This window comes from Cetorhinus maximus, chromosome 17 (assembly GCF_964194155.1).
Source record: "Cetorhinus maximus chromosome 17, sCetMax3.hap1.1, whole genome shotgun sequence".
Lineage (NCBI taxonomy): Eukaryota > Metazoa > Chordata > Chondrichthyes > Lamniformes > Cetorhinidae > Cetorhinus > Cetorhinus maximus.
In genome coordinates, this window is record NC_135895.1 from 55,021,515 (window position 1) to 55,144,424 (window position 122,910).

Here is a 122,910-nt window from a genome sequence, read left to right on the forward strand (position 1 = left end):
GTCTGCGCCGGCCATAAAAAGCGAAAAAAGAAACTAAGCACTCATTTTTAATCCCACTTTCCAGCACCTAGTCCATAGACTTGCAAGTTACTGCATTTCAGATGCAGATCCAGGTATCTTTTAAATGAGTTGAGCGTTTCAGCCACAACCATCAATTTAGGCAGTGAATTCCAGGCGCCCACCACCCTCTGGGTGAAAATGCTTTTCCTCATGTCCCGTCTAATCCTTCTAACAATCATCTTAAATCTACGTCCCCTGGTAATTGACCCTTCAGCTAAGGGAAACAGGTCTTTCCTGTCTACCCTATCTAGGCCCCTCATAATTTTGTACACCTCAATTGGGCCACCCCTCGGCCTCCCCTATTCGAAGGAAAATAACACCAGTCTATCCAATCTTCCCTCATAACTACAATTTTCAAGCCCTGGCAAAATTCTTGTAAATCTCTTCTGTACTTTCTCTAGAGCAATTATGACCTTTCTGTAATGTGGTGACCAGAACTGTACACAAAATTCCAGCTGTGGCCTAACCAGCGTTTTATACAGTTGCAGCATTACATCCTTGTTTTTGTATTCAATACCTCATCCAGTAAAGGAAAGCATTCTATATGATTTCTTTACCGCCTCATCCACCTGCCCTGTCACCTTGAGAGACCTGTGGACATGCATTCTACGGTCTCTCACCTCCTCTACTCCTTGCAATATCCTCCCACCTATTGAGTATTTCCCTGCTTTGTTTGCCCTCCCCAAATGCATTACTTCAAACTTTTCAGGATTGAATTCTATTTGCCACTTTCCCACCCAGTCAACTGAGCCATTTATATCATTCTGCAGACAACAGTTATCCTCTTCACTATCAAGTACATGGCCAATTTTTGCGTTATCTGCAAATTTCCCAATCATACCTCCCACATTTAAGTCCAAATCATTAATATATATGACAAACAGCAAGGTGCCCAATGCTGAGCCCTGTGGAACACCACTGGAAACCACTTTCCACTTGCAAAAACATCCATCGACCATTACCCTTTGTTTCCAGTCACTGATCCAATTTTGGATCAAACTCGCAAAATTGGATTGGATTTTGGCAAAAATGTATCCCATGGGATCCCACTTTACTGACCAGTCTGCCATATGGGACCTTGTCAAATGCCTTACTAAAATCCATGTAGACAACATCCACTATGCTCATCAATCTTCCTTGTTACTTCCTCAAAAAGTTCTATTAAGTTAGTAAGACATGATCTTCCCCTAACAAACCATGCTGACTATCCCTGATCAACCTGTGCCTTTCTAAATGACAGTTGATCCTGTCTCTCAGAATTTATTCCAATAATTTGTCCACCACAGAAGTCAGATGACCAGCCTATAATTTTCTGACCTATCACTCGCACCTTTTTAAAATATTGGTACAACATTCACAGACCGCCAATCCTCTGGTACCTCTCCTGAGTCTAGTGAGGATTGGAAAATGATCCTCAGAGCATCCGCTATTTCCTCCCTAGCTTCCTTTGACAACATGGGATACAATCCATCCGGCCCTAGTGATTTATTCGCCTTCAAGGATGCCAGTCCCTCTAGTATTTCCTCTCTCATTATGCTTATTGTATCTAATATTTCACACCCCTCCCCTTTAACTAGAATGTCTGCACCATCCCTCTCCTGTTTCTATCTTTGTCCTTTTCCATAATGATGTTGAATTTAACTGTCTAGTCTATCATTCCTTCTCACAGTTGTAGTTGTTTCTTTAGCCAATAATGCTACACCGCCACCTTTTTTATCTCCCGCTCCATCCTGCCATCCAAGGATGTTGAACTGCCATTTCTGCTCCTCTTTAAACCAAATTTCCATGATAGCAATGACATCATGCTGCCATGTATCTAACTGTTGACAGCTTCACCTGTTGACAGTGTCCATTATTTCATGTTACAGATTTTCTGCAATAGTTTACAGGGGCATTAATATTTTAGTATCTCTTATCAGTAAAGTACAGGATGGATGCAAGACACCAAACTCCGTCTATCAGCCGATCCCTATGAAAACAATCATCTAGGAATTTGTTGCATGATTAGTGCGGCTTTGCCAGGAGGACATTTTACTCTTTGATAGTTTATGTGTTTTTCTCACCATGCTTGCTAAAGTTGATTTGAAAATGCTGGAAAAATCATAACAAGCATTCATCCTCCTCATTAGATGTATGTTTCATCAGGAAGAAGCTTCTCCATTACCTTATTATGCCTATATTTCCAATTAGTACTTTCTATCAATATAGGTGGCAAGGAGAAAATTGGTTTGCTGGATCCAAGAAAATCTGAAAATTAATGGAGCAATAATCTGGAGAAAAATTTGTTCCAAGCCACTGAACAATTCACAAACTATGGAATAAACGGGCGAAGCTGAAGAGCTGCTCCACCAGTATCAGATGCTACAGAGTACCTCTTGGAAATCCTTGTTTCTGATTCTGCTGAAGTAGCCGGGGTCAGTGAGAGGTTCCTCCATTAAATAACAGACAAGTACCCATGCCACACTGGAAGCAGCACAAGTGTCTGGCAGAAAAAGGAAATTGGCAATTAGCAAGTGAATTGATGTCAAATGCATATGTTTTTTAACCTTCCCCAGATCTTGAAAATTAGATCTTCAACTTCTGGAAATGTCCAAGCAGGGTGAGGGCTTGTCTGCCTAATGTGTACTGATCACTTAGCCAGCTCGGGCTGGGTATAAGGAAATTTCCTGCTGGGCTCTCCCCATCCTCTCTAATGCCAAGAGCCATGTTCTACCCCAAAAATGCCACTGGAAGCTTGGAATAGAGATTGGGAAGCAGCTTACTTGGCTGCCAGCCCAATTTTTGGTAACTCTGTTACAACCCTAACAGATGTATGGCAGTACTGCATTGCTGGGAGCGTAGATTTTCAGCCTCCATATATTTTTTTAAAGTTCTTTTATTGACATCATACAGGTTCATCGTTTGGTCCAGCACCCACTCCCCAACCAGATGGAAGCTTCAAATCATAAAATTAACAGCAGTAAGTAAAAGTTTTGTAATAACAATGTTTTCAACCAAAGTTTGGAAGATATTTTAAGATGTTAAGTTCCTCCTAAAAGTTTTAAGGGAAAATGGGTGGAAGAGAAGAACTTTCAACGTGAAATGCTATATAATTTATCTTAGTCATATTACTTATCAAAGATCTCATAATGTTTAGGTGAAATTATTATTATTACACTTCCTAAAGATGTATGATATTTCAATCTTTAAATAATCCATCACTTATCAGTAGCATTGCCTTGAATTGACAGTATATTCCCAAATAGCAACTTTCCTCTTTAACAGCTAACACTTAAAAAGCTACCAGGTTTGAGGAAAAAGTCATTCCTTTGGTACTTAAAAAATACAGACTGTCATATTCAGTCATTCCAGCTGATGATCTAAATTTTATACTGATGCTGGCATTTTCTGTTATATGGTGGACTGGGAGTAAAGTAGATTGAAAAGTCCAAGGGAAAATTCAGAGGCAAACATAATGAAGCTGGTGAAAGGGTGATATTAGAACCACAGGCATTATTAGAGTCCAGAGAACTGAGAATCTGAGGATACCATACATCCCCCAAATACTTGTTTAGTGTCAAAGAATTAGATGAAACACAATGTCAATTTCTCCCACAATGCAGCAATTTGCTAAGTTTCATTACAGATTGAGCTACATGGGTGAACAAGGCCTTTGGTGGTCTCTATTACCAACAACCACTTTTACTCTGTTCCCATCCTTCCATGATCAATAGATACATCTTTTTGTCCATATTGGAAAAAGTGAACAGTTGCAATAGAAGAAACAATTTGCTCTAATGTTCTTCTCATCCTTTTTCTCTAATACTGGTTGGATTTTGTTGTACCCTTATTGAATTTCTAATGAAATGGCATGATTCAAACAAAATCAATTTCTGTTCAAACTATGTAGCCTGTGGTTCTTGATTAACTCAAGTGATGATTAAGAAGTACTGTTATTTCCCAGTAATCTACAATTATTGCTTGTTCACTTCGAAACAATTAAACCACAATAGTTAATTATAGAGTATAGAAATTATCATGCATCAGTTGTATGAAGTTGTTTGGCTATCAAGTGTCCCATGATATTCATCATCAGCAACAGTAGATGGAAACAAAATAAAGCTATCTATAATGAACACCAGATAATGAATGAGATATATGGCATGCAAGGCAGAAATATAACGACGTGGGAATCAAACATTATGCCCTTGTTCAAAAAAGGTTGTAAAGATCTGTCCTGTAATTACAGACTAGTCAGTTTAACTTCGGTGGTGGGGAAACTTCTAGAAACAATTATTCGGGATAGAATTAATAGTCACATGGAAAAACTTGGATTGATTCGGAAGAGTCAGCATGGATTTGTTAAAGGAAAATCGTGTCAAACTAACTTGATGGAGTTTTTTGAAGAGATATCAGAATGGTTGATGAGGGCAAGGCCGTTGATGTGGTGTATATGGACTCCCAAAAGACATCTGATACAGTACCACACAACAGACTTGTGAGGAAAGTTATAGGTTATGGAATAAAAGGGGCAATAGCAATGTGGATACAAAATTGTCTGAGGGATAAGAAACAGAGTAATGGTTAATGGGTATTTTTCAGGCTGGAAGATGGTTTTTAGTGGAGTTACCCAGGGGTCAGTATTGGGACCCTTGCTCTTCCTGATATATATATAAATGATCTCGATCTTGGTGTGCAGGGGACAATTTCAAAGTTTGCAGATGACAGAAAGCTTGGGAGAATTGTAAAATGTGGGGACAGTGTAGAACTTCAAAAGGACATTGGCATATTGGTGGAGTGGGCAGATAGGTGGCAGATGAAGTTCAATGCGGAGAAGTGTGAGGTGATACACTTTGGTACAAAGAACATGGAGAGACAGTATAAAATAAAGGATACTATTCTAAAGGGTGTGCAGGAACAGAGACCTGGTGTGAGTGCACATAAGTCATTAAAGATGGCAGGACAGGTAGAAAGAGCTGTTTCTAAAGCATACAGTATTCTAGGCTTCATTAACAGGGGCATAGAGTACAAGAGCAGGGAGTTTATGATGAACTTATATAAGACACTGATTGGACCTCAGCTGGAATATTGTGTACAGTTCTGGGCACCACATTATAGGAAGGATGTGAACACATTGCAGAGAGTGCAGAAGAGGTTTATGAGAATGGTTCCAGGGATGAGACACTTCAGCTATGAGGAAAAATTGGAGAAGTTGGGACTGTTTTCCTTGGAGAGAAGGTTGAGAGGAGACTTGATAGAAGTTTTCAGAATAATGCGGGGCCTGGACAGAGAGAAACTGTTCTCGCTCATAAACGGATCGAAAACCAGAGGGCACAGTTTTAAAGTGTTTTGCAAAGGAAGCAAATACAAGGTGAGAAAAAACTTTTTCACACAGCAAGTAGTTCAGGTTTGGAATACACCATCTGGAAGCGTGGTGGAGGCAGGTTCAATTGAGGCATTCAAGAGAGCATTGGATGATTATCTAAATGGAAACAATGTGCAGTGTTACGGGGAAAAGGCAGGAGATTGGCACCAAGTTAAAATGCTCAGGAGAGCCGGTGCCGACATGATGGGCCGAATGGCCTCCTTCTACACCATAACAATTCTGTGCATTTGAACCCATGCTGGGTTCATATTTATGAAAGGATGCTGTTAACAAACACCTTCAATGCAGGTATTCCAGTTTTTTTAATACTCTACCGGCACATTAATTTTGCCACAATTGTCTCGCTTACTGATTGATTTGTCTGATTTTGAAGTTATTACTTTTCTTATGTTTTTCCAAGTATTCTTATTCTTGCAGCTAGTGTTAATCCAGTTTTTTGACCTTCAGGTGTATTCCATTTTTGGATCGAAGGACCAGCTGAGGTACTTTAATTGGTGGTTTTGATTCATCAATTTTCAGTTCAAACCGGTTAAGAATCATTGCGACAGCCACCTTCATTTCATTCATGGCAAACTGCTGACCAATGCAGTTCCTGCAAAAAAAAACAGGTGGCAGGTTTTGAATCCAACTTCATGAGAAATCTTTTGAACCAGAAATGTATTTTATTGGGTCACTACATACTCCTAAATATACATGGGGCAGTACCTACAGATTTAATAGTGCTTCTCAGACTTAACCATTCCGGTGTTTTACACTTAAAAAACGAACAGTCAATTGTGGATTTAGAGAGCACTTGTGTAAATTGATCTCTTCAATTATATGAAGTTCCTCTCAGTGGGTACATAAATATGGGGTGCTGTCAACAATTCAATGTTCTTATTTATAATGCTGTTAGAGAGGAATTTCCTACTAAACTTCAGCTCCCAATTGCCTCTTGCTAGCAGTTTCCAAGCATAAAACACAAAAAAGGGAGGCCTGGAAAAAAGCAGGTATAGAGGATTATAATGTATGTTATTATGAAGCCATTCAGTAAAATACAATTCCCCTTTATTATTTTAATTTCATCCCATGAAACTACAATTGAATCCCCCTAAAATCCCTGCTTCATTTATTATATGTACAATTCCTTAAGCTATTATTGTCTAGTGTGTCAAATGCCTCTTAGGATTTGAGACTGTACTATGATTGTTAGAAAATATAGCACATTAGTAGGAGCTATAGAATGCAATCTGCATCACAAGAAATTTCCAGCAACAACTGTCATGAAGGCATTCAACAGAAGTTAATGTTAGTATCACACAGTTCATGCAGTGTCAGAGGTTTTCATTCCTTTCTCTCCACCATCACCACCCTCCACACCCACATGTTCTGATTATAGTTGGCAGCACCCTGAGGTAAAAAACAAGGATTGGTTTTATAGATACACAACTGGGAGTTATAAGAAAGCTCCCCAAATTCCATTCTGCACAATGGAAAATGTAATTTTGCAACAATTATGGGGGCCTACAATTTTAAACAATGGATCTTACTGTGGGAGGTGTTAGCTCTCAGAACAGACAGGCCATGGTAGTTTGATTTTCCCTTCAAAATTGACCTTTGTGCAGTGACTCCCAATATCAAGTGTTAGTCAAGATTAACAAAGAATTTGGAACAGTACCTGTGAATTGGAATCCACCCATTTGATAAATTATGAGCCAAGCCTTTATAGAAAAGTTAATTTGCTCAAGAATAATACTAAATTGACAATCAGCAGCTTAATTCACTAATATTTGAAATATTTTGGTACCTTGGTCCAGCAGAGAAGGGTATGAAGGCGTGTGTGTGTCTGTTTGCTGAATTTTCAGGTGAAAATCTTGAAGGGTCAAACACCTACAAGAGAACAAGGTATTATCAAACAGTACTTTTCAGAACTACATTCTTTATGAGATTTCAAGCGCATACAGATATTGGCAGTTGCTAGGTAATTGTGAATCAGATCTGTAAAGAGTTCACTTGTCAGTACTGGTTCAAACTAGAATTACACTAGCTACATTACTATCAAAAACAGCTATGATTCAAATAGAAATTAAGAATGTTCAGACAGAAACTGAACTTGGAATTCATCTCAAAAGATGGGGGCTGAGTAACTCAGTATCCTACTCATGAGGTCAATTCTGTATCAATAGCTTCACATTAACAAGTTTGTACTGAGAACATTCTTCATACATATGAGTCAATCTGCCATAGCACTACATATAGGCAGCCCAGGCTAAGTTCAGTCTTCAGGTTGAGCAGTATTAGAAGGCTAGTCAATAGCTGCGACAGGGTCAAGAAAGGACTCACACTGGAGGTCAGATGAGGAGTGAGGTGGTAGGTAGAAGGAATATAGAGTTAAGGGGAAGTGGGGAGAATTGATCTGGAATGTGGAAGAGCATACGAGCCTGGAGAGTGGAAGAGGAAGGTAAAACATAGTAAAAGACCAGAGTTAGAGGTAAAGGGAATTGGTAGTGGTAGAGGTCCAAGGCCTCCAGAGGAAACTGGAGGGAGGAAAAGGTCGCACCTAACATTCTGTAAAGTTGCAAAAGACCCAGAATTTTCTGCTTGACGTGCGGGCCCGCAAGTCAGCATGTAAAATGATGCGCGGTGACGTCGGGCGAGTGTCCCGACCTCACCGTGCGCCATCGCGATATTTCGCTGGGTGGGCATGCGATGAAGTTCAACGCTCGCCTGCCATTAATTAACAGGCTAGTTAAGGCCCCTAAGTCATCAATCGACCACGATTTTCAGGCGCCTGTGCGCTCTTCGGGTCGGCGCACGGGTGCAACAGGCAGGCAGGTAAAAGACTTTTTAATGAAACTCATCGATAGGCGGGATAAGCGGGTTCAGTGGGGTCATCAATCTGGTCTGAGGGTATTTATTGCAGAAAGTTTTTTAAACTTGCCTGTGTGATCTGTAGCAGTTCAGAACAAATTCCAGCAGCTTTCTGTGTACTTTGAACCTTAAGGTCAGCACTCCGCAGCCAGCAATCTTTATCAGCCCTGCAGCTTGCTGGAGGCCTCCCTTTAGCCTGGGTATGGGTACAGACATGTCCATGGGAGGCAGCTCCTCTGAGGCGGAAGGGAGGGCTAGAATGAGGAGGAGGCCAGGAGTACACAATTAGCTTCCAGGAGAGCCACCTTTGGGAGTACAGGTGCATGCACAAGGGGTGCAGGGCCAAGAGGTTGTCCAAGGTAGAAAGGGCCGCAGAAGACGCCACTATCCTGCTGCCAGGATGACAGGCGGCGAAGCAGCTACCTCAGTATGACTGAGGTACAGTGCCGAAGGAGGCTCCGACTGTCAAGGGAGACAGTCAACTACATCTGTCATCATGATTGGCCCTGAGATGTCTCCTAACTGTGTGGGCGGACACCCCATGCCAGTGGCTCTGAAGGTCACAGTTGCCCTCAACTTCTACGCCTCTGGTTCCTTCCAGGGCTCGGTGGGTGATCTTTGTGGTGTCTCCCACTCAGCTGTCCACACTTGTGTCAAGCAGGTCACAGGCGCTTCAGGCAAGCATTGACCTTCATCCACTTCAGTTGGGACCAGGCAAGCCAGGCACAGCGAGCCAGAGGCTTCGCGGCCATTGCTGGCTTCCCCCGCATCCAGGGTGCAATAGACTGTACACATGTGGCCATCAAGGCGCCAGCAGATGAGGCCGGTGCCTTCGTCAACAGGAAGGGCTTCCACTCCCTGAACGTGCAGATAGTGTGTGATCACAGGATGCTGATTCTACAAGTCTGTGCAAGGTACCCAGGCAGCTCCCACGAGGCCTACATCCTCAGACACTCCCAGGTACCAGAGCTCTTCAGTGCTCCAGCGCGGCTTGATGGATGGTTGCTGGGTGACAAGGGCTATCCCCTCAGAAGGTGGCTCATGACACCTCTCCACCATCCAATATCAGAAGCAGAGCAGCGCTACAATAGGAGTCACGCCTCCACAAGGGCTGTGGTGGAGAGAGCCATCGGTCTTCTCAAGATGCGCTTCTGATGCCTGGGCCGCTCAGGGGGCGCACTCCAGTACCCCCTAGATCGTGTCTCAGTGATAGTGAATGCATGCTGTGCTCTCCACAATCTTGCGCTGGAAAGGGGGAACGCAGTGGACGATGAAGACGTTGATGCAGTGGCTGCGGCTGCACACGATGAATCCAGCACTTATTCTGAGGATGAGGAAGCACAGGGGAGTGATGAGGGGCTAAACGCTGACCCAGGAGGCAGGGACACCCGAGAGTCTTTAATCCAACGAACCTTCAGCTAGCTCAACACAAATGGATCAGTAGGAGCAGCCTCGCCTGGTGCTTCCATACTCGGCACTTAAGTGCTAAATCTGCCAGGTTATCAGCTGCAACTAAGGGCTTTGGACATAAACTTCAATGTCCACTCAAACACTCATGACATGTCTGTAAAACATACAAATGCAGAACAAAGGAGCCACCCTCAGCCATGGTAACACATCTAGTTTTAATTTTCACCATCAGAAGTTCTCACAAAGTCAAAACAAAACGTTATTCAAGCAGAAACAAATAATAAGTTCCTAATCTAGGGCCAACACAAAAGCACCAGTGAGAAACCCGTGATGCGTCTAAGGTGCCTTATGCTTACGTTTACAGGTGCTGTGTCTTGGTGCTGCCCCATCGCTCGGAGTGGGATCTGAGACAGCCTGCTGACTCTGCTGTCCTGTTGGCCTTGATGACCTTGGTGGTTGTCCTCTAGCCCGTGGAGCCTGTGCTGGCCCCGCCTGGGAGGGATCTGCCTGTTCCACAGCTGGCATCTCCCCAGTCATCGCAGCCTCACCTGATGAAGCAGTCACTGGGAGGGGGGTGGAGCAGCTGGTGCCCTCTTCCAGAGCGCCGTGAGAGGAGCCCGCAGATATGACAGGCAGCTGCTGCGCCTATGTGAGGTCGCCCCAGACCTCCCTGCTCACCGTCGATGGATGGGCAACGAGCTGGGAAGCTTGAAGTCCACACCATCTCCCACATTGGCAATGACCAGCTGTGGCCACTGGCATTGTGAGGGCTGGCAGGTCCAAGTGTAACCCCAGGAGAACCTGATTGTTCTCTCCATGGTGGAAGCATGAAGCTCTGCCATAAGGCCCATTGCATCAGTGATCCTCCACGTGGACTCCTCCACCGCGGACACCAAGCGAAGCATAGCCTCATGTAACGCTTCCAGATTCTCCCGCACGCCCGGCCGCATTTCCTGCAGCTGCTGTGTTGCGGATGACTCCGGAGGCACATCATCAGGCACCGACTCAGCATGTGCCTGGTTCCCTGCAGTCCTCCGACTGCTGGCGCCATCGACACTCTCTGTCTCCGCCGGCTCCTCTAGCAATTGTGAAGTGCCCTCTCCACTGTGTCCCGGGACACTAGCCCATGTTGCAATGCCCACTGAGGTGTTCGTATCTGTGCTGATGCCTGCCTCGCAGAAATGGTGTGATGCAGGTGACACTTGAGGGCCCTCAGGTGTGAGAGGGGGCATCTGCAATTGCTGCTGGTGGCCGGGCTCTGATGATGCTGAAAATAACAACAAGGACAGTGGATCAGTTAGTGTGCACACAGTGACACACTTCATCACTTTCCCCATGGCTCATTATGTTCTCAACCTTCCAGAACCTTTGGACACGAATATTGGTGGGGTGGCAAATAGTGAGGAGGATACCCTTACATTACAGGCAGATATAGACAGGCTGGTTAGATGGCCTAAGGAATGCCAAATGGAATGTTATGTGGATAAGTGTGAAGTGATGCACTTGGGCAGGACAAACAAGGCAAGGGAATACACGATGAATGGTAGGACCGTGGAAAATAAGGAGGATGAGAGGGACCTTGCTGTGCATGCCTTCAGGCCCCTTAAGTTGGCGGGACAGGTACATAAGGTGTTTAAGAAGATAAATGCCATACTTGCTTTTATTAGCTGAGGAATAGAATATAGGATCAGGGAGGTCATGTTCCAAGTGCAGAAAACGCTGCCTAGGCCACAGCTACAATACTGCATGCAGTTGTGAAATGCGCTTCATGGGAAGGATGTGATTGGAGTGGAGAGAGTGCAGAGGTCATTGACCAGGATGCTGGCTGGGCTGGAGAATTTGAATTATGAGGAGACATAGCATAGACCTTAGGTTATTTCCTCTGGAGCAGAGGAGATTGAGGGGTGACATTATTGAGGTTTATAACATTATGAGGGGCATAGATAGGGTTAACAGAAAGGAACTTTTCCCCTTGGTGGAGGGATGAGTAACCAGGTGGCATAGATTTAAGGTAAGGGGCATGAGGTTGACAGGTGATGTGATGAACAACTTTTGCACACAGAGTGTGTTGGGATTGTGGAACGCACTGCCTGAAAGGGTGGTGGACGCAGAAACCCTCCTAACATGTAATAAGTATTTGGATGAGCAGTTGTGATGCCATGGCATACAAGGCCATGGGGATAGTGCTGGGAAATGGGATAAGGAGACTTTGGAAGGTTTTTGACGTGCGCATCCTCGAAGGGCCAAAGGACCTTTATCTATGATCCACACCTCTGACTCTATCACTCTGTGACCGAGCAATGTTGCAACAATAACACGTCAAACAATCATCAGTGCTATGGATGTTGGGAGGATACAGCGGATCTCACTAATGGCCTTAAATACCTAGCCGTTCCACCCCAGCCTCACCGACACCAGTTGACCTGGGAACATGGCACCTCTCAAGCTTCAGGGCCTCCTGTTCAAAGCAGCTTAGCAGCATCAGGTGGGCCTGGCCACCTCCAATCCTCAAATTCTCAGACGCATTGTGAGCATCCTTCTCCTGAAAAACAGAGAAGACCATTCATTGTGGCAATTTGCACATGTACTCTGCATGTGCACACCGCACCCCAACCACAGTGGCCCATATCAGGCCTCCAGTGCCTCCTCTTCCCGCTACTGCTGATCAGTCACGTAAAGATAGTACATCTGCTCCCAACGTCACCCAATAGCCACCTTGTACACATTCTGCCTCCATCACTTTAGGAAACACACGGTCTTTGCTCCTATAGCAAGGAGGCGCAACTACATGCAGCGTCGAGGGCAGCAGATGGCTCTTGGCCACGACACCTTGAGGCTCCCTTTCCACAATCTCATCACCGTGAACAGGACACGTGTTAGGGTTCTGAGTATGCGCCTAGCTGCATCTCCTGCAGGTTGCCCCCAGACTAGTCATGTGCGACTAAGAGCAACACATGGTGCGGGGGAGAATTCATTTCCTCATGAACCACTCAGGCTGATCTAAGCATGGTCAAGATCTGCTTGCCCACCCAGTGTATGAGAAATACCCAGCATGATTCAATGCAGTCACAACAGCAAGACTTGGGAGGTGGGGAGCCTCAAAGGCTAAGGCTACCTGCTGAGTTAAATGCCCAATGCCAACATGGTACTCACTCTTCCAGAGCGTAACAAATCATTGAAGCGCTTACAGCACTGGATCCAGATGCATCGTGGGAGCTCATCACCTCCGCCACCTCCTCCCAGGCACGTTTGGTCATGTAGGGGGGTCTCCTCCTCCCATCCTGGGGGACCAACACCTCCCGCTGTGCTGCCACCTCCTCGAGGAGAGCAGCAAGGCAGTCATCAGAAAAGCGAGGGGCACATTGGCCCCCCCGCTGGCCTACCCTGCAGGCTGCCCTGCTCCTGGGGCAGACTCTGCAGCCTGCCCTGCTCCTGTGCCCTTCCCTCCAGTGTGTCCTGCTCAGCCAACCCCCTGCAGTGTGACCTGGAAGTGGCCATTGTGAGCAGTCTACAGGAGGCTGCCAGGTCTTCCTTTAGACAGACTGCTGGGTCGCCATTGGACCCGGCGGTCTGTGCACGTCTGCTGCAGCCCACACACTCCCACTATTCACAGGAGTCGGGAAATGCACTGGGTGGGCCTTAATTGGCCCACCCACGCAAAATGGCGGCGCGGACCCAATTACAGGTGCTGATTGGGTCCGTGCCCGCCCACAGCTGCTCCTGCTCCGCCCACCCGACAGGCAGAAAATTCTGCCCATGGAAACACATCTGCTGAATCAAACTATAAGTCTACTTTAATATAACTAAATTTTGTATTTACTTTCTTCCTTGTCCAACTCTTTGCTTTCCAGTATGGTGCTGGATACTAAAATGTTTAAGCAGCACCATCTATTAGCCCAAGGTTTTTTTTAACATCATGCATTGAAGACATATATAATATTATTACATTAATCATAGCATCTTTATGTGTGATATATCCTCTAAATATGTGACACTGGCCGGGAGTTTCCGGCCCTGCAGTGGCAGATGGTGTGCCGAGCCAACCAAAAGTCCATTCACTTTGGCGGCACTGGAAGATCCCGCAAATTATAATAAATGAATCCAATAAAATATAAATATATCTAATAGGTATTTTTAGTAGTACATCTATATTTAGGTTTCAAACTAAAAGTTTAACTTTTAAACTTGCGACGAGTTAGCAATGATATGGTAGGTTAATTCAATGGAAAACTATCCAATGGCGCTAGTTTGGAGGTACTGGCGCAGTATACGAAAGCAAAGAGTGCATCTTGTTAAGGTAATGGTGTGAACACTTCATACTCTAGTAATGGAGAAGGAAGTTACCTCTGGATTATCCCAGATCATAGGATTCCTGTGAATACAGTAGATGCTTACACCTACCAGGCAACCTGTGAAAATACAGATGAACATTAGTTACAGTTTCAAAACCATGCGGAGATATATTGCTTCCTTATGGTTTGTAAGGTCTCCTGTGCTTGGCATCATTTCCCTGCCATTCATGTGTTATGATCAGGAGAGGGACAGTTCAAACTGCCCTGATTTCCTCTTACCAACTGTCCATAAGCAGAGGGTGTTTGACTTAGTTATTTTTCTGAGAATAAGTAGTGGTGTGTATTTCCAATCCCTCATTTTTTGGGGTTCAATTGTACTGATAGTCCACAGCAAATTCAAGTTAGGATTAACTCAGAAGGTTAGTTTATTTTGCACATTCAAAACCCGAAACAAAAGGAGCGTTCACCACTTCCCACTCCTCACATTCACACAGTAAAAGGGGGATAGAGAAAAGGAGTTTTACCGTACAAAGCCACAGAAAAATTAATATTAGATCACATGAGTTTCAGAGTCTAAAGTAAGAGTCCAGAAGGTGTTTCCTTCATGGTGGGGTTCCATTCCAATGTGTTTCTGGTTGGTTAAATGATATGAAAATCTGTGAGACAAATGCTGCTGCTGCACGATGGGCTTTTCTGTGTTTATATCACTTGGCAGGCACTGATCAGACTTAGAATCAAGCAGGCTTTGAGGAGTTGAGACTGCTTACCCAGCCTGGCTGCTGGAATTCTGTCCAGTTGATGTTAAAACAGCAGTCTGGCTGTGAAGGCCAAAGAAGCAATATGAAACTGTCCAAAAAGCTTTGGTCATGTAACTTTCCTTCGCCACAATGACTTCAAAAGGGATACTTATCCAGCACCTGGAACTGGCTTCGGTTTCAGGACTGATAATGTCTCAGTCATTAGTTGTTGAAAGGAGTGCCATCTATGTTGAGTGGCTAGCATTTGGAAAGCCATTGTCTCAGCAGACCCGCTGACTCTGCTAGCAAGGTTGGCTTATCAAATGCAAATGGCATCCCCATAGCTCAGTTTGAAATTGGTCTGAACATTACCAGGTGTGATGTGAGTCTGTTAGTAACTCTCTAGGCGTAACGAGGTGTTACAGAAACTGAGAAAAGAATTCTTTTGTCCCTGAAACTCCTGGGGATAGCTCCCAAACAGAGGGGTCAATGTTGTTATCAGGTGACCTGTAACAGCCATCATAATTTTCTTTGTCCAGCAGAAAAAGACCAGTTTTAAAAATGAACAGCAATATGGATAAAGTTTTTTAAATATATAGTGGTTGGTTTCTCTCTGTGTTGTGGGAACCCAGCACATGTATGCTCAAAATAACTTCCTCTTGTCCACATCTGGTAAGTAGGATCAGCAACAAAGACAGAGAGTCCCAATATGTCATTTAGTCCCAATTTGTGCATGTTCATGACGCTTCAGTCTGTTTCAAGCAAAATTAGTGACGATCTAAATCAAAGTCTGTCCAAAAATCAGAACAGCCAGACAACTAGCAGCAAGGTAGTGCTTTTATCTGGTAAACATGGTCCCACCTGTTTTTTAGTGCAAAAAGGAGTGGTAGGCACACAAAGATAATCCTGATTAAGTCCTCATTTCTATAATATTCTTGCTATTGTTTGAGGTGAGAGTGACTGCACTTGACACCAAGGCCACATTTGACTGAGTATAGCATCAAGGAGCCCTATCAAAACTGGAGTCAATGGGAATCAGGGGGAAAACTCTCCACTGGTTGGAGTCATACCTAGCACAAAAGAAAATGGTTATGGTTGTTGGAGGTCAATCATCTTAGTTCCAGGACATCATTGTAAGAGTTCTTCAGGTTAATGTCCTCAGCCCAACCATCTTCACCTGCTTCATCAATGACCTCCCTTCCATTATAAGGTCAGATAAGGGGATATTTGCTGATGATTGCACAATTCAGCACCATTTGCGACTCCTCAGATACTGAAGCAGTCCATGTTCAAATGCAGCAAGACCTGGACAATATCCAGGCTTGGGTTGACAAGCGGCAAATAACATTCACGCCACACAAGTGCTGGGGAATGACCATCTCCAACTAGAGAAAATCCAACCATTGTCCCTTGACGTTCAATGGCATTACGATCACTGAATCACTGAATACCATCAACATCCTGAGGGTTACCATTGGCCAGAAACTGAACTGGACTGGCCATATAAATACTGTGGCTACAAGAACAGGTCAGAGGCTAGGAACCCTGTGATGATTAACTCACCTCCTGACTCCCCAAAGCCTGTCCACCATCTACAAGTCAGGAGTGTGATGAAATGCTCTCCATTTGCCTGGATAAGTGCAGCTGCAACAACACTCAAGAAGCTTGACACGGTCCAGGACAAAACAGCCCACTTGACTGGCACCACATCCACAAACATTCACTCCCTCCACCACCAATGCACAGTAGCAGGAGTGTGTACTATCTAGAAGATGCACTGCAGGAATTCACCAAGGCTCCTCAGACAGTACCTTCCAAACCCATGACGACTACCATCTAGAAGGACAAGGGCAGCAGATAGGTGGGAACACTACCACCTGGAAGTTCCCCTCCAAGCCGCACACCATCCTGACTTGGAAATATATTGCTGTTCCTTCACTGTTGCTGGGTCAAAATCCTGGAACTGTACTGACACCACATGGACTGCAGCAGTTCAAGAAGGCAGCTCACCACCACCTTCTCATGGGCAACTAGGGATGGGCATTAAATGCTGGCCCAGCCAGCGAAGCCCACATCCCGTGAATGAATAAATAAATATATATATATATGAATCTGCAGAGGTATATAAAGCACGAGCTTTCTTGGAACACATCTTACTGCTCTGGCTACATCTGCCACGAAGCTGCATGAGACACAAAATCATGTGATGCTGCATCACTTACTGTGATGATATACACAGTATCTGATTAGCAGATTGAAAGTTAGAATTGATCCATTATGCTACTAATTCCAAAAGTGGTAAAAAAAAGCATAGGAAAATTTTTGTTCTCATTGAGAGCTGTTTCTGCTGCGCTCTGCATAATTGTAAAATATATAGATTTTAGGGTTGGATAGCAGAGTGGGTTAGAATTTGGTCTTTCACCTCAGTGGCTTGAGCAAAATTCAGTACCAATCTCTCCTCTGGATAGGTCAATTCTGGGATGCGTGGCCTTTGGATCTTGGCTGAGGAGCTCTAATGCCGGGAAGGGAAGCAGATAAGCTTGGTAGACTGGGAGGAAGCACTGCTGCTCCTCCTAGCCCACAACCAATGCTCACTTTCCTTTAGCTGCCAGGGTCCCTAGGGCCCAGTAAATCTAACCGGTCAGGTTAAACCTGGAAGAATGGTAAATATGAATTTGCAGTTTCATTATAATATTTAAATGACTAACCTGTCTCCTGAGAACATATTGATTATCCACCACCCCATCCGATCGACCTTAAAACTGGAAGTGATGGGGTTGGGTGCAGGTTTGAGATTTTTTAAAATTATAACATTCAACTTAACTATTTTTTTGTGGCCAGTCATTCCAGTTACAGTGACAAGAAGGCAAAGCGTAAGATTGTTGATTCAGCACTAAAAGTAGCATTCCCATTCTGACAGGAATTGGAAAAATGTCACAATGGTAGATGAGAACATGCTCCTCTGAAGTTGGGCAAAGGTACAAGCTGGGGGTAGACTAGAGGAAGATTACTCTGGATTTAACGTTGTGACCTGGCAGCGTTTGACACCAGGTTCCAATATTCAGCCGCTCCACTACTGTTCCACCATCAAATTTACTGGTGCTTTCCACCGGGCAGCGTACACACCAGCCTCATTGCTGCATGTAAATCAGGGTCCAATAACGTACATGACATACTGGCCTCAAAATGGCTTGGGCTTCCTGCTAGCAGGGATGTTCCAGGCTTACAATTAAAATCTACTCACAGGTTTCTGAATTGAAACGAACTGCAATCCATTTCCTTGATGAATGGAGAGCAATGATTAATTCTGCAGTTAAGAACTTAAAGCAGGAATGAAATAAGCTGACAACAAACAAAGTATAATTTGCACTATCACGTACTTTGTCCACCTTAGGGGAACAGAGTACAGGATAGTGAAAATGGTTCAATTTCTTCAGGGTGGTGAATAACCACAGGTTAAGCTGCCGGAATCACTAACCCGATGAAATTTCTCCATATACACAAAGGTAGCTGAGGGTATCAAATAAAATTAATGATCTACATTATTCAAAATTGGCCAGTTGCTTTCCCTAGAGGGTCACAGCTGCACTTGATTGACATCCATATCTAACATTATCCTTATACCATGTTTATTTTTAAAAGAATGTATTGACATATCATTAACTGTGTTTGATGGGAGCATAATCTACCCTCTCTGTGTGAAAACAAGCACCCACTTAGCCAGAAAATTCATTGGTTCTTTGTTTGCAAACCAAACAGAGGCATAAGCACAGAAAAAGAACAGTTTGTCAACATTCAGCAATCTGTTCTCCCGTGAAGCTTACTCAACAGGGCAATGAAAATTATTTTATATTTAAGCATATGAAAAGCTCTTGAATCCAACATTGTGGGCAGAATCTGCCCGGCCTCATGGAGGAGAGTTTGGAGGCAGGATCGGGAGCAAAATTTGAAACTTGCACATCTGGTCAGCTCCCCGATACGTTTCCACTTCCAAGCAATTTGGAGGTAGGGTTAACCCTGCAGCGGCTACTCGCCTGGTAGTGGTTGGCAGCCAATCAGGCCAATTAAGGGACCAATTGTGGGAATCGCCAGGATCTCCCCAGTATCAGACTGGCCCCCTACCCAGTTGGAAGCTGGCAATGCCTTCTAGGCGGCCTCCTGGTGGCAGGAGGGAAGGCGAAGGCAGTGCACAGCATCACCGACCTTATTCGGTGAGCCTGTTGTCCAACCAATGCTGAGAACCCTCCTGCTGGACTATCTGCCTCAGGAATCCACCCGCTGTCCTTAATTTGAGGGTGACGGAGGCAGCCTGTTGACCCACTTAATACCTTATAGCATGATGGGTAGCACAAGCTATAAGTGTAGAGGAGCAAAAAGCAAAAAAGCCACAGAGAAGACCTGGCAATGGTAAGATATAGAATCCACTTGTTTGAAGTTAAACTCCGAGTTCCAACCTCCTATTTTAAAAGGGGCTTTCTTAAGCTTAGCTCCTAAAATTATGATTTTGATCAGATAAACAACTATTACTGTGCTGGCATATGACATAATTACCTGTCATGCTCATCATGATGTTGTTAACATTGTACTCTCTGCAGGTGTTTGAAAGTAGATTCAGAGTTTTAAGTACAAACTCAAAACATCACAGTTTAATAAGATTTTTTTAATATCATAAATGTACTAATAAATCAAACCTTCAGGTATCTTCCTCCCATCAAAGAAAGTGAGCGGTTTGGTCAGCCTCCTGGATATTCCTGGGACAGGGGGGCAAAGTCGCAGAGACTCCTTTATGCACATTGTAATGTAAGGCATCTTACTGAGCAATTCCCTGCCAAGGAACAGAAGTATGTGACTTAGTAAGACAAGGGTGAATGTATGAGCAAATACTGAAGAGCACAAGGGCAGAAATTTGTCAGCACCTGATAAGATCGGAACATGCCCACAAACCGGGTGTCCCAATGTTGGCCCAAAATTGCACCTCAGGCCTCATTAATGTTAATTGAGAAAGCTGCTGACCCTTGCTTTTTCATTTAAAGAAACAAATTCACTTGTAGTCAGGGAAGTACTCAAGCTTTTTCCAATCTCACTGCAATGATTCTTGCCCAGTGACTGCTTAAAAATCCAGAGTGGAGCAGGCTCAGCTCCTGTTCCACTTTACTGCTGAAAACTTATGCAATACTTTGGCTGCGCTACTAAATAGTTAGCCTTAAAAGTCCAAATAAAACTGGCAAATTCTACAAGAAGCTACGGCCTAATCAGGAATGGAAGTTAAGCGGGTGGATCATGAGGCTAGTGTCAACTCCCACCCACAGCCCCACTCCAACTGATCTTGATAGCATGGCATGAGGATTTTAACTCCCCTGCCTTGTCTGTATGCCACCAATCAGACAACTGATAAACAGAAACCAGTCAGTAGGAATGGAATTTCAAGCAACAGGGCATTGCTGACCAGCACCATAGGTAGGCTCAGGTCACAGTGAGGCATGTTTGGTAGGACCTCAATGGAGCGAAGTGGGGCATAGTGGAACTCAGAACAGGGAAGTCTAAAGCAATCCTGGTCTCCCACATCTCTCTTCGGTCTCTCTTCACTTGGCAGTAAAGGCGCAATCGCTTCTCTTGATGAAATCATTGGATGTTGATCTGCATATTTAAAGGGGGAAGACCTGGAAAAGCTAAGAGCAGGGAGGACCCCATTACAACTTCTTTGCTCTATTTTCTGCCATACATCTGGCCAGATTGACAGACTGCCAAGTGGGAAAGCTGGCAGTAGAAGGCCGTGGTTGGGGACTATGAGAGATTTTCCCCGGCAACTGGAAATATTGTGAGTTGGTGGTCAGTGGGAGCGATGGAATGATGATCATGGGGTTGGCGGGGTGGGGAGTGGGGGGAGGCGGTTGGTACCAGGAGTGATTGAGAGTTTGTCCAGGGTGGGGCAGCAAATCACTGCAGAAGATTCGTCAAGGGGTCGTGGGGTTGCAGTCCTGCTCATTCTGGATCACAAGCAGTCTTTAAGAAGCACTGATTTGCTTTATCTGGCCAGTGTTAAACTCAAATGGCTGCCAAAATCTGTGGAACAGAACTGCACTAACATATTATAATCATGAGTTACTTGGTTGACCCTAAACACACCGTGGTTAAACCAAAGCAGATGGGTTAGCAGTAAGTTTTACATATTTGTAAATTTAACTCCTTCTACCCACCATACGGTGTCCATAGAGTGGTTTTAAATTGTCCCCAAAATTTTAATCTCATTCCTGTTATGTTAGCTTTTCAACATCAGTGATTTTCTGCAGTTGTTCAGGTGAAGATTGTGAGACACTCTTTTCAATCAAGGCTGGTGAGGTCAGCCCTTGATATGGTTAGTTAAGAATTCTTGTTTGGGTAGAGACAGGTGACACTGAGATTGTAGATGCGATTTTTCAACTGGTTATGCCAGTATACAGTGAAGGTAGTCAATTGGAATATATGGTGGCGCTCTGTAATGCTTTATCTCTGCCTGCTTAATGTATCATGCATATTTCTGGAGGGTGAGATGATGGGCACAGGAAGCTCCCACATGAAACAAGTGGGAGAACCATTTCAACATGCTGCCTCACTGACAGCAGTTAGATAACTACAATTTCCTGATGCTTGTGTACGCGTAATGCAGAGTCATCTTTACACGCACACAAAATAGGCTCATAGGATGCTAGGGATAGCTCAATAAGCAGAAGTTCATTAAAGAACACTTTAAAAAGATTCTTTATGTAACTTCTGGTCCATTGCTCAAACATATTTCTTGTTCATTTTTTCTCTTTTCCTGCCATCCTTTAGGCGTTTGGGAATATGTGCATCAATTGTGGCACAGCCATTTAATCACAGCAGGGACAATAGGGCCACAATGAGTTTCCCCATCAAAATTCTCCTATTTATGCTTTCTGAAGCAAGGAGGCCAAATGGAAGGATGCAAATCAAGTCAGACTGCATGAAATGCGCTCTGCCACTATTCTGTACCCTCAGATGGACTTATACACTGGCAACTGTCAAAGCAGCAATAGCTGCACCACCTGGGGTTCACAAGGAAGGGTCATGCCACATGCTGGAACCTGACCTGGAGCCAAACTCATCCACACACCAGGAGCTGTTTACTGGCCATTTCTTTAAAGGCCACTCCATTAGGACTTGAGTCCTAACCTCAGTAGTAGGGAAAATGCTAGAGTCCATTATAAAAGATGTGATAACAGGGCACATAGAAAATATCAACAGGATTAGACAAAGCCAACATGGATTTATGAAACGGAAATCATGTTTGACATACCTACTGGAGTTTTTTGATGACATAACTAGCAGAATAGATAAGGGAGAACCAGTGGATGTGGTGCATTTGGATTTTCAGAAAGCTTTTGATAAAGTCCCACATAAGAGGTTGGGGCATAAAATTAAAGCACATGGGATTGGGGGTAATATATTGGCATGGATTGAGAATTGGTTAGCAGACAGGAAAAACACAGTAGGAATAAATGGGTCTTTTTCAGAGTGGCATGCGGTGACTAGTGGGGTTACCACAGGGATCAGTGCTTGGGCCCCAGCTATTCACAATATATATCAATGATTTGGATGAGGGACCAAATGTAATATTTCCACGTTTTTTGATGACACGAAACTTGGTGGGAATGTGAGCAATGAGGAGGGCGTTAAGAGGCTGCAAGGCATTTTGGTCAGATTGAGTGAGTGGGCAAATACATGGCAGATGCAGTATAACTTGGATAAGTGTGAAGTTATCCACTTTGGTAGGAAAAACAGAATGGCAGAGTATTATTTAACTGGTGACAGAATGGGGAATGTTGATGTACAAAGTGACTTGTACACCAATCACTGAAAGCGAGCATGCGGATGCAGCAAACAGGAAGGCAAATGGTATGTTGGCCTTCATTGCGAGAGGACTTGAGTACAGGAGCAAGAATGTCTTACCGCAGCTATATAGGGCCTTGGTGAGACTACACCTGGAGTATTGTGTGCAGTTTTGGTCTCCTTACCTAAGAAAGGATATACTTGCCATAGAGAGAGTGCAGTGAAGGTTCACCAGACTGATTTCTGAGATGGCAGGATTGTCGCATGAGGAGAGATTGGGCCGACTAGGCCTGTATTCACTGGAGTTTATAAGAATGAGAGGAGATCTCACTGAAACATAAAATTCTGACAGAGATGGACAGACTGGATGCAGGGATGACGTTCCCTCTGGCTGGGGGTTCTAGAACAAAGGGTCACAGTCTAAGGTACAGGGTAGGCCATATAGGACTGAGATGAGGAGAAACATCTTCACAAAGATGGTGGTTAACCTGTGGAATTCTCTACCATAGAAAGCTGTGGAGGCCAAGTCACTGAATATATTTACAAAGGAAATAGATAGATTTCTGGACTCTAAAGGCATCATGGGGTATGGGGACAGTGGGAGTATGGCATTGAGATAGAGGATCAGCCATGATCATATTGAATGGCGGAGCAGGCTCGAAGAGCCGAATGACTTACTGCTGCTCCTATTTTCTATGTTTCTATGTAAACTGCTCAAGATACAAATTTCAATTTTCAATTAGGATCTTACCATTGGCATTATGATCCCAATTTTCATATGTATGATGTCCAATCACTGTTTCAGGTGGTTACCCTGGACACTTAAGAGTTACCCATTACAAATTTGGAGGCTAACATACTTCTAGGGATGATTGAGTGCAAAAGATTGAGACACAAAATTGGGGTCCTAATGTTCATTTTACACTCATAAAATGGGTGAGGCAATATTTGAATTTCTCCCCACCCCCCACCCATGTTTCTTTCATTATCCTCTTTTCTATTTCATCACCAATTAGAGTATATTACTCTGCATTTTACTTCTCTATGTTCTCTTTGGGTATACCTGTCATCTGTCATTGTTCTGCCCAGATTTTATATATTAAATGCTACATCATCTCAATCTGTGATATATCTGTCCCTTTCTATAAGTAAAAGATTTAAATTTTAGATTGCTCCTTTCATGACCAGAGGATGTCCCAAGCACTTTACAGCCAATTCCGTACTGTTAAAGCGTAGTCTCTGTGGTAATATAGGAAACGTGGCAACTAGTTTGCGCACAACAAACACGCATATACAGTAATGTGATAAATGACCTGATAATCTATTGCTTTTAGTAGCGATGTTTGAGTGACAAGTATTGGCTTGGACACACTGGAGAACTTTCCTGCTCTTCTTCAAAATATTACCACAGAAGCTTTTTCATCCATCTGCTGTTTCATCCGAAAGACAGCGCCAGATGTATTTATCAAGGAAAAATAGTACAAATAAAAGCAAGTTGTAATAGTGAAAATTATTCTGGAATACTTGTGCTACAGTGCAAATTTATCTCCAGCTATCATTAATAATCAGCAAAACAGATAGCATAAAATTGTGCAAGTGTCAGAGCAACAATGGTTGTGCAGTCTGTGGTTCATAAGTGAGGAGTGTTGTATTGAATGCTTGAAACGAATCTGAAGTCAAACCCTCATAGTAGCTGTTTCCTGGCCAAGAGAAATTCTGCAGAATCATTCTGACATAATGGCTTCAAAGCCTGATTATGTGCTGTTGATTCTGTATCATGTAGCAACAAATATAAGCAAGTTTAGATTAAAACTCACCATTCAATTTGTTTATGGCCCTGCAGAAGTTTCTGGATTTCTTCTCTACACTTTTGCTGGTGTTCTGGGTGTTGGGCCAGACAGTACAAGAGCCAGGAGATACCACTTGCAGTAGTGTCATGGCCTTCAAACATAAACGTGTCCACCTCTGCTCGAATTTCTTCATCTGATAATCCTTTTCCCTCTTCATCCTGCAGCACAACATTAGATGACCTTTGAAAGAAACTCATCCTTGACGTGCAATTGGGATTTTTCAACATATCGTACAAAAAAAAACCCGAGATTAATGCCTTTAAGCAACACTATTGCTCCCAACTACACTGCATGTAATTGTTCATTCTGGAATGTACTTAATGGCATGATTTTCTCTGTAGTCTTTTGCAGCCAACTTGTAAACGCATTTAGGAAGATTTCCTTCAGTGAGTATAGAGAAATAGTTTTGACCGTGTTCACAATTTCCCCAGAAATACTGATTCAAGGATGTATAGCCAAATCAGTTTATAGTGGCACTATACAATATGAGGAATTCACCTCCCCTGTTTTTTAACAGTAGTCAACACAGATTTTGAGTGGCAAAGGACCACAAAAAAAATCACACCCAATGGCTTGTTCAAATAGGATCAATTGATGTCACGTTGGGATCATGCTATATTGTAAGCAATGACAAATAAATATTCAACACAATGTTTAAGTCCAGTGTATGGTGATTAAGGGCTAATTTTCTAAACTTATGTCCGTGGCAGAGAGCCTCGATCACCCCACATAGATATTGGAAATTAGGGCAAATTTACATGTGCCTTTTTGAAATGAATGGTAGAAGATTGTGTGCAGCACATGCCTGCATTTCTGATATGTGCTCCCAAAGACAAAGGCTTCTCACCAGGAGTGCAAAGCTGTCAGGTTTCCTCTGGAATTCCTGTGCTGTGCAGTGTATGAATATTGGCAGTTTAAGTTGGATTGCTGCTTGAAATTCAGTCCAGATGTGCAACATCTCACATTTCAATAAAAACAAAAAACTACTGCGGATGCTGGAAATCCAAAACAAAAACAGAATTACCTGGAAAAACTCAGCAGGTTTGGCAGCATCGGTGGAGAAGAAAAGAGTCGACGTTTTGGGTCCACATGACCCTTCAACAGAACTGAAGTATAGTTAGGAGAGGAGTGAAATATAAGCTGGTTTAAGGTGGGGGTGCGGGGGGAGAGAAGTTGAGGGTGGGGTGGTTGTAGGGACAAGCAAGCAGTGATAGGAGCAGATAATCAAAAGATGTCACAGACAAAAGGATCAAAGAGGTGTTGAAGGTGGTGATATTATCTAAGAAAAGTGCTAATTAAGAATGGATGGCAGGACACTCAAGGTACAGCTCTAGTGGGGGTGGGGTGGAAAGACTGACAAGGTATTAGTTGTAGATTTTAAAATAATGGAAATACGTGGGAAAAGAAAAATCTATATAAATTATTGAAAACAAAAAAAAAAGGGAGGGGGAGGAAACGGGGTGGGGATGGGGGGAGGGGGAGTTTAAGATCTAAAGTTGTTGAATTCAATATTCAGCCCCGAAGGCTGTAAAGTGCCTAGTCGGAAGATGAGGTGCTGTTCCTCCAGTTTGCGTTGGGCTTCACTGGAACAATGCAGCAAGCCAAGGACAGACATGTGGGCAAGAGAGCAGGGTGGAGTGTTAAAATGGCAAGCGACAGGGAGGTTTGGGTCTTTCTTGCGGACAGACCGCAGGTGTTCTGCAAAGCGGTCGCCCAGTTTGCGTTTGGTCTCTCCAATGTAGAGGAGACCGCATTGGGAGCAACGAATGCAGTAGACTAAGTTAGGGGAAATGCAAGTGAAATGCTGCTTCACTTGAAAGGAGTGTTTGGGCCCTTGGACGGTGAGGAGAGAGGAAGTGAAGGGGCAGGTGTTGCATCTTCTGCGTGGGCATGGGGAGGTGCCATAGGTGGGGGTTGAGGAGTAGGGGGTGATGGAGGACTGGACCAGGGTGTCCCGGAGGGAACGATCCCTACGGAATGCCGTCAGGGGGGGTGAAGGGAAGATGTGTTTGGTGGTGGCATCATGCTGGAGTTGGCGGAAATGGCGGAGGATGATCCTTTGAATGCGGAGGCTGGTGGGGTGATAAGTGAGGACAAGGGGGACCCTATCATGTTTCTGGGAGGGAGGAGAAGGCGTGAGGGCGGATGCGCGGGAGATGGGCCGGACACGGTTGAGGGCCCTGTCAACGACCGTGGGTGGAAAACCTCGGTTAAGGAAGAAGGAGGACATGTCAGAGGAACTGTTTTTGAAGGTAGCGTCATCAGAACAGATGTGACGGAGGCGAAGGAACTGAGAGAATAGGATGGAGTCCTTACAGGAAGCGGGGTGTGAGGAGCTGTAGTCGAGGTAGCTGTGGGAGTCGGTAGGCTTGTAATGGATATTGGTGGACAGTCTATCATCAGAAATTGAAACAGAGAGGTCAAGGAAGGGAAGGGAAGTGTCAGAGATGGACCATGTGAAAATGATGGAGGGGTGGAGATTGGAAGCAAAATTAATAAATTTTTCCAAGTCCAGACGAGAGCATGAAGCCGCACCGAAGTAATCATCGATGTACTGGAGAAAGAGTTGTGGGAACTGGAGGAACAGCACCTCATCTTCCGACTAGGCACTTTACAGCCTTCCGGACTGAATATTGAATTCAACAACTTTGGATCTTAAACTCCCTCGTCCATTCCCACCCCCTTTCCGTTTCTTCCCCCTCCCTTTTGTTTTTTCCAATAATTTATATAGATTTTTCTTTTCCCACCTATTTCCATTATTTTTAAATCTATACCTGTAATACCTTGTCAGTCTTTCCACCCCACCCCCACTAGAGTGTCCTGCCATCCATTCTTAATTAGCACATTCTCTTAGATAATATCACCACCTTCAACACCTCTTTGTTCCTTTATCTGTGACATCTTTTGATTATCTGCTCCTATCACTGCTTGCTTGTTCCTACAACCACCCCCCCCCCCAACTTCTCTCCCCCAACCCCCCCACCTTAAACCAGCTTATATTTCACCCCTCTCCTAATATTACTCAGTTCTGTTGAAGGGTCGTGAGGACTCGAAATGTCAACTCTTTTCTTCTCCGCCGATGCTGCCATGTCTGATGTCTAATGTCTGAGAGCTGGCAGAACGGCACTGCTGTGGTACATGCTGCATTACATCGTCATTGAAATATATTCATTTGTGGAAGAACAGCAGCTGTGGTCAAGGTCAGTGAATGCATCTTCACAGGCCATATCTTTACAAATGAAGCATTAGCCTGCCTCATCGTTCTATTTGTAAAGTAGCAGGGATGGAGGAGAATAAAAGAGAGAGTGGCGGATAGTGCACGCCTAATTGGGGCCAACAGTAGCAGCGGTGGAGAGAGAGAGAGAGGAGGGAGAAAGCACGGACCTTCCATACTGTATTTCCAAAAAAAAGGAGTAATGTCACAGAAAAGGTGATTGGTAAGTGCTGTAAACTGCAAGGCTATGGGCCGGGTGCAGGAAGGTAGGATTAGAAAGGGCACCTGGGTGTCCTTGGGCTGGCATGGACAAGATGGGCCGAATGGCCTCCTTCTGTGCTGTAACTTTTCTATGGTTCTATGGATGGTAGGTACTAAGGTCTTTTTTCTCTAATTTAGGGCAGTGGCTTATATTAAGACTGAGAAACTAATAAGTAATATATTAAATTTATAGCTTAATTAGTTAAACTAGTTATGTGACCACAAATAATCAGTGAATAATTGGACAAAAAGAAAGGCCTAGTAGAGGAGCACCACTGTGAGTCTGAATCAAACGTGAGGGAAAAAAATTATTGCAAAGTGGTGTCACGGGTCAAGAATTTAGGTGGAATTTAACTGAGCTCGCTGGAGCAGGCATGGTAGCAGGGGGCCAGGAGAATTGGGCGGGAGTACATGCATCTTATTCCCAGTATCAGGAAAACTATCTCCGATTAATTTGGGGGTGGGAAGGGGCACTGAAAGGCTCCTGCCCTTGCATCCAGCCTCACATTTGCCTCCACATTTAAGAAAGGATATACTTGCAATGAAGGTGGTACATCGAAGCTTCACTAAATTGGGCCCTGGGATGAGGGAGTTGTCTTAGAGGCTAAGTAAATTGGGCTTAAATTGAGTTTATAGTCTCTTGGAGTTTAGAAGAATGAGAGGAGATCTCATTGAAACCGACAAAATTCTGAAGGAGCTTGATAGTGTAGGTGCTGAGAGATTGTTTCCATTGGTTGGGAAATCTAAAACACTGAGGCACAGTTTCAGGATAAGGGGCCAATCGTTTAGGACTGAGATGAGGAGAAATTACTTCACTCAAAGGATTGTGAAATCTTTGGAATTCTTGACCCCAGAGAGTTGTCGATGCTCCATTGTTGAATTTACTTAAGGCTGAGATAGTCAGATTTTTGGTCTCTCAGGGAATTAAGGGATAGGGGGAGCAGGCAGGTAAGTAAAGTTGAAACCCAAGATCAGCCATGATCATATTGATTGGCGGAGCAGGCTCAACAGGCCATGTGGTCTATTCCTGCTCCTATTTGTTGTGTTCTTGCGTTCCTTTCATTCCGCGGTCAACACAAGAAAACCGTGGGAATGAATATGGGTTGATTTTTTTGAAGTGGATGGAAAGAGTACTTTGTTTTGGTCAATATCTATAGCAAGTGGATAAATGTTTACACTATGCTCAATACCACAAGTGCCAAAACAATTGAGGTTTTGAGAAGTTGGTCTGCAATTTATGGATTGCCAGAGGTGTTAGTGTCAGAAAACGGTCCACGTTAACATGAGAAGAGTTTGAAATATTTCTGAGCAATACCACCACATCACCCAGCAAGGAAATGAGCTGCAGAAAGAAGTGTACAGATTGTGAACAGATCTTTGTATTTGCTAGGTGACAAACTAGACAGTAATTTCCATGTTTCTCTATGACGCAGGCTTGGCAATTGTCTGTTCTCTTACAGAATAACCCCACAGTCCACAACAGGTTGCCCACTTTACGAGTTAGCATTTAAATATACTCCTAGGAAAAGGTTTAGTTTACTTAAGCCAGTTGTCAATAGCTAAGTAAGAGAAGAGCAAGACGAAGTGAAGATGAATTATAATACACCAGGCATGAAACTTAGAGATCAGAAGGTCATGCTGAAAAACCAACGAGGCGCTAAGGAGAAAAGGTTGAGCAGGTTGGGCCTATACACAATTGAGTTTAGAAGAATGAGAGGTGATCTTTATTGAAACATAAGATTTTGAGGGGGATTGACAGGGTAGATGCTGAGAGGATGTTACCCCTCATGGGAGAATCAAAAGCAAGAGAGCACAGTTTCAAAATAAAGGGTCTCCAATTTAAGATGGAGATGAGGAGGAACTTCTCTCAGAATGTGGTTAGTGTTTGCAATTCTCTTCCCCAGTGAGCAGTGGAGGTTGAGTCGTTGAATATTTTCAAGGCTGAGTTACTCAGATTTTTGATCTACAATAGAGCCAAGGGTTTTGGGTGGCAGTAAGCAAAATGGAGTTAAGGCTGCAGTCAGATTAGCCATGATCTTATTGAATGGTGGAGCAGGCTCAATGAGCCAAATGGCCTATTCCTGCTCCAATTTCTTATTTTCTTATGTAAGTATGTGATTGGAGTTGTTATAAACAGATTAGGTGCAGTTTAGTATACTTAGTGAACATTAGAAAGAAACTCTGCCAGTGTCATGTAAATCATTTGCTTGAAGGGAGAAATCTGACAAGGAGAGAGAATGACCTATCTCCTGTAGTCCACATTCCTCCTACACAGCAAGTTAAAGACATTGTCAAACTTAAAGGAAAAGCATATAATTATGCAAAGACGGGTGGCAGGTGAGAAGATTGGAAACAATATAAAGAACAGCAAAGGATGACAAAAAGATTAATAAGGAGGGAAAAATTAGAGTATGAGAGAAAGCTAGCTAGTAAACTAAAGATGGATAGTAAGAGTTTCTATAGATGTTTGAATAAGAAAAGAGTTAATAAAGTGAGCATTGGTCCTATAGAAAGTGTGTCTGGGGAATTGATAATGGAAAGTAAGGAGATGAATTAAACAGGTATTTTGCTTTGGTCTTCACTATAGAGGACACAAGTACCATCCTGGAAATAGCTGTAAATCAGGAAATGGAAGGGAGGGAGGAACTCGGGAAAATTACAATCACCAGGGAAGTGGTATTGAGCAAATTGTTGGGGCTGCGGGCTGACAAATCTCCAGGTCTAGATGGGCTTCACCCTAAAGTCTTGAAAGAAGTGGCTAGTGAGATAGCTGATGCATTGGTTTTAATTTTACAAAATTCCCTAGATTTGGGGAAGGTTCCATTAGATTGGAAAATAGCAAATATAAGCCCTTTATTCAAAAAGGGAGGGAGACAGAAAGCAGGAAACTATAGGCCAGTTAGCCTAGCATCTTTCATAGGGAAAATGTTAGAAGCTATTATTAAAGATGATATAGCAGGACACTTAGAAAAATTCAAGGCAATCAGGCAGAGACAACAACATAAAAGGGAAATCACGTTTAACCAATTTATTGGGGTTCTTTGAAGGAGTCACACGTGCTGTGGATAAAGGGGAACCGGTGGATGTACCGTACTTAGATTTCCAGAAAGCATTTGATAAAGTGCCACATCAAAGGTTATTGCAGAAAATAAAAGCTCATGGTGTGGGGAGTAACATATTGGCACGGATAGAAGATTGGCTAGCTAACAGGAAGCAGGGAGTTGGCATAAATGGGTCTTTTTCTGGTTGGCAGGATGTGGTGAGTGGTATGCCACAGGGATCAGTGCTGGGACTTCAACTTTTTACCATTTTTATAAATGACTAGGATGAAGGGACTGAAGGAATGGTGGCTAAATTTGCTGACGACACAAAGATAGGTAGGAAAGTAAATTGTGAAGAGAACGTAAGGAGGCTACAAAGTGACATAGATAGGTTAAGTGAGTGGGCAAAGATCTGGCAAATGAAGTATAATGTGGGCAAATGTGAAATCATTCATTTTGGCAGGAAGAATAAAAAAGAAGCAACATTTCTAAATGGTGAGAGATTGCAGAGCTTGAGATTCAGAGGGATCTGTGTGCCCTAGTGCATGAATCACAAAAAGTTAGTTTGCAGGTGCAGCAGATAATTGGGAAAGCTAATAGAATGTTATCATTTATTGTGAGACGAACTGATTACAAAAGTAGGGAGGTTACAGGGCATTGGTGAGACTACATCTGGAGTATTGGGTTATTCTATGAAGCAAAAAAATTTCCAGAGCTAAAAAAGGTGGGGAATGGGACGAGCTGAGTAGCCCTTACAGAGAGCCAGCACAGACACAATGGACTAAATGGCCTCTTTCTCTGCTGTTACTATTCTTTGATGCATTCTAATTATGAATCACTACACCCACCTCACTCATCTAATAACAATCTCTATCAAGCATGACTTATGCATAATATTCAGTCTCACCTTATCCTCACACACTTAGGACAGCTGAAAATTTCACACCCACATCTTATAGCTTGCACACTATGCCAGATATTCGACAGGCACATCATCCAAACAAATTGCACCACGCTCACTGATAACACTTCCCTCTTTCTTGCAGGACCAGATGGCCCATAATCAGGGGCAGCAGGAGCTAACTGGTGGAGTCAAGCATGCTTGCATGTTTTCACCTCCATGGTGGAGACAGTGCTAGCAATCATCGGTGTGGCAATGACTAAGATCATGGCCAGTGGCGTGGCTGAAGCAATAGAGGATCTTCCTATCAAATCCACTTCACACATCCCAGCAGTCCAGTTTTAATATAATGCTACTTGGAAGAGCATACTGTGACTAGTTCTTAATGCCCATTTTATGTGAGCTGGTTAAGCTCAGCATGATTCATTCGTAAAAAAGTGAAATTGCAGCATAGCTCATTATCATTAAGCTGTTCAAAAGCCAGCCGTAAAATAGAATCTGTGGAAATCCAATGGAGAGCTGATGAAGTTAGAGAAATGTCCAACATTCCTGGCTCCTGTACCTAATTGTACCTGCTAGGATGATTCTGTTGGATATAAAATTTATCTGCGCGAGGGTAAAGTTGAAAGTTGATGTGCTGAGCATTATTGAAAATAATAATGAAATATGATGTGTGATTAACATGATATAAATACGGGTTGTAGGACATAAACAAGTGCAACTCCTATGTGATGCATTATTTTAAGGAGTAGGTATTGAGGGTTTCTCCTATGTTTGCTGTAAGCCAAATATGATTTAACCGGTAGATGCTAGGAGTTGACTATCTTGGTCTAGCTATGTGTGAGGGCTTGTTTCCTCCTAACAGCCTCTTTGGTCACCTGCTTAGAGTTGGCTGCAGTTAAGTGACAGGTGATGAGCTGGGAGCCACCAACTTCTGCTTCTAGACCTTGTTGGACACCAAGGTATCACCTCAACCACCACTATGTTCACTGTACCACCATGAGGTCTGTTTCCAAGTAGACTTAAGCTAGTTTTAATCTGATCATGTCTGCTTGACATCATTGGTAGGGGTACTCCTGAGATATGCTTCATCATTTATGTAGTGAATAGTTGAAACTACTGCAGTTTTCATTACAGAAGTTAATTAAACCAATAGGAAATCATCTACCGAATGTTTAATTAGAACAATTAACCATTACTACATATAAACACTTACTCTTGCACAAAGCAGAATATCCAAGAAATCTAGGTATCTCTTGTCCTTGATTTTTTCCAATTCCTTCTCATTTTTCAGTGTCTCCTTCCTCTGGCGTATCACTTCCTCTATTAGACAGAAAGTCTCATTGGGATTAAGTGGTATATACAAACTATTATTATTCTTTGCATGCTTGCTAATTTCACCAGTCCTGGAAAGTAATAACTCTTCACAGAAATGTTGTTAATGTTTTGCTTTGTGTCCTTTATAAATATTTATTTTAATTTGTTTGAATAAATTTGTGTCGTGACAAAGTGAGGGATGTTGATGCCAGGAACAGAACAAGCATAGTTCACACACTAGATGCCGAGAGAAGTCTAGAACCAAGGGATAAGGGATCACCTATTCAGGACTGGGGATATGAGAAAAAATTTCTTCAGTTAGAATGCTGAATCTTTGAAATTCTTTACCCCAGAGAGCTGTGAATGCACAGTGAATGAGTATATTCAAGACTGGGATCGTTAGATTTTTGGGCAACATGGTGATCAAGAGATAAAGGGACAAAAGGGGAAAGTGGAGCTGATGTAGCATATTAGCCAGGATGATTTTTGGCTGATGGACCTGGCTAGAGGGGTCATAAAGCCTTCTGCTTCTATTTTTTTATGTTTTTACTACATTGTCAACACCAAGTGCTCTCAGGTCAACGACTGCAAAGTTAGTAGTAGAGTAAATCACATCACAAAGATTACAAAAGAACTTTGATATAGAAGCCTGGTATTCAACCCAACTAATCAATGTTAACAATTACCCTCCGCATGTGTAGTTATCCTAATCTCATGTGCATGCTCTATTTCCCTAGCCCTTTATCACCATTCCGTTCAACCACTTATCTAACCTATTCTTAAATATTGGCATTATTTCTGCTTCAATCACTAATTCCACAGCCTCACAACATACCATGTAAAAAAGGTTTCACCTACACTCTCTCCTAAATCTATTATATTTAACCTTATATCTACATCGCCTCACTCTGGACTCTTCAGCTAATGGAAACAGTCTGCGTCTTTCTATTTTGTCCCATCATTCATAATTTAAAAAACCTCTATGAAATCACTCATAATCTCCTCTCATAAAAGCAGTCCTAAATTTTCCAGTCTGATACCTGACAGCATTCTAGTGAAACAGCTATACTCTGTTAATTAGCTCAATATTATCCTTCCATTGATGTGGAGCCCAAAACTGTATACAATGGGCTAATTTTTATCGGAGTGGCAGTGGTCCTGGAAAGTCAGGGGCAACCCCGCCTTAGCTGTTTCCAGGAGCCCCAACCTGATTCTATGCCCACAAGCAATTAACTGCCTGGTGTTGGAGATCCTATCCCTTTAAGGGGTTGGGGGGGTGGAGGGAGATCCCACCTTCAAAAACTGCTGGCCAATCAAAAGGCCCCGGGTGGAGGAATGGGGTTTGGGGAGGTGGGGGGGCGGGGGTTGTTGGTGAGGGCGAGGGCTGTTTCAGCAGGGGCATGCCTCACCACCAGTTTGGTGGAGGGGAGGGCGGTTTTCCCTGGGCCACAGGGTGCCCAATCAGGAGGGCACCTATTCAAGTCCACAGGGAAGTTGCCAGCTTTTACTGGGTGGTCTCCTCAAGTGGAAGAGCCCCCCTCCTCCACCCCACCCCGCTTCCCCCCCGGCCATTGGCAGAATGCCAGCGGCAGTGGGATGAGGTCCTTAATTGGTCACTTAGAACCTTAAATGAGCTCTGTCTGGCCAGGCTGTACTTATCTTCCCCAGTGCTAAGTTAATTTCATGGCATTGGGAAGGCAACGGACACTCAACCCCTACCTTCCTTCCCAACTCTACGGCTCTTCCGCCTCACAACCTGCTCCCGAAGGGTAGATTAAATTCTGCCCTGTATTCCAATACACAGCACTGTGGTCTTAATAAGATTTCACTTAGGTTCAGTATCTTCAATTTAGATTGTCTGTACCATTTGCTATAAAGCGTAATATACCATAATGTCTTGCAAATCTGAAAAGCAAATCCGTTTGCTCTTCCACACCATCCAGACTTCCCCACTCAAAATGTAACTATTGCTTTTGTTTTATTACCAGGGTGTACAATCTCATATTTATTGACATTGAATTTCATCTGCAGATTACTCTGCCCATTCCTCCATCTGATCAATACCCACCTTGCAGCTTTTTTGGAAAGCTCTAAACAAACTACCCTGATAACATGTTCCAATAATAACCTTAAAAGAATATCTGTGACTACTCTGCTGTGATATTTCCATTTCCAATACCAGTCATCTCTATATCCCCACTCAATGAGGCTATTAATAGATGGGCAGCTTTGTGGCATAGGCTAAAGCATTGGAAGCTATGTTGAGTCAACCCAAATTTAATGAAGCCTTACAGCCACTAAACAAAAGAGACTTGCATAGGCTTAGACTAGATTAAAGTGAAAGAACTGTGTAGAATCCCAATACCAAATAGGTGTAACAATAGAATGTTTATCAACTGTGACACCCACAGAATCACAGAAGTTTAAAAACACATAGGAGGCTATTCAGCGCAACCATTTTGTGGCATCTTTTTAATAGAGCAATGCAAGTCTCTGCTCATGCCCGATATTTTTCTCTGCTTCAAATATTTATTCACTTTTCCCTCAAAGGATGCAATGGCCTCTATCTTAACTATAGTCTGTGGCAAAGCGTTCCACGTTCCAACATTCTTCTGCAGATAGAAATTTCTCCTACCCTCTCTTCTCATCCGCTTAGTGCCAATTTTGATGTATTAGCAGAAGAGATTTAGTAGAGACGTTCAAAATAATGATGCATTTTTGTAGGAAGAACAGGGAGAGGTAATGTAAATCAAATGGTACCATTTTAAAGAGGATGCAGGGGCTGTGTGTATATACACAAATCTTTGAAGATGGCAGGACAAGTTGTAACATAGAAACATAGAAAATAGGAGCAGCAGTAGGTCATTCGGCCCTTCGAGCCTGCTCCGCCATTTAATATGATTATGGGCTGCTTTTCCTGTTGTGTTCTTGCGCTAGAAAGGAGTGTTGCAATACATACATTTGTTCCTTAAATATTAGCCATTGTCTATCCACTGTCATGCCTTTTAATGAAGTTCCCCAATCTATCTTAGCCAACTGACGCCTTATACCTTTGTAGTTTCCTTTTTAAGATTTAGGACCCTAGTTTCAGATCGGGCTACTTCACTTTCCATTCTAATGAAGAATTCTATCATGTTATGGCCACTGTTCCCTAAAGGATTCTACACAACAAGATTATTAATTAACCCCTTCTCATTGCACAATACCAAATCCAGGATAGCCTGTTCGCTAGTTGGTTCCTCGACATACTGGTCTAAAAAATCATCTTGTACACACTCCAGGAATTCATCCGCTATAGTATTATTGCTAATTTGGTTTGCCCAGTCTATATGTAAATTAAAGTCACACATGATCACTGTTGCACCCTTGTTACATGTATCTCTAATTTCCTGTTTAGTGCTGCCCCCTACCTGATCACTACTGTTTGGAGGCCTATAGACAATTCCCAGTAATGTTTTCCGACCCTCGTTGCTTCTTAGCTCCATCCAAACTGATGCTACATCTAGATTTTCTGAACCAATATCCTCTCTCACTATCACACTGATTTCATCCTAAGCTAACAACGCCACCCCACCTCCTAATATAAAGGCAAAATACTGTGGATGCGGGAAATCGGAAACAAAAACAAAAAATGCTGGAAGAACTCAGCAGGTCCAACAGCATCTGTGGAGAGAAAGACAGAGTTAACGTTTTGAGTCCATATGACTCTTCTTCAGAGCCCAACTCCTTTTCCTTTTTGCCTGTCTGTCCTAAATATTGAGTACCCTTGGATGTTCAGTTCCCAGCCTTGGTCACCCTGCAGCCACGTCTCTGTAATCGCAATCATATCGTACCCGTTTACATCTATTTGCGCTGTTAATTCATCTACCTCATTGTGAATGCTCCATGCATTCAGATACAGTATCTTTAGACTTGTCTTTTTAACATTTGTACATTTTTTATGTATAATGGCCCTATTTGCTGATATCCCTTGTTTCCTTTGCCTTCCGCTTTTGTTTTCTACTTTTCTGTCTTTCATTCCTATCTTTGTTTCCCTCTCTCAGGTTTTGTGTCTCCTCACTCAGGTTCCCATCCCCCGCCAATCTAGTTTAAACCCTCCCCCACAGTACTAGTGAATACCCTGCGAGGATATTGGTCCCGGTCCTGCTGGGGTGCAACCCGTCCAGCTTGTACAGGTCCCATCTTCCCTAGAATCGGTCCCAATGCCTCAGGAATTTAAATCCCTCCCTCCTACACCATCTCTCCAGCCACGCATTCATCTGGTCTATTCTCCTATTCCTGATTTTGCTAGCATGTGGCACTGGGAGTTATCCTGAGGTTACTACCTTTGAGATCCTGCTTTTTAATTTATTTCCTAGCTCCCTATATTCTGCTTTCAGGACCTCATCACTCTTTTTACCTTTGTCATTGGTTCTGATATGGACTTCAACCTCTGGCTGTTCACCCTCCCCCTTCAGAATGTCCTGCAGCCGCTCATGACATCCTTGACCCTGGTACCAGGGAGGCAACACACCATCCTCGTGAAACGTCTATCTCTTCCCCTTACAATAGAATCCCCTATCACTACTGCTCTCCCACTCTTTCCCCCCCACTCTGTGCAGCGGAGCCACTCGTGGTGCCATGGACTTGGCTCTTGCTGCATTCCCCTGAGAAGCCATCTCCCTTAGCAGTATTCAAAACAGAAAACCTGTTGGAGAAGGAGATGGACCCAGGGAACTCCTGCACTACCTGCCTAGTGCTTTTACTCTGTCTGGTGGTCATCCATTCCCTTTCTGCCTGTGTACTCTTTACCTGCGGTGTGACCACCTCACTGTATATGCTATCCATGAAGATCTCATCCTTGTGGATACTCCACAGTGACTACAAGCATAGCTCCAGTTCCAAAACCAGATTTCGAGTAGCTGCAACTGGAGACACTTCTTGCACACATGGTCGACCTGGACACTGGAAGAGTTCCTGACTTCCCACTTTGCACAGGAGGAGCATTCCACTTGGCCGAGCTGCCCTTCCACGACTTACCCTTAAATTACTCCCTTTACTTTTACTTCCTCTAGTTTAGAGAATATTAAGGACAGAAGGAATATCTACCAGGTCCTACTTACCAAGGCCACTGCTCTTCTTACTGAGGAAAGGAAGAAAATGAAAGGATCACCTCCTTTCCTCTTCAGCGAAATCCCTCTCTCACCAAACTCCAACTGAAGCGCTCTAATGCAGCCCAAAGCAGCACTCCAGTGAAGAGAAAAGCAGCACTGTAACTCTTTCAGAGTTAAAACAATAAAAGCAGCACTGTAGATGGCTTGCTTTTATGCTGCCTGAAACTAGCTTCTGAAAACCTGTTTAAGCCAGTTAACTAATTTACTAGCTGCAGCTGCAAGCAGAGCCTGGTGTCAGCTGTGGCTCAGTTCATAGCACCCTCGCCTTTGAATCAGAGGGTTGTGGGTTCATGTCCCACTCCCGGAAACCAAGAACTGTGATTGTACTCGAAAAGAGTTGCAATCTGTGACTGTTGATAACTCGAAAGAGAAAGAGCCTGTATAACCCCTGTTTTAAAGCTGCACTAAAACTCACCTTCTCCCAACCCAAAGAGCAACCTTTAGTTAGTTGCTAAATTAAAGAAAGATTAGACTTTAGACAGAAATTAATCCTTAAAAGTCCCTCTCTCACCAAACTCCAACTGAAGCACTCTAATGCAGCCCAAAGTAGCATCCCATGCAGACACGGCTGTTAAAAAACATAACAGATTCTAGGCATTCTAAATAGAGGCAATAGAGTGCAAAAGCAAGGAGTTATGGCTTTACAAACCTTTAGAAATTAGTGGCTCAGCTTCAGCTGGAACACTCAGGGCACCACACTTTTAAAAGGATGTTAAGCCTGTAAAGAGGGCGCAGAAGAGATTTACTTAAAGGGAACCAGGGATGAGGAACTTCAGTTATGTATATAGGTCAGAGAAGCTGGGGTTGCTCTCCTTATAGCAGAGCAAATTTAGAGATTTGATAGAGGTGTTCAAAATCATGAACAGTTTTGACGAAGTAAATAAGGAAAAACTGTTTCTTCTAGCTGGAAGATCGGTAACCAGAGGACACCAATTTAAGGCAATTGACAAAAAATAACACCACAGAGAGAAAAGGAAATTTTGCTTTCCACAACAAATTGTTTTGATCTGAAATGCTTTGCCTGAAAAAATGGTGAAAGCAGATTACATAGTAACTTTCAAAAGGGAATTGGATATATATGTGAAAAGGAAAGGTTTGCATGGCTATAAGGAAAGAGCACGGGAGTGGGACAAATTGAATAGCACTATCAAAGAGCTGGCACAGGCACGATGGGCTGAATGGACTTCTGTGCTTTATTATTCTATGTACTCTATGATAATTTGTCTACAATTGACATGAGACTAATTGATCTACAGTTACCCAATTTATCTTCTCTCCCTTATGGAACAAGCTCATAAATTGGCAGCTCTCTGGTCTCATGGACTAATTTGCACATTTAAGGAGGATTGATAAATTTTAGCTAGCTTCTGCTATCTCCTCTTTCACTTTTTTCACCAGCCTATGTCATCAGGGCCCAATGACATCCACCTTGAGGTCTGCTAATTTTGAGAAACAATTTGTTTTCTATAGTTATCTCTAACAATTGTACCCCATCCTCTGTGAATACACCTACATTCTCCAGGTGTCAGCCTTGGCTCAGTGGGATTTTTCTTGCCTCAGTTAGAAAGCTGTGGTTTCAAGTTTCGCTCCAGAGACTTGAGCACATAAACTAGGCGGACATCTCAGTGCAGTGCTGAGGGAATGATGCATTGTCAAATGTTCCATCTTTCAAATGAGACTTTAAAATGAGGTCCCATCTGACCTGTTAGGTACATGTAAAAGATCCTATATGTTATATTTGAAAGAGCAGGTGAATTCTGGCCAATTTTTTAATGCTCAACAAACATCACTAAAACAAATGATTTGGTTATTATCTATCTCATTGTGCAAATCGACTGCCTTGATTCCCTACATTATAACAATAATCACTTCAAACGTATTTCACTGACTTTCGGACATTCTGAGGTTGTGAAAGCCACTTTATAAATGCAAGTTTTTGCCTTAAGTTCTTCACTTATACAACAGCTCAAATGCAACAGGAAACAACTGCTAATTATTTTGTTTGCTCTTTATTTTCTTCCCTTGCCAACGTTTTGAGATGTGTAGCTAAGGATAATTAGCCTTGAAATCTTAATGCATCCTTGTTGGGCCTCTGCCGAGCATCTTACAAATATCACAGCTGACAATGGAGCCAAAAGAGGATGAAGGTTCTTATTCTCACTACTGGAAACTCTCAATTTGATGAGAACGAAAACAGTCAGTGAAAATGTTTAAATTTAAAACCAAAACTATACCTAACACCAAACTAGGAAATCTTCACAGCTTTACATGCAATCAGTTCAACTAGTTAATCATGGTTCATCTGTGCCACTTGAATTTGGCAAATTCTTTACACTTACCGGTGTGGCGGTGGGCCAGGTTGCAGGCTTTCCGAAAACGAAATCCATGTGGACTCAGATGGTAGATAAGGTTACTGTGATATGGAAAAGTTCTAAACCGCTGATTGGAGAGGAAGCACAGCTCATACACAGCCTGGATATATGAACTGTCACTGGAAAATTAAGAGAGAATCCTTGAAATTCAGTCAATTGTCATTCTCACATTTCATGCAATTAAAATGCTGAGATTTATTAATAAGGGACCAAGGGGGCAATCTATGGGTGGAGCCAGAGGACATGGCTAGAGTGTTGATTGAATACTTCACATCCGTCTTCACCCAAGAGAATGAGGATGAAGGTATCGAACTCGGGGAGAGAGACTGCGATGTTCTTGAGCAAATTGATATCGGGAGTGACAAGGTGTTGGAGGTGTTGGCAGGCTTAAAAGTGGACAAATCTCCTGGTCTGGATGATTTGTGTCCCAGGCTGCTGAGGGAGGCAAGGGAAGAGATCGCAGGGGCCCTGATCCAAATTTTTTATTCCTCTCTGGCCACAGGGGAGGTGCCAGAGGACTGGAGAACAGCTAATGTGGTTCTACTATTTAAGAAGGGTTGTAGAGATAAGCCAGGGAACTACAGGCCAGTGAGTTTCACGTCAGTGGTAAGGAAACTATTGGAGAAATTTCTGAAGGAGAGTATCTATCTCCACTTGGAGAGGCAAGGTTTGATCAGGGATAATTAGCATGGCTTTGTCAGAGGGAGGTCATGCCCAACAAATTTGATTGAATTTTTTGAGGTGACCAGGTGTGTAGTTGAGGGTAGTGCAGTTGATGTAGTTTATATGGATTTCAGCAAAGCCTTTGACAAGGTCCCACATGGGAGACTTATAAAGAAGGCAAAGGCACATGGGATACAGGGTAATTTGATAAGGTGGATTCAAAATTGGCTTAGTTGTTGGAGGCAGAGGGTGATGACAGAAGGATGCTTTAGTGACTGGAAGCCAGTGTCCAGTGGCGTACCACAGGGATCTGTCCTCGGTCCCCTATTATTTGTCATTTATATAAATGACATAGATGACTATGTGGGGGGGTAGGATTAGTAAGTTTGCGGATGACGCAAAGATTGGCCGGGTGGTTAACAGTGAGGTTGAGTGTTTTGGACTACAGGAAGATATAGACGGGACGGTCAAATGGGCAGATAAGTGGCAGATGGAATTTAACCCTGAAAAGCGTGAGGTGATACACTTTGGAAGGAGTAATTTGACAAGGAAGTATTCAATGAACGGCACCAGGAAGTTCTGAGAAACAAAGGGACCTTGGCGTGTGTGTCCATAGATCTCTGAAGGCGGAGGGGCATGTTAGTGGGGTGGTGAAAAAGGCATATGGGACACTTGCCTTTATCAATCAAGGCATAGATTACAAAAGTAGGGAGGTCATGTTGGAGTTGTATAGAACCTTGGTGAGGCCACAGATGGAGTAGTGTGTGCAGTTCTGGTCACCACATTATAGGAAGGTTGTGATTGCACTGGAGGGGGTGCAGAGGAGATTCACCAGGATGTTGTTGCCTGGGATGAAAGATTTAAGTTATGAAGAGAGGTTGGATAGACTTGGGTTGTTTTCGTTGGAGCAGAGAAGACTGAGGGGTGACCTGATCGAGTTATACAAGATTATGAGGGGCATGGACAGGGTGGATAGGGAGCAGCTGTTCCCCTTAGTTGAAGGGTCAGTCACAAGGGGGGCATAAGTTCAAGATGAGGGGCAGGAGGTTTAGGGGAGATGTGAGGAAAAACTTTTTTACCCAGATGGTAGTGACAGTCTGGAATGCGCTGCCTGGGAGGGTGGTGGAGGCGGGTTGCCTTACATCTTTTAAAAAGTACCTGGATGAGCACTTGGCACGTCATAACATTCGAGGCAATGGGCCAAGTGCTGGTAAATAGGATTAGGTAGGTAGGTCAGATGTTTCTCACGTGTCGGTGCAGACTCAATGGGCCAAAGGGCCTCTTCTGCACTCTGTGATTCTGTGAAATCATATTTGAAATTTAGGGCTGAATTTTGCTGTCGGCGAGCAGGGGGCGGGGCTCGCTCGCCGACGTGCAAAATGATGCGGGATGACTTTGGGCAGAACCCCCAACGTTATCCTGCCCCATTTAAATTTTCAGGAAGGCGGGCCCACAGCAAAATCAGCTACGGACCTGCCGACCTGTCAATGGCCAATTGAGGCCATTGACAGGATCATTTAACCAATTAAAGGACCTGCCCGTCCAACCTTAAGGTTGGCGGGTCGGCCAGGAGCCCCGGTGGCAACTAGAGAAAACATGAAACCTCATCCAGCGGCGGGATGAGGTTTCATGTAGGGATTTTAAAAGTTTAATAAAGTTTTAGTATAAATTATGAACATGTCCCATCTCATGTGATGACATTGTCACATGAGGGGGACATATTAAGGATTTTTTTCCCTCTATTTTTAATGTTTTTAAAACTGTCAGCGATCTCCCTGAGGCAGCACTTAGCCTCAGGGAGATGTGCACTCTTTCATGCGCATGCGCAAAAGAGCGCACTCTCGCTTTTGGGGAATCCCCCTGCCTGCACAGGAAGCGCATAGCGCTTCCCGGCGGACGTTTCACTGGGCGGGCCTTAATTGGCCCACCCACGTAAAATGGCGGTGGAGTCCGCTTCTCCAGCGGGGATCAGCTCCCCGCCCGCCGGAGATTGGGTCGGGCCCGCCCGCCAGGCAGAAATTTCTGCCCTTAGATTGGGATCGAAGATTAAGTCAGGGCTTAACTTCCCCTATGATTGAGGTGCATCTCCAGAGACTGCCAGTAGATGGCACGGGGGTGGGTGGGGGTAGTGTTATATTAGGGGAAGCAGGACAAGGAACGGACTCTTTTGGAAATGGTCTCTCTACATTTGGTCAAACAGTGGCATTAGATGGGGGATGTGGCTTTGTCACTGTCTCCTCAGCATTCTGTAAAAACTAGTGATCTGTGAGCGCTTGCACAGGCTACAGAAGAAAAGAATACTGGATGCACCTTCAGCATTCAAAGAATGCAAATCATCATCATCAACAACTTGCATTTATAGAAGAAAATATGTGGGAGGATGTATTTCCCTAATTTTTGTCACTTCAATATTGAACGATCACTAACCTGGGGAGTGGGCGACATGCACCCCTGAGCTATTTTCTTCGCTGCCCACTGAGGAAAGCAGTTTGTTATTTTGCAACCTTTTAAAGTTACAAATTTAATTGATTCAACTGTTACATTCAGTAGAGGAACTCCAACTTTGACAGGATTATCAGCAGTAAAAGTTATCTTGTGACTCTTCTATAACCAGACATGCTTGATGGTTAAAGTAGCATTATTAAAGCTCCGAAGTTCAGCTTTTATACATATGAGTAAATGAGCTGCTTTCTTTATTTGGAGTTGTTGGAAATCAGCCAAAGCAATTCCAATTTTAAAAAAGTTTTTGTGTGCGTGCTGTGCATATTACCACAAAACTCTCCTTCATGTCTTTTTCAGATCAGATAGTATAAACAGCAACTCAGTGAAGCTCCACTAATCACTACCACTATAACGAACCTTTGTCAATTTACCTTAATCTTCATTCATATACCTTTAATCATTTACTTTCTGTTCTTGTACAGTCGAGTTCATTTTAAATCCATCTAATGTTACTAATGCACTGTTAACCTTTTAAAGGCTTTGATGCAGGACCACCAAGAGCTAAAAATCCAAATAAATTGTACTGACTAAATTGCATCTTTCATTCAGGTCAGAGGCTGGCAATTCTGAGGTGAGTAACTCACCTCCTGACTCCCCAGATCCTGCCCACCATTTACAAGCCACAAGTTAGGAGTGCGATGGAATACTCTCCACTTACCTGGATGAGTGCAGCTCCAGCAGCACTTAGGAGACTCAACAGTATCCAGGATAAAACAGCCCAATTGATCAATACCCCATCCACCGCCTTAGCTATTCATTTCCTCCGCCACCAGTGCACTGTGACAGCAAGATGCACTGCAGCAACTCATCAACTCTCCTTCGACAGCACCTTCCAAACCCACAATCTCTACCATCTAGAAGGACAAGAGCAGCAGGTGCATGTGAACACCACCACCTGCAGGTTTCCCTCCAAGCCACACAACATCCTGATTTGGAACTATATTGAATTTCCTTTCCTGTCGCTGGGTCAAAAACCTGGAACTCCCTCCTTGACATCACTATGAGTGTGCCTACACCACATGGACTGCAGTGGTTCAAGAAAGCTGCTCAAAACTACCTTCTCAAGGGCAACTAGGGATGGGCAATGAATACTGGGCTTGCCAGTGGCGCTCACATGCCAGGAATAAATTTTAAAAAATCATTAATTCCTTTATTCCCTACAACAATGACTGAAGATTTATCAGACAAACCATATTAGCCTAGATTTGCTTCTCAGGCATATGTGAAAAGAACAGTTGCTTCACTTCTCGTGTACACTGCTGTGTTTGAAAACATTTTGGCAAGTATTTCAAGGAAGCATACGCCACCCCTTGTCACATTTTGCAACTTCTCTACACTTCTTACTCATGATTATTTTGGTTCTAATTTTAAATCACCCTCTTGAGCAAGTCCCAGGTCCATGTATATTCCACAGACTCTACAGATTTAGATAGTGTTTGATAATATGCCCAAGAAAATGAAATCGAAACCCTGTATGTTAATTGCTTTTGCTAGATCTTGGCTATCTAAGATAAGCAAACAAAGCATCATGCTTTCAGAATTTGTTTTTACGTTTAGATCCATTCAGTAGATTTATTTTAACAAAAGACAAATAGTGAATAGGTAGCAGTCATAGAATAATTGTATATTTCCAACAGAAGGTATCACTTGACTCAAGTGAACAACTGATATAGATAGCAACTTTAATTACTAAATTAACCCTGTGCAAATGACTTTCAAGTACACACTGTACTTTTCTCAGTAAAACTGTACGTTTTCTGCTGGTGCAGAGGTGGCCTGGCAATAAAGAAATGGGGCAGAGAGGCCTTCTGTCGAAACATCACCTCAAAAAATGGCTACAGTGATTTGCCTCCCATGATTCTTGCTGTAATCATGGGCCTATCTCGATATTTCCTTTTGGCAGTGTCTGAGAATGATGTAGCTTCCCTGCAATACAGTGAGATATGCCTGCAATTGGAACCTGACTTGTAGCTTCTTTCCGTCAGCAGCACTGCCTTGTTTATGGCTGAGGTTAATAACAGTATTTAAAGTAAAGAGGGTATATATTATCATTGAGGGTAAATTCTGTAGAAGTATTAGGCTCTTGCAAACATAATTTGAGATTGGGATTGGATTTTCACAGATTTGGGAAGACACCATGGCCTTTAAAAATGTGGGCAGGATCCAGGTGCAGAAGTGTCTACCCATTTCAGATAGATCCAATTTTTGCCGATAGGGGAAAGGGGGTAGTGCATGATTCACACAGAAGGGAAACCCAACCTCTGTAGGGCTAAATGAACTCAGTGCTGAGTTCAAACAGACCCCATTTTGGCTGGTCCAAGGCCCTTCACCCGCAGTGTGGGAGTTATGAACTGATGGAGTGTTCGGAAATGCTCTTGAAGGGCTGATGATGTCTGTACAACTGTCATGATCTGAGGTTTTTTAAATGTCCCACTCTTTAAACTTGAAAAAAAAACAGGCTGCAGCTGTCAGTGACAGTTTAAAAAATCCTCTGCTAGACTGCTTTAATTGACAGCTTAGAGATAAATGTAGCATATGGTTGTGTAGTTTAATAGACATTCCCTCAAGGGTTAGCTTTACATCATTGTGAATGCTTGGCTGAGTTTCAAAAAGCTACAATTATCTCAGAAGGGTGTTCTGAGTTATGTTTTATGGACAGCTTAAAGAGGCTAGTAATGGATTAGGTGTCTTTGATGTGGCTTCTGAATTGAGGCTTTTATATGAGATTAACCACTTGAGGAGATTTAACAGCTTTGAATGGATTTTATGAATGGGTTTTTTTCATCATCAAGTGTGTAGGAGTGAGATTGCTTGAATTTATTTTTTTCATATCCACAAGGCTCCTGTGGTCTGCCCATGGTGGATACTGAGTGAGTGGCTCTGAAGATGGCAGGAGGGCATGAGGCACCATGGGGGTGGGAAGGGGCCATGAGTTGGCATTGAGTTGGCATGGAGAGTAGGAGCAGCCATGGGGAGGCATGGGCCATGAATTGCCATTGTTGGCATGGATGGTATGAGGGGCCATGGGGATGTTTGGGGGGCATATGTTGGCATTGGCTTGGCATGAAAGGTATAAAGAGCCATGGCGGTGGATGGGGAAGGGTGAGCTATAAGGCTTAGCAACTTCTAAAACTACTGGAACACACTGCCAGAGAACTGAGGCATACCTTCTAACCAACCGGCTTCGGCATTTGCCTGCCCTCATGACCACCTCCGTTCTGCTTCAGGGGTCAGTGGGCCTGACTCTAACCTGCACGCGCGGAGCGAAAATCCTGTATTTTGGGGTACTGTTTACCGAGGCAGATCCAGTGAGTTGAGAAATTTCCCACTTTGAGCTACGCACCTTAGTAGCCAAAATCCAGCCCTAGATATCTGGTTGCAATTAAGTTATGTAAATGGAGAGGGAGGGCAGAATCTTCCCAGTCCCACAGAGACAGGTTTGAAAGTGGGTCTGGGAGCAAATTTTGAGATTAGGGCAATAGGTCCCTGAGCCAACATGTTCCTGCCTCTGCCAATCATGCTAGAAGTGATGAAATTGGCAGCAACTCATGAAGGGCTTATTGAGGGGGGAACGGGAAACCTCTGCTGGGATCTGCCTGGTGTCAAAGTGGACTCCTGCTGAGTGCTGAGCCTGGCAATTCATGGAGGTGCCCTCCTGGTGGCAGGACTGATGGCCATCAGAGTTGCAGGCTCCATGCCCCATTGACAGGCTGTAGGGTAGGGAAGTGACTTGGGAAATGAAACAAGTCGATATTAAAACTGATATTAAAGATGTGCATTAACGGCTTTAAAAAAAGACAAATGTAGTTATTAGCATTAATAGCTTTAAGTGTAGTTGTAAGGGCTCGTTCTAAGCATGATGGGAAATGTAGCTAATGCATAGGCATGAAGGGTATGGTGCTATGGGAACCCAATTTAATGACCTTCACAGTTTGGATAAACAAGGCATTAAGGAGATAACAAAAACAGATATGGAGTCATTAAATCACAACATGAATGCATCCCTGCTAAGTCAGAAATGCCACAACTGTTGAGATAACAGGGGATATCTGCATTAGGATTTTGATTAAGTGATGTACATGTAAGACATTGGCCAGGATTTTCCATGCCCGCTGGCGTCGGGCGTGTTTGGTGGCGTGAGCGGACAATATGGCACGATTGGTTTCATGAAGTCTGCTCACCATGCCGACATGTTTCACAACAGCACATAAGTGATATACACCTGGTGGGCTGCACTTTTGTCAGGACTTCAAGGTTTGTTTGCCTACCTTGCTTCGGTCAGCAATTGCAGTCATCAGCGCCAGGCTTCACAGACAGCACCACATCACTTTTAGGGGATTCATGGGTAGCTCTCTAGCTAAGAGGTTAGCCATGTGTGGGTGGCTTTTCAATGGCTGCAGAGCTAGGGCTTGCTTGGGGAAGGGGGAAAGTGGCCTCAGGCAAGGGAAGAGGCTGCAGGACGGGAGCTATACTGGGGGAGGGTATCCCAGGGTGTGTGTGGGGGCACATGTTGATCTATGCAAGTGGCCTCAAGATGGTGAGGGCTAAGGAGGCAGTCTGCAGAGGAGATGAGGCCAGGTGGACATGTGAGGCAAAAACAAAAATACCTGGAAAAACTCAGCAGGTTTGACAGCATCTGTGGACAGGAATACAGTTGACGTTTCGAGTCCGTATGATTCTTCATCAGAACTAAGGAAATAGAGAAATGAGGTGAAATATAAGCTGGTAGAGGGGTGTGGGACAGGTAGAACTCGATAGGGGGCCAGTGATAGGTGGAGGCAAAGAAGAGATTGCCAAAGATGTCATAGACAAAAGGACAAAGGGGTGTTGACGGTGGTGATATTATCTAAGGAATGTGTTAATGGGGGCATTAAGGGTAGCAAACAGGACAAGCTTGTGGCAGATGGCCCCAGTGGGGGTGGGGTGGGGGGAAAGGATCGAAATGGGCTAGAAGGTGGAGATAAAACAATAGACGAAAAGAAAAAAAAAAAATTTTTTTTAATTATAAATTATTGGAAAAAGGGGGATCAGAAAGGGGGTGGGGATGGAAGAGAGAGTTCATGATCTGAAATTGTTGAACTCAATATTAAGTCCAAAAGGCTGTAAAGTGCCTAGTCAGAAGATGAGGTGCTGTTCCTCCAGTTTGCATTGAGCTTCACTGGAACATTGCAGCAAGCCAAGGATGGACATGTGGGCATGACAGCAGGGTGGTGTGTTGAAATGGCAAGTGACAGGGAGGTCTGGGTCATGCTTGCGGACAGACCGAAGGTGTTCCGCAAAGCGGTCATCTAGTCTGCATTTGGTCTCTCCAATGTAGAGGAGACCGCATTGGGAGCAGCGAATGCAGTAGACTAAATTGAGGGAAGTGCAAGTGAAATGCTGCTTCACTTGAAAGGAGTGTATGGGCCCTTGGACGGTGAGATGGGGGGAAGTAAAGGGGCAGGTGTTGCACCTTCTGCGGTTGCATGGGAAGGTGCCGTGGGAGGGGATTGAGGTGTAGGGGGTCATGGAGGAGTGGACCAGGGTGTCCCAGAGGGAACGATCCCTGCGGAAAGCCGCCAGGGTGGGTGAAGGGAAGATGTGTTTGGTGGTGGCATCATGCTGGAATTGGCGGAAATGGTGGAGGATGATCCTTTGAACGCGGAGGCTGGTGGGGTGATAAGTGAGGATAAGTGGGACCTTATCATGGTTCTGGGAGGGAGAGGAAGGAGTGAGGGCGGATGCGCGGGAGATGAGCTGGACACGGTTGAGGGCCCTGTCAACCACCGTGGGTGGAAAACCTCGGTTAAGGAAGAAGGAGGACATGTCAGAGGAACTGTTTTGGAAAGTGGCATCATCAGAACAGATGCGACGGAGGCGAAGGAACTGAGAGAATAGGATGGAGTCCTTACAGGAAGCAGGGTGCGAGGAGCTGTAGTCGAGGTAGCTGTGGGAGTCGGTAGGCTTGTAATGAATATGCAGTCTATCACCAGAAATTGAGACTGAGAGGTCAAGGAAGGGATGGGAAGTGTCAGTGATGGACCACGTGAAAATGATGGAGGGGTGGAAATTGTAAGCAAAATTAATACGTTTTCCCAGATCCAGACGAGAGCATGAAGCGGCACCAAAGCAGTCATCGATGTACCGGAGAAAGAGTTGTGGGAGGGGGCCGGAGTAGGACTGGAACAAGGAATGTTCCACATACCCCATAAAGAGACAGGCATAGCTGGGGCCCATGCGGGTACCCATAGCCACGCCTCTTATTTGAAGGAAGTGAGACGAGTTTAAGGAGAAATTGTTCAGTCTGAGAACAAATTCAGCCAGATGGAGGAGAGTAGTGGTGGATGGAGATTGCTCGGGCCTCTGTTTGAGGAGGAAGCGGAGAACCCTCAGACCATCCCAGTGGGGGATGGAGGTGTAGAGGGATTGGACCTCCATGGTGAAGAGGAGGCGGTTGGGGCCAAGGAACTGGAAATTGTTGATATGATGTAGGGCGCAAGAGGAATCGCGGATGTTGGTGGGAAGAGACTGGACCAGGGGGGAGAGAATGGAGTCAAGATAGCAAGAAATGAGTTCCATGGGGCAGGAACAGGCTGACATGATCGGTCTGTTTGTGGATTTTGGGTAGGAGGTAGAAGCGGGCCGTCTGAGATTGGGAGACTGAATTTGGAAGCTGTGGAGGGAAGATCTTCAGAGGAGATGAGGTCAGTGACAGTCCTGGAAACAATGGCTTGATGGTCAGTGGTGGGGTCATGGTCCAGGGAGAGGTAGGAGGAAGTGTCTGCGAGTTGATGCTCAGCCTCTGCGAGGTAGAGGTCAGTGCGCCAGACAACAACAGCACCACCCTTGTCAGCGGGTTTGATGACAAAGTCAGGGCTGGACCTGAGAGAACGGAGTGCAGCAAGTTCAGAAAGAGACAGATTAGAATGGGTGAGAGGAGCAGAGAAATTGAGACGACTGATGTCACGCCGACAGTTCTCAATGAAAAGATCAAGTGCAGGTAAAAATCCAGAGGAAGGGGTCCCCGTGGAGGCGGGTAAAAGGATCCATTGAACGGGGCGAGGATTCCTGCCCAAAGAAGTGAGCACAGAGACGAAGGCGGCGGAAGAAGAGTTCAGCATCGTGCCAAGCCCGAAATGGACATGTGTGTGAGAATGGGTGGTGATGTCCCTTGAGCTGGCAGTCAGTGAGATGCCAGTGAATGTGCAATGGGCTTGAGTGTGTGAGTTTAGAGTGATGAGATGGTTGCTATACCTTGGCTGCACAGACGAGATCATTCATCCTCTATCTGCATTGGTTGGCCAACCTCTTCTGTGCAGCATTGGCACTGACCACTGCTGCCACTGCCTGCCATGCTGGATTGATTATGCCGCTGCCCATCCTGTGGCCAGAGCAGGGGTAGAGGACGTCACGGCATCCAAAAGGCATTCCAGTGACGCGTCATTAAACCTGAGGGCTGCAGTCTTTTTGCCTTTCGTGGACATCTTCCCTGCAGTAGTTCTGGGATGGAAGTACTGAGATGTGTGCACGCGGCTGGACTTTAAATATGGTGCCCGGTGAGGCGATGACATGGCGGGAGAACGAGAGTGTGTTTCCCGGGAATGGATAAGTAAGGTGGCGGGTTTGGGACGATACGGTGTGAAAACTTGCTTTTATGTCTTGAGTCGATGAGTTGACTAGTCAAGTAAACTCAAATTGCACGCCTTCGTATACACTTGTTAGTTGATGCTCGCTATCAATAACAGAGAGTGACTGACATAAGAACAAACTGCGATTGTTTATTGCAACAGAAGGCAGAGTGCAATATCCTTGTGTGCTCCCACAACCACCTCCAGCTCTAGACTTTCAGTTAACCAATAGCCCACGCTATACTTTAATTGGTCAGTACTATCACATAGTTATCCCACTTGCATTCTCTTAAAGGTACATGGTACTCCACTTTACCACACCCGCCATCGCAGCCGGCGGATAAAACATCATTTTATCTGCCCACTACCGCGCTTAGTGCAAATATGGGACAATTCCACCCATTGTGTTTTTCTATAACCCAGAGGTATAAATATGCTACACAGACATTGTATTATTGAGAGAGGCCCTTGGAAAGGCAGCGGAGGCTAAATTCCCAGCATATGCTTGAATAAACCTTTGTTTACCAGAAAACTCGCAGATTCGAGTGGTCTCTGTTTACCACAACAAATTGGCAGAGGAGGCAGGACCTTGCAATATCAGACACTGGCACTGGATCAAACATTGACAGCAGAGGACGGGTGAGTACGTTCCTTTACCACCCATTAGATAGGGCGGTCGGCGTTTGAAACGGCCGGCTGGTGGGTCAGTCTAAGGATCCGAACCAGCATATGAGTTTGTAAGTGTGGTAACTAAAGGTAGCGTGGCGCCATGAGCACGATTTGGTTCCTTGGGTAAACAAGAAGGAAAGGATTATTGTACTTGTTTCCAGGGTAAACTAAAAGGGTAGTGAGAAAACCTGTGATAAAACGGTATCGACTGTTTCCTAGTGTCTGGTGTAGTGAGAAAACGGGTGCTGTAAAATGGTATTAACCATTTCCTAGTGAGAAAACCGGTGCTGTAAAATGGTATTAACTGTTTCCTAGTGAGAAAACCTGTGTGGTGAAATGGTATTGAGTGTTTCTTAGTATCTAGTGGAGTGAGAAAACCGGTGCGGTAAAATGGTATTGACCATTTCTTAGTATCGAGTGGAGTGAGAAAACCTATGTGGTAAAACGGTATTGATCGTTTCTTAGTGTCTGGTGTAGTGAGGCATAGGGAAGGATCCATCTCCTAGTAAGAAAGCAATAATAGTAGTCGGACTATAAACATAACATTCAGCTGTGGCAGAGAAAAATGTAGAGTGAGGACCTGAAAGGTCCCCAATTGACTTTTTCATAAATAACTTAAAAAAATGAATTGATCTAAGTCACAAGGGCTGTTTGTTCTATAGAGAGAGAAAGAGAGAGAGAGAGAGAGAGTGGGCCGGGGGGGGGGGGGGGTACCCCTCAGGGAGTTAATAAGCAGTGACAGGCAGGAGCAGAAGAAATCTGAGCTTCAGTCGTTTTGATTCTCCATGCAGGTGGAGCACTGAAGATCCCTTTATTCCCCCCACTGCTACCTGAAGTTTCATTTAGAGTGTGAAAGTTTTAAGTTGTTAAGAAAAATATTGTAAGAATGGAAATACATACCTTTATATATGTGTGTGTTTGTGTGCAATGAAGTGCTTGTGTGCAAGGAAGAATTTGTGTGTGAGCTTTAATGTGTTTTCTTCCCTAAATTGTCATTTGTGTGTAGAGTTCAGCAGTTTTGAGTCAAAAGCCTCAGATTATGAGCCGATTTAAAAGAAAAGTATACTCAAACATTCCAATTTTTTGACTATAAGGTTCAAGTTGAGATTTCTGGCCAAAATCACAATTCAAAAGTATTGTAAAGATAAAACAGGGTTTTCCCTTGTTTGAGATGAACCATCCTTTCCACCACCCCTTTGCAGACTAGCAGGGATTAACTATTTTCACCAGCTTCCACGCTGATTGGAATTGATTTTAGTTCATATGAGTTGGTATTCTAAAATTTTGAGGAAAAATACCTGAAATTCAAAGGGATTCTAGGGGCACAAAAAGACATAAACACATGGTCTAGGTGGTTTCTATGGATAAACAAGGTTTCTTTTGAAGAAGAGATGAATTAAATATGAAAGGAAATCTGCAGTCCAACAGTACTGTTATTTAAATTTGGGATAATCTTGAGTTGTGAAAAGTGCAGTGTAGTTTAGCAAGTTACTTCTGAATAACTATGATGCTGTCCAAGATAAAGAATATGGGGATAATTTTCTCCCCGTCGGGAGGGGTTGTGTGGGGGCGAGCGCGAGCAGACGCAGACCCGATCGGCGCCCCCGATCAGGTGCGTGCTGCCATTTTACGTGGGCGGGCTAATTAAGGCCCACCCAGTGTGACGTGCACCCGGAAGCGCTGAGCACTCCCTGTGCGGGCGGGGGTTTCCCTGAACCGGGAGTTCGCTCTTTCACGCATGCATGCACGCGAAAGAACGCAGAAATCTCCCTGAGGCACGGAGATAAGTTTAAAGTGTAAAAAGCTTAATAAAGTGGTGGAAAAATTTTTATAACATGTCTCCTGAAACTGTCCAATGAGCTGGGACATGTGCATTAATTTTATTGAAGTTTTTTGTGAAAATTTAAAATCATTCATGAAACCTTATCCCGCCCGTGGATGAGCTTCCATGAAAAATGCGAAGGCCGCCTGGGCTTTTCGCCTGCCCGCCAACCTTAAGATTGGACAGCAGCTCCATTAACTATTTGAATTGAAAGTTAAATGGCCTTAGCAGGCCTTTGGTGGTTTGGTGGGCACGAAGCCGACTCGGCTGTGTGCCCGCCGAACTGAAAATCTAAATGACGCACGTCCGACGTCACCCCTTGTCATTTTACGCTTCAGCGAGTGGGCCCTGCCCCCGTTCGCCGAGCCGAAAATTCTCCCCTATGTGTTGATAAACATGTAAGACGTTAAACTGGATACAAGTTTATACACATGAGAAAGAGGTAGTTTTAATTTTGATGGCGTAAATTACAGTTCTTCCAAAGTTTAAAAACTTGAGGTTTGGTTCACAATAAAGTACTCAAAAAAGAATTTTTATTTTAAAAGTTTGACAACAATTGACACTAATTCAAATTCTGCAAGCTTTTTGTATTTGTAAGTCTGTTCCCAAAATATAAAGTTAAGCTCAAGACCTTGACAAAGTTTGGCAGAAATCCAATTTTTGGCAGAGTTAAAGAAAGCAGTTCAACAATACTGCTATTTGAATCTGGGATAATTTTAAAGTGAAAAATAAAAGGTCAGACACAATCTGGTGGGTTACTTTTGAGAAAATGAAATGTTGTTTAAGGAGAAGATAAGGAAGCAAAACATGTTAATGCCTGGAATCAAATAGAAATGTTTGATTTCTGTTTTAAAAATATTATGAGAATACTTTATTGCAGTGTAAAGTCTCTCCAGACAACCTGAACGAGATAAGATGGTAACTATTACATGCGTAAAATGGCAGGAGGAAATGATTAAGGTTAGGAGATAGAGTTAGGGAAAGAGGATACAAGATACAAACTGTTTTAAGAGAACTGAATTTGATAACCTGGCCATCACCTGAGAAACTGGAACCGTATAGGAGTAGATAAGCAAAGATCCAGAGATGGAGACCCCCTTTGATATGACATGGTTAATTTGGCCTAAAGAGTAAGGAAACATTTTAAAACCATCAGGGCATTAGAGAAACTGACCTTAAGACAGTTTTAGGATGATCATGGCCAGAGGGAGTTAAAAAAAACTTAAAAGGTAGAAATATGTAGTCGAGGCAATTGAAGGGTAAGGCGAAATAATACTTAACAACAATTTACCACAAGATGGATACAGGTAAAGGAAGAGCTGGAAAAAGGATAATTAATGTGCCTGCGAGCTACATAAAGTAGGACCACAGGATTAACACCCTGAAGACAGGCAGAGTTAAGTAGCTCCCGGAGAGAACCGCCACTGAAGTGAAGATACCGGGCAATTGAAAGATAGGATAAGAAGGTGCATTGTAGAGTTGTGTAGACAGCTTAAGGAATTGAGATCCGAGCTGAGACAGCAGCAGGAGATAGCGGACCAGGAAAGAAGTGAGTGGGAGCAGCTCCCCCAGGACATGCCAGAAGTGAGGGATAAGGTAATAGTTAAGGGAGTACCAGTACTAGACTGGGCCCTACCCTGCGATGGCAAGGACCTTGAGGATAATGATAACTAGTGATCCATGTGTATGTTTGGAAGCATCAGTCACAGGTGAAGCCTTATATCTCACAGTCTGTTTCTACCAGCAGGAAAGCAACAAGCCACTCACTTAATTATTTTGTTTCAGGCGAATCCCCAGAGCAATGGTGAATTGTAGGGAGGCCGCCGCTGTACTCATCCTCGCTACAAAATTAGCAGCATGGGAGGCACCTACTGTGAACATCGATAAGGACTTTTGTCTGCATCTCAGGCATTATGTGCAATTATTGAAAGGAGGGAGCAGAGAGTGGATAATGAAACCATGTGTTTGGATTTCACATTGAGTCATTACCAGTAGCCATTGTGTTTTTCAGGTTATATTATCAAAATGGGACAGTCTGACTCAGGTAACATTGCCTCGGCTTTTACACTAATGACACGGCTGGAAATGTGGACATAAAGGGAGTATACAACACCAGCTCAGGCTGTGTCCAACACAGGACTGAAAATTATGGTGGGATGGAGTAATCTGCCCCCATTTGTTTGGGAGTCAGGATTAGAGGGACAATATTGTCAAGAGCAATGTATAAATGTTGTTAGTCGGTTTGGTTGTAGCAATACGAGATGCTTTAATTTGTCAACCTGTGGGTATCACTAATGCCCAGCCAACATGTCACCGCCCCTGGATGGGATAATTAGAATTGGGAAATCCAAAGTGATACTACGTGATGGGCAGGACTTTTACCTCGTTGGGTGGGCGCAGCTGGCGGGCCTGGGAGTGGTCGCAAAACCGACTGCCGCCTGCAATTGGGCCCCGACCATGATTTCATGCTGGCTGGCCAATTAACAGCCAGCCAGCGTGAATCGTGCGCTGCAACACTGAGCACTGCTAGGGTGGGGGTGGGAAGAGGGTGAGCGCAGAAGTTTGCGCATGCGCTGGGGGAATGCGCACTGAAAACTCTCTGAAGGCACAGAGCTGCCTCAGAGAGCTGAAGAATTTTAAAAACATAAATAAAGAATTTTAAAATTTTAAAAACATGTCCCCACTCATGTGACTCTGTCACGTGAACATAGACATGTTATAAATGAAATTTAAACATTTTTATTTTATTTTTAACTCCTGTTGGAAACCTCATCGCGCCCATGGATGAGGTTTCATAAAAAATCCGAAGGTGCCCGGCTGATTCGCCTGCCCGCCAACTGTAAGGTTGAACGGGCAGCAAAAAATTGCATTTAATTATTACTTTAATGACCTTAAGAGGCCTGTTAATTGTCGGTGGGTGCACTGCCGACTCCCATGCACGCCCGCCAACCGAAATATCGTGTGAGTGTGCGATGACATCGGGACGCTCACCCAACGTCATTGTGAGTCATTTTACACTCGAGCATGTCGGACGCACGCCCGCACGCCGAGCGAAAATTCTGGCTGATGTTACAATGAGTACGCTGGAGGTGACCTACAATTTGACCAACCTCAACCTGGTCTTATTGGCTGATTGGGCAAAACGAAAGTTACAGCGCTTATGCCTCCCGGTTAGCAAATAAGACCGCAGGAGGATGGCGATTCACAGTGCAGGTATACAAGTTCAGGGGTAAGGTATACCAGAGTCATTAATACGACCGACTCACAGTCTAAGGGGAGGGCATGTGACATGTTTGCTCGGGACTTGATAGATAATGTTAGATTGGATATTGAAGATATAAGATTTGGTACAGCACCTCGACGGGTATATGACGGTATGGAGAAATTAGATCTTATCAATTTCACAGAATCACAGAATTTTAAAGGCACAGAAGGAGGCCATTTGGCCCATCGTATTTGCACCGGCTCTTCAAATAAGCATTATGACCTAGCGCCATTGCCTTGCCTTTTTCCTGTACCCTTGTACGTTGATTCTATTCAAAATCAGCTAATGCGCTCTTGAATGCCTCAATTGAACCTGCCTCCACCACACTTCCAGGCAGTGCATTCCAGACCCGAACCACTCTTTGTGTGAAAAAGTTTTTTCTCACGTCATATTTGCTTCTTTTGCAAATCACTTTATATCTGTGCCCTCTCATTCTTGATCCAGGAGAGAATTTACAGGAAGAACAACAGGAATTAGTAATTACACAGCCCGTGACAGGAGGCAAGAGAGACACAATAAAATAACGGGATATCTGTAGAAGGCTTTTGATTAGCTGATGTATGTGTAAGACATTGTGTTTTGCTATAACCCAGAGCTATAAATATGCTACACAGACCTTTTATTATTGAAAGAGGTCCTTGGAAAGGCAGTGAGGACTGATCTCTCAGTATTTGCTTGAATAAACCTTTGTTTACTAGAAAACTCACAGATTCAAGTGGTCTCTGTTTACCACAACAGGAAGACTCGAACAATTTGTCCGGAGGGGGTTTTCCTCCTCTCTGAGATGCCTTACGGCTTCGTCCCTCCTCATTTTTGAAATACTATACATGTTTCCAAGAATGCCTCCATTTTAAGGTGCCCTCCCACTCAGCTTTCTGCCTGAGCACACTTGCTTCTCCAGGTGGGCTGCTAGCCTTCTGAAGCTGCGAGCTCTCTGATTGGGCCTGCAGCCTCATGAACCCACTCACCATCCTTAATTGGATGGCAGATGTGGATGCGGTCAAATAGGAAGCCACCTCTTAGAAGATCACTCTAGAGTGTGCACTGCAAACCAGTGCAGTGTCAGGACAGGAATTGTCCTGACTGCTGAAAGTAAATAATCACCAGAAGATTCCACCAGAGTATCCATGTGAAGAGATGTGTGCTTATTCATAAAGTGACAGAAATGGGAGATTTGTGAGTTACCTAAAGGCTTGCTTGGTGAGAGTATATTTGTGGAAGATATAGGGAAATATATGCAGGACTGTTAATGCATCAGGAAAATAGTAAGGTTAGAAGTCTCTCATAGCTGGCATCGAATTCTGTTCTGCAGCCATCCTGAATTGCCCATGAGAAGGTGGTGGTGAGCTGCCTCCTTGAGCCGCTGCAGTCCATGTGTGTAGGTACATCCACAGTGCTGTTGGGGAGGGAGTTCCAGGATTTTGACCCAGCATCAGTGAAGGGACAGCGATATATTTCCAAGTCAGGCAGGTATGTGACTTGGAAGGGAACTTCCAGGTGGCGGTGTTCCCATGCACCTGCTACCCCTATTCTCCGAGGTGGTAGAGGTCACAGAGGTGCTCAATGGTGTTACCAAAGGAGGCTTGGCATATTGCTGCAGTGCATCATGCAGGTGGTGCAAATTGTAGCCACTGTGTACTAGTGGTGGAGGGAGCGAATGTTGGAAATGGTGGATGGGTTGCCAATCAAGTGGGCTGCTTTGTCCTGGATAGTGTTGAGCTTCTGGAATGTTGTTGGAGACACACTCATTCAGGCAAGTGGAGGGTATTCCATCACACTCCTGACTTATGCCTTGTAGATGGTGGACAAGCTCTGGGGAGTCAGGAGGTGAGTTACTCACTGCAGAATTCCCAGCCTCTGACCTGCTCTTGTAGCCACAGTATTTATATGGCTTCTCTGATTAAGTTTCTGGTCAATAGTAACCTCACAGAATGTTGATGGTGGTGGAGTTCAGCGATTGTAATGTCATTGAATGCCAAGGGAGATGGTTAGATTTTCCCTTGTTACAGATGGTTATTGCCTGGGACATGTGTGGTGCAAAGGTTAGTTGTCACAAAAGGCCAGCGAAATCCTGGTACCAACCAGCCAGCCAACACTCCCTGAGGCCCAGTATTGTGGGGAGTCAAATAGAGTGCGGGTAAGTGAGGGAGACTCCTCACACAAAGAAACCTGCTCATGGACCCCCACTCATAGCCCCCCACTTATCGAGCCTCCTATACACAGACACCCAATCATAAACTCTCACTTATAGGCCCCCCACACATAGAACTCAGCTCATAGATGCCCAGTCTTCCACACATAGACTCCCATTCATAAACTGTTCTCCCCCAACTCATAGATCCCTCTGCTGCAGTGGAAGCAGCCGGAAATGCACCCATCAGAGGCCCAGCATCGACGAGGGATTCATGGCCAAAGGTGAATGAGGGTGGGGTGGGGTTGTGGAGTGGGGCTTGTGGGAGAATGTGGAGAGGAGGGTCAGAGGCAAGAGGGTTCAGAGCTAAGGGCCAGGATGTGCCTTTCAGTGTCCCCTGTGCCCCTCCCTGATGCTGAGCCCCTCAATCAGGCACTGTGCCTTTGAATATGGGACCCCACCTGGGAGCCTGCAATCAAACCCGGCAAGGGTTTGCTTCTCAGGTGTCCTGTATGGAAAGTCTCCTGCCTGCCGCTGATTGAATAGCAACAGTGGTGTCTATAATGCTCTTAAGTGGGCATTAATTTCCCACTTAAGGGCTTCAATTAGTGTCAGGCTGGAAGGCTGTCCATAAGCCTTCACACCCCAGACTTAACTGGGCGGAGGTGGGAAGGCAGTGGGGTCTCCACTCAGCACCCTCTTACCTGATTAAATGCCCCCCTGCATCCTAACTCATTGACCATAGTCTCCACAGAGCAACCCCAGCTCATAGACCTCTACTCATAGACCATTCGTCATAGATCCCCACTGATAGGGTGGAATTTAATGCCCACTCCTGGGGATGAGTTTGGGGGCAGGATGGTGGGAGGGGGGGGGGGGGGGGGGGGGGGGGGTCGTCTCCGCTGCCTTCCCGCCTCTGCCCTGATTAAGGCTGGGGCAGTAATTAATGCCACACAGAGACTCCAGCACAGAGACCCATGCTCATGGACCCCTTGCTCATAGATCCCCCCTACTCACAAACTCCCCCCAACCTTGCACATACACTCCTGCACACAGACCTCCCAATTACAGGCCCCCACACATGGGCCAGGTTTTTCCAGTTGTCAAGCAGGCTCGGCGGAAGCGAGTGGGAGCAGCCGCGAAATGGACCGCTGCCACCGGCGATCGGGTCCCGACTGTGATTTCACGCTGGCTGGCCAATTAACGGGTCGGCCAGTGTGAATCGCACGCTGTAGCACTTAGCACTGCCGGGGTAAGGGGGGGGTGGGAGAAGGGCGAGCGCAGAAGTTCTCACATGCGTGCAGGTGCACGCAGTAAAAGCTCCCTGAGGCACAAGGAGCTGAAGACTTTTAAAATAAAAAATGAAGAATTAAAAAATGTTAAAGACATGTCCCCTCTGTCACATGAGCAGGGACATGTTAGAAATTAGTCGAAATTTTAAAAAAAATCACTGGGCGAAATCTCATCCCGCCCGTGGATGTGGTTTTGCAAAAAATCCAAAGGCCATGTGGCCGATTTGCCTGCCTGCCACCTGTAAGGTTGGCCAGGCAGTGAAAAATTTCTTTTAATTATGACTTTAATGGCCTTAATTGGCTGCTTAATTGTCAGCGGGCGCGCTGCTGACCAAAATATCACGCGAGTGCTCGATGACATCAGGACGTTCTCCCAACGTCATCGCGTGTCATTTTACACTCATTCGGGTGGGGTGCATGCCCGCCCGACATGTGAAATATTCTGCCCATGGACTCCTGCTCATTACGGCTGTGACAATCCACAACATTCTAAAACAATCAATAACATTCCAAATGAAACAACCCACAGCTTTCTAAAAAAATAGTCAATTTGTCCTATCTCCCAATGTTAACGGATCCTTTAAAATATTCCAAGATCGGGGTCTTGATTCACATTTTTGCCACAGCGAATCAATTCTTCCTTGGGCCGTACCCTATCTGTGTATTAAGTTTCGTTGAAATACATCTATTAGTTTTTGAGATATATTGTTTACAGAAAAACAAGCAAAAAAACAGGCGAAAACATTACCTGCGCTATAAGCCACTAATGAGGTTTATAAACCAATTATCAATTTACATTGGTTTATGCTTGAAAAAAATGGCAACTTGTGCTTTTTAAAAGTTTTAAAACAATTGTCTCCTGATGTATGAAAGGGTGGGGTTGGCATTAATGCGTGCATATTATATAATGTGATACAAATATCATACATGCATAAAAGATCCCAAATAAACTTTTGTGTGTTTCCCTTTCAGCCTTAAAGTAAAAAGCTGCACTGCAAGTTTTTTCATAACACTTTTCAAATTCTAACCTTTCAATCTGGCAGTTGCCACGATAACTGAAGGCACATTTCAGAATACTATCCAATGTCATAAGACTGACGTGTTGGTAAAGTTCCAGTGTATGATTTTCTTTTGTGCAAAGTTGTTCCCATTTATCCTGTGCAAACAGACATTCATTTTCAACTCATTTTAAGAAATCATTCATAAACAACAAACAGGTAATTAATCAATTGAAGAAACACAATGCACTACTTTGGTTTATTTGTCTTTTCTCTGCGTTCTCTTCCTCCAGTCTCTTGTTTAAATGCAGCTAGTGCATTTCCAGCACTGAGTGTGGAGGTCAGGATTTTCTGGGCAAGAACACTGTGCTTTATGCTGAACTAAGTCAGGTAAAGTTTAACGACTGGTGAGGTCCAGCAGTGACATTTAAAGCAAACAAAGGGCAACAAATAAGCATCCAATAATATAAGTAATCAAAGTCATTAGTTGTATAGCTGCAGCTTAAGCTAAGCTCATGCACTACTACACTTTCAGTCAGACACCTTGGAGACAAAAATTCAACAGTCCCCAAAAAACAGATGCAAGGATTGTGATGTGTGACTGGCCAACACTCATTGATTGCAATAAAGACAGCAAGCCAACTTCATGCTGTTTCATCATTTGAATCATTTTCAGAGGCAAACCAATATCGGTCTGGTTCCTTTGATGCAGCACCACCAGCTCATTTGTCATTTAATGTCTCCTCTTTTCCACCCTATCACAGATCATTCCTTTTGTTCTTTTTCTGATCCTCCCCTCTTCAATCTTGTCAAGTCCCTTGTAATAGCTTAAGGGCCTACAAATTAATGGTAGGGTGGGGGCCATACTAGTAAATTGGCTTAATCCTCCTTTGGTGCTATTTTTTTTGCTTCTTTCTATTGACCTCTTCTATCAAGAGTGCAAGCAAAGGGATTCTCATAGCAAATTATTGCCATGGGTCAGGGCCAAAAATGTCCTGGTGACTCTCCCTGGCAGTTTAAGGTTTATTTCAGTAGCTCCCCGAAGCTTTTAAGAAAAAATCACGTTAAACACAAGGCATGAGCTGGTGTAGCCCAGCAACAAGCACCTTTAAATGTATAATTTCCACAGGATGGACCTGTTCATGACAAAGTAAAACCTAGGGTGGAATCATCCCAGATTTGCAAGAAGTGTGGTAGTGGGCAGGAAAAAGGACGTTTTACCTGCCAGCCATAATGGCGGGTTTTCGTGCCGCATCGTCTCATTTCCGGCGCATCCCACCTCGTTAATAATGCATTCCAGGGAAACACACCGGATCACTGACTCTGGTCGGCCTCTGATTCGTCCGCCCAGCCATCAACTCAGGCCTACAGTAATTCAGGTGTCATATTTAAAGAGTGCCCCTGCACAGAGCTAGCACTCTCTAAGGGATTGGAAGCTGCTACAAAGTCATGGCTGCCAAAGAGAGGATTTTCATGAAAAACCTGGAACCCGCTTTCTCCCCTGTTGATACTTCAATGTTTCCCAGGTCAGATTCACTTCCCGCATGACTGCCAGTAACTGCTCCAGCTACAATGTACCTTCCCTTTAAGAGCTGCAAGCTACTTTAAGTGTGTCAGGACTTCACTATTTTGGGCCCCTTGTTGGTGCAGTCAGCCAATGAACGTATTAGTGTTGGCTGCACACAGCAATCATTCAACTGAGCAGGTGGCATGAAGTTGGCATGCTGCTGGAATTATGCATATGAGTTAATTGCGCTTCACAATCCCTGCACTCATTTTCAGGGATTCTCCAATTTAGCCCTAATCATTTGCCTTTTCCCAATATAAGCATGGTGTTGGCTCGGTTGTGTTTTTCAGTGGTTATGAGAGAAAGTTAGCTAGTAATATAAAGACGAATAGTAAGAGTTTCTATAGATATTTAAATAAGAAAAGAGTTATATAAGTGAGCATTGGTCCTATAGAGAGTGCGTCTGGGGAATTGATAATGGAAAGTAGGGAGATGGCAGATGAATTAGACAGGCATAAGATAAAAGCAAAATACTGCGGATGCTGGAAATCTAGAACAAAAACGAAAATACCTGGAAAAACTCAGCAGGTCTGATAGCATCTGCGGAGAGGGATACAGTTGGCGTTTCGAGTCTGATACGGACTCGAAACGCCAACTGTATCCCTCTCCGCAGATGCTGTCAGACCTGCTGAGTTTTTCCAGGTATTTTTGTTTTTGTTGAATTAAACAGGCATTTTGCTTTGGTCTTCACTATAGAGGGCACAAGTAACATCCCGGAAATAGCTGTAAATCAGGAGATGGAAGAGAGAGAGGGACTCGGGAAAATTACAATCATCAGGGAAGTGGTATTCAGTAAATTGTTGGGGCTGCGGGCTGACAAATCCCCAGGTCCGGATGGACTTGAATGAAGTGGCTAGTGAGATAGTTGATGTACTAGTTTTAATTTTCCAAAATTCTCTAGATTTGGGGAAGGTTCCATTAGAGTGGAAAATAGCAAATATAAGCCTTTTATTCAAAAAGGGAAGGAGACAGAAAGCAAGAAGCAGACCAGTTAGCTTAATATCTGTCATAGGGAAAATGTTAGAAACTATTATTAAAGATGTTATAGCAGAGCACTTAGAAAAATTCAAGGCAATCAGGCAGAGTCAACATGGCTCTGTAAAAGGGAAATCACGTTTAACCAATTTATTGGAGTTCTTTGAAGGAGTCACATATGCTGTGGATAAAGGGGAACTAGTGGATGTACTGTACTTAGATTTCCAGAAGGCATTTGATAAAGTGCCACATCAAAGGTTAGTGCAGAAAATAAAAACTCATGGTGTAGGAGGTAACATATTGGCATGGACAGAAGATTGGCTAGCTAACAGAAAGCAGAGAGTAGGCATAAATGGGTCTTTTCTGGTTGGAAGGATGTGTCGAGTGGTGTGCCACAGGGGTCAGTGCTGGGGCCTCAACTTCTTACAATTTATATAAATGACTTGGATGAAGGAATGGTTGCTAAATTTGCTGATGACACAAAGATAGGTAGGAAAGTAAATTGTGAAGAAGACATAAAAGGCTACAAAGTGACATAGATAGGTTAAGTGAGTGGGCATAGATCTGGCAAATGGTGTTTAATGTGGGCAAATGTGAAATTGCTCATTTTGGCAGGAAGAATAAAACAGAAGCTTATTATCTAAATGGTGAGAGATTGCAGAGCTCTGAGATTCAGAACGATCTGGGTGTCCTAGTGCATGAATCAACCCAAAAGGTTAGTATACAAGTACAGCAGGTAATTAGGAAAGCTAATATAATGTTATCATTTATTGTGAGAGGAACTGATGACAAAAGTAGGGAGGTTATGCTTCAGTTGTACAAAGCATTGGTGAGACTACAGCTGGAGTATTGTGTGCAGTACTGCTCTCCTTATTTAAAGAAAGATGTAAATTAGTTCGAAGAAATTCAGAGAAAGTTTACTAGACTAATACCAGGAATGGGTGGGTTGTCTTATGAGGAAAGGTTGGACAGGTTAGGCTTATATCCACTGGAATTTAGAAGAGTAAGAGGTGACTTAATTGAAGCCTTTAAGATTCTGAGGGTTCTTGACCGGGTGAATGTGGAGAGGATGTTTCCTCTTGAGGGAGAATCTAGAACTAGGGGTCACTGTTTAAAAATAAGGGATCGCTGATTTAGGACAGAGATGAGGAGAAATTTTTTCTCTCAGAGGGTGTGAGTCTTTGGAACTCTCTTCCTCAAAAGGCGGTGGAAGTGGAGTATTTGAATATTTTTAAGGCAGAGCTAGATAGATTCTTGATCTACAAGGGGGTGAAAGGTTGTTGGGGGTAAGCAGGAATGCGGAGTTGAGGTTACATTCAGTTCAGCCATGATCTTATTGAATGACAGAGCAGGCTTGAGGGGCTGAGTGGCCTACTCGAGCTCCTCGTTCATATGTTCAAGACCCAGCCAGTTATCAATACAGATTTTGTAAGAGGTGATCACAAAGGTGAGGTTTACCTCTAGTCCACACTTCACTGAAATGAATATCTCATTTTTTTCAACAGCACTATCCCTTTTCTCAGGTATCATTATTGTTTAACACAGCAAGCAAAAAAAAACACATAAAATATGCACTAGGTGAAATAAATGAGTATACTTGTGCTAAAACAATCTCTTTATCACCAGTGGAAATTACTAAGTGCTTACTTAAAAATTAAAACATAAAATAATTAAGAAACAGTTTTTAACCAGAAGAGGGCAATGAGTTAAAGATTTTCCTAAAAGAACATACCAACATGATTTTAGTGGAATCTGCAACCAGTCTTATGTATGGCCTCAAAACATCGTAGTGAAATCCAGGCGTTAACAGTCGTCTGTGGCGGAACCATTTCTGTCCACCACTCACCAGTAAACCCTCGCCTGGGAATGAAAGATAGCAACTCCTGAACATCATCAATGTTTAAATTGTATACAGTAATTCCTTGCTTAACCTTGTAGCCGCATTTCTGGAAAGCACTGTGAGCGAGGGCTCAAGGGATGAGCAATGAGAGGCAGAAAGCAACTTGCAGAGTGAAAGCAGCTTCAAGTTGCAGGGTTGTGGAGGTAAGCCGCAAGCTGGGGAGGTATTGAGCATGAGGGCTGGGAGAGGGAGGATTGGCGAGCAAGAGGGGCAGCAGAGACCAGGATGGTTGGTCAGGTGGAGAGTTGACCAATGGGAGGTTCAGCCAGCGGGACGGTCAGCCAGTGGGAAAGTCGACCAGTGGGTTGGTCAGCCAATGGGAGGGTTGGGGAGTGGGAGGGATTGCTCCAAAATGGCACTGATCAGGTCACACAACACAACTCATACCCGGCGCGAAAAGACATTCATCCAAATCCCCAACACTAAACACAAATACTGACCCCATTAAAAGCACAATGTTAAAGCGAAATGACTTCAAACGGGGAACCTTAAAGCAAGAACTTACTGTATCTTATATTTTTAGTGAAATCATTAGCCCCTTATCCTGTTATTTTTCAGACACTCAATGAGCAAATGTACAACTGATCTGACTGAATGTGGTATGTGTGGCTCACTCACTGATTTCTAAGGAAATTGCTGATTTTCAGTTAGGTTGGTGATCAAGCATTACAATTGGCATCAGCAACCTTTAACAGGAAAAAATATTGCTAAGGTGCCTCCTTCCAACTGCAATGATCTCAGGTGAGAACACGATTTACTTAGATATAATGGCCTCTATTATTCCAAATAATTGCTATCTAGAATTACACCTGGGTGAGATTTCCATGGTAGGTGATACACATGAATGACTACAAAACAACAGCCAAATCAACAGAGAAGAGCATATAACTTTAGTTCCAAAATATTTGTGCCCCTCCTTTGCGACATGCTCCACAGGCTAAAAACCCACATTGTTTTGATATACATTGTGTTTAGAAATCTCTCTCCTCCCCAAAAATGAATGGTTAAGGTATAGCACTAACCTACAGAGGCAAAAAAAGCCCCAGGTGCAATTGCTTTTCTATGCTGACTTAATTGATTGTAACTGGGCAACTGTTGGACACTAACTTTGGTCTCAGCGCCCCTATGCTCGGGAGGCAAATAAATCAACCATGACAGCTCCTCCAGATCTCTACCCAGTTACTCGTGTTCGAAAAGAGGGTGAAAAGGATTTTGAATAAAAGAACAAGACTAGGCACTGCTGAGATATCCTCCATGCTCAAATCCTGCTAATGCTGTTTAGATCCAAGCATGAGAGGCCATTGGTTGCCATGGAACTGTTGGCCCACAAGCGTGAGCATTGCCAAGGAACTAGTATGAGAACTCTTGGCTGAACAGAAAATATAAACTTCTGTTGCTAAGGAAGTGCATCTCTTCAAATTTTTTGCTCGGAGGCAAGCTTCCTGCAATCAAACAAGAAACTAGAACTGAGTTAAAAATTCAAGATGTAGAATATGGCATTAGAGGAAGGAAACTGTGTCCAGCCTTGAGCCCAAATTATTCAAGTGAAGTTTTAGTAATTTTATAATGGAAAGAAAGACCGGTTCCATGTTTCCCAATTAAACTGAGGACATAGTGTTTCATGATTTATGCCTATCCTTATCCAAATGATTTTCAGTTATTTATGACCATTTTTCTGTTCCACATTTTTACTAATTCATGTGGAGAGTGACATTGCTTCTCAAGTCCAAGTCCAAGTCCCATTGAGCATACAACCTAGATTGGCACTTCAGTGCAATAACCAGGGAGTGCTGCATCTCATAGGTTATGTTTTTCAGATGAGAAAGATAACATTAAACCAGGTTCAGGTACACGTAATAAAAAAAAATCTAGTTGCATTATTCAAAGAGCAAAGAATTTTCCTGAAGGCATGGTCAACATTTCTTCCTGAATGAGGAACCAGTAAATTACAGGACAGTCTAAGTGAGTGGACAAAGTTATGACAGATAGAGTCAATGTGAAGAAATATAATGCCACTTTCTTTGGATGTAAGACAAATCAGAATATTCTTTTAATGGTGAGAGACTAGGGGCAGAATTTTTAGCTCGGCAGGCGGGTGTGCGCCTGACCCACTTGAGCGTTAAATAAAGCACATTGACGTCGGCCGAGTGTGCCGACATCAACGTGCACTCTTGCGAGATTTCGCTATGCGGGTGCGCGATGGAGACAGAGGCACACTCACCATTAATTAAGTGGCCAGCTAAGGCCCTTGAGACACCAATTGTCTCCGATTTTACATAGCCCGTGCAATTTTTAGGCTGTCACGTGGGCTAAACGGGCAGGTGGGCAGGCCGCAATTATCCAAACCTCATCCACGGGAGGGATAAGAGGGGTCAGTGGCCTTGTCAAAGCGATTAGTGTGGAGTTTAGAATATCACTTGCTGCTGGCTGCTTCTGTGAACAGGACAGCTTCATCTCACCTCAGAGCTGCATTCAGAGAATTTAGAGGTTTCAGTTTAGGACTCAGTGTTGTTTTCCAGGCCCCCGGAGGATTCACACTGCGTGGCCCTTCCAGGTATCAGACAGCCTTCCCATACCCTGGTAATGGGGATTGTGGACTGTGGTCTCCGCTGGAGGCACCTCCTCTGAGGAGGAAGAGAGGGGCAGAAGGAGGAGGAGGCCAGGCATCCCTATTAAGCTTCTAGGGGAGCGACCTGTGGGAGGAAAGGCACAGGCACAAGGGACGCAGGGCCAGCAGGAAGGCCAAGGCAGAAGGGACCACAGAAGACACCACTATCCTGCTGCCAGGGTTTACAGGCAGTGATGCAGCTACCTCAATATGTCTGAGGTGCAATGCCAAAGGAGGCTCCATTTCTCAAAGGAGACAGTGACCTTCTTCTGTCAGAGGATCGACACCGAGATCTGCTCCGACTGTGTGGGTGGACACCCCATACCAGTGGCTCTGAAGGTCACGGTGGCCCTCAACTTCTATGCATCTGGCTCTTCCCAGGGGTCAATGGGGGCGCTTTGTGGAGTCTCCCAATCAGCAGTCCACAGTTGCATCAAACTGGTGACAGACGCTCTGTTCAGGCGTGCATTGACTTTCATTCATTCCCGTATGGACGAAGCCAGCCAGACAGAGCGAGCCAGAGGCTTTGCAGCGATTGCTGGGATTCCCCGCGATCTGGGTGCAATCGACTGCACACATGTGGCCATTAAGGCGCCAGCAGGTGAGCCCGGTGCCTTTGTCAACAGGAAGGGCTTCCACTCCATGAACGTGCAGATAGTGTGTGATCACAAGATACAGATTCTGCAAGTCTGTGCAAGGTACCCAGGCAGCTCCCATGACGCTTACATCCTCAGACACTCCCAGGTGCCGGGGCTCTTCAGTGCTCCAGCCTGACTCGATGGGTGACTGCTGGGTGACAAGGACTATCCCCTCAAGAGGTGGCTCATGACGCCTCTCCACCACCCAAGAACAGAAGCCAAGCAGCTGTACAACAGGAGCCACGCCTCCACAAGGGCAGTGGTAGAGAGAACCATAGGTCTTCTCAGGATGCCCTTCCGATGCCTGGACCATTCAGGGGGTGCACTGCAATACTCCCCAGATCATGTGTCGCTGATAGAGGTTGCATGCTGCGATCTCCACAATCTGGCACTGGCAAGGGGGGACGCAGTGGAGGAAGAAGATCTTGATGCAGCTGCAAAGGGAATAGATGATGAATCCAGTAGTGAGTCCGAGGACGAGCATGGTAAGGAGAATGCTAAGGGCATAGATGCTGACCTGGGTAACCTCCAGGGAGGCAGAGATACCCTGGAGGCTTTGATCCAATGCTCCTTCAGCTAGCCTACCAAATAAGAACCACCACCACATGCCAGGGCTGCAGGCTCCACACTCAATCCCTGACAGGACCATTTGCTTGGTCAACAACATACACTATATGCCTTTGCAATAAAGTTTCAGAAGACACACGTCCATCATGGCCTACCCTGCACCTACAGAACAAATGAAACACACAGAGTCCAGTTGCACAAAATAACATCTCATTTACTTGTGAATGTGAAACATTGCAGAAATTAACATTACTCAGTGTTTTCCACACACCATTACAAAAGGAAAAGAAAAATGAGGGAACCAAATATCACCCGTGATAAGGCTGTGTTGTGCTTAAGGTGCTTTAAGCTTTACTTGCGGGTGCTACATCTAAGTGCTCCCCCCTAGCTGGCACCGGCATTGGAGACAGCCTGCTTACTCTGATGCCCTGTTGGCCTTGATGACCTTGGTGGGCATCCTCTGGCCGGTGGAGCCTGTGCTGGCCCCGCCTCAGCCTCTTCAGGTGCCACGGACACTGGCAGAGGGGCAGTGGAGCTGCTGTCGTCATCCGGAGTGACCTGAGAGGAGCCCGCAGAAATGACAGGCAGCTGATGTGCCAACGTCAGGTTGCTCTGGACCTCTCTGCTCACAACTGATGGATGGGCACCTAGTGGGGATACTGGGTGCCCAATCCATCTCACACTGACCAGCTGAGGGCATTGCAGGTGTGAGGGCTTGCAGGTCTGAGTGCATCCCCAGGAACCCCTGATTGAGTCCCTGGAGGAGCCTCTCCATGAGGGTCGCCACTCTCTCCACGGAGGAGATATTGCACCCAGCCATGAGGGTCAATGCAGTGGTCATGCTCCACAGGGATTCCTCCACAACGGACACCATGACACGCATTCTCTCATGTAACTCTGCCAGATTCTCCCACACACCCTGCTGGACATCCAGCATCAGCTGTCTCATGGATGACTCCAGAGGCCCATCATCAGCTATCGACTGAGCATTGTCCTGGTCCCCGGCAGTCCTTCAACTGCCGGCGCCCTGGGGATTTCTGCCTCCGCCTGCACCTGAAGCGAGTGTGAAGTGCCCTCACAAATGTGCATTGATAGACTACACGGCAATGTTATGCCCACTGAGATGCTGGTATCTGCGCTGGTGCCTGCTTGATAGAGAGAGTGTGACGCAGGTGCGTGGTGAGCATGGTGTCCACCAGGTCAGGGGTGGGCCTTCAGGTTCCTCAGAACGAATGGCTGCTGGTGAGCCTAAAAGGAAGAAGGACATGTCATCAGTTTAAGTCATGGCACTGTCACTGTGCATGCCTGGCACCCTGATGAGACAAAGATATGCATCATGGTGCCCTCGTCTTTTGATTATCAATGGGGACTCCAGGTTCGAGGCTCACATCAAAATAGAGACTACACTGGAATGGTTGCAATAATTGACATTCTCACCTCAGTGCACTGCACTCTTACCCCACTCTGGAACCCCAACCTCACCATGGCCACTTGACTGAGGTGCATGGAACCTCTCCAGCTCCAGGGCCTCCTGCTCATATCGCATGAGGATGAAGAGGTGTGGGGGTCCCCTATCTGTCCGCGACCTCTCAGCATTGTTTTCTCCTGAAAGGGCAGAGGAGCATTGATTAGTCCACTCTCTACCTGCAGTGCCATTGCAGCCTGGCCAATCCCACCTGAGGCACAACTGGCAGGGCTCAGCCGATTCGTGACCCTGGAGCCACAAGGCACTCAGTCCAAGCAGCCAGGGCTCACCCCCTTGCCCAGATCCTGTCTCAATGACATTTGCCACTCACACTCTAACACCTTTGAGGTTCACAGGGGGATGGGCAGCTCTTAACTGTTCTGCAAAGTGACCCATCCCAACACGGTACTCACCCTTCCCGATCGCAGGAGATCATTGAAGCACTCCAAGCGCTGCACCCATATGCACCTCACCATATTGTGGCTGCTGAACCTGGATGCCACCTCCTCCCAGGCCTTTTTGGTAAGGTGAGGGGGCCTCCTCCTCCCATCCCTGGGACAAGGATTTCTCGCCGTGCTGCCACCTCCTCCAGGGGGGCACTCATCAGAGAAATGTGGGGCCGACTGCCCCGCCGGCCTGCCTTCCCACCTGCCATGTCCACCCGCTACGGTTTCCATTCACAGGATTTCCGCGTCCATTGGTGGCAGCCTTCCAGGGGCTGCCGAGGCTGCATTTGAATCGGCCGCCAGGTCGCCATTGGACCCAGCGGACATCATGTCCCTACCCCCGCCCACCCCTTCACGCTCATTCCCAAGCCACGTATAAGGCTGGGCAGTCCTTAATGGGCCCACCCGCGTAAAATGGCGGAGCGCTGCCGATCGCGGGTGGCGGTCGGCTTTCCGACCACCCCCACCCACCCCCGTTGATCCTGCACGCCAAGGGCAAATTTCTGCCCCAGGAACTGCTGTGGAGGAAGAAAGGGTTTTGGGTGTCCATGTAACATATATGACTAAAAGCTAGTGCAAAATTACAAAATTCAATCAAAAGTAAGAAAGTGATGCCTCAGTTACAGAGTGTTGATCAAATCCTACCTGGAGCTCTGTGTACAGTTTTATATATTGAACGTCAGGAAACATATTGATCTTGGAGGTGTACAGTACAGATTCATCAGAACAATACTAAGGTTTAAAAGACCAAATTATGAGAATAGATTGCATAAACCTGGTTTGCATTCCCAAGAGTTTATAAGGTTGATGAATTATTTAATTGAGGTGCTTAAAATGATGAAGATCATTTCTTCAGGGTAGATACAGAGAATTTATCTTCTCTGGTGGGGAATCTAGAACAAGATCAGAGCCAGGACATTTAAGAGTGAAATGAAGAAGCATCCTTTTCAATATATAAACAAAAAAGGTAATAGAAATCTGGAACTCTATATCCCAAAAGGTGGGGCCAATTGAAATTTTCAAGACATGGGGCTGAGACTTTTGTTGGGCAAAAGGGATCAAGCGATAGGAATCAAAGGCCAGTAAACAGAGGAAGGTATAGATCAACCATAATCCAATTGTTAAAAAATTGTTCTTGGAATGTGAATATCGCTGGCAAGATCAGCATTTATTGCCATTCCTAATTAATCTTCAGAAGGTGGGGATGAGCTGCTTTATTGAATTGCTGCAGTCCAAACCCATAGCCACTACCATCCAGTACAGCAAGGGCAGCAGATGCATGGGAACACCACCGCCTGCAAGTTTCCCTCCAAATTACACATCATCCTGACTTGGAAATATATCATTGTTCCTTCACTGTCACTGGGTCAAAAAACTGGAACTCTCCCTCTCTAACAACGCTGTGGATGTACCTAGACCGTATGGACTGAGGTGGTTTAAAAAGGCGGCTCACCACCATCGTCGTAAGCGAAATTAGGGATGGGCAAACGTTGGCCTTGCCAGTGACACTCACATCTCAATATTAAGCATAAAAAAAGGTAATGTTGCTGGAAGTAAGAAATAAGCAACTTACCAATCCAGGGAGTTATAAAATGGTACACCATATCATCTTTTGGCTCTGTAACACATTTAAGCACAACAACGTAAATTCAGAGACTTTTTCTTGAGTTTCTCTTTTATTCTATGGGAAATAAAGTGAACATTATCAGGGTACATCCTTCCACACTGAACACAAGAACACAAGAAATAGGAGTAGGAGTAGACCATATAGCCCATTGAGTCTGCTCTGCCATTCAATACGACGATGGCTGATCTTGGGCTTCAATACCAATTTCCCGGGTGCTCCCCATATACCTTGATTCCCTGGGAGACAAAAAATCTGTCTATCCCAACCTTGAAAGCAGTCAGTGATGGAGCATCCACAACCCTCTGGGTTGAGTGAAGAAATATCCCTTCATCTTAGTCCTAAATGGTTGATCCCTTATCTTGAGACAGTGCCACTGTGTTCTAGATTCCCCAGCCAGTGGAAACAACCTCTCAATGTCTACTCTGTCAAGCCCCTTCAGAATCTTGTATGTTTCAATGTGATCACCTTCATTCTTCTAAATTCCAGAAAATATAGGTCCAATTTACTCAGTCTGTCATCAAAGGTCAGTGGTCTCATCCCAGGGACCAATCTAAAGATCCTTCACTGTACTGCCTGCAATGCAAATATATTCTTCCTTAAAATGGAGGCCACAATGGCACACAGGACTCCAGGTGTGGTCTCATTACCTTAATTTCCATACTGCTTTTGGTACCTAGGTTACCCTCTATTTCTAGTATGCAACTTGTGCCTTCTACTCTGAAGACAGACTCAAAATATCTGCCAATTCCTCCTTCTCCATAGTAATTTCTCCTGTTTCTGCTTCTCTGCCTTTTTATAAGCTTGTAAAAGCTCTTACAATATATTTTTGTATTCCTGGGCAATTTGAATCTCATATTCTATTTTTCCCTTTTCACCAACTTTCTGGTGGCCCTTTGTTGGTTTATAAAATACTCCCAATCCTCAGACTTTCTACTATTCTTTGCAACCATATAACCCTCTTCTTTTAATCTCATATTATCCTTAGCTTCCCGAGTGAGCCACAGATGGATCTTTCTTGCTGAGTTTTTGTTTTTCAATGGCATGTATTGTTGAACATTTTGAATTGTTTCTTTAAATATTTTCCGCTGTTGATTTATGGCCATACCGTTTACTCTATTTACCCCATCAACCTTAGCTAATTCTTCCCCCATACCTATGTAATTGGCTTTGTTTAAGTTTAAGGTCCTTGCTTGTGACTGGACTATATCGCTTTCAAACTTAGTATGGAATTCAACTGTATTATGGTCGCTAGTTCCCAACTGATCATTTGCTATGAGATTTCTAATTAACTCTGCCTCATCACAATACCAGGTCTAAAATAGCTTTATCCCTAATTGGCTCCACAATGTATTCCTCCAGGAAACTGTCACAAAAACATTCCACAAACTCATCTTCTAGACCACCCTTGCCAATTTGATTGGTCCAGTCTAAATGAAGATTAAAGTCTGCCACAATGATTACATTGCCTTTGTTTCACACTCCAATAATTTCTTGTTTACAGGTTTGTCCAACTTTATAACTACTGTTCGGGGCATATAATCTACTCCCATCAGCATTTTCCAACTCTTGCTATTTCTAATTTCCATCCTTCCTGATTCTACTTCATAATCTTCTAAGCCAAGATTCTTCTTTACTGATGTCCTTATGTCATCCACTACTATCAGGGCTCCCTCATCAGCTTTGTCATTCTGTCTGACAATGAAATATTCTGCACCCTGGAATACTTATTTCTTAACATTGATTGCCATGTAACCATGTCTCAGTAATGGCAATTAGATCTAAATCATTTATCGCTATTGTTATGGCACGGCGGAGGGTAAATGCCGAGGTGCTCAAATCCTAGAGGGAAACTTGAAACAGCTGCCAAAATAGTTTTTGCAATTTGTATAGTATGAGGAGCGGTTCTGAAATCAGGAAATTATTTCCCTGACTACTTGTGATGATTTTACAGTAAAGTAAACATTTATTAAAAGAATAAAGGAAAAAAAACACAATTATATTTAAACATAAAAATGGCTTCACACAGTAAACAATACTTTAAAACAGTTCCACAAATCTTAACTTAACTACCCCCAGAGCTAACCTTTCCCTTTTCTGTTCAGCAACTATCCTTATAGATTTTAAAATCTATAGAAGTCCAGTAATTTTACCACACAGTGCTTTTTCCTTGGGGTATCCTCTGAGGCCAATAGCAACTGGTTCTTTCAATCTGGCCTTCTTCACACTGTCTTCAGGGAAATCTGACCAGCTATGCTGCTGTCTTCTGGGAGATCTAAGCAGCTACCCCCTCATATAGGTTTCAGTATTTCCTTAAATGCATTCCTCCACTTTGATTTCTCTATTATTTCAACTAGTCTCTTCAGAAATGCTTTCTTCCCAGAATTGACTAAATCATTCTTTACTTTAGCTCTTAGACTTATAAAAACACACTTACCCCATCTTTACCTCACTTCCTCACACCTTTTTACAACCTGCATCCAATTAATCCAATTACAGCCTGACTTCCAGTACATAAGAAAATATGCCAGGGTTATTACCGGAAGAAAAATATTACGATTTCTTATTTTATCGACACTATTTGTACCATTAGTTCATCTATCTTATTGCAGATGCTTCACGCACTCAGATACAGACCATGCTTTCAATGTCACTATGCCACCAGACATAGCTTCGCACAAGCATCTTCATCTTCGATATGCTTGGGCGCACACTGTGAATCTCTGTCAAGAGTGGTTCTATTCCTTGTGAAGAGACGGTGACTATTGATTCCCACAACAAGATTCCATCTTGGCAACTTAACTCTGTTTTACAGGCATGGAATGGTCTTGTCTCTTCAGGCACTGGTGATTTCGACCACCCTTGCAATACAAGGTCTCGGACTTTTGACAAAATTGGATCTCTGTTTGTCCAATTCCTTATTTGCTTTGCACACACAGGCAAATAGTCCAAGAAATTCAGTGCAAGCACAACTTCTTGTGGCGCTGGAACATATTCAATGCTATCTGGTAACAGGAGATGACAGAGTGCATCCACATTTGCAATATGCAAGCCAGGGCAGTGCATAAAGGTATACTCATACACAGATAATTTCAAAGCCCAATGTTGAATTCTTGTTGATGCTATTGGTGGAATGGCTTTATCCTCACTGAATAACCCCATTAATGGTTTATGGTCCGTCACAATGGTGAAATGTCGTCCATGCAGGTACTGGTGGAATTTCTTCACTCCGAATATCACTGATAAACATTCCTTTTCTAGTTATGAATAACCCTTCTTGGCCACAGAGAGGGTTCTGGAGACATAGACGATTGGCCTTTCTGATTTGATTTCTGTCTTTTCTTTTTTTATTTTCCACAGAGTTTTGTCTCGTCCTTCATTTAGATTTCACAGTTGGCCAAATTTCTCTCTGGTGAAATGTTAACTTGGTTCAGTTCGGTAGTTGAGCTTTGTTACCCACTCGCATCTTGGAAGTTCTATGATTTTCCCTCCATGGCCTCTTTTATTTCATTCAGCGGATTCTTCAGCTCTTCAGTCTCCTTCTTGTATCTCTTGCCTCCTCATGGAACATTGAACATTGTTGAGTCTTCTCTGCCAACTGTTTCTTCAGTTTGTTCAGAGTGGCACTAGACTCATTTTGTTTCTCTTTACGATTTTCCAGTGGAACCAACTCTGACCTGAGGGTTCCTTGCAGCATGTGAAGGTCCTTCAATTCTCCCAGCTCATTCCAAAATACGCCGTTGTATTTCCTTAGCAGTTCAGGAACTCCTTCTGTTCTCAAGTGAAATATTTCAGGTCAGCTGAGCTTAAATTTTTGTAACCAGTCTCGGCCCAGAAGACTAAATCCTTCACCTGTCACTATGATCACTGGAAGCTGGGCTGTCTGTTGCCTATAAGACACATGTACTGTGGCGATGCCCTTTACCTGTATGGACTCTCCAGTGTATGTCTTTAATTGAACTGTGGTTTGCTCCAGATTCAGTGGCTGGGTACCTTCATTTAGGTATTTAAATGTGTGTTCTTCCTCCACTATGGGTGAGGTTCCCCTATCTAACTCCATTACTAGTGGCTTCCCATTCACTTGAAGGGTGACGGATTTTGGTTCAGTTTTTATTGCTTTGACAGTATACAGGGACTAGATATCAGTATCAGCAGCTTCAGGTTCTGTTATATTATTCAGTTTAATCATTTTGGCCTGCTGTCTTATGGGCTGTCTCGATATCACCCTGCACTGCTTTTTTAGGTGCCCTTTCTTATGGCAGTAATGACATTCTGCCTCCTTGAATCTGCAGGTGTCTGGTACATGGTTATCCCCACATCTGTAACAGATTAACTTCAGAATTGCTGCTGAAATGTTTCCACTAGGCTTTTTCATTTCTCGAGCAGCAGAGACTACCCCTCGCTTCACTGCTGTGTCTCTGGTTTTCACATCACACCTGGCGGTAGGTTCCGGCCCCCACTGGAGAACGGCGCCATGATGCACACTCTGTAAAGCCTGCGAGTCCCCCGCAGTACTTTCCATTACTAATGCTATTTCCATGGCGCACTTCAAATCAGTGTTAACTTCTGCAAGTAAACAGCGCTGAATGGCGTCGTCGTGAAAACCACAAACCAACTATTATCAAAATACTTTGCAAAATGCCTGTATTCTCTATCTTTGCTGAACAACTTTTAGGTACAATTATAATTCTGCTACCTTGTGTACGGTTCTTTAGTTCCTCGTTATGTGGGAAGGTTGCCTTGTTTTTGCCATGTCATAAATATATTCATAAAGAACACATTTATAATAGAAATAGCAATGGGACATTTATTTTCTCCAGGTGAGAAATGAAATTTGAACACTATTTATAGCAGCATCCTGCCAGTTTTACTACTAAAATGACACTCTAAATTTGCTACCAATAACAGCCCTCAGCTGAAGCAAGCTGCTAATATAAACAAAATGCCAGTTTGTAGGAGGCAATAAAGCAGCATCCCTGAAAGGAGGGTGGGAATATTCTGAGACAGTTTTATCGGAGATTTTAAATCCTCAGAAATTGACACATCACAATTATATGTTAATCAGCGAATTCTGATGTCTGCATCATGAAACATTCAAGTATTTAAAATAGTAACAAACTGCTATCAGCTAGCTATATGGGAACAAAGGACACTCCTATAGTTCTAAGAGAAGCTACATTGTAATGTCGTTTGGAAGATCTATCCTGTTTCTGAATATCCATTTTCATAAGTCATGGTGAGAATTTACATTTATAACAACTTTAGGATGGCTTCTGTTATACAATTCTGTTCTTTGTTTCTCTGTAACTGGGGAAGGTTGGGAACATACAGCCCTTTCTAAAGTGATGGCTGTCCCAGAAGGGAACAAGAAAGACGCTTGTCCATTATGGGAGGTTTGCTTTATTCTGAAGGTATATTCTGAAGCCTGAGAAGTGAAATTTGACTGTTTGGCAAAACCTGGCTTGATCGCTGTGTTTATTGATTACTTATTGCTCATTTTTGAAAAATTAAGACGGCCATTTCAGCATGAAAGGGTGAGAGAGTATGTGTCCAGCTCACTCCCAGTCTCAGGGTGCTCATTTACTGACCCTCACCACTATGAGAGTGAGTGAGAGTGCCTTTTGGTGTGTGGGGGTGAGGGTGAATGAGAATCCTGAGACACACCTTCCCCTCTGTCTCACCCCCCACAACCCCACCCCCCCACCCCCTCACACACACACTCACCCTCCCTCTCTCCCACACACGCACACTCACCCTCTATCACACAAACTCACCCTCTCTCACACACACACACACACACACACACACACTCACCCTCTATCACACAAACTCACCCTCTCTCACACACTCACCCTCTATCACACAAACTCACCCTCTCTCACACACACACACACACTCACACAAACTCACCCTCTCTCACACACTCACCCTCTATCACACAAACTCACCCTCTCTCACACACTCACCCTCTATCACACAAACTCACCCTCTCTCACACACACACACACACACTCACACAAACTCACCCTCTCTCACACACACACACACACTCACACAAACTCACCCTCTCTCACACACACACACATACCTGTCAGACACGTACCTGGACACCCTCTCTCTCTCAGACCTACAGCACACCCACTCTCATCTACCCACCCACCCTCACTCACCCATCCATTCTCACTCATTGACCCACTCTCAATCACCTACCCACCCACCCTCCCTCACTCACTCACCCACCCTCACACTCACTTACTTACTCTCATTCACCAAACTGGCTGCGGGGGCAGGGGAGGTGTGATGAGAGTGGAGAGGCCTGGAGTGAGTCCTGAGACCCAGGAACACCCGAATGCGGATGCCCACTGAGGAGAGCACTGAGACTTGGTTGAATGCAGGAAGGAACCGGGTAAATGCAGGAAGAACTGGGGGAACGCGCTGGGGAACCAGGGGAATGCGGGGAGAACTGGGGGAACACACCAGGAACCGGGAGAATGTAGGGAGAACTGGAGTAACACAGCGAGAGCCACTCCAAAGCACTGCAAGCTGGCGGGGGGCGAGGGGAAACTTGGTGAGCAGAGGCCCAGCGCACTCCAGAGATGCCAGTGTTTTCTGTTCTTCCATTCACAGTTTGTTTTTTTCCATGTTTGCTGCTGATAGGCTCACTATAAATCTATCAGCAGCAAACACAGAAGAGAAACAGGCGGTGATTGGAGAAGCAGTCCCCTGCAGAAATCTTCATACTCACTGACCCGGCCTACCGGCATTTCCAACAAACAGTCCGGGGGGCCATGTGGCGGGGCTTGGGTTAGACAAAGTCCCAGAGAACCAAGGTGCACCTTCTAACCAGCCCACCTCGGCACTTGCCTACCCCATGGCCGCCTAGAATCTGCTGCCAGGGTTGGTGGGCCAAACTTGATCCCACCGCCGCTTCCTCAAAGCGAAAATTGAGTCCAACAGGGCACTTTAAAGTGAGTGGTTCTGCCGAGTGGGGACATTTTTCAACTTGAGCTACTCACCTCAGTAACAAAAATCCAGCAATATGTTTTTTTTCCATTTCACTGTGCCAAGATACAAACTGAAGGCAACTAGGTGTTTCTGTGTTATTCTTCCCTCATACAGAGCATTCCATCAGGGAGTCTAAGATTATTGAAAAGAACTATCAAGACATTTAGCTGTTTTGGAGAAGGTGATGTAAAGTTAAGTGAAGTAATTTTTAAAAATTCATTCATGGAATGTGGGCATCGCTAGATAGGCCTGCATTTATTGCCCATTCCTAATTGCCCTGGAGAAGGTGATGGTGAGCTGCCTTCTTTAACTGCTGCAATCCATGTGGTATAGGTACACCCACAGTACTGTTAGGGAGGGAGAGATTTTAACCCAACAACAGTGAAGGAATGGCAATATATTTCCAAGTCAGGGTGGTGAGTGGCTTCAAGGGGAACTTCCAGGTGGTGGTGTTACCATGTATCTGCTGCCCTTGTCCTTCTAGATGGTAGCGGTTGTGGGTTTGGAAGGTGCTGTCTAAGGAGCCTTGGTGAGTTCCTGCAATGTAATCTGCTGATTTGGTCTTCCAATGATTTAATCCGATTTCATGATACACACAAATTAGTACAGATGCTGCCAGGCATACTGAGTATTTTCAGCATTTCCTGTTTATATTTCACATTTCCAGCATCCACAGTACTTGGCTGTTGCACAAATTAGTAGCTGTTACACAGAGCCAACAGGCTGTCAGTATGATGTAGTCTCTCGCTTGAAGAGATCAGAAGAGTACAGTGGTATTGTTTACTATTTCCACTGCATAGCCCAATGGTAAAAGAAGTCATTGTTTATACAGATGTCCACTATGCTAAATATTTTGCACACAAAGTTATGTTTCACATTTTAGGAATGTATGCTTTTTTATGGAAGCTGGTTTGCATTGAACGCAAATAAAATGCATTGTGAGTGGGCCTAAGTTTTACAATGCATAAAAAGAAAATGGAGTACCTCCCCAGTGGTAAAATACATATACATTAACTGCTGTGAAGGAATCACAGAACTCAAGTAAAAACATTAAAGCTCTCACCTACTAGGAGATGGCTGTGATTGTCAAAGTAGACAAGGGGACAGTTATTAATTAAACTGGTATGTGGCATCAAAAAAGGCAATTTTAGTCCAGACCTTGGACTGTAGCACCATCTCTCACGGAGTCATAAATATTTGCTTTTAGAAGACAAAGCCTTTGGCCTTAGCACACTGAGTGCTGAACTGTTCATTCCACTATGTAGAGGTCAGAAAAGCACTCATGCTCTCATTGGCATGTATAACACCTTCACCTAGCAAAATGTCACAGGGTATCCAATATGATGAAGAAATTTCTATAACGGTGGAAGAGGCAATCGTCATTGCAGAACCACTACCTGAGGCATGTGTACAACATAAATATAGTACATAATGGATATTTCATGAAAGAATCATATTAACTTCATCACCTATCCTCATATCTCCTTATGTGGCTCAGAGTCAAATATTTAATCACGCTCCTCTGAAATTCCTTAGGATATTTTACTATGTTCAAGGTGCTATGCAAGTTGTGGTTCCTGTTATATTCCCTTGTGATAAGAACTGAACCATTTACTTGGAAGTAAATGTAAGAGCTAAGAACCTGCAGGGAAAAGTACGAAAGTAATACAATTTCAAGATTTCATGGGTTGGGAGTTCTATACAAAGTTATGCTTTATTCATACACAGGATGTGGGCATTGCTGATACAACTAGCATTTATTGCCCAATACTAATTGCCCTTAAACAGGTAGGAGGAACTGCTTCTTCAACCTCTGCAGTCCATGTGGGGTGGTGGATGGGGTTCCGATCAAGCAGGCTGCTTTGTCCTGGATGATGTTGAGCTTCTTGAGTGTTGTTGGAACTGCACTCATCCAGGCAAGCGGAGAGCACTCCATCACACTCTTGACTTGTGATTTGTCGATGGTGGACAGGCTTTGGGGAATCAGGTGGTGAGTTACTTGCCACAGAATACACAAGTCTAACCTGCTCTTGTAGCCACAGTGTTTATATAGCTGGACCAGTTCAGCTTTGGGTCAATGGTAACCCCCAAGATGTTGGTGTTGAGGGATTTGGTGATGGTAATTATGATGATTAGGGTGACACCGCCATCTTGAAAGCAATTAGAGATGGACTATAAATTCTGGCCTTGCCAAGGCAACGGCCACATCTCATGAACAAAATTTTTAAAAATCTTCTTTAGGAGTGTGTGTGTGTGTGTGTGTGTATGTGTGTGTGTGTAGTCATTAACAAAACTAACGACTAAACATTTGATTAGGCCCATTAGTGGGTGTGGGATCCCCTTGAGGGAGACGGTGCTCCCCATTACAGGACTGGCGATAACTGAGACTATCACATCTGGTGTCATCAAGAATATTCAGGACGACAGTATGTTCCTGCTTTTTTCACCTTCCCAAGTCCAACTTCACCCTTACCCTGCTATCTGGTATGTAGTGCAATTAAGCTGCAGAAGCTGTGACCATAGACATCCTGCATTTCACACTCCTTCCCCCCTCCTTCCCTCACTCCAACCCTCCTCTTCTGTATTCTTTTCAGATACCGAAGAACTGTTGCCTGTTCAACTGAAGGCTTTAATTGGGTAGCCTTCAGGAGAACACTGATAGACATGCACACTGAGGTGCTTGATGCATTAATATGCCTTCCAGACAGCCTGTCAAGATACATGTTGGAGTCCGTCTCCAAATTGGCAGAGGGCTTCGCGGAGTTCACGCAGAGCTTGGAGCCCTCTTTTCCAATGTGTAAGTGGTGGCAACAGTTGCAGATCCAGTCGGGATGCAGAGTTTGGTGGCCAACGTCTCAGCTTCTATTGCAGCACAGGCAGAAGCTGTGCCAAGGTAGTGCAAACTGAAGTCAGGCTTTGTAGGCCCAGAGTTGCATGAGCACATTCTCCAAGGCCATCTGCAGTTTGTCCTGGTGAAAGTCAGTAACCTTCCAGCAGACAAAGATACCCACTGGATACTTGGTTTAGCATGTATTTGGGACTGGGAGTCTTTTGTATGAAGTTGTTATGAAATTATTTTTGCAGCATCCTTTAGCTAATTATTTTAGCCAAGTGGACACTGCGAAGTCTTTAACAATGAGATGAAAAAGTGCAGAATTGTGCAGTGGTGGTGATATGGGGATGAGCTTTTAGGGCAACTGGAGCCTGAGTATCTGCTCATGGACATCCAGTCGGAAGTGAAAGGGTCCGAGATGCCTCCTCACTTCCTCCTCCTCTTCCCTCTCCCAAATTGCTCTCTGAAGGCCTGCTGGAAAAGCCTGACCCTCATGAGAGCAAAGATTGAAGGATGCAGCAGGCCACCACAAATTTATTGACATGCTCCAATGAGTATCAGAGGCTCCCCACCAAGTGGTCAAGACAGCTGGACCATTGTTTCAGAATGCTGATGGTTTGGTCCACAATGCTTCTGGTGGCAGCATGGCTCTGATTGTAGGCTAACTGTCCACCCGTGGTAAGGTGGCAGAGGGGAATCATGATCCAGTTGTAGGGCATATGTCACGAAGCAGCCACCCTCTGGTTCATTGTGGTGGCTCAAATATGGCAGGAAAGGCTGATGAGTGCAGGATGAAAGCAGTGTGGTTGCTGCCAGGACAGTGGAAATTCACTGACATAATATTCTGTTTATGGGCACACACCAACTGCGTATTTGGGAATGGTAATCCTTGGAGTTGTGGTACATCTCCCTGTTAAATTTGGGGTCCGCAGAGCCATGTGTGTGCTGTCAAGGGCTCCCTGTGCCAATGGCAATCCAGCTACCCTGACAAAGTCACATGCCTATTCTTCCTGCTTCTCTTTAATAAGGGAGAAGACTATTGACATCTCCTTTCTTGACGCATAGGACTTCTGTCACCTCCCTGATTCAGCAATGTTGGTGATGCTGCCTCCTCCTGACTAGAAGACCTGGTCAAGGCATAGAAATTGGAGGTGACACAGCCACTGGCAGCACCATCTGTGTCCTGCTGTGTAGCTTTAGGTCCAGTTGGAGAAGGTGGCAGAGTTTTGTGTCCACTTCCTTGGAGAAGCACTTCAGACACTGTTCCTGCCTGTGGTAGAGGTAAGAGAAGTGCATCCACACTTGCCTGCAATGACAGCCATACTGCCACCAGAAAGACTGTTATGTTGCTATATTATTTGTAAAGATCTAGGAACTAATTGTTGTGAGAATGTACACCCAGGGTGCCACATTTACTGCTACAATGAGTCAGGTGCCGAGCAGTGTATCAATCCCCCAGCCACATGAGAGCTGTAAGAAATACATTCAATGAAACTCCAGCATTTTGAGTCTAAAAGTGTGATTCTTTTGAACTTCTTGAAGGCATAACAAAGACCCTAGATGGATATGGCCTTCCATTGAGAACCCTCCACCTTCTCCCTCTGTGCACAGCTTCCCCTCTCTACTGCTTGTGCATCAATGTTCCTGTTTTGCTGGGTCCAAGAGGGACTGTATCTATAGACTGCATTCATGAAAGCAAGATTTCTGCTGACAGGCTTTCAGACTCCTCTGATTTCCTTGGCAAATTACAGTACCACTCCCTGCTAAAACTAACTTTTCCAAACTCCTCCAACAACACAGAACACTATTTCCACTCACTCTGCAGCAGCAAAAGACGCCAAAAACATCTCACCTGAAAGTTCCAAGATGATGCCTTTATATAGCACTAGTGGGTTGGGGGGGAGGCCCCCATACAGCTAAACACATGTTCTGCCGGATTATGGGGGGGGCGCTCATACAGCTAAACACATGTTCAGCAAGGAGTGTTTAAGGGAGGGCTTTAACAGGACCTGCGAGTTCCAAAATGGCAGGTCAGGCACCATATTAGATGCTGTTTGATGTCATGATCTGCCATCTCTGCGAGAATCTGTCATGCAGACAGGATGCCCACACTAGCTTCCTGATAAACATTGCACACTGCACCACAAGTGACTGGAAGCAGTTTGGCTACCACTTTCCAAATCCTGAGATTCTGTGGTGGGGCAACAACAGCACTTTGGAGCCGAAGTTTGCGGTCTAAGTGTCTAAGCTACTTCATAGGCGTAAAGAAGTGATTAACATTTTAAAGAGGCATTATTACTGTAATATATTGTGAGGTAAACTTACATCACCACTGGATAAACACAAAACAGAATCTGATGTGTTTTCGAAAATATAATTGTGTCATTAAGGCATGGAGAGGGGTTGGAGGTGAAAGGATGATTTCAGATCTGCCACCCATTGTTAATAAGGAAAATCAGATAGAATATATAATGAGTAACTGATCCAATATCACCCAAGTTACACCATTGCTAGAAGTTAACATTGGTTCTTTGTGCACAACACAAAATATCTTTCTCCTGTACCTCTCTTTGCTATGGTGATAATAACAAGTAAGATTCGGAAGATGATCCTTGCAACTAAATAAATAATGGATGGTTGCATTCTCATAAAAACTTGTCTAAAATTCTTACCTGCAGTTGTAAGTAATGTTTTAACATAATCAGGGTGGTTGATACTTAAGAAAGCTGTAAACGGGCCAAACCAGATTGGGTGAGCGTACGGATATTGGTTTATCCATGTCACAGTCTTGTCTAAATCTGTTCCATCCTCAGGAAACTGTAATGAAATTTAACAAGATGAAACAAGACATTAGCAGATTTGAAAGATTTTATCTCTGGAACCCCTTCTTGGCATTCTTAGGGTGAGCAATCACCAGGTATGAGACATCAGGCTTAAAGCAGACAAAATTAGTATGAGTATTTTGTTGACCGCTTCAAGAAGTTAATGATCCAGATTTCGCAAGAGTAATAATGGCCAAACTGTCAGATTTCCTCTGGAACTGACAGCAACTTCTGGAGTCCACATGTGTAGTTGAATGCAGCAAACCAGGGGGGGGGCAGTGTTGAAGTCTCCCCAGTCTGCAGGCAATTAGAAATCACTGAACTTTGTGAGAACTTGCCTGTTTACCCTATTAATCTTGCTGTAAAAGCCACTCAAAAAGTTACACATTGTTGAATGTTGTTAACAGCATACTTAGTCCATAATTACTGCTGATTCACCTCACTGACCCTGAAAATATAATTTTACATTGGTGGATTTTCAGTTTTCACCAATATGACAAAACAATTCCACATATTTTTAATATAATTCTTTTCCTTAAAATAAAAACAGAAAATGCTGGAAAAACTCAGCAGGTCTGGCCGCATCTGTGGGGAGAGAAGCAGAGTTAATGTTTTGAGTCCAATATGACTCTTCTTCATACGTTGCCAGGCCTGCTGAATTTTCCAACATTTTCTGTTTTTATTTCAAATTTCCAGCATCTGCAGTACTTTGCTTTTATTTTACTTTTCATTTAATGTTTGTTTATGATATCTGACCTCCTGCCTTAATCCCATGTGTATGTCACAATCATTTATTTTATTCTAGTTAAAAATGAAGGATAATCACTGCATTTCACTTTCTGGTTTGTTGTCTTTGAGAAAATGTCAGTACAATTGGCCGCTTACCCTGCTTGATGACATTACCATTGCTGGAGTTTCCCTTGACTTGGGGTGCCAGATTCAGACTAACAGCAGGAAAGGAGAATTCCACTCTACAAAGACTGCTAGACCTTTGTGGGCAGTTTTCTTCATGGTCAGCGATGAGTGCCATTACTTCACCACTGACCATGAAATCCAGACCAATAGTTCTTTCATCAACATGGTGATGAAAAAGAAGTGCTGCTGCTTTAAATCATAGCAGCAAAAATGAATCCCAGCAAATTGTGGGTTGTTTTTAGTTGTATACCTATAAAAGACATAAAAGGAGAAGGGAAAATTCAACATTAGAACCAGGAGTTGAAATGTATAAGTTATTGACCAGGGAGCACAAAAATGTTACAAATAGAATAATGGCATTGTTCCTCCCTCTGTCACATTTTCCCAAATCACCATCCCAAACTGCAGCAAAAGATGGTGACACACCTGGGAAACAACATTTTCCAAATGTTTAACCTTGCTTCTTGTACTTGTGCTCTTTAGTGCTGCGGCTTGCTTACCTCAGCCTCAACAACACCTTTTATTTTTGAAAGACAATTTCAATGACCACTTCTTTAGTGCAAATAAGTTAGCACTCTAAAAGTGTTTTCTTTAAATCTGGACATAGTTCCATGTTAAGATGAAAGTAAACAGAAGAAAATAAAAAGACAACAGGCTGGATTTTGTGGTCAATGGTGAAGAAACAGCATTCACCCACTGACTTCAAAGGAAGTGGCCCTCAGCGATCTCTGTGAGGTAGTTCCTCCTAATTCCAATGGCAGTTTAACTCTTCCATCAAGTCCAGAGGATGTCCTGGTGTGCAGCAGCAGTGATGTCAGCAAGCAGGTAATCAGCCAATCACATTCGCACAGTGTTACCATCCCTGTAGCGGCCAATAACTTAAAAAAAGATTTTCCAGCAACCAACAGAAATAACTGGAACACAAGATTTCATGTTTTAAGACTTTTATTACCTCAAACAAACTAAAGTCAACATAAATCAAACATGACTTAACAGGCAACAACTACATCAAACTAAAGAAAAGGTACTTTTGCATTAACTAGCTAATGCAATCAAGGTACATCTTACTTTTGCTGTGCACCGCACTTCTAGCAGATATATAACATAACAAGATCCAGTCCCAAGATATTCCCAGCTTTCCAGCAGTTTCACTTCTCCCTGCCATGCTAGGTCAAATCTTCCAGTATCTTTCGAAAATCATCCCACTCAGCCTGAGTATTCCTGAACTGACCACCACCAACAAGGTCCAGCTTGGTGACTGCTTGGTTCTTAAATCTCCAGAAGTCCTGTCTGTTCCATCTTTTCTCTTTGAACAGAGAACCAGCTCTCATCAACATGCTGCTTGGCTGCCAACACAAGCAGTCTTTCCCTGCTCTTCACAGCAGCATTGTCTCTTTGTCTCTCTCTCTGTGTCTATCTCTCTGAGCAGGTTGGGCCGATACTCATTGGAGTTTAGAAAAATGAGAGGCCATCTTATTGAAACATATAAGATTCTGAGGGGACCTGACAGGGTGGATGCTGAGAGGATGTTTCTCCATGTGGGGCAATCTGGAACTAGGGGGCATAATTTAAAAATAAAGGGTCTCCCATTTAAGGCTGAGATGAGAAGAAACTTCTTCTGTCACAGAGTCATTGGTTTTTGAAATCCTCTTCCCCAGAGAGCAGTGGAGACTAGGTCATTGAATATATTCAAGGCTGAGTTAGACAGATCAACAAGGGAGTCAAGGGTTATGGGGGCAGGCAGGAAAATGGAGATATGACCACATTCAGTCAGCCACGATCTTATTGAATGGCAGAGCAGATCAATGGGCTGAATGGCCTGCTCCTGCTCCTGTTTCTTATGATCTTGCGAGGTCCGGTTGGCCCAGTTGGCTAGCATGCAGTTCAGAATAATGCCAACAGTGCAGGTTCAATTCCCATTCTGGTTGAGGTAGACTTGAGACGTCCCTTTTTGTCCTGCTCCTGTGAGTGGAAGCCAATGGCAAACTACCACTGACAAAAAACTGCCAAGAAAATGGCTCAGGTTGAAGTGTCATCAGACAATGGGCCAAGGACCTGTCTTCAGGAAGGGTGCACATGAATGAATGCAGCTGTCCCTTTTCTCTGTCAAAGTGTGAAAAATATCACTTGATTGTCAACAAGTTTTGACTTGAGTTTTTTTCCCCGTGATAATCAGATCAGATGGGCCCATCTCTGGTCAGAGGTTTAGTGTGATCACCACCCCCACTATCCAAAAAATTCTGTTCACTTTAAGTTAAAAGGAGACATTTTAAAACATAATGGTCTTGTAAAATCCTGCATTCGTAACAATAGGCAGCAAATCAGGAAGTTAAAAGCGCTTACTGTAGATTGCGGCAAGTCAATATAAGTCAACCTATGAAGCTATGAAAAATCCTTCCAAAAATGGAAGCCCACTTATTTGCTGAGTGTAAAATGTGAACTGTTGTTGTAAAAGGTCAAAATTTTGGAATGTGAAAAAAAAACACTGCCAATTCAAATTAAATCAATGTGACACATTTTACTGAATAAATTAATTCTACAAACATACCTTTAACCACAATCAAAACACTTTTAAAGCTGTCAAATTTTGGCATGGAGATCTTTTGGTAGTCTCTGAGCGATCTTGGTCTTCTGCTGCATTTTTGTTATATAAAGTGGCTATACCAAGTAGCTGTTACTCTGAAATCTTTGCTGACCTCAGAGTTTGATTTGGCCTGCTTAAATGCATATATACACACTACATTTCTGGTGACAATGTAACCATTCTGATGATTTTTGAGGACCCATGCCTCTGGTACATGCTTCTTGAGATCAGGCCAGTGGCTGGTCCCTGTTCTCATGGCACATTTTCTCTTGTGCATCTTCTTCAGGGCGGATTCCTTCTGCTTCCATTCTCACACCAGTTTTTCACTAACACCTGCAGCACAGCTCTTTGATCAGTTAGCAAATATCACCACTTTGAGCTTGAAGCCAGGTTCACACCATTGTTTTTGCTGGAGGACCAATTTCTGTTTGTCATTTGTCATGTGCAGTATGCTCTGTGTGGGCATGTCTTAAACTCCCATGAATCTTCTTGGCAATACAGCTCATATTGCCTGTTTGATCTGAAACCCTGATATATTAAGTGAGTAAAACATGCATTTCTGAGGTGAAAAATTGAGGCTGACTCCTAATATGTATAGCATTTCTTAGTAGAAAATGGGGGTTGACTTATATGCAGAGTATAGGCCAAACATGAGTTTTAGCACTGGAAAAATGGGGTCCTCGTATATGTTGGGTCGACTTATACATCACCATCTATGGTATTTATCCTTCCCTTTTTACATTTTCAGATAGTGAAATGAATAGTTACAATTGAACTAAGATAGAAGCTAAATTAAAAATAAACAATCTATTAAAATAAATTTATTATTTCACAAATATAATTTGTAATTTGTGTATGATGGAGAAATTTGATATTCAACAAAGATAAAATTGGCTTCTCAGAGCCAGTGAGGTTGCATAGTGGCAGTTATGAGGTTAGCATGCCATTAAAACTTGGTTACACCTCGCTTAAGGGTTTTTACAGTGTGACTAACAGTTTAAGAGTTGAAATTGTCATTAACTTAATTGAGTTCCCGTTGATTTCAGCCATGGGGTGCTTCAAAAGTGTAGAATCATTGACAGCAGCTTCTGGATTTTCACGTTATTCTGTGCATGTGCGGACTTCAGAATTGTCTGTTTTAGTGGGGTAATGATGGCGAATGCTAACAGTTTCATGGTCAAAAGAGGATCACTGTAAAAATTCAGACCAGTAATAAAAAGAGTGCTGACCGCATGCTGGCCGGTTTCTCTTCAAACAATCAATGAGGGTCGGCATCAGTTGATATTTGCAAAGAGAACTGAGAATCTTTTTAACATTTCTACTTTGGAGTTTGGGCATTGTCATCTATTTACTGCTAGGGTGTATAATCATGGTCAAAGTACAGTAATATATTAAAACAGACAAATTAGAAACTTTATTTCACAAACTTATTAGGCTGAATTTGGGTTGGAGATGGGGAGGGAGTTGGGAAAATAGGGGGGAGTCAATTAGGGCAATTAAGGCCTCACTTTATACCACTGCTGGAGGTTCCATCCCTCCAATGATGGGGTCACTGGGATAAAAGGCTGTAAACCAATCCCTGAATAGGCCCACAGAGAGGTGTCCCCTCCAACCTGATATCCCTACTGCCTTTGAGAGTCTCCAGTGCAGCCCCTCTGTGCTAGCCAGGGAGGTAGCATGTTGAGGTAGCCTCACAATCCTGTGCCAACCTCTCCCGGTGGGCCTGCCAAGGCTCCAGAGCTACCAGCCCTCTGATGGGGTCTGCACCATCAGGTGCTTGTCTGTCTTCCTTGAAAGAACAGTGAATGCAGAGGTAGCCAATTAGAAGGCTGCCCTCCTGAAAAATTGTACTGCCGGTCTCACTGCCAGAAAGAGCAGGCTCCAGAGCCCCAATTGGTCCCAATGTTGGGGTCCCAGAGTCCATAGGAAAACCCAGCCTCGTAACTTTGTAATAAAGGTGGACAATGCAAAGCTCAAAAAGAGCAATGCATAATAGCTCACACTGGACAGTGAAGAGATTGGTTGAGAGTTCTCCAACCATACTGTAATAACTGGAAAACCAATTACATTTGATATTCAAATAAAGAAAATATTAGAACTGTATCTGTTTTCCAATTCAGAAATTTTAGGTAAACACCTTAATTCACAAGCCACTGTTTAGTAAATTTATGGGAAAGAAAGCTACAAAATATTCCTGCAATGACTATGTAAAGAGTACAAACAAAAAACAATCATAAGCTGAAGAAGGCATTTATCCTCCCGAATGAAATTGTTTTGTGGTCAATGGCTTTGCAACTTTTTTGAAATTTGCTAATGAAGTTAACAACCTGTTGGGTTTGCTTTTTGAAGATTAGATTGCACGATAACACTATAATGGCTCACTTTAGAGGCTTACCTTGTTAGGTGAATAACTAGAATTATTATCAAAAAGAAATTATGGCTCTATCTTATTCTTTCAGATCAGTGAGTGAAAAGGGGTACAAAAGGACAACAGACATAGATATAAATGGGTCTGTTCAGTGTCACACTTTGAGAATGGTCTGATGCATTGGGGGATGGCTGGTATTAGTGAAGGTGTACCCCGCCCCCCCTCCCCCCCACCCCCACACCCCCACCCCCCAAACCACTACCTGTCTCCAGGAGTGGAGAAGGGAAAGTTGTAAGTGAGAAGCGAATAAAAAGTTACTTCAGGAATGCCATCTCTGGCAGACTGAGCCGTGGGTGCCAGGAATGAATTAGGTTCAATATATGGGCTACCCTGACGAGAGTGACAATTAACTTCGGGAAAGGGAAGAGCAAGCAGTCGGCCTGAGTTCCGCTCCTGATTCGGGTCCCTGCAGAGAGATGCATGCATTGGAGAAGGCAAGATCGGGTAAGGCTAGCTGACATCCACGTTTGCTCACCACCCAAACTCACATAAGAGTAGTCATTTGGCTGAGTTATGAAAGTACCAGTGGAATCCTATCCACTGGCAGTCACCTCTGTCAAGCGAAGAAGTGTCATTTTGGACTTTTGACACAATCTAGCAGCCTTCGTTTTTAAACTAACCTGTCATCACTACTTGCGGACTATCCTCCAGCCTATTTGACCCCGTCTAGGAAATCATTTGGTGCCTAGCGATAAAAGCAAACCACAGCTAAACACATGGGAGTAATTCAGTGAAAGCAGGTCACCGCTGTTTATAAAGAGGAGAGTGACGACATTATTCTTCTCCTCAGGTTGCTGACCTGTATCTATTATTTTCTGAGTGATGTCAAATGCAGTCAGTTTGGCGTTTCTGCTGTAAAAAAAAACACCCCGGCGCTCATTTCTGTAATCCTTTGGATTGGGTCAATGGTTGTGTTTAAGCATTTAACTACAGTCGAGAAAACAACACCAACACATACCAGATACACAGCCACTTTGCATTATTTATCCTGTCCTATTCAGTCACAAAAAATGGAAATAAACGTCTTGGATGGTAATGAATACCGACCTCTAGTACATGTCCAAACAACCAGTGGGGTGGGGGTCCCGGGAAGGGTTCCAGCGCTCGTATTATCTCCCATCTTCTACGGAAGAGCTTCGCCGTTTTCACCAGGAAGGACACTAAACAAAACACAGCGATCAAGTGAAACAGCCGACAGAGTTCGACGGGGAAGCACAGCGTCTTCAACGCTTCTACAATGGCCATTTGTAGGGGAAGAAGAGCGGATCAAACACAAAGATAAGAGCCCAACAAATCTGATTTCCCAACCACCACGATTGACATTATATGTGACTTTGTCTATAGCCGCGCCCCAACGTCAGTAAATCTGACACCCTCCGCTGTACGTGCTCTCACTCTTAAAGCTAGATCGTCTTAGTGATTTCTAACAGACACTCAATAATTCACCTGCCATCTGCTTATCATTTTTGTGTCATGGAGTTTTGTACCATCAGGAGTCAAAACCAAATGTTGTCTGCAGATGAAGTGGGGATAGAGAGAGAGTGGGCACACAAACTCCTTTAGTCCCCAGTTAAGGCAAGGGGCTAACTTGTAGGACCAGGGTCCCGATCCTGACGCCAGGCTGAATCCAGTTCAGGATCCCGGAGTTGGTCGGGAGCCTGGAGATTTTCCAGGAGGATGCTCATTAAGGAGCCGCCTGTGGAAGTCCCCTCTCCAAGGGCAACGGGCAGGATCCACAATGGGATCCCCTGACGCTCCAGGCAGGCAGCAGCCCCACCAGATGAAATGGGCACTGCTGTTGTAGGTGGGAAACGACAAAGGCACCTCAAGTTGGAAGCAACCTCTGAAGACCTGTAATGTTTGGAGGAATGCCTTTGTGCACTGCTGCCTTTGTGTGTAGTGGCTTGCCATATTCATGTGACCTGGGGCCATCAGGGTAAAACAAAGGCTTTGGGCAGAAGCCATTTTACCCACCACATGAAACATGGTTAAAACAAAAAGCTAAAAGCTACTGCGGATGCTGGAAATCCAAAACAAAAACAGAATTACCTGGAAAAACTCAGCAGGTCTGGCCAGACTGTTTTTGACATGAAACATGGTGTGCAGCAAATTAAGTGAATTTTGATAGCTGGAAGAGAGGCAACTGCTATTAGAAACAGCAGCAAATACGAAAACTGGACTCAGATCAACATGGGGCATTGAGACATCAAGGTCAAACGGTTCACAGGGGCGGACAGGGATATCAGTAACAATCATGCTGGGATCCAGGATTAGAGGGGGAGGAAGGAGAGTGCTCGGTGGAAGGGAAACCTGCACATGGTGCTCTTCCAGCTTAATGGGAAGGACTTCAATGGTGATGGCGGTTGGGAGGGTGGTGGTTTGGAAGCTGGTCCTAGAATAATACCTGAGCACCACTGTATTGCCAGCCAATCCAGTGACGCAGAACATAAATAAGCTCTGAGAAAAATTGCCAGGGGAGGGGTCTAAGGGCTTGTGGGAGGAGTCAAATACTGCAACTTTGGGTTGAGTGATGGGTCACCATACCAGTTTGTGCTTTACCAAATGGAGATCACTCCACAGCTGAGACATGTTAGGGACACTCAAATGCCAATTGAAGGATTTGGGCGCTTTAACTCATGATGCCTATTCTTGCAAGACTCCATCCCACTCTGGGGCCAGATTTTGATTGTGTCCCAATGACCATTTGTCTCTCTCATTGGAAAGTGCAACCCTCAGAAGGATCCTACTGTAAATGGACAATGGCCAAACTATATGCCGAATGCCCCAAAGACCTCCACACCTCAGAGCGAAGAGGTCCAGGCTTTGCATGCCTCCCCAATTACAGTCATTACATCAATGCAAGGTTGGGTTCTAGTGTAATCCAAAGGAGTCAGTTTGTCAGAGCCCTAACTGAGACCGCTAGTGTCTGGCTGCACCCTTATAGATCCAGACCCCTTTCTGAAAGCGCTATCATGCCTGGGACCTTTGCGGGAGCAGGGCTGGTGGGGGTATGGGAGATTTGAGGGGGGTGCTTCCTTTGCTGCTCAAGGCTGTGCTACAGCTGCAAGGAACAATCTGCGACTGCAAAGTGATCATTGCAGGGTTCTGTTCAATCATGTATCTGTTTAAGGTTTCCGCAGGGACGAGCAGGAGTGGAAAATGGATGCAGCAGGCAATGCTCCCTTTTTCATGGCAATCAGGTAACTGAGCGGCCCTGCGATCAGGCAGGGCAAAGGGAAGAGCCTTGCCCTGAGGAACATGAGCCAGTGGGGCCGTATGAAGACCCAGAAGCTGAAGCTGACAGACCCATTCCACGGAGGCTTTTGGCATGACCAAGGATGTACCAAAGACACTTCTCATACTTATAGATGAGAGAGAGACAGTGCCATAGACACCTTCACCTGTCAAGCATGTGGTGGCTCACATCTGCAACAGTCCTCAGGAGGATCTGACTCTGCTGGGACTGGGAGGACATCCATTGCCAGTGGCTTTAAAGGTGACCGCTGCACTCAACTTTTTTGCGAGTAACTCATTCCAGGGCTCCACTTGGGAAGCTCCGCGGCACATCCCAAGCATCTGCTCATAAATGCATCTGAGAGGTAACCGACGCCCTATTTAGCAAGGCACACAATTATGTTCAGTTCTCCCTGGATGAACCCAGCCAGGCTGCCAGAGCAATAGAGTTCGCAACAATCTCCGTATTCCCACGAGTGCAGGGCACCATTGACTCTACTCATGTGACTTTGAGAGCTCCCTGGCAGCAGCGACTACAATTCATCAACTCTCTCAACTTTCAGCCAATCTGTAGCCACCGGAAGCAGATTATGTAGGTCTGTGTGAGATACCCTAGGAGCTCCCTCGACTCCTACATCTTGAGTAACTCGCAGGTACCACAGATCTTTGAGGGCCCTCAGCGCATCCTGGGTTGGCTCTTTGGAGATAAAGGCTACCCACAAAAGACATAGCTAATGACATCTGTTAAGTGGCCACAAAGTGCTTCAGAGGGGAGATACAATGCGGCTCATTCTGCGACACGCTTCTTGATTGATCAGCCATTGGCATGTTGAAGATGCATTTCTCCGGTAGTCTCCAGTACTCTCCACAGAGGGTGTCCTGTATCATTCTAGCTTGCTGTGGTCTACACGATCTGGCACTACAAAGGGGGGATGACTTGCGAGATGGAGATATGGAGGAGCTGCATGTCTCCTCTGATTAGGGTAACATCGAGACGGCTGTTTTGGGTCTCCTGCTATGGGGAAGGTGTGCCCCCCATAGCCTGAGGAGCTGGAGTTGATGGGGTCACAGGCAGAGGGGACTTGGAGCGGCTCGTCAGCCCAGGAGAGTCTTGGGTGGATGGCCCCGGGGTGTCTGGCTAATGCTCCTCCTCCCTTTGGGTGCCGAGGGTCCCTCCCTGACTTCTTGAGGAAAAAAAAACTCCCGAAGGGAAATCAAGGTGACCCACTCCCTCTTGCCTAGACACTGCTGGAATGTTCTCATGGCCGAAGCGATGGTGTGCAGGTCTTTGCATATATCCGGCACAAACTGCTGGACCAAGGCGGTTGTGATGACCTCGATGAGCTGGCCTCGACATCAGACTGAATGTGCGCAGACTCCTTCATCTTCCTTTCTAATCTGGTGAAGGCCTCCGACAACTGTGCCTGCTGTGCCTCTGTCTGTCTTTGGAGCTCCAACATCTCTGTAAAGGCCAAGTCTAGAAGTTTGTCATCAGACTCGAACTCAGCAGAAGACTGCCTCCAGCAATCCCCTGAGTGTCGGTGGCCTTGGCTGTCACAGCCTCCGCCTGCTGTGGACCCGAATCTGTGCTGTGCTCACCAGATGGTGACCCTGAGCCTGCTCTAAAACTAGGTCGTACGAGGTGTGTGTCTTTGCACTGGTGGAGGGTGCAGGTGAACGCAGTGACAGTTCTACATCGAGTGGGTCCTCAGGATCCTCATCTGCCGTGTTCTGCGAGCTGGGCCGGATGGGTTGGCTGCGGTTGTGCCTCCTCCTTTTCTTGCTGGTGTCTGCTATAGAGAGAAGAGATAATTAGAGATTGGCTGCATAGTCACCAACATTAAAAAGCACTCACAGTTTTGGTGGCTGGATGGGGCCTCATTGGCTTGTTGGGGGATGCTGATCTCTCGTTGGGTGCAGGCACGATCCCTATCTTCACTGGCCAGCTCTACCGCCTACTCCTAGTAGGGGCTGAGTGCTCTGAGCTTTTGCTTCCCCCCGACCAGTCTGGGACCTCTTACTGTTGTTGTGGGTGATCTGTTCCTGCATAACGACAGATGGACAGACTGTGAGGAGGATGGATGCCAAAGCAGATGATAAGTTTGCCTGCCTTCTGTCTGTGCTGATTGGACTTATGTAAAGGCTGAAGACGTGACTTGTGCAGGATGTGACAAGATGAAGATGTAAAAGTATGTGAGAGAGAATCAGTGATGATGTCCCTTGTGCTGGTAGCGTGTGAGATCCCTGTGGACTGTAACACTGTGGATGCTTGTTGGCCTTGTGAGTGTGAGTTGAGAGTGAGTGGAAGGTCGACTTACCCTGGTGGAGCAGATGAGATCCGCTTATTTATCCTCTTCCTGCACTGGATGGCGGTCCTATTCTGCACCGTGTTGGCACTGACTGCACTGGTGACCTCCTGTCAGGCCTTTGTGGTGAGGTTGGTGGACTTTGGCGTACAGGGGAAAAGCATCTCCCGCTGGTCCTCAACTGCCTGAAGGAGTGCTGTCAGTGCACTGTCACCAAATTTCGGAGCTGTGGTCTTCTTTCTCACAGCTATTCCAGTGCGTGCCACAAAAAGTCCTGGGCTGCAGAGAGTGAATGTGTGTATGGGTGCAGTTTAAACATGGTGCCCGGATATATGAGCCAATGAGGTAACGGTGAGGCGGACGAATCTCAGCCCACCCTGCCACGAGCTTTGATGTGCTGCATGTTCACGCATGTATAAAGAGTTAAAGGAAGGACAATCTGGTGTGGAAACCTACCACGCCAGCCGGTGGAAACCATGCCGCCTTTCCCGCCCGTCATCGCACTTAGTCTCCGGAGTGGAAAATTCTGCCTTATGTGTGCAATATGTGTGCAGTGACAGATGAAAGTGAGATAGACTAGGATGAACAGTTTCTGTTCATGCGTGATAACTTTTTTTATATACCCATGTATGTGGGTAAATAGCAATGGCAATAGCTATGTGCCAATTAGGGTAGGGTAGCCATCAACCCACCACCACCACCCCCCCACCCCCCTCCCCCAAAACCCCGGAAGCCACCTCCCTGAAGATAGGCTGGAGGCAGGAACATGCCAGACGGTAGTGAAAAATTGCTGGCATAGCTACCTCCAAATCTGCCTCTGCCTCGGAATGAAAATTCATCCCAAACACTCTGCTCTTACATATACTTTACAATAATATTTTTAATTGCCACTTGTAGTTAAATAGCGAAACTTTATAGAAATTTAGAAAAAAAAAAGCCAAATAGATTTGGTTTGTGCATGGATTTTTCTTTACAATCCAGGTGTGATGACCCTTGTGCTTTGGCAAAACACCTGTATTTTCTATTTGTGAGAAATCCCTTTAACTCCAAGATGAAACCAAAATAACTCTGAAAAAAGTATAATTGGGCTTCCCAGCAAGCATTTTCATTCCAAGAAATGCCCATGTGACCTGAGTTTGGTATGGGAATGAAAGCTCAAAAACAAAGGGTAAATAGACAGTTAATTGGGAGATTGAATTAGAGCTTGTCTGAGAAATTACAGTCCAGAACACAGAATTTATTTGAGGGAAAGTAAGCAAAGCTCTCTGTGAATTGATCAGTTTTTGGTTTGGCAGTAAGAAGAAAATACAACACTAAATGTTCTTGGTGAAGGAATGTGCGAGTGAGCTGAAAGGGACTGAATCCTGAAAGCGGTGTGAACAGCTCAGGTAAGCTAACGGGCTGAGTGTTTGTATCAGAAGGTCAGACCATGAACCAGGTACATTGGCTGGTCAGTTGAAAAGGAATTCTGGAATGGCATCACAATTGTTGTGATCTCAGTGAGAGTGTTCATAGATGTGTGCCGGTCAGTGTTAATCATATTCAGGGACCTCAGATAGACTACGGCTGCTGATGAAAGTGACTCAAGGACCACATCCATTGAGTAGGAAAAGTGAGAGATCCTACATACTGGAAGCTGAGTTAGAAACCCTGTGAGATTGCGCAAGGTGCCACATTTGGCAAAACTTCAATATTCCAGGGCATTGCTGATGGTTGCCCAAATATCAGTCATAGCTGGAAAGGTATTTCTATTACCGGAAGCTTGGAATCTATCACTCAACTCCAGGTAACCCTGGAATTTTTTCTTTGATTAGAGTTTTTCATCTCAGTATCATAAATGGTGGTACCTTGCCGTCATCTGTCATGGTTGCCAACAGGTGAGTTCATCTCTGTTTTCATTGGCTTCTATTCTAATGCAAATTATGGAGAATCTTCTTTTATTCACCCTCATGTTGCTAGGGTATATCACTGAAGTTATGTTTTACCCCTTGGTCAAAGGCAAAATCACACTGTCGACACAACTTGAATGGTTCCAGGGATGGGGAAATTTTAGTTACAAAGTTAGATTGGAAAAGCTGGGGTTGTTCTCCTTGGAACAAAGGAGAATGAGTGGAGATTTGCTAGAAGTGTACAAGATTATGACAGATTTTAATAAGGTAGACAAGGGAAAACTTCACATTCGTTCACATTAGTTAACAGTGCAAGGACCAGGGGACACAGATTTAGGGTATTGAGCAAAAGATGCAGGGGGAATGTGAGGAGGAAGTTTTTAATGCAGTGAATGGTAATGACTTGGAACTCACTCACGAGGGTGGTGCAAGTGGAAACAATCAATAATTTCAAAAAGAAATTGGATGGAAACTTGATGAAAAAAACCTGTAGGGATACAGGGATAAAACAGGAGGCTGGGACTGGATTGCTCCTTAGAGAGCTGGCACAGACTTTATGGGCTGAATGGCCTCCTTCTTTGTCGTAAATGACTCTATATCAATGCTGCATCATGAAGTTATGGAGTTAATGTACCATCTCGGTTTCAGAGGCCAGTGACAAATATGACTAGATTGTTCCATAGTGTTGTAAAGCTAAACATAATTAAACCATTTATTCCCCCTTGGTTCACTTCAAGCTCCTCACCTGAAGTTTTGTTTTCTGCAGTTTGCCATGCTTTTGTTCAATATCTTCAATTATCAGAAGAATGGTGTGGAATTAAAAGTCAGATGCCTTTCTATGTAACCATGTTCCATGCTTAATTTCTGGACTTCTAGACAAAGGAAGATGCTTTTTTAATTTCATTTATGGGAAGTGGGTGTCTCTGGCTAGGTGAGCATTTATTGCCCATCCCTAATTGCCCTTGAGAAGATGGTGGTGAGCCGCCTTCTTGAACCGCTGCAATCCCTGTTGTGTAGGTACACGCAGTGCTGTTAGGGAGGGAGTTCCAGGATTTTGACCCAGCATCAGTGAAGAAACGCTGATGTATTTCCAAGACAGGATGGTGAGCGGCTTGGAGGGGAACTTCCAGGTGATGATGTTCCCATGCATAAGCTGCCCTTGTCCTTCTAGATGGTAGTGGTCTTGGGTTTGGAAGGTGCTGTTCAAGGAGTCTTGGTGAGTTGCTGCAGTGCATCTCGCAGATGGTACACACTGCTGCCACTGTGCATCGGTGGCGGTGGGAGTGAATGTTAAAGGTGGTGGATGGGCTGCCAATCAATCTATTGATCAGTTAGCCTAATATCTGTCATTGGAAAAATGCGAGAATCCATTAATAAGGATGTAGTAGCAGGACATTTAGAAAATCATAATAGAATCAGGCAGTGTCGACATGGTTTTGTGAAGGGGAAATCGACAAATTTATTAGAGTTCTCTGAGGATGTAATAAGCAGGGTGGATAAAGGTGTACTAGTAGACATAGTGTATTTGGATTGCCAAAAGGAGAGCCCAGGCGGCCTTCGCATTTTTCATGGAACCTCATCCACGGGCAGGATGAGGTTTCATGAAGGTTTTTAAAGGTTTGAAAATAATTTTAATAAAATTCATAGACATGTCCCAGCTCATGTGACAGTTTCACATGAGGGGACATGTCCTAAAAAAATTTTTTCCCTTTATTAAAATTTTTTAAACTTAAACTAATCTCCCTGAGGCAGGTCTGTGTCTCAGGGAGATTTCTGCGCTCTTTCGCGCACATGTACAAAAGACTGCAGACCCCGACACAGGCAACACCCCCCCTCCACCCGCACAGGTAGCGCTCAGCGCTTCCGGGCGCGCATCACGCTGGGCAGGCCTTAATTGGCCCACCCACGTAAAATGGCGGTGCCCAGCCAATTGCGGGCGGTGATCGGCTGCGCGTATGCCCACACCCGCTCCCGCACAACCCCCCCAACAGGGAGAAAATTCTCCCCTTGGAATTAAAAGTCAGACGATGACCATGAAATCATTGCCGATTGTTGTAAACCCATCTGGTTCACTATTGTACTTTAGGGAAGCAAATCTGCCATCCTTAGCTGCTTTGACCTACATGTGACTCTACACCCACAGCAATGTGGTTGACTCTCAAAGACCCTCTGAAACAAGGGCAGTTAGGGTTGGCAATAAATGCTGGCCCAGCCAGCAACATCCACATCCCATGAACGAATAAAAAAAAAACTTGCTGCTTCCTCACGCTGGGTGCCATATTTAAAATGCAGCTGCGCACACACCTCTTGCAGCCCAGTCTGTTCCGTTGAAGACATGGTCCCAAAGGCGAGGATGATTGTGTCAAGGGTTCAATGATGCATCCCTGGGACACCTGGACGCTGTGGTGGCCAGCTGCAAAAGTCCTGTACCCCCGCTCTGATCGCAGGAGGCCCATCGGTCTCACCACTCCTGCTTGGGACGCAGTGGCAGAGATGGTCTGTGCCAACGCTGTATATAAGAGGTCAGCCATCCAGTGCAGAAAATGATCTCACCCGTGCCGCCAGGGTAAGTGAACTATCTCATCAATCTCAACTCACCCACTCACAAGCCCATCACACATTCAAAGGCATGTCACTCTCTGTTAACTCAAGGGACATCAGCACTCACTCTCTCCCACACACACACCCTCATATCTCCATCTGGCCTCATCTCCTCCTCATCCCATCCATAGCTCCACTCAGCACACACGCAGGCCTGGCTTCATTCTCATTTGGCCTGGCATGTGCCTTGCTCACACTCTCTCCATCTGTCTTTATGCAGGATAAGGTCACACACAATCACCTGGAGAGGTCCAAGACTGGGGGTGGAGTGCTGGACATCAAGGTCCTCAGTCCGCTCGAGAGTCACGCATTGGAGCTGGACAGAGAGGTCGGCAACGAACACCCACGTGAGGATCCTGCACCACATGACCCCTCTCTCAACGCTACTCCGAGTACTATTTTGTGTTCAACGCGGCTGCCAAGCACTAATAATCTCCACTTTCTCTCCTAGGCACATAAGACATTGTAGCAGAAGTAGGCCATTCGGCCCATCGAGTCTGCTCTGCCATTCAATGAGATCATGGCTGATCTGATAATCCTCAACTCCACTTTCCTGCCTTTTCCTCATAACCCTTGATTCCCTTACTCATTAAAAATCTGTCCATCTCAGCCTTTAATATACTTAACGACCCAGCTTCTACAGCCCTCTGCGGTAAAGAATTCCACAGATTAACTACCTTCTGAGAGAAGAAATTCCTCCTCATTTCTGTTTTAAACGGGCGACCCCTTATCCTGAGATTATGCCCTCTGGACCTAGACTCTCCCACAAGGGGAAACAACCTCTCAGAATCTACCCTGTCAAGCTCCCTAAGAATATATGTTTCAATAAGGTCGCCTCTCATTCTTCTAAACTCCAATGAGTACAGGCATAGCCTACTCAACCTCTCCTCATAAGAAAATCCCTTCCTACCCGGAATCAACCTAGTGAACCTTCTCTGGACTACCTCCAATGCCTTTCCTTAGATAAGGGGACCAAAACTGTCCACAGTATTCTAGGTGTGGTTTAACTAGTGTCTTATATAGTTTTAGCAAGACTTCCCTATTTTTATACTCCATTCCCTTTGAAATAGAGGCCAATATTCCATTTGCCTTCCCTATTTCCTGTTGAACTTGTATGTTAGCTTTTTCGGATTTATGCACAAGGACTCCCAAATCCCTCTGTGCTGCAGCCTTCTGCAGTCTTTCTCCATTTAAATAATATTCAGCTCCTCTATTCTTCCTGCCAATGTGCATAACCTCACATTTTCCCACATTATATTCCATCTGCCACTTTTTTGCCCACTCACTTAGCCTGTCTATATCCCTCTGTAGACTCCTTGTGTCATCCTCACCACTTGCCTTCTCACATATTTTTGTATCATCCACAAATTTGGCGATAGTACATTCACTTCCCTCATCTAAGTCATTAACATATATTGTAAATAATTGTGGCCCCAGCACTGATCCCTGTGGCACTCCACTAGTTACATGTTGCCATCCTGAAAATGCCACTCTTATTTCAACTCTCTGTCTTTTGTTAGTTAGCCAGTCCTCTATCCGTGCTAATATACTACCCCCTACTACCATGGGCTCTTATCTTATTAATTGTGTGTGGTACCTTATTGAACGCCTTTTGGAAATCCAAATATATTACATCTACTGGTTCCCCTTTATCTATCCTGCTAGTTACCTCCTCAAAGAGTTCAAATAAATTTGTCAGGCATGATTTCCCCTTCATGAAGCCATACTGTTTCTGCTTGATTAGATTATGTAATTCTAAATATTTTGCTTTAACATCCTTTATAATAGACTCCAACATTTTTTCAATGACAGATGATAAGCTAACTGGCCTATAGTTACCTGTTTTCTAAATCCAAATCCGTTCTTCCTGTGACCCCGCGCAGCTCCAGCTCCACAGGCCGAGGAGGGCGCAGTTGGCCCACAGCAGGACACCCAAATCAGGCTGGGGCCCTCCAGTTCTCGGCCCTCCAGAGGGCACATGCCAAAGTCATCATAGACAGGGTGTAGCAGTCAGCACGCTGCCTCCAGCTCCGCTGTGGATGTCAGGGAGCACCAAGACATAGCCGCAGGGTTAGGAAGGTTAAGAAGATGTAGTATGGGTGTTAATCACTTGTACATAATGTTCATTGTTGTAAATAAACGCCCAAAAATGTCTCCTTGCCTGTGGCTCCTTGTTCTGATGAGCAGTGTTCGTATCACTCAGATGTGAAACATTGGTTCCTGCACAAGATACAGGCAGCTGCCTCAGTCCAGGACCTATTCCCTGTGCAGGGTGTAACCTTCAGACCAAGGTGATGGTCCGGCTTCACACTCCCTGGACACACCAGTGATGCCTGCACCTCGATGGTGATTGTCATTGTTGCCAGAATGTCGTGGGCAAGCGTGCCAGAGTTCCGTCATTCTCTCTGTGTGCTCTCAGCAACTTTGAGGTGGGATTGGTCCCCCATCTCTTCAGCATCTGTGAGTGATGACGCTATGCTCTGATGGGGTCAGATGCTGAAGGCTGACAAAGGATCAGGTGCATTTAAAGTTTCACCTCCATGATATGACCCTGATCACAGAGCACAAGTGAGCTGCCCTCAGTTAGACAGGAGTCAGACATTCACAGAGGCAATGTGAAGATGTATGGAGTGTCCTCACTGAATGTTGTCATCATCCTCCTGGAATCTAGTGACTATTAGGGCCTCCACTGTGTATCCATGATGTGAGCCTGAGTGCTGAGGGTATGTGCGCTGCTGGTATCCTCACCTTCGAGGACCTCATCACCCTCACCCCCTGCAACATCCTCCTCATCGGAGGAGATGTGCAGCTCTTCCATCTCCTCTTCAGGCAGTTCCTCTCCCCGTTGCAGTGTTAGGTTGTGTAGCATGCAACAAGCTATGATGGCGTGCAACACTCTTGGTGGATTCTATTGCAGTGTTCTACTGGTCCTGCCGAGGCACTGGAACATCATTTTCAAAATGCCTATCGTTTGCTCCACTGAAGTCCAGGTTGCAGCATAAGCCTCATTATACTCTCGCTCTGCTGCAGTCTGAAGCCCTTGCATGGGCATCATCAGCCACGTCCTCTGTGGTAGGCCCTGTCCCTGAGAATCCAACCCTGTAGCCTCTGAAGATGTAAGGGATCTGAGACCTATTGAGAATGTAAGAGTCGTGGATGCTCCTTGGGAATCGTGTGCAGACCTATTGGATACGGAGTGGTGGTCGCATACCAACTGAACATTTAGCGAGTGAAAGCCCTTCAGGCTGACGTAGTTTACTGCTTGTTGCCATGGAGATCTAAGCACCATGTTGGTGCAGTCGATGGTACCCTGCCCCTGTGGGAAACGGAGATCTGCGCAAATCCCAGAGCCCTTGCTTCCTGGCTTTCCTAATCCTGGTCAAAATGCACAAAGTTCTGTGCCTTTGCGAAGATGCCGTCCATGACCTTCTGGATATACTTGTGCGTGGAGGCTTACAGGATCTCACACAGGTCATCTGTGGAGCCCTGGATGGAGCCACTGGTGTAAAAATTGAGTGCCGCGGTCACTTTCACAGCCACTGGCAGTGGATGTCCTTCATGTCCCCGGGGCGTCAAATCCTGCAGCAGGTAGCATATGTGACCGACCAGCTTCCTAGACATGCGCAGTCTTCAGCGATACTGGTTCTCAGTCATCTGCAGGAATGACAAGTGCCGGCTATAGACCCTGGGTCTAGCGAAGTGCCTATTAGTGATGGCTGTCTGTGGATCTTCAGCTGTGTGTGCAGCAGGGCCTGACACCCCTTCATCTTGAGGGAGATGCTCCTCCCTTTGGTGAATCAGGTGCCTCCTCCGCACTCCTTCTTCTTTGGTCTCTGTAAGTCATGAGGCATACCGCTAAATCACCAGGCTCCATAATCCTAATGTTCTCCTTCTGCAGGATTAAAGAGAGAGACGCGTGGGTTACTAAGAACTACACTTGGTTAAGTCTGTAGGCCCCTTCATGCATGCTGGAGAGTGCTGCCCACCTCTTGGACAGCCAGTGTGTAGTGCACTCAATGGCTGTCCGAAACCCCACCCAACTCCGCCCCACTCTATGTGACCAATTGGCAGCTTCGGCCACTGGACTGCATGCTGTGCTCTCAGCTCAGGCACAGGCATTCTCCTAACCTGTACTGCAAGGCTGCACTGTTCGCTTGGACTATGGGGGAGACTGGTCCAAACCTTAATAAAGACATTGCAAGGGGCTGTGAGTGCCTCCACCAGTGACTGCACCATGGCAACCTTTCGCAAGTGGATTCTACAACTCGCCCAGTTGGCCAATTGCTCTGCTGCCCCCTAAAAAGCACATTAGTTTGCAGCCTATGCCCAAGTGGTGAAAATTTCTGAAGCATTTGGTGGTAGTTTCATGCTTTTGCATTGCTTGAGTAGGCAGAAAAGCTTCAGAGGCCCAATTCTAGGCATGTCAATAGAGCTGCCGCTGAACGGTCTCAGCTGCGGAAGAATGTTCACTTTTGACAAGCTTTTCCAAGTGCATAGCACAGTTTGTGTTGCCTTGCCCCAACTCGCACTCCCCTCTGCCCCCCTCCCCCCACCGACCTCACCCGCAATGGAGCCCTTATCCTGGCACCTCACTGAAAGCCAGCCGGGAAAAGCAACTTGCCTATGCCCCCCACCGAATACACGGCGCCTCTTCCTTGATGTCCTATGGGCTATGCTTGCGAGCTCTGTGCAAGGTTGCATGCACTCACCTCCAAGTTCCCCTTGAAGTTCAGTTCACCTGGTGCACGCCTTTTAAAGGCGGTTGTGAAGCACGTCGTTCTGAGGTCATGCCAGCATGGGCAGTAAATTTGATGTGGGGGGATGATTCTGGTGAACAGGGCTTATGATGAATAGCATTGAAATTAGGCCAACATGCGGTAGCGGGAAATGTGGACCGCCATTGACGGGTGGAGCTGACAATCACAAATTGGTTTCATGGTGGCATGAAACTGCTTTTTGGCTTTCTCGCCCTATTGTCCGTTCACGTCCACCCTGACACCTGCTGCCATCAGGAGCTGATGATTCTGCCCAGAGAGTCGGGATAAATGGATTACTTTTAGGCTGACAAAACTGTGATGAGTAGAGTGCCACAAAGATTAGTGCTGGGGTCATAACTATTTATGATCTATATTTATGGCTGACTATTGTAGCCAGATTTGCGAGGCTATGAAGATAGTAGGAATGCAAGTTGTGAGAGTATATAAAGAGTCTGCAAAAGGATATAGATAGGTTAAGTGAGTGGCAAAAATTTGGCAGGTGGAGTATAATGTGGGAAAATGTGAATTTGTCCACTTTGGCAGGAAGAAGAGAAAAGCCGAATATTATTTAAATGAGGAGAGACTTCAGAATGTTGCAGTATCGAGGGATCTGGCTGTCCTTGTGCATGAATCATTAAATGTTGCCTGCAGGAATAGCAAGTAATTAGGAAAGCAAATGGAATGTTGGCCTTTATTGCAAAGGGGATGGAGTGTAAATGTAGAGAGGTCTTCCTGCAACTGTACAAGGCATTGGTGAGTTTGCAATTAGAGTACTGTGTACAGTTTTGGTCTCCTTATTTAAGGAGGGGTATGCTTGTAATGGAAGCAGTTCACAGAAAGTTCACAAGACTGATTTCTGGGATGAAGAAGTTGTTTTATGAGGAAAGACTGAGCAGGTTGGGCCTGCATTCACTGGAGTTTAGAAAAATGAAGGTGAACTTATTGAAAGATATAAGATTCTGAGAGGGCTTGACATGGTAGATGCTGAGGGAATGGGTGAATCTAGAAGTAAGGGGCACAGTTTAAAAATAAAGGGTCTTCCATATAAGGTGAGTTGAAGAGAAATTTCTTCTCTCAGAGGGTCGTTAGCCTTTAGAATTGCTTTCCACAGAGAGCAGTGGAGGTTGGGTCATTGAATATATTCAAAGCTGAGTTGACAGATTTTTGATCTACAAGGGAGTCAAGGGTTATGGTGGGGGCAGCGGTGGGGGCGGGGGCGATGGAAAGCAGGAAAATACAGTTAAGGCCACATTCAGATCAGCCACGATCTTGTTGAATAGTGGAGCAGGCTCACGGGGCCAAATGGTTTACTCCTACTCCTAATTCTTATGATCATATGTTCGTAGGCCTCCAACCACAATTTTGTTTTTAAAAGTGCCATTCAAGTTAACAGGAAAATTTGTATGGCTTCTAATGGGGAATGCTGACCTCCTTTGTCCATTTACTGTATGAAATTCTACACCAACTTGCAAAATTTACGCTATGTTTTTATCAATGAGGTTTGAAGTGTATATTTCCAGAATGCATGCTTAGAACTGAAAATCCACATTTGAAAACTTAGACTTTACTGCTTTAGGTGCAAAACTGTTCCACTGTCTTGCCTATCTATAGCCAGAATGTAGCCATCAAATATAAACAACTCTCAGGTTCAAATGCTTCCTTCCTTTCTGGGCGGGGTCTACTTGCCTGCAGAGTTTGAATTGCACCATCTGGCTGCAGGTTACGGAATTACTTTATATCAACCCAATAAAAATAGAAAATGCTGGTAAAACTCAGCAGGTCTCCTTAAACTCATCTCACTTCCTCCAAATAAAAGGTGTGGCTATGGGTACCCGCATGGGCCCCAGTTATGCCTGTCTCTTTATGGGGTATGTGGAACATTCCTTGTTGCAGTCCTATTCAGGCCCCCTCCCACAACTCTTTCTCCGCTACATAGATGACTGCTTCGGTGCTGCTACACGCTCTCGTCTGGACCTGGAAAATTTGATTAATTTTGCTTCCAATTTCTATCATTTTCACATGGTCCATGACTGACACTTCCCTTCCCTTCCTTGACCTCACAGTCTCAATTTCTGGTGATAGACTGTCCACCAATATTCATTACAAGCCCACCAACTCCCACAACTTGACTACAGCTCCTCACACCATGCTTCCTGTATGGACTCCATCTCATTCTCTCAGTTCATTCGCCTCCATTCCGATGATGCCACTTCCCAAAACAGTTCTTCTGACATGTCTTCCTTCTTCCTTAACCAGGGTTTTCCACCCATGGTGATTGACAGGGCCCTCAACCGTGTCCGGCCCACCTCCAGCGCATCGGTCCTCACACCTTCCTCTCCTTCCCAGAACCATGATTGGGACCCCTTGTCCTCACTTATCACCCCACCAGCCTCCGCATTTAAAGGATCATCCTCCGCCATTTCCGCCAACTACAGCTTGATGCCACCACCAAACACATCTTCCCTTCACCCCCCCGTCGGCATTCCATAGGGACCGTCCCCTCTGGGACACCCTGGTCCACTCCTCCATCACCCCCTACATCTCAACCCCCTTCCAAGGCACCTTCCCATGCAACCGCAGAAGGAGCAACACCTGCCCCTTTACTTCCCCCCTCTTCACCGTCCAGGGGCCAAACACTCCTTTCAAGTGAAGCAGCACTTCACTTGCACTTCCCTCAATTTAGTCTACTGCATTCACTGCTCCCAATGCGGTCTCCTCTACATTGGAGAGACCAAACGCAGACTGGGTGACCGCTTTGCGGAACACCTTCGGTCTGTCTGCAAGCATGACCCAGACCTTCCATTTCAACACACCACCCTGCTCTCATACCCACATGTCCGTCCTTGGCCTGCTGCATTGTTCCAATGAAGTTCAACGCAAACTGGAGGAACAGCACCTCATCTTCTGATTAGGCACATTACAGCCTTCTGGACTTAACATTGAGTTCAACAACTTCAGATCATGAACTCTCTCCTCCATCCCCATCCCCTTAACAATCCCCTTTTTTCTAATAATTATTATATTTTTTTAATATAGTTTTCACACCTATTTCTATTATTATTTTAAAATTTATTTCCATCCATTGTTTTATCTCCACCTTTTAGCCTATTTCGATCCCTTCCCTCCACCCCACCCCAACTAGGGCCATCTGTCACTTGCCCATCCTGCTTTCTACTCTTAATGTCACCATTAGCACATCCTTTAGCTAATATCACCACCGTCAACAACCCTTTGTCCTTTTGTCTATGACATTTTTGGCAATCTCTCCTTTGCCTCCACCTATCACTGGCCCTCTATCCAGCTCCACCTATTCCACCCCCTCTTAAACAGCTTATATTTCACCTCATTTCTATTTCTCTTTAGTTTTGATGAAGAGTCATACGGAGTCGAAACGTTTACGGAGTCGAAACGTTAACTCTGTCTTCCTCTCCACAGATGCTGTCAGACCTGCTGAGTTTTTCCAGCTATTTTTGTTTTTGTACACTCTAACGCAAGCAAGCCATAAAAATTCACCTAGCAATTGGGAAAAAGGTCTACACAGACTGAACAAATCAGGATTAACAAATGAAGAGGTCAAGAATCTCCTAAAGATACGGACTACATTGGAAGACCAGTTCAGAATCAAGAACCTCCAGAATCCATGGACCACTTCATCAACAGATGCAGGAAAATGGGTACATACTGTGATTTTTCAAACAGAGCTAGCAGACAAAATTATTGAGTTGGTGATTACATCCACTCCCATGGAAAAGTTCCAGAAAGATCTGTTAGATAAGTCTTTGTTTTTATTCATTTATGATTTGAGGGCATTGCTGGCTGGGCCAGAATTTATTGCCCATCCCTAATTGCCTGAAGAAGGTGGTGGTGAGCTGCCTTCTTGAATCGCTGCAGTCCCTGTGGGATAGGCACACCCACAGTGCTGTTAGGGAGAGAGTTCCAGGATTTTGACCCAGCAACAGTGAAGAAACTGTGATATATTTCCAAGTCAGAATGGTGAGTGGCATGAAGGGGAACTTCCAGATGGTGGTGTTCCCATATATCAGCTGCCCATGTCTTTCTAGATGGTAGTGGTCGTGGGTTTAGAAGGTGCTTCCTGTGGAGCCTTGGTGAGTTTCTGCAGTGCATCTGGTAGATGGTACACACTGCTGCCATTGTGCGTCAGTGGTGGAGGGAGTGAATGTTTGTGGAAGGGGTGCCAATCAAGCAGGCTGCTTTGTCCTGGATAGTGTCAAATTTCTTGAGTGTTGTGTGATTTGCACCCAGGCAAGTGGAGAGTATTCCATCACAATCCTGACTTGTGCCTCATAGATGGTGGACAGGCTTTGGGGAATCAGGAGGTGAGTTACTTGCTGCAAGATTCCTAACCTCTGACCTGCTCTTGTAGCCACAATATTTATATGGCTAGTCCAGTTCAGTTTCTGGTCAATGGTAACCCCCAGGATGTTGATTTTTGGGGATTCAGTGATGGTAAAGCCATTGAATGTCAAGGGGCAATGGTTAGATTTTCTCTTGTTGCAGATGTTCAATGCCTGGCATTTGTGTGGTGTGAATGTTACTTGCCACTTCTCAGCCCAAGTGCGGGTCTTACTGCATTTGGACATGGACTGCTTCAGTACCTGAGGAGTCGCAAGTGGTGTGGAACATTGTGCAATCATCAGTGAACATCCCCACTTCTGACCTTATGATGGAAGGAAGGTCATTGATGAAGCAGCTGAAGATGGCTGGGCCTAGGACACTACCCTGAGGAACTCCTGCAGTGATGTCCTGAAACTGAGATGATTAACCTTCAATAACCATAACCATCTACCTTTGTGCTAGGTATGACTCAAACCAGTGGAGAGTTTTTCCCCAATTCTTATGAACTCCACTTTTGCTAGGGCTCCTTGATGCCAAACTCAGTCAAATGCTGCCTTAATGTCAAAGGCAGTCACTCTCACCTCACCTCTTGAGTTCAGCTCTTTTGTCCATGTTTGAACCAAGGCTGTAATGAGGTCAGAAGCAGAGTGACCCTGGCGCAACACAAACTGGGCGTCAGGTTATTGCAAAGTAAGTGCCGCTTGATAACACTGTTGATGACCCCTTCATCATGAGATAATGAGAGCAGACTGATGGGGCGGTAATTGGCCGGGTTGGATTTGTCCTGCTTTTTGTGTACAGGGCATACCTGGGAAATTTTCCACATTGCCAGGTAGATGCTAGTGTTGTAGCTGTACTGGAACAGATTGGCTAGGATTGTGGCAAGTTCTGGAGCACAAGTCTTCAGTACTATTGCCAGAATATTCTCAGGGCCCATAGACTTTGTAGTGTCCAGTGCCCTCAGCTGTTTCTTGATATCACATGGAGTTAATTGAATAGGCTGAAGACTGGCATCTGTGATGCTGGGCACCTCCAGAGGAGGTCGAGATGGATCATCCACTCGGCACTTCTGGCTGAAGATTGTTGTGAATGCTTCAGCGTTATCTTTTGCACTGATGTCCTGGGCTGTTCCACCATTGAGGATGGGGATATTTGTGGAGCTTCGTCCTGCAGTGAGTTGTTTAGTTGTCCACAACCATTGGACACTGGATGTGGTAGGACTTTAGAGTTTAGATCTGATCCATTGGTTGTGGAATTGTTTGGTGCTGTCTATCGCTTGCTGCTTATATTGTTTGGCACATAAGTAGTCCTGCGTTGTAGCTTCACCAGGTTGACATTTTTAGGTATGCCTGGTACTGCTCCTGGCATGCCCTCCTGCACTCTTCATTGAACCAGAGTTAATCCCCTGGCTTGGTGGTAATGGTAGAGTGGGGGATATGCTGGGCCATGAGGTTACAGATTGAGTTGAGTAGGTTGAGTAGAATTCTGCTGCTGTTCATGACCCACAGTGCCTGATGGATGCCCAGTCTTGAGTTGCTAGATCTGTTCGAAATCTATCCCATTTAGCACGGTGATAGTGACACAACATGATGGAGGGTATCCTCAAAGTGAAGACAGGACTTTGTTTCCCCAAGGATTGTGCAGTGATCATTCCTACCAATATTGTTGTGGACAGATGCATCTGCAGCAGGCAGGTTGGTGAGGATAAAGTCAAGTATGTTTTTCCCTCTTGTTGGTTCCTTCACCACCTGCTGCAGACCCAGTTTACCAGCTATGTCCTTTAGGACTTGGTCAGCTCAGTCAGTAGTGATTCTACCGAGCCACTCTTGGTGATGGACATTGAAGTTCCCCAAGCAGAGTACATTTTGCGCCTTTAGCTGTCTCTTTGGACCTTATGACTTTTCCCAATTCTTTATCTCTTTAAGTTGAAGTTTGGAGCCTTTCTCTGCTAATTACTCTTAACTTCACTTAACAGGACCATTTTGAGGTTCCTGTCCTTCCTTTGACTAGAGGTCTTCTTGGGACTTTCTCCTGTTCCACTCTCTGGTATTTGGGGACTTTCTTCTTTAGCTTGGAGCCTGCTTTCTGTCCCTTTTCATGTCCTGCCTGTCCTGGCACCTTCTTCCAACTGAACTCAAACTGCTGTTTTTTTCTCTTTAGTTTTTGGGTGTGGGGGGAGGCCTGCCTCTCTGGACCCCTGTTGCTAGGCAACAGCACGGTTTTTCTACTTTTGTTTGCGGTGAGTGGTAAAACTCATTAGAAATGCAGGCAGCTTTCAAAGTGAAACTAAAACTTAACTTGATCTTTTCTTAACACTCAAATACAGAAATACAAATCAAACTTAAACTTTAAAGCTAAAACTCATTCATAACACCCATAAGTACAAATATAACTTGCTTAAACTGTCCCTATTTCCTAACAGTACTCACACTGTGACAGCCTTCGTTATTCAGTGATCATCAATTATAGTAACAACAAATGTAAATGGGACTGATTAGCTAATTTTTCATGTGCTTAAAGTGACTATTGTACTGAAAACAAGCTTATGGTGTCTGAAGATTAATTGTTGATACTTGTGAAAGAACACTAATTAAACTTAATTTTTTGTCAATTTGCCTCAAGATATTTTTAAAATTGAAAGTGAGTAAGCTTTACAATCTTGAAGATAAAAATCTGCCCACTGCTGTTGGAGAGATTGCTCAAGAACTGAAAAGGTTCTGCTTGAAATGTTGACCAGTCTTTTTCTTTAAGGTGCTGAATGATCTCTTGTACATTTCTAGCATTTTCTATTTACAGCACTTGAATTTTTCCTTCTTTTCATTTCAATTGCCCTGCAGTTAACTAGTCATTTTGTCCAACCAAATCAAATTATTAATGTAACTATTCCTAAATAACAACTTTCCTATAGGTACCAATTAAGAATGCGTGCAGCAGTTCTCATCTGTAATCAAACTCTATTATAAAACAATTCACAAATGAGTCCAAAGGTTATAAACCCTTGTTAGAACTGCCATGTTGTTATTTTTTTAATTGGACTTTGAACTAATCAGGATATATGTGCAGGATCCTGAGGGTGATTACCTATCTATCTGGGAAAACATTCCGATGTCCATCCAAACACTGACAGAAACTTGTTTTGAGTGGTGAAAGGCAAACAAAATAATTACAGGCTGCATTGCTTAACAAGATCCCCCTTTGCCTGTCGACTGCCTGCACCAGGGCCTCCATGACAGCATTTGCTGTAGCCAATTTCTTGTACAGAACTGGCTTCCTGTTCTCTGCTGACAGAGTCCACTTCCCCTTTAAGAAATTCTATCTGTGAAACTACATCCCCCACCCTCCTAAATAGGTGTGCAAATGGATTAATACTGCCTGGACAACATTAAGCAGGTGTGTGCAGAGGACATCCTGTCCCTTGCATGCCCAATTTTGAGCAAGATTGAATTCCCAATCCAATATATACAAAATAAATGCGATGTGTGTCTTTCAGGACATGGGGACAATTTTACAGATCCCACAGGTGGGTTTGCAGTGTAGTGGGCAGGGGGTGGGGGCGGGGGTACAGTAAAATCTCCTGGGTGGGCGTTGTGTCGCCCTCCCACTCACCCCAACATTTTACAGGGGTGCACGAGGCCTAGGGCGGTCTGCCTGCCCTCACCCCAATTAATGGCTGCTTAAGGGCCGCTTCCCACACTGGCTTCAATTTTGAGGTCAGCGCAGAGGTTTAAGAATAGAGTGGGCGGGAGGGAAGCCCAGCAGGTTATCCTGCTTAAGCCTCAAGTGGGAGGGGGGAAATGCTTCCATTACTGGCCCTCTTTTGGGATGCCCCCCTGCCTCCAAGGGCTGGGCCCCTTGGGTGCTTTCTTCCCACCTGTCCATCAAATTACGACCCTCACTCCCCCACACCCCCCCAACCCTGGGGTCTCCCCTCCCCTCCTGCCATCAAGACCCAGACTTCCCTGTATCCAGGGGCTCGGGCACTTTGGCTCAGGGAACTGCTTTTGCCCCAGCAGCGGCCACTACTCCCGGTGGTGCTGCTGGGATTAAAAAGCTGCCGGCCAATTAGATTGGCTGGCAGCTCTGAGGCCCAAGTGAGAGGCGGAAAGTATGTCTCCAGCCAATTAAAGCTCCTTGGAGCCATCGCCGCTATCAGAAAAATTCTGCCCATGATGTATATATGACCAAAGTGGTGTAAGTGTGCATAATAGAATGTACAAAGAACAGATTTATGTAAAAATAGAACAGGAAAGATCCACAAGACATATAAGGTGGCATTAGAGAGGATAAATAGGTGGTTAGAGAGAAAAACCAGCCATGAAGGACATTGATGACATAAAGTACTAGAGACAGGAGGGAAGAAGGATAAGAGATTAGGGCACCAGAGAATTGTATATCAAAAGTATGGAACAAAGGAAAGGACAGAGTACAAGAGTAAAGAAGTCTTACCATAACTACACAAGGCCTTAGTGAGACTAGATCTGGAGTACTGTGTACAGTTTTGGTCTCTATACCTAAGGAAGTATATATTTGCCTTAAAAAGAGTAAACAAAGGTTCATCAGACTGATTCCTGGGATTAGGGGACTGTCCTGTGAGGAAAGATTGAGTAGTTTCTGTTCTCTGGAGTTTAGAAGATTGAATCCTGGAAACATAAAATACTTAAAGGCTTGGCATAGTTGATGCTTAAGGCGGTATTTCCCCTGGTTTTAGAGTCTAGAACTAGAGGTTATATAGTCTCAGAATAAGGGGTTAGCCATTTAGAACTGAGATGAGGAAAAATTTCATCACTAAAGAGTTGTGAATCTTTGGAATCCTCTACCCTACAGAGATGTAGATGCTCAGTCTTTAAGCAAATTCATGAGAGAGATCAATAGACTTTTGGGTGCTAAGGGAGTCAAGGGATCTGTGGATAGTGCGGTAGGTGCAACTGAAGTAGAAGATCAGCCATGATCTTATTAAATGATGCAGCAGGCTTGAACAGCCTTATGGCCTATTCCTACTCCTGTTCTTATGTAGAAATTTATAATCCAATGAATGAAATCAGAGGGAAGATGCATGGAAGCAAAAATTAAGAAAAACAACAATAAAGGATAAATGGAAAAATGCATAATGCAGCAAAGGACTGGAAAGAAAATAGTAAGTTAACATGCCAACAGTAAGTTTAGTATAACAGTCAGATGTTGGAGTCCAATCAGCATGTCAGTATTTGCTGGCACAATCAGTACAAGTGAACACCTCTCTGCACACTGTCCAGCTTCTCTGGAGATAGGTGGCTAATTCAATGATCAAGCCCCACTCCTCCACTTTGGCACTCCCAGTGCTGTCTATAAATATTGAAGATGGGAAAGGAGTTCCTTTGTTCAATATATGGAAACAGCAATCAGACCAATTGCTCTTGAAGTTCAAGAATAGGATGAGCACATCCATCTGGTGCATTTGCCATATTTTTGGGTAGCAGCAGTTGGGGAGTGATAATGTAGAGAAAGTGATGAGTGAACAAGAGGGAAAAGGGGGACAGAATGCAAGTGTAAAGAGAAGGGGAGAATATATAAAGGGGCATCAGTAGAGAATTTAAGGCAATGGGAGGGGGCAGAATGCATGCCAAAGGGGAAAATGGATGGTGAAGGGGAATGAATGGCAGTAAAGGAGGTGGTAGAGTTGATGTCAATCAAAGAGAGGTGAGTAGATGGCAGTGAAGGAGAGGAAGAAGGGGAAAATTCAAGAAAGGGAAGCGGAGAAATCTAGGAGATAGGAAAGGAGAAATGGATGACAATAAAAAGGGGAAGGAAAGGGGCAGAAATTGGAATTAGCACTTCCAGCAACCAACAGCGACGTGCATTTTTGCAGCATCCTTAATGGAGAAAAATGTCCCAAGACACTGTCCTAAGGCATAATAAGACTAATATATACACTGAGCCAAAGATACTGATTTGTTGCTACTCCCAAACCTAAGAGTAAAACGATGCAACTGGAGCTGCAAATTCAAAGTTCCCCTTTAACTGATTACAGGTTTTAAAACAATGTGCAAGATGTTATCTCAAGACAAAAGATATTCTAAGTAAAATCATGAACCTTAACATAGGTAAATGTGAGATGATTCAATTTGGGATGAAAAATAGAAACATCACCTGCAGCTTAGAAAATAAGAAACTGAATGTGGTACAGTGTAAAGGAACCTAGGGATATAGGTGAACAATTATTAAAAGCAAAAACAGAATTACCTGGAAAAACTCAGCAGGTCTGGCAGCATCGGTGGAGAAGAAATCAGTTGACGTTTCGAGTCCTCATGACCCTTCGGCAGAACTGAAGTATAGTTAGGAGAGAGGTGAAATATAAGCTGGTCTAAGGTGGGGGGCGGGGGGAGAGAGAAGTTGAGGGTGAGGTGGTTGTGGGGATAAGCAAGCAGTGATAGGAGAAGATAATCAAAAGATGTCACAGACAAAAGGATCAAAGAGGTGTTGAAGGTGGTGATATTATCTAAGAAAAGTGCTAATTAAGAATGGATGGCAGGATACTCAAGGTACAGCTCTAGTGGGGGTGGGGTGGAAAGACTAACAAAGTTTTAGTTTAGATTTAAAAATAATGAAAATAGGTGGGAAAAGAAGAATCTATATAAATTATTGAAAAAAAAGGGGGGGAGGGGGAAGAAACGGGGTGGGGATGGAGGGGAGGGGGAGTTTAAGATCTAAAGTTGTTGAATTCAATATTCAGCCCGGAAGGCTGTAAAGTGCCTAGTCGGAAGATGAGGTGCTGTTCCTCCAGTTTGCGTTGGGCTTCACTGGAACAATGCAGCAAGCCAAGGACAGACATGTAGGCAAGAGAACAGGGTGGAGTGTTAAAATGGCAAGCGACAGGGAGGTTTGGGTCTTTCTTACAGACAGACTGCAGGTGTTCTGCAAAGCGGTCGCCCAGTTTGCATTTGGTCTCTCCAATGTAGAGAAAACCGCATTGGGAGCAGCGAATGCAGTAGACTAAATTGAGGGAAGTGCAAGTGAAATGCTGCTTCACTTGAAAGGAGTGTTTGGGCCCTTGGACGGTGAGGAGAGAGGAAGTGAAGGGGCAGGTCTTGCATCTTCTGCGTGGGCATGGGGAGGTGCCATAGGTGGGGGTTGAGGAGTAGGGGGTGATGGAGGAGTGGACCAGGGTGTCCCGGAGGGAACGATCCCTACGGAATGCCGCCAGGGGGGGTGAAGGGAAGATGTGTTTGGTGGTGGCATCATGCTGGAGTTGGCGGAAATGGCGGAGGATGATCCTTTGAATGCGGAGGCTGGTGGGGTGATAAGTGAGGACAAGGGGGACCCTATCATGTTTCTGGGAAGGAGGAGAAGGCTTGAGGGTGGATGCGCGGGATATGGGCCGGACACGGTTGAGGGCCCTGTCAACGACCGTGGGTGGAAATCCTCGGTTAAGGAAGAAGGAGGACATGTCAGAGGAGCTGTTTTTGAAGGTAGCGTCATCAGAACAGATGCGACGGAGGCGAAGGAACTGAAAGAATGGGATTGAGTCCTTACAGGAAGCGGGGTGTGAGGAGCTGTAGTCGAGGTAGCTGTGGGAGTCGGTAGGCTTGTAATGGATATTGGTGGACAGTCTATCATCAGAAATTGAGACAGAGAGGTCAAGGAAGGGAAGGGAAGTGTCAGAGATGGACCATGTGAAAATGATGGAGGGGTGGAGATTGGAAGCAAAATTAATAATTTTTTCCAGGTCCCGACGAGAGAATGAAGCAGCACCGAAGTAATCATCGTTGTACCAGAGAAAGAGTTGTGGGAGGGGGCCGGAGTAGGACTGGAACAAGGAATGTTCCACATACCCCATAAAGAGACAGGCATATTAAAAGCAGCATCTCAGGTTTGCAAAGAAATTAAAAAGCTAAAAATAAAAAGGATGGGTTTATTTCTAAGCATTTATAATTCAAAAGTTGTGAAATTATGTTAAGCATATATAGACTCTGGTCAGACTGCACTTCTACTTTCCATACTGTGCAAAGGACATAGATACACTAGAGAAAGTCCAAAACAAGCTTTATACCAGAACTGAGGGATTACAAATATCCAGAAAGATTGATCACACTTTGGCTTATTTCTTCAGAAGAAGAAAAGTTAGGGTGGAATTTTCAGGTCCCGACACCAGCAGGCATCATTGCGGGCGGAAGGAGAAAATTTGGAAAGCCATTAAAAGTCAACGACTTTCTAAATTTTCTTGTCTTGCCCGTGACGATGCCACCAGTGTCAGTGCCAGAAAATCCCGGCCGTAGAGGTGACCTGATAGAAGCCTTTAAAATTAAGAATAGGTTGGAAAAGAAAGAATTACTCCAGTTGTGGGAGATGCCTAAACTAGGGGCCATAAACGCTAGTTTATGATAGTTATGTTAGGAACTAGAAATGGTTTTAAGTAAGTTATATTTGTGGGTGTTAGGAACAAGATATACATTTAAGTTTAGTTTATATTCTTTTTTATTTGTGTGTTAAGAAATGTGAAACCTGGGTTTGGTTTCAGTTTAGAGTTTTTGTGAGATAGAGCTATCAAGTCTGGGGTCCTGTTTGTATACATGCATTTTTAATGAAGTTTTATGTCCCTTAAAGTGAAGAGATGGGTTCCCAAGGGGTTAGTAGTTTACGAAAGTTTTAAAAAAGTAGAAAAAAACTGTGCTGTTGCCAAGCAAGGGGATCAGAGAGACACCCACAGAGATACAGGGAGACAAGAAAAGCAATTTGAGTTCAGTTGGTATGGGTATAGCAGAGAGGTTGAAGACATGCTGCCCGATTACTGAGGAAATGAATTTAGGGAACTCATATGTATTGCTCCAAAGTTAAAGTAATAGTGAATTCAGAGTGAGTTTTCTGGATATCTCAAGGGAGATACCAATTCTGGAAGGACTTCTAGTGAATATTCAGAAATCTACTGGGAAAGAAACCAGTTTACAACCAAACCAGCTCTAGCCTTGGTGTGGAAATAGTGGTACTTCTTCACTGGAGTGTTAGGTCTGTAAGGGTATTGCTGGGATAAAAGGGGTAGTATGTTTTCCTCGATGTCTGTGTTGAAGTCTTTCCAACCTTTTTGTTGTCTAGTGTAATATAGTTAATGTTTCTTGTTTAATAAACGCTTTATCTTTTTGTTAGAAAGTCAACAGCAAACTTTTGTGAATCTGTTTCAGTAAGTATCCTCCATGGTTTAAAAAAAGTTTAAAAAAATTATCAAGCCAGATCTGTTTGTGGCCCCAACTCCACATTCCTGCTCGCCCCCGATAGATTCTTGACCAAAAAGGAAGCCAGAAGTTATCTACCTCCGCCATAAAAATACTCAATGATCCTGCCTCCACTGTTTCCGGGGAATAGAGTTCCAAAGACTCACCATCCTCTGAGAGAAAAAAATGTCTCCTCATTTCTGTCTTAAATGGAAGTCCCCTTATTTTTAAACTGTGCCCACTAGTTCTAGTCTCTCCCACAAGGGAAAACATCCTTTCAGCATCCACCTGTTAAGTCCTCTCAGGATCTTGTATGTTTCAATAAGATTACCTCTCTTTCTTCTAAACTCAAATGGATACAGACCCAGCCTGTCCAACTTTTCCACATGAGATAGCCCTCCTCATTTCAGGTATCAGTTGAGATAGCCTTCTCTGAACTGGTTCTAATGCATTTATATCCTTTCTTAAATGAGGAGACCAAACTTGAACACATTACTCCAGATGTGGTCTTACCAACGCCCTGTACAAGTGAAGCAAAATATCCCTACTTTTATATTGTACTCCCTTCACAATAAACAACAACATTCTATTATCCTTCCTAGTCACTTACTGAACCTGCATACTAACTTATTGTGATTCATGTACCAGGACATCCAGATCTCTCTGTATTGCAGAGTTCTGCAATCTCTCTCCATTTAAATAATATGCTGCTTTTCTATTCTTCCCGCCAAAGTGAACAAGTTCACATTTTTCCACATTATACTCCATTTGTCAAATTTTTGCCCACTCATTATGTCCTCTTCACAACTTACTTTCCTGCCTATCTTTGTGTCATCATCAAATGTAGCAATCATCCAAGTCATTGATATAAATTGTAAATAATTGAGGCCCCAGCACTGATCCCTGTGGCACATCACTCATTGCATCCTGCCAACCTGAAAATGACCCATTTATTACTACTCTGTTTCCTGTTAGCTAACCAATACTCTATTCATGTTAATGTTACCCCCTACACCATGAGCTCTTATTTTGCATAGTACCTTTGTGACCTTGCTAAATGCCTTCTGAAAATCTAAGTACAGCACATCCACAGGTTCCCCTTTATCCACATTGCTTGTTTACTTCCTCAAAGAACTCTAATAAATTAGTCAAACATGATTTCCCTGACACAAAACCATGTTGACTCTGCCTGATTGAGTTGAGGTTTTCTAAGTGCCCCACTATAACCTCCTTCATAATAGATTCCAGCATTTTCTGTATGACAGTTGTTAAGCTAATTGGCCTGTAGATTCTCACTTTCTGTTTCTCTTCTTTCTTGAATAGAGGAGTCACATCTCATGTTTTCCAATCTGATGGGACCTCTCCAGAATCTAGGGAACTTTGGAAAATTAAAACCAATGCATCTACTATCTCAGCAGCTACTTTTTTTAAGACCCTAGGATTAAGTCCATTAGGACCTGGGGACTTGTCAGCTTTTAGTTCCAATAATTTTCTCAATACCCTTTCCCTGGTTATTGTAATTGTTTTAAGTTCCTCCCTCCCTTTCACCTCCTGACTCACAATTATTTCTGGAATGTTATTTGTATCCTGTACAGTGAAGACAGATGCAAAATATCTGTTCAATTCATCTGCCATTTCCATTATTTTTCATTATTAATTCCCTATATTGGCTCACTAGAAGACCAATGCTCACTTTACTCTATTCCTTTTTAAATACCTGTAGAAACTCTTACTATCTGTTTTTACATTTCTAGGTAGCTTTTTCTCGCACTTTAATTTCCCCCTTATTAATCTTTTCGTCATTTTTGCTGTTCTTTATATTCTGTCCAATCTTCTGACCCAACACTTAGCTTTGCGGAATTATACACCTTTTCTTTCAATTTGACACTATCTTTAACTTCCTAGTTAGCCATGGATGGTGCATCCTTCCCTTAGAGTCTTTCTTTCTCACTGGAATACATCTTTTCTGAGTATTCTGAAATATCTCCTTAAACTTCTTCCACTGCTTTTCTACTGATCTAACCTTAACTTAATTTCCCAGCTCACTTTAGTGAGCTTCATGATTAGTTTTGAAATTGACCAAGATGAAGTGCAAAGAAACTTATGAATATATTCAACCAATGCATAGCAGCAATCAATGAAGTTAATAGGACATTGAAGTACATGGCCAAAATTGCACAATTTGAGTTGGAGAACGTAAGTGATGAAACTTTATGGTGCCCTGGTCAGACAACCACCTTGAGTACTGGATCCAGTTCTGCTTAGCAAGAAATGAGAGATGTTCAAGCACTGGACGCTGTGCAGATTCCCAGTGTCAGGGGCCTGAGTTGAGGAAACATTGGAGAAATGTGGGCTTTAACTATAATATCCCAAAGCTCTCTTGAATCAGCAATTGTCCCTTTAGGTTGGAAAAATACAAATGGCTCAGAAAGGTAAGAGAGAAATCATAAAACTGTTAGTCTTACATCTGTTGAGGTGAGGTTATTGAAATGTTATAGTTCAAGCTCACATGGAATATTATAGTTAAAGCCCACATTTCTCCATTTTCTCCAAATTATTGACCTAGTTAGGAGATGGGTTTGGTGGTGAAAGATAGAGAATGATAATAC

The 122,910-nt window shown here is 44.4% G+C and overlaps 1 protein-coding gene across 1 annotated transcript; it reads right to left on the bottom strand.

Annotated features, from left to right (window-relative positions):
- Window positions 1-3,641: 3,641 nt before the first annotated feature.
- cyp4t8 (cytochrome P450, family 4, subfamily T, polypeptide 8) lies at window positions 3,642-93,555 on the bottom strand. The gene is made up of 12 exons (XM_078561246.1): window positions 93,024-93,555; window positions 85,900-86,044; window positions 73,339-73,383; window positions 65,874-66,001; window positions 61,630-61,757; window positions 40,618-40,769; window positions 33,025-33,131; window positions 24,359-24,549; window positions 19,406-19,539; window positions 14,030-14,094; window positions 7,212-7,294; window positions 3,642-6,017 (listed from the first exon to the last, which is right to left on the bottom strand). Exons 1-12 carry the CDS (start codon window positions 93,219-93,221, stop codon window positions 5,849-5,851), a joined length of 1,545 nt encoding a protein of 514 aa, XP_078417372.1. The 5' UTR covers window positions 93,222-93,555; the 3' UTR covers window positions 3,642-5,848.
- Between the last annotated feature and the right edge of the window lie 29,355 nt (window positions 93,556-122,910).

Coding starts and splice junctions, on each gene's coding strand:
- cyp4t8 (XM_078561246.1), bottom strand. CDS start 93,221: ATGGCCATTGTAGAAGCGTTGAAGACGCTGTGCTTCCCCGTCGAACTC. Junction 40,770..61,629: donor GGCAACTGCCAGATTGAAAG/GTTAGAATTTGA, acceptor TTAATTTTCCAG/TGACAGTTCATATATCCAGG. Junction 6,018..7,211: donor CCCTTCTCTGCTGGACCAAG/GTACCAAAATAT, acceptor TTTTTTTTGCAG/GAACTGCATTGGTCAGCAGT.